This window comes from Musca autumnalis, unplaced genomic scaffold (assembly GCF_047663935.1).
Source record: "Musca autumnalis isolate F117 unplaced genomic scaffold, ASM4766393v1 scaffold_1, whole genome shotgun sequence".
Taxonomy (NCBI): Eukaryota; Metazoa; Arthropoda; class Insecta; order Diptera; family Muscidae; genus Musca; species Musca autumnalis.
In genome coordinates this window covers 294,019,815-294,163,993 of record NW_027411644.1, presented here as the reverse complement: position 1 = coordinate 294,163,993, position 144,179 = coordinate 294,019,815, and the positions used below count along the sequence as shown (strand labels likewise).

The 144,179-nt window shown below is 35.5% G+C and overlaps 2 protein-coding genes and 1 long non-coding RNA gene across 3 annotated transcripts in view; all 3 read left to right on the top strand.

The window, feature by feature from the left end:
• Positions 1 to 5,812, top strand: part of LOC141389711 (collagen alpha chain CG42342-like) — a 568,185-nt gene extending 562,373 nt beyond the window's left edge. Inside the window, exons 15-17 of the mRNA XM_073961631.1 lie at positions 4,675 to 4,728; positions 4,963 to 5,160; positions 5,517 to 5,812. Of these exons, the coding sequence (XP_073817732.1) occupies positions 4,675 to 4,728; positions 4,963 to 5,160; positions 5,517 to 5,678 (414 nt within the window). The 3' untranslated portion in view covers positions 5,679 to 5,812. The remainder of the gene's footprint in view (positions 1 to 4,674; positions 4,729 to 4,962; positions 5,161 to 5,516) is intronic.
• A 32,888-nt stretch (positions 5,813 to 38,700) lies between these two features.
• On the top strand, positions 38,701 to 139,637 carry LOC141389715 (uncharacterized). Its single transcript, XR_012409147.1, has 3 exons — positions 38,701 to 38,837; positions 89,354 to 89,471; positions 139,502 to 139,637. It is a non-coding gene; the product is annotated as an uncharacterized lncRNA (long non-coding RNA).
• LOC141390913 (uncharacterized) lies at positions 115,500 to 118,100 on the top strand. Its single transcript, XM_073963847.1, has 5 exons — positions 115,500 to 116,177; positions 116,586 to 117,155; positions 117,439 to 117,681; positions 117,746 to 117,893; positions 117,973 to 118,100. The coding sequence occupies exons 1-5, from the start codon at positions 115,500 to 115,502 to the stop codon at positions 118,098 to 118,100; spliced, it is 1,767 nt and encodes a 588-aa protein (XP_073819948.1).
• Positions 139,638 to 144,179: the final 4,542 nt, after the last annotated feature.

The following is a 144,179-nucleotide window of genomic DNA, read 5'->3' as shown; positions in this document are numbered from 1 at the left end:
TATGACTGTAAAAAAATTCCACAAGCAGTACCTTCGGTACAAATGTTAAAGCGGACAACCCTTCAATTGTACTTATGCGAAATTGTTTAACTTTTATGAGTTAGGTACCCGAGGGTGTGGTCCAATATAAACCTTCATGGAACTTGATATATGTACATACGACTGAAAGAATCTTTACAATGCGCACACATCGGATACTGAATTCGTAATTCCTTTTAGTTGGCTAACCGTCAAGCTTGTTAGATTTTCTGTGTCATTATCTCAAGAAGTATGGACTTGCCCACTTAAAATCGTACCTTTGTAATAAGGGCCATGAGTATAACATGCCACAAATTTCAAAACGATACGACTCATGTACTTAAACTTTTGCGAACATTTTTGTTAGGGGATGTATCCGAAGAAGAGGGCTGATATGGTCCATATTCGAAACTAATCTATGTATGTATTACGATGTGTACAGCTTGGACCAAATATGTTACTACCTTCGAGAGTTATCTTGCACACCGTTTAATCGAAAAATATTGAACTTTTGGGGGAGGTACCCGAAGAAGTGGTCAAACTTCGAACGGACTGACCACGTCACTGTGAAAAGTATTGCATCCAAAAATACATGAGATTCAAAACTAATAGGAAAATTTCATGCCATCAAAGTGTAAATACCCTAGTTAGCCTGAGGGTATAAAAAGTGGGTCCCATATTTTTCCTATTGCAGGACTATAGCGATATGGTCTTTGTCGCATGGTGAATATTAGACTCTACCGCAACTCCCCTAACAGCAACCACTGGCGCAGCTTTGAATTTGTCATGTTGCTGAACGAAAAAGCGATGATAGATTTTTTGATCAAGATACTGCAGAACCACAATCAAAGTGAATTAGCTTTCTTCGCCGATTATGCTAGAATATTTGACCCGAAGCTGTCTGTATTTCACAGCCAGATAGCTAGTTACAGTATCTCCCTACTAATGGCTCTAAAGTACAGCTCCCGACTTCATAACCTTTGAACTCCGCTTAAATCATGAGAAAGCTATGTAGCAAAGTTTCAAAAAGTTTACCGAAAACAGCTTCAGAGAACTACGCAACCTTCCTAATTTTCGAGTAGTGGAATGGATTTATCTAGTTTAGCATCTCGAAAAAAAACGACTGCTGGGCGCATACCAAATGAAACCAATTTTCTTGGTGTGAACGAGAACTCCCGAATGGAGCAATCGATTGGGTCCAAACATTGCAAATCGCATTATTCCTTCCAGTTATAGATTGGGTTCGAATATGGACTATATCGGTCCACACCTGCGGGTACCTACCACACAAAATTCGGATAAAGTGAAGTTTAAGAGCTTCTCTCGGTTTGTTTTGAATTTTTTCACTAGGTTCTCCTTGCGGCTCCCTTTACGGCGGTACAATGTTTTTCTTGCACAAGTCCATACTTCCTGAGATATTGGCCTAAAAGCTCCACCAACCAAAATGGTAAGTCCGCAAGATAATTCTCGCAGGCAGTTTCTGATTAATGCAGACTTTGCACATCGTATTATTTCATCCAGTCAGGTATCTGTTTGGAATATGGGCTATATCGGTCCACTCCAAAATTCGGAAGAAGGGAAGTTTAAGTGCTCCTCTCGCATCGTTTTGATTCTTTTTTTCAGTAAGTTGTTCCAGCAGCCTCATTTACAATGGTACAATTTTTTCCGGAGTATGTCAATACTGAGATAATGGCCCAAAAGCTGCAAAACCCTTCCGGCAGAGACTGAAATGCCTATTGTGCAAAATAAATTTTTCAACAATTTCATCGAAACATAGTTTAACGTAATTTAATATTTTGAGTCCTTTGTGAAGAAGTTACTAAACATGTTTGGTATATGTCAATGATTGATATAGCCCCGTATTACGATACGTACAGATTTTAAAGTAAATTCGTGATATATTCAATATATTTTATATACGGCATAATTATTGTGTGTATTTGGTTTGGTTTAGTTGTTTTTTTTTTTTTTTTGCTAGTGTGCACTATAGGTATTTTGGCCTGTTTTTGAGGTAAAAATTAATAGCGGTGGATATGTGGGCTTTTTATACATTTTTATTGCTTTTGATGCAAAAGTAAAGCTTGTCAGTTTTGAATGACTGCTTTGTTGTTGCTTGCTAGTGTGGCCGTTCATTTTTGTCTTTCATCATGCAACCACAAAATATTTTGTGGTCGCTGGACGGTTGAACACTTATCGATAATGGCAAAAAATCGTCATTCAAAACTTACAATGTGTACTGTACTTAAGATAAAACAAAGAATTACAACGTAAAATTCGGATATAGGGAACATCGGTTATAAGAAACTACGTTTATATCGAACAAAGTTCTATGTTTCCAAAGAACTTTCCTTAAAATTTGTACACATATTTAACTTCTTAAAACGACCGCGAGTAGAATTTTTTACAATTTGTTAGGACTTTCATGCCCGCTTTAAAGCACAAGCGGATAGCGACGAATTTAATCACGTTTTTAAATATTTTAACATATGATATTTAAAAGTAGACTTTAAAAAGAATTTTACAGACGAACACGTTTATAACGAACGCCGGATATAAGGAACAACTTTTCTTTTTCCTACCCCCTATTCTCATTTTAACTATTTAATTCGTTCAAACCCAATGAACGCTGTTAAAACAAACGAAAAACGGTTACAATGAACTAAAGTACAGATCCGCCAAAAGATTTTTATAAACATTGATATCTTTAAAATATTGATTCGCGACCAAATAAATCACGCGATCATGATCCCTAGTTAGAGCATATTACCGCTATAATTAACAAAAATGTTGACCTCAACACGTCTGTACATTTTTAGAACAGATTATGAATATTTCTTTAAAGGAAATGTCTTTTTAGTTCAAATCGGATACTTTTTTGTGTTTAATATTTCGTTCACCAAAAAAAAAAATTAAAAAAAACAAATATTTTTTCTGCAAGGAGGGCACCTTCAAAAAAGTGATGTAACTCAAAAAAAAAAAACGCACAAAATCGCACCTTGGTAATTATGTAGTTGATTCAGAACCCTTTGCTGAAGATATTCCCGGTAGCAGAATTTCGGACAAAGTTGGACAATTTTGAAAAAGTCTATAATAAAGAACTATAATTTAGTAAAAAATAATTCTTATATTGTATCCTATGTGACGATTTCTTCTGCTGTAGCAAACATTTTGAAGAAAATTATTTCTTAAAACAGAAAGTACACACCTCCACCATTCCACTGATTAACATATCTTTGTATTTGATTATAACCAAACTCTTCTTCGAAATTTTGATTTTAACTTTGAATTATACCGCGAGTTTTGAATATTTTTGAAAACAAATTGCACATCCATAGAATTTGACATGTTCTTTCTTCGAATCAAATTAAAAACTCGCGTTATTAAAAGTGCAAAATCTACTTTTTGCCTAAAAACCTGTCCAAATTATCTATTGTGGTGTGTGAGGGTATATCTCCGTCAGCACAGCTGACTGATACTTTCTTACTTGTTTTCTTCATGTGTTGTTCCCACGAGAGAACTCGTGACGGCTTGCGCAGACTAGGCTAGTGAATAAATACACTCAACCAGAGCCTTATTCTCGAGTGAGACTTGCTAGCGACCAGAAATTTTTAGACACTTGTCGGCCATTCCAATCCTCAGGACAACTTCTTCACTAAATTGATATTAAAAGTGTCCATATATGAGTGTATCGCTCATCCTAAAGGGTACTGTTTATAAGTTACTCAGGGCCAGAAATCGGCTGCGCCGGATGTCATGACTTTGATACTTTCGTAAAATCATTCTATGATTAGAATGTCGTGGTGGATAGGCCCTCCCCAAAAGTAGAGTAGGATCTCCATGATCTAAAAAAAGGTCCAACATTACAAGTGCCGTTAGATGAAAAAGCCTATCAATCAGCATTGTCAATATCGTCTTCGGAGAACGTCACCCATCTATTGTAGTACAAAAAGTCTGCTGTCTCGAAAACCAGATAAGTTTAGCTTACCTGATTCCTATTGCGGAAAGATTGGCGGCAGTGTATATAATATCTGCCCTACTTGCGGTAAATATCTACAGTGGCGGCCATATAATTAAGAACGACATCGTATTAAAAAGTATTTGACTTGCTACGTTCCAAATATTTGAATATTTATATGGAACAAAATTTGTGAATAAAGTACACGGTAAGCACTTTCAAATAAAGCCAAAACATGTTTTAATTCTCCCTCGTTTATACGAAAGAAACCACGATTTATTAAAATAGTCATAAATCGACCTGGCCACATAATTAAGAACGATATAAGTAAAGGTTACTTTAAGGTAATTTTCATACACAATATGTGAATATATCGTTATGTATTTTAGAAATCGGTTACTTTGTTTAATTTTTAGTATCAAATGTCCTTCATTGGTACATATTATTGAGTCTAAGTTTGATAATTAGGGCATACCTAAGGTTTTCCAAAATTTGCCCATAATTTGTAATGCACGGCCATCTGTCCAGCCAATTCTTCTCAGCTAACTCCAGAAGCACAGTCCGTGTAAGCAGTCACATTCCTATACCTGGTAATGGAACCCATAACGGATTCAACAGAAAACAAAAACACGATCATATCATGCACTGCAACAAAAACAGGCTAATTAAAATAATATTAACGTAATTTTTCCCTCCCACAGGGTGCTCAAGGCGAAACAGGCTTAAAGGGTGAACGCGGTGATCCTGGTCTACCGGTAAGTAATTGTCAACAAAGACAAACAATCATTTAATTGTCAATGTGATGCATGCCTAAATGGTTTAAAAAAACTTACTTTCGAATTTCTTTTTTCTCTTTCAACTTTACACCCAATCCTTGTCTCTCTATTTCTTCAATATAACTAACAAACAATGTGCAATGTTTATTGTATGTGTAAAAATCTAATAAAAATTATAAAACAAATCAAAAACTAAATAAAACCATAAAAAAGGGTACCGATGGTATACCCGGTCAAGAAGGACCACGCGGTGAAAAGGGCTCAAGAGGTGATCCTGGTCCACCGGGTAAACGTGGACGCAAAGGTGATCGTGGTGATAAAGGCGAACAAGGTGTACCCGGCTTAGATGCACCCTGTCCATTGGGTTCAGATGGCTTACCACTGCCAGGCTGTGGTTGGAGACCACCAAAGGTTAGCATGATTAACAAATAAGCAAAAACAACATCCAAACAAGCAAACTCAACAACAAATTCACACATAATAAGCTTCCTTGCTTCCCTACCCTACTCCTAATTGGTTTTGGTTTACCCCCAAAAATTGAAAAAAAAAAAAACAATAACAACAAGAAATTCCGGCACCATACACATTTTTGAAATTTCATATCATTAACGCTTTCTATTTTGTGTTTTTTTTGTTGGTTACTAACACTTTTGCAATTTGTTTTGTATTTCTTTCTTTGTATTACTTTGCTATTGTGGCTAACAAACTTTTTGCACCCAATCGACCCACTGCCGCCGCATTATTGGCCTAATCATATGCTCATTTAGGAAACGGTTATCTCAACCCCCGTACACAAAGATTATTTGCCTGATGTCACGGGTCCCGAAAGCAATAATGCCAGTGATTATGAACAGGAAGAAGAAGAGGAGGAACAAAATGAAAACGAAGATGAATACGATGAATATCAAGATAATTTACACAACGATTAAAATCATCATCATTTCGCTGGAAATAAGACAAACGACAAATACCCAAATGAGAAAAAAGAAAAAGAGGAAGATCTAACTAAACAAGAAAACAATGCAACAGCTCGAGAAGTGCTAAAAGCCTTGGCAGACAATGATTAACAATAATTTAACATGAATTACAAATAAAAACGAAAGCAACAGCAACAAGAACAATGGAAGAAAGGAAAATTAAATATGCAACCAGCCCCTCATTCACGCAACAATGGCTTTACTACTACTACCAATCATTATTGCTGCCCTGCATTTATGAATGGTGGCTGGCCATGCCTTGTCGTTGCATTCTTTTCTTTTACACTTAGCCAAGCATTCAAGCCATTAGCACCTGCTTTTTACACATCGCATCACATCACATTATCGTGTGTCATTTCCAATTAACAGTTACTTTTTTAAATGGAGTGGGGGATGAACAAAACAGTTTTGTTGTTTCCAGTATCCAGCAGCAGCTTTTATTTGTATTGTTGTCTAACCCCATGTGTTATTTTTGTTTTATGTAGCTATGTATTTTTTGTACTAATTTCTAATTTAATTCACCAACTTATCTATAACACCAACTACAACAACACCAAGCACCTTAAACTACGAAGTTTGTTGTCTTCTTCACGGTGGAGGCTGTAATACACACTCACTCTCGCTCTCTCTCTAACACACAGTAAAGTATTATTTTTGCAAATTTTTAATGCTTTTTCTAATATATGTTTATGGTAAATATTTTTAAATGATGAAACAAAGCGTAAATAATTTAAAAATTTAAAAATTTCAATGTAAATTAAGATTTCCGTTTTCTTGTTTATGATTGCGAAATGTTGATAGATGAAGAAATTCCAAATTGGTCCATAAACGTGTCTTGGAAATTTATTACAATTTATTATAAACATAAAGACCGGCCGACGGACGTATAAAGCTAGATTGCTGCATATTCTCGATAAACTTAAAAGGCCAATATTTCGAGTTATTACCACTGATCAGAGCCACAAAAGTTCTCTATCATAATAGCTACATTTTGTAACATCTCAGTAAAAATACACCTTACCTACTTATTTAACTACATGGTGCGCCTTAACTAAATTTAAATGAAAGGTTCTTATACCTAGGTAGTTTTTGCGGATTCTGAAACTACAATGTTCATAGATGAGAAAAATCAAAAAACAACAAAAAATCGCCGGAGGGATTTTCAAATAAATTGCGGTCAAAATTCACATTTTTGTGGCTGTTTTAGGTTTTCAAGATTTTGCTTGGAAAACACGAGCCGTATCATAATGGGACTAAAGAAAATGTTATAGCAGTGGAAATTCTCCATTAGAGAATGATGATTTGTTCTTAGGATTTACCATTTTTGGGATATTGAAGTTCAAATTGGGACAATGGACTGACTGTATCGCCTCCTTATAAAACAATGTCATGCACGGAGCGCCTTAACTAACTTTAAGTGAAAACAGCTTACATCTGGGATGTTTTTGTGGATTCTGAAACAGCAATGTTGTTGGATGAGAAAACTCCAAAAACAAGAAAAAAAAATCGATGTAGAGATTTTTAAATAAGTCGCGGTCAAAGTTCACATTTTTAGGGTTATTTTAGGTTTTCGCGATTTTGCTTGGAAACCACAAGTCCTATCGAAATGGAGTTAAAAAAAATGTTGTAGCTGTGAAAATTCTCTAGAGGATTGACGTTAATGAGTTGTTCCCAGGTAGTACCATTTTTGAGATAAAGAAGCTCAGGTTAAAATGATAGGTTTTTTTGCTAGGCTTTCGCGTTTTTGCATGAATACGGCAAGTCTTATCGATATGGACATTTTTTTATAAGGAGACGATACAGTCAGTCCATTGTCCCAATTTGAACTTCAATATCTCAAAAATGGTAAATCATAGGAAAAAGTCATAAAAGTCAATCTTGTAGAGAATTTTCACTGCTACAACATTTTCTTTAGTCCCTTTAGTCCTTGTTAAAATAATGGTTTAGTAAGGGGTATTTCTATCCCAGAAAATTTAGTTCTTAGCATACAAACATACAAATACTTATATGTTAGGCAATAGTTCCGTTATCTAACCGTTACATGATTGAATTTTGCATCACGGTGAAGGTACAGAGTTATCATACCCCCCACATTAAGACGGAGCACGGTGGTCGAAAGCACTGATCTAGCGGCGCGAAATTAATAACTTGCAAACGAATTGAGATACGTCACTGAAATTTTGCAGAAACTCAGTTTGTACCTGTGGGTAATAATGGGCCAAACATGAACAATGTCGGCTAATGTTTTGGTATAGCCCCCATATAACGGTATTTTTAGGATTTAAGCCACAATTTTGTAGCCAATTAGCTATAATTTGGTACATAGGGTTCCTAGTGGTCACAAACTATTTCCAAAAAAAAAAAATATGGACATAGGTGCACGTTTTGATATAGTCCCCATGTAACCGTACCTCCCAATTTAAGGTATTTTGGATATCATGACCACATTTTTAAACCAACTTGGCTGTAATTTTGCATTCCGTGCTCTCATTGCGTACAAAATCTTCTTGCAAAACATTTTCAATACGGATTTATGTTTTTATGGTATCCCCGATTCGTTGAATTTTTACTTGTTATCCCATATTTAATAACATATTTAGCTATAATATGGTATTATAGTGTATCCGGGGGTAGAACTCCTCCTTGCAAACACTTCTCAAGATAGGTCCATATTTTGATTTAGCTCCCATACAAATGCACAGCTAAATTTTTATGAATTTCATGCTAAATCCCTTATTTTAAAAGTGCAGTCATCAAAAGATTTGCAAATATTTGCAGCCCTAATGTCGTTATTCCGTATCCAAAGAGTCCAATTTCATTCCCCCAAAAACAAAAAAATCGAACCCAAGTTCGGCCAAGATTACAACATGCACTCTATGGAACAAGTGCGTACAACCCATAAAAACACTAAAATATTGATTTTTTTGAAAATTTATTGCTATATAACTAAGCACCTCCAGACCCCAAACTAATTTTTATAATTTAAATCACACCCTCTGCTATTAATTAAAAATAAATCTTGTCCAGTTCCATTAAGAATTTATTTAACATTTAAACAAATATGAATTTAATTTTTTGCAAAAATTTTTTAAAACCTGATGCAACGAAAACTCTTGTATTTGATAGTGAATAACTGAGTGAATATTTACAACAACAAAAATGAAAAAACAAAATTTTTGTCTGCAAAGTGTCTGTAATCGATACAATGGAAAATATTTCGCAATTTTATAGTTCGATTTTTTTACTTTCGCGCCGCTAGATCATTGGTTTCGACCAGTGTGCGGAGGTTAGAATATACATAGAAATAATATTCAGAGGACATATAAAATATATATTAAACTGCCGCCCACTTGAATAGAACCCCCTGCAAAATTTTGTTCAACCTCCATTTTTGTCCGAATTATACAAGATATGAAGTTTTTAACTTTTATTATATTTTGCTTCATGTGTTTGGAGTAAACTTAGTCATTCATGTGCATTCAAATCCAACTTATACAAGAATTATACAAGAAAAACAAAATAAAGTCAAAAATTGGAGTAAAAAATTTGGCTCATTTGAATAGAACCTCCATTTAAAACTTGCGAATACAGAAAGATTGTATTAGAATATCGATGGATATTCACTCTATATTGAAAACGAAGTACTTTTATTACTATTCAGTAAAAGTATATCCCTCCTGATTAAGGATACACCCGTATATCCTGCTTTGGCAAGGATTCTTTAAATAATCAGGTGTAATGCCTAACAAAGCTTGCTTTTTTCTGTCAACAAGTTTATTTTTGGAAGTGTACTGTCTCCTAGAGTCGCATATTTTACGTATAAGTCATTCCCATACAGTTTAGAGAATATTTACCACTGTAGAATATGGTGGCCCCTTCAGGATATCCGCATTTCTTCTGAAAAATATAAGTTTTGACGACTCTAAATGTACAAAAGTTTATAAAACCATGATGAAATTTCCACTCCGGACATCCAAAAATTATTACTCACTACTGGATATGTCTGTTTCAGAACTCCTTTGTAAGTTGTCGTGCGCATTTAGGGTGAAAGAAATTGACACCCAAGTCCACCACCAAGTCTCATTATTACATATATATAAAGTGGTTTGTGCGGGACCTTTTTAAATATTTAAATGAAAAGTTATTTTAGTCATTAACAGGCACGATGTCATTCATTAGTGCAACGGGAACTAATTTTTTGAGAAAAAATTTTAAATATATTTTTTCATTTTGTTTTTCAAAATAGTCAGGCTTAATCCCATAGTCGTTGTTTTAATATTTTATTAAAACTACTTTAATTTGCTAGTTATTTTTTTTCAAAAAAAAAAAAAAAAAGTTGTTTGTGCGGACATTTTTTATACCCTACACCACTATGTGGGGAGGGTATTATAAGTTGGTTTTGGCCAAAAAGTTTGTAACGCATCGAAATAATGGTCGTAGACCCATACTTATATATACCAAAATGAATGTCTCGACGAGCTGAGTCGATCTGGCTGTGTGTGTCCGTCCGTCAGTCCGTCCGTCTGTCCATCTAAACCTTGTAATCACGCTACAGGTCGCAATTTTGATCGGATCGTCACGAAATTTTGGACGTTGATGGGGGTCCCGGAGGGGAAAAAGCCTATTGATTTTGGTGATGGTCGGATAATATTTAGGGGTCGGAATGGGAAAAAAACATATGTGGATAAAAGCGAATATCTCAGCTTCTATACGGGGTATACGAAAAGCAAAACGTGACAATAAAAGTAGAAAATATCACCTTTCTAATGATGTAAAGTAGGTTCTCGTAGGTGATCAAACAACGAAGATATCACAATAGTCGCAAATAAAACCCAACTTTTCATTTTTGCGATTTTAATTATAATGACGATTATCACAGCTTTGGTAGAAAGTAGAAGATCCCATCTTTACAACGATGTAAACTAGGTCGGCGTAGGTGACCAAATAACGGAGATTTCGCAATAGTCGGTAATACATCCCATTTTTCCACTTTTTTGGAAATCACGCTACAGGTCGCAATTTTGATCGGATCGTCACGAAATTTTGAGGGTTAATGGGGGTCACACAGATGAAGAAGCCTATTGGTTTTGGTGATGGTCGGATAATATTTAGGGGTGGTAATGGGCAAAAAACTTATTTGGAGAAAAAGACAACGTTGTTTTCCTAAGCGAATATCTCAGCTTCAATATGGGGTATACCAAAAGCAGAACCTGGCCATGAAACTAGAAAGTATCGCCTTTCTAATGATGTCAAGTAGGTTCTCGTAGGTGATCAAACAACGAATATATCGCAATAGCCGCTAATAGAACCCAACTTTTTATTTTTGCGATTTTAATAATAATGATGTTTATCACAGCTTCGGTTGGGGATCTTCCAAAAACAAAGTACGACTATGAAAGTAGAAAATCCCATCTTTACAGTGATGCAAAGAAGGTTGGCGTAGGTGGCCACATAACGGAGATATCACAATAGTCGGCAATACATCCCATTTTTTCATTTTTTTGTAATCACGCTACAGGTCGCAATTTTGATCGGATTTTGGGAGCTAATGGGGATCCTTCTAAGAAAGAAGCCTATTGATTTTGGTGATGGTCGGATAATATTCAGGGGTCGGAATGGGCAAAAAACTTATTTGGAGAAAAAGTTAACGTTTTATTTCAAAGCGAATATCTCCGCTTCTAAAAGGGGTATATCAAAAGCAAAACCTGCTAATGAAAGTAGAAAATATCACCTTTCACGATGTTACGTAGGTTGTCGTAGGTAGTCAAACAACGAAGATATCGCAAAAGCCGCTAATAGAACACAACTTTTCATTTTTGCTTTGGTTCGGGACCTTCCAAAAGCAGAGTCTGACAATGAAAGTAAAAAAATCCCATCATTATAATGATGTAAAGCAGGTTGGCGTAGGTATCCAAATAACGGAGATATCGCAATAGTCGATAATACATCCCATTTTTCCACTTTTTTGGAAATCCTAGGTTGTCATAGGTGGTCAAACAACAGAGATATCGCAATAGTCGGTAATGCATCCCTTTTTCCATGTTTGTGCAATCACACTACGAAATTTTGATCGGATCCTCACCAAATTTTGGGGGTTGATGGGGGTCTAACAGCGAAAGAAGCCTATTGGTGGTTGGCGTACATCCCACTATTCCATTTCTTATTTGGGTTGTACTGTCGATGCACTTAAATGCGTTTCAAAAAAATTGACCTGTGTTAATGAAGACATTCAGAGCAAAGGCACTAAGCTATCCCAATTTTAATATTTTGAATTTTATTAGTCAAACACTTATGAACAGGGGTAGTGGGGTAGGGTATCACATAGTCGGCCCCGACCCGACTATAGCCTTGGCTCACTTGTTATACCCTACACCACTATGTGGGGAGGGTATTATAAGTTGGTTTTGGCCAAAAAGTTTGTAACGCATCGAAATAATGGTCGTAGACCCATACTTATATATACCAAAATGAATGTCTCGACGAGCTGAGTCGATCTAGCTATGTGTGTCCGTCCGTCAGTCCGTCCGTCCGTCCGTCTGTCCGTCTGTCCATCTAAACCTTGTAATCACGCTACAGGTCGCAATTTTGATCGGATCGTCACGAAATTTCGGATGTTGATGGGGGTCCCGGAGGGGAAGAAGCCTATTGATTTTGGTGATGGTCGGATAATATTTAGGGGTCGGAATGGGCAAACAACTTATGTGGGTAAAAAGACAACGTTTTTTCCAAAGCGAATATCTCAGCTTCTGTAAGGGATATACAAAAAGTACAACTTGTCAATGGAAGTCGAAAATATCACCTTTCTAATGATGTAAAGTAGGTTCTCGTAGGTGATCAAACAACGAAGATATGACAATAGTCGCAAATAAAACCCAAATTTTCAGTTTTGCGATTTTAATTATAAAGACGAATATCACAGCTTTGGCTGGGGACTTTCCAAAAGCAATGCCTGCCCATGAAAGTAGAAGATTCCATCTTTACAATGATGCAAACTAGGTCGGCGTATGTGGCCAAGTAACGGAGATATCGCAATAGTCGTTAATACATCCCATTTTTCAATTCTTTTGGAAATCACGCTACAGGTCGCAATTTTGATCGGATCTTCACGAAATTTTGAGGGTTAGTGGGGGTCTCACAGATGAAAAAGCCTATTGATTTTGGTGATGGTCGCATAATATTTAGGGGTCGTAATGGGCAAAAAACTTATTTGGAGAAAAGTCAACATTTTATTTCAAAGCCAATATCTCTGTTTCTTTAAGAGGTATATCTAAAGCAAAACCTGGCAATGATAGTAGAAAATATCACCTTTGCAACGATGTAAAGTAAGTTGTCGAAGATGGTCAAATAACAGAGATATGGCAATAGTCGGTAATGCATCCCATTTTCCGATTTGTTTGTAGTCACGCTACAGTTCGCAATTTTGATCGGATCGTCACGAATTTTTTGGGAGTTGATGCGGGTCCCACAGAGGAAGAAGCCTATTTAGTTTGGTGATGGTCGGATAATATTCAGGAGTCGGAATAAGCGAAAAGCTTATGTGGAGAAAAGTCAACGTTTTTTCTTATGCGAATATCTCCGCTTCTAGGTGGAGTATTCCAAAAGGAATACCCGTCAATGGAAGAAGAAAAGATCTCGTTTATATTGATGCAAAGTATGTTGGCGTAAGTGAGCAAACCGAGATATTGCAAAATTCAGTAATATACCCAATTTTTTCATTTTTTGTAATCACGTTACAAGTTTGAATTTTGACCGGATAGTGACGAAATTTTGGGGGTAGATGGGGGCCCCACAGAGGAAGAAACCTATTGATTTTGGTGATAGTCGGATAATATTTAGGGGTCGGAATGGGGAACAACTCATTTGGAGACAAATTCAAAGTTTTATTCTTTGTGAATATATCGGCTTCAAGTAGGGGTATTCCAACGGCAAAGCCTGTCAATGGAAGAAGAAAATATTACCTCTACATTGGTGTAAAGCAGGTTGGCGAATGTGGTCAAACAAGGGAGATACCACAATAGTCGGTAATGCATCCAATTCTTCCATTTTTTGCAATCAAGCTACAGGTCGTAATTTTGATCGGTCACGAAATTTTGGTTGCTTATGGGGGTCCCAGAGAGAAAGAGGCATATTATTTTCGGTGGTAGTTGGATTATATTCCCTAAAAGAAATGTTTACCAGTGAAAAGCTTATGCACAGGGGTAGTGGTGTAGGGTATCACATGGTCGGCCCCGTCCCGACTATAGCCTTTGCTCACTTGTTTTTTGTTACATTTATTATTCATACATAGTAATACTACTTCGCAAACATGTGAATCTTCTTATTTTATATATGATTGTAGTTTATAAATATTAAATTTAAATTTTAGTTAGATTTTCATATGTGAGATTTTAAGAAAACAAAAAAGAGAATTGAAATTTGATAGACATATTCACAATAATTAGTATACTACTTATTTAATACAAACGATATACATATGTATGCAATAAAATAAATAAAATTAATTATATATATAAACAAACAAGAACTTCCGTTGTTTCAACACAATTTCTCTCTATGACAAAAGACATACCAACATACTAAAATTACTAGCGATAATATTGCAAACAAGTTTTACAGTGCATGTGCAATAACTGTAAAATTATATAGACGATATCCTATGGAAAATATTTAATATGCACCCTGATTCTAGGGTTATCCGTGTAGAAATAAAATATGTTAATAAATTTTTATTTTGTTATTTCCTAAAATTACTCATGATGATCTGTTGGGAAACTATAGGAAATATAGTCAGATGCTTTGCAGTATTTAAACTTAGCCAACATATTTCAGTTGCACGCCCATGCATTGTTCCTCAAAAATGCAGCTAAATGCTTCAGAAATAAAACAAGTAAAAAAGCGTTAAGTTCGGCCGGGCCGAACTTTTCATACCCTCCACCATAAAATATTCATTCCTGTCCCCAACTTTAAGTGAGTACGTTAAAATGTCAGATAATGTACATAAAATGCTTCATTCGGGAGGCCCTTTTTTATGGTGCCTATATCTAACTGTTGACAATTTTAGGTGGGCTAGAAATTGGGAGGTACTGTTATATAGGGATTATAATAAAACATGGGCCTATGTTGACAGTTTTGATGGGAGCCTTTAATGTCAAATAACTCCTAATTCGGTTAAAAAATTTAGCTAGAATCCTCAAAATATCGAAAATCGGTACATAACGTGGGAACTTCAAATGTCATTAAGAGCTAGTTCGGAGGTATCTGGGCTATACGAAAATGTGAACTTAAATGAACAATTTTTGTTGCAGAATTTTTGTTGACTTTTAAATTTCAAATTACAGAAAGTTCGTCCAAAAAATAAAGCTAAGGTACGGAAAATCGAGAGGTTTGTTTTGGGGCTATACAAAAACATGGACCTACGTTCGGTTAAACATTTTAAGTAAAATCCTCAAAGTACCGAAAATCGGGAAGTATCGTTATATTGGGGCTATGTTGAAAATTGTTGATGCAGATGTGTGGTGACCACTACAACCTTCAAATGTCAAATTACAGTTAGTTCTGTTAAAAATTGTAGCTAAAATTGCCAAATTACTGAAAATTGGGAGGTACCGTTACATGGGAGCTATATCCGAACATGGACCTATGTTGACAATTTTTGATGGAGAGGTGTTGTGATCACTAAGAACTTCAAATGTCAAATTACTGCTAGTTCGGTTTAATATTGTAGCTTAAATCATCAAATTACTGAAAATCGGGAGGTACCGTTATATGGGGGCTTTCTTGACAATTTTTGGTGGAGAGGTGTGGTGACCACTAAGAATTTCAAATGTCAAATGTTCAAATTACAGATAATTCGGTTAAAACTTGTTGGTAAAATTCTCAAAATACCTGAAATCGGGCGGTAACGTTATATGAGGGCTATTCCAAAACATGGACCTATGTCTAGTAGTTATATAAGTTTATTGACATTTAAGAACCCTAAATGTCAAATTATAGCTAAATCGGTCTGAAAATGTAGCTACAAACGTCAAAATACCGCAAATCGGGGGGTACCGTTATATGGGGGCTATACCAAAACGTGGACCTAGGTCCACAACTTTTGTTATATAAGTTTAGTTACACTTTAGAACCCTAAATGTCAAATTATAGCTATATCGGTCTGAAAATGTAGCTAAAAACGTCAAAATACCGTAAATCGGGGGGTACCGTTATATGGGGGCTATACCAAAACGTTCAGCTATGTCCACAACTTTTGTTATATAAGTTTATTGATACTTAAGAACCCTTAATGTCAAATTATAGCTAAATCGGTCTGAAAATGTAGCTAAAACCGCCAAAATACCGTAAATCGGGGGGTACCGTTATATGGAGGCTATACCAAACGTGGACCTATGTCCACAACTTTCGTTATATAAGTTTACTGACATTTAAGAACCCTAAATGTCAAATTATAGCTACATCGGTCTGAAAATGTAGCTAAAAACGTCAAAGTACCGTAAATCGGGGGTACCGTTATATGGGGACTATACCAAAACGTGGACCAATGTCCACAAATTTTGTTATATAAGTTTATTGACACTTAAGAACCCTAAATGTCAAATTATAGCTAAATCGGTCTGAAAATGTAGCTACAAACGTCAAAATACCGCAAATCGGGGGGTACCGTTATATGGGGGCTATACCAAAACGTGGACCTAGGTCCACAACTTTTGTTATATAAGTTAAGTAACACTTAAGAACCCTAAATGTCAAATAATAGCTATATCGGTCTGAAAATGTAGCTAAAAACGTCAAAATACCGCAAATCGGGGGGTACCGTTATATGGGGGCTATACCAAAACGTGGACCTATGTCCACAACTTTTGTTATATATATTTATTGATACCTAAGAACCCTAAATGTTAAATTATAGCTAAATCGGTCTAGAAATGTAGCTAAAAACGTCAAAATACCGCAAATCGGGGGGTACCGTTATATGGGGGCTATACCAAAACGTGGACCTATGTCCACTAGTTTTGTTATATATGTTTATTGACACTTAACAACCCTAAATGTCAAATAATAGCCAAATCGGTCTGAAAATGTAGCTAAAACCGTCAAAATACCGTAAATCGGGGGGTACCGTTATATGGGGGCTATACCAAAACGTGGACCTATGTCCACAACTTCTAATATATAAGTTTATTAACACTTAAGAACCCTAAATGTCAAATTATAGCTACATCGGTCTGATAATGTAGCTAAAAACGTCAAAATACCGTATATCGGGGGGTACCGTTATATGGGGGCTATACCAAAACATGGACCTATGTCCACAACTTTTGTTATATAAGTTTATTGATACTTAAGAACCTTAAATGTCAAATTATAGCTAAATCGGTCTAAAAATGTAGCTAAAAACGTCAAAATACCGCAAATCGGGGGGTACCGTTATATGGGGGCTATACCAAAACGTGGACCTATGTCCACCAGTTTTGTTATATATGTTTATTGTCACTTAAGAACCCTAAATGTCAAATTATAGCCAAATCGGTCTGAAAATGTAGCTAAAAACGTCAAAATACCGTAAATCGGGGGGTACCGTTATATGGGGGCTATACCAAAACGTGGACCGATATAGCCCATCATCGAACTTGACCTGCCTGCAAACAAAAGACGCATTTTCCCAAAATTTCAGCGTCCTATCTCCATTTTTGTGGATGCTAGAGTGATTACCACAGACGGACGGACGGACGGACGGACGGACGTGCTCAGATCGACTTAGAATTTTACCCTGATCAGGAATATATATACTTTATAGGGTCGCAAATGAGTATTTCAATGCGTTACAAACGGCAAAACAAACTTAATATACCCTCCATACTATGGTGGAGGGTATAAAAATATACATGTTTGCTTTTTAACTTCCTTAAAAATGCACTATTCTGGAATTTTGAAGTACAAAGCTTCGCATGTGTTAAGTATTACGGCGTTAAGAAATACAATACTTGAGACATTTTCGGAAATTTTCAAATCAACTGACGTTTAGGAAGTCAGCCTTTTTGTTTTCAATCAAACACTCTCTCAAGAAATGTATGCATTTGTGTGCACAAGCTTGTTTTAAACTTAATTTTACTTTGTTTCATCTTCAAAATATTTACCAAAAAATTCAAAACTTAAAATATAAATCAAATCAAAAAAATAACATTTTCGTCAAATTTCACTAATTTTTTTTTACAGGACAATTGGGAAGAATGGCTTAGGGAGGAAGTTATACGGATAATCAAAACTATGCCAAAGATAAGGCGCAGATAGATTGCACAGAACACGTAATCTCCAACACCACCAACAACAATTAAACCCTGCCCCTCTCTTGTCAATGCCACAACACAAAGCTTTAAGTACACAGCTAATAAAACGAAGTGATTGGTAACGAGCAGCTTTCAAACACACACAAATCTATGCAATAATTAATGTCTCTTCTATTCCCAACATTTGAAAAAAAATATTCTTTTTTTTAGTTTTAAGAACAACAATTAATGGCAAATCTTTATAAATCGATAAAGAAAATATCCAAAAGTATTGTTATTTTATAGAGAATATAAAAATAAATTGTTAAAAGAAATATCATATATGTAATTAGTTAAGAAATCAAATGAAAATAAAAAACATATTTTGTAATGCACTTTTTCTAAAAGCTTTACTAAGTTTTAAATTTAAGTTGATATACATAGCTTTTAATAAAAACAACAACTTCAAATGATGTTAACATAAACAAATATTTTTGTGGAAACATCATTTATATAACTTATGCAAAAAAAAACAAAGTAATGAAAATATAATTATTATTTAATATAAAATAATTATTTATAGATTATTTAAATGACATATTCAATTTAAAACAATAACAAACAAATCTCCAATAATTATATTAAAACATGGAATTTTTGCAATATTTTATACAATTTACTCATAGGTTTACCATATCGACGTAATTTCATTGAATTATTGTAAAATTGTATTTCGTTTTTTAATAATTTTAAACTTTTTGTCTACATTTTCTACAATGAAACAAAGCATTTACATTTCATTGTTTCAAACTGTGTGTCATTACATTCGTTTTTATATTTTTCCTGTTTTTTGTTACATTGTGAATCTTCTTATTTTATATAATTATAGTTTATAAATATTATATTTAAATTTTAGTTAGATTTTCATATGTGAGATTTTAAGAAAACGAAAAAGAGAAATTAAATAATCAAATTGAATAGACATATTCACAATAATTATTATACTACTTATTTAATACAAACGAAATACATATGTATGCAATAAAATAAATTATATATAAACAAACAAAAACATCCTCTGTTTTTAATTAACTAGACACATTGGACTGGAAATTAACGAAATTTGTCGGTAAGTTAGCAGCCAAAATAAAGCTGTGGCTGTGGTTGGCACGGGATAAACCTAACTGATCGCCATAAATTTTCATATATAAGGTTTTTGGATCAAATGAAAAAAATTACCTGATAGGTTTTTTGGGGCACCCTAATGTACATGTACACCCTATAAATGTAAACGTTTGTCCCCATCATTTTTATACCCTCCACCATATGGAGGGTATAATTAAATTTATCATTCCGTTTGTAACACATCGAAATATTCATCGGAGACCCTATAAAGTATATATATTCTTGATCAGAATAAAATTCTAAGACGATCTAGCCATGTCCGTCTGTCTGTCCGTCCGTATGTCTGTCTGTTGAAATCAAGATACAGCTCGCAATTTTTAAGATAGAGAGTCAATGTTTGGTACAGAAGTTTTTATTACTTGCAGGATGGTTGGTATTGAAAATGGGATATATCGGTCCACGTTTTGATATAGTCCCCATAGAATGGTACTTCCCGATTTTCGGTATTTTTAAGGTTTTAGCTTTATTATCCTACCAAAAAGGGTTGAAATTTTGTACGTAGTCTTCTTCAGGGGTACACAACTTTCCCCCAGAATTTTGTCGGTATCGGTCCACGCCTTCATATAGCCCCCATAGAACGGTACCTCCCGATTTTCGGTATTTTAAAGGTTTTATCTTCATTATCACACCGAAATGACTGAAATTTGGCACTTAGTCTACGTTGGTGGTATAAAACTTTCCCCCAGAACTTTGTCGGTATCGGTCCATGCCTTCATATAGCCCCCATAGAATGGTACTTCCCGATTTTCAGTATTTTGAATGTTGTGGCCTCAATTATCCACCGAAATGGCTGAACTTTGGTATTTAGACTTCGTTGGGGTTACTCAAATTTCCACTTTAAATTTGTCGGTATAGGTCCACGCCTTCATATAGCCCGCATGGAAAGGTACCTCCCGATTTTCCGTATTTTGAAGGTTGTGGCTTCAATATTGCACCAAAATGGCTGAAATTTGGTATTTAGTCTTCAATGTGATATAAAACTGTTCGCGAGAAATTTGTCTGTACTGGTCCACGCTTTCATATTGCCCCATTTTCGACTAAAATTCGTCGGTATAGCCCCCTTAGAACGGTACGTCCCGATTTTCGTAATACTGAAGATTGTGACGTCAATATCCCACCGAAATGACTGAAATTCGTTATTTAGCCTTCCAAGAGTTATAAAATATTCCAGAAGAGTATTATCAGTATAGGCCCACGTCTTCCTACATCCCCATAGAAGCGTACTTCCTGATTTTCGATATTTTTTAAGTTTTAGCTACATTCTCTTACCGAAATATAAGAAATTTGGTATTTAGTCTTCTTTGAGTCTAAAAATTTTCCGTCAGAAATTTGGGAGCTATATCCAAATCTGAACCGATTTTCACCAAAAGCAATAGCGTTCTTCCTATGGCTAAAAAAATGACATTCCGTTTGTAACACATCGAAATATTCATCGGAGACCCTATAAAGTATATATCTTTGATCCGCATAAAATTCTATGTCGATTTAACCTTGTCCCTCTGTCCGTCCGTCTGTCTGTTGAAATCAAGATACAGCTCGCAATTTTACAGATAGAGAGTCGATATTTGGTACAGAAGTTTTTATTACTTGCAGGATGATTGGTATTGAAAATGGGATATATCGGTCCACGTTTTGATATAGTCCCCATAAAACGGTACCTCCCGATTTTCGGTATTTTTAAGGTTTTAGCTTTATTATCCTACCAAAAAGTTTTGAAATTTTGTATGTAGTCTTCTTCAGGGGTACAAAAATTTCCCCCAGTATTTTGTCGGTATCGGTCCACGCCTTCATATAGCCCCCATAGAACGGTACCTCCCGATTTTCGGTATTTTAAAGGTTTTAGCTTCATTATCACACCGAATCGGCTGAAATTTGGTACTTAGTCTACGTTGGTGGTATAAAACTTTCCCCCAGAACTTTGTCGGTATCGGTATTTTGAACGTTGTGGCCTCAATATTCCACCGAAATGGCTGAAATTTGGTATTTAGACTTCGTTGGGGGTACTCAAATTTCCCCTTTAAATTTGTCGGTATATCTCCACGCCTTCATATAGCCCCCATAGATAGGTACCTCCCGATTTTCCGTATTTTGAAGGTTGTGGCTTCAATATTCCACCAAAATGGCTGAAATTTGGTATTTAGTCTTCAATGTGATATAAAACTGTTCGCCAGAAATTTGTCTGTACAGGTCCACTCTTTCATATTGTCCCATTTTCGGTACCTCCCGATTTTCGTAATACTGAAGATTGTGACGTCAATATTCCACCGAAATGACTGAAATTCGTTATTTTGTCTTCCAAAAGTTATAAAATATTCCACAATAATATTATCAGTATAGGCCCACGTCTTCCTACATCCCCATAGAAGCGTACTTCCTGATTTTCGATATTTTTTAAGTTTTAGCCACATTCTCTTACCGAAATATAAGAAATTTGGTATTTAGTCTTCTTTGCGTCTACAAATTTTCCGTCAGAAATTTGTCGGTGTAGATCGATGTTTTGAAATAGCCCCCATAAAACGGTGCCTCACATTGTTTTACCGAAATTGCTGAAATTTAGTATTAAGTCTTCTTCATACACGAAAGGAAACTAATTATTCCATTTCATTTCAATACAACTTGTGGTGGAGTGTATAACAAGTTCGGCCCGGCCGAACTTAACGCCGTTCTTACATGTTTTGGTTTTTGTGGAACTTTCCGTTATTTTTATTACGGACTATACTTTTGTTGTATTAAATTTGTTTACTTTGTTTTCAATTTACGTTAATGACTTGCAAAATCTTTGCCTGTTTGGGACATTTATAATGTTTGCCTATGACATATGTTTGTTATATCCATATAAAAGAGAAGTTGAGTTGAAAGTTCGTATGGAACGAGATAGTTGAGTTTGCTCGACTAAATCGTTTAGTGTTAAATCGTGACAAAACACGACTTGCTAGATTTATACCACAAACACCTGCACCAGATGCTGACACATTTTCCATACATGTTGATGTTAGAGTTACACTATGCAACACTGAAAATGCAAACAACTTCTAGTATGCATTTTTTGAAAGTACATATTGAGACTACGAAAACCCTAGTAGGGTTAAGTCCTGTCAGATCCAGTTCGGATTTTATGGCCTCATCTAAACCGGGCTAAAACTACAGTTTTTTGCATTTATCGGTCCTTTATCTCAAAAACGATTAGGAATAAGACCTTGCTGTCTTTGGCAATACTGTAGCCCTAAACAGGTAGGACTTATCTATTGAAAAGACCACATAAGAAACACTCCATCTAGGGCCTCAAAATCGATAAGTATAGACAATGTTAGATAATTGCCGAAATTCTGGTCAGTATCAGCTAAACTATTGGAAGTTGCACCAAGTAACCTTTTGCAAAAATCGTTCAAATAAAGTTCTCAACAATTCTTCCTAGCATTCTGAAACTCTAGAATGCTTACTTCATGTTGTTTCAGCGGTATTTTGCATCATATCTTTTACAACACTTATTTCAAACACAGTTCACACCAACAGTTTACGAGTATTAGCGCATTTCGGATTTCACCACATTATTGGCATATTTATTAAATCGTCGTTAAAAATATACAGAAAACAACGTGATGGAGTCATTTTACATCAATGACATGTTTTAAAGAGTTGTGTATTACATTTCCAGCGAAGAAGAAATTAACGGTTTTGGAGATATGGTGCTAAGTGTATTCAAATTATGGAAATTGGAGAAAATTTAATTTTTCGAGTTCATTCTCTACAAATTTCGTTATCTACAAATTTGCTTCAGAGGTCATATGATGATTCACATAGGTTTCAGAGATATAGCCCAGAATTGCTTTAAAAATTCAATATTTAACCATGTTAAAATTGGGACATAATATCCAAGCTGGATCTGACACAACAAACCCCAACTAGGGCTTTATGTCGTTTGAGTCTGCACTTTCAAAAATTGCCTTAAAAATATTGCACAGTGTTATATGTGAGGTAAACTCCATTAAGTATTTAGGTGCTATGCTTTAAAGTAATCTATCTTGGGATTTGAATATCAATAGTTTACAAAAGAAAATAGCTCAGGCAGTTGGTATTTTTTACAAACTGCAGAATAAATTGAATCAGGCAGCAAAACTAACAATATACAACTGATTATTTCAATCACATTTGAACTATTTGGCTATTATGTATGCATATAATAAATGTAATACGTCTCTAAAATCGTTACAACGTATGGAATACAAAGCTTTAAAGATAACACTGCTCAACAAAATTGAAAAAGTTGAATGTTTTAACCGATTTTTTTTTTCGTTTCTAACTGAAATCGGCGATATAGTCTCGGTTTTCCTCCATCAGCTCTTGTTCTTGAGATATAGATCAAAATCGTTTTTACGAGTTTTACCCAGAATTTCGTTATTTTCGGATACAAACAAATATTTTTTTTTGTGGATTTTTCGACAAGGAGATGTTGTACGCTCTATACAAAAAGTTTTGAAAATAATTATGGTGAATATATATCAAAAAAATATAGAAGACAATGACGGGAGCTGCATCCGCAACCTTCAAATATAATAATAGAGTACACCTTAGGTATACACCACAATATGTACCTACATATATTCAAAACATTTTTTTGGGAATTCGAAATATTAAAGAATGCCCCAAATAGACGACAGATTTAATTTTCATAATTTTCCTAATTTGAATTAATTTCTCACCTTGACAGGCAATAGTTTCTGCATTTATGAAAAAGCTCCACCATAATATGTCATTCCTTTTGCAGCACATTCAAATATCCGTCGGAGACCCTATAAAGTGTACATAATCTTGTAAGCAAAAAATTTTAAGTCGGTGTAACCATGTAAGTCCGTCTCTTGAACTCAAGACACACCTCGCAATTTTTAAGATAGAGCTCAATCATTTGATAGAGATGCTTCTATTACCCCCATGATGTTTGGTACTGAAAATGGATTATATGGGTCCACGTTTTTATATAGTCCCATAAAACGGTAACTCCTGATTTTCGATATTTTTTGGCATTTTGTATATGGCATTTTGTATACGGCATTAGGTATATGGACTATTTTAGCCACATTATCCAACCGAAATGGCAACAATTTCGTATTTAGTCTCCTTTCATTCATTTTATTCATAGCCTCCCTAGAACGGAAACTCCCGACTTTGAGAACTTTAAAGTTTCAGCTACAGCATTCAATCGAAATTGCTAAAATCTGGTTTCAATTTTTTTTATGGTGGAGGGAATAAAAAGTTCGGCCCGGCCAAACATATGTTTATGTTTTGTTTTTGGAACAAATGGTGCCGCGCTTGTAATGAGCTTTAAATTGACTGGGACTTACAGGCTCACTTTTATGTGACTTCTTTTCCTGGCAGTAACAGACGGAATAGTATGACGTCTGAATCTTATTTAACTTTGTATACCCTCCACCATAGTATGAAGGTTGTAGTAAGTTTGTTTTTCCGTTTGTAACGTAGGGGATGGAAGATACCAAGGAACGGTCCTGACCGGTTTTAACATGGCAAAGCCCAGGATTTATCTTGGTCCCTCTTTCATCCCAAGTGGACACTGACCTCCCCGTGGTGTCACCTGGGGAACTGCCTTTAACACCCGTTAAAGGTAGTGAGCTAAAATGTGCCGCGCGTTCACCCATAAGAACGTTAAAAACTTGGGTTTGGGCGTCGGGTTAGTAACCCTCCCCTAGAAAAAACAGCCTACTATGAAAAAACGAAAGAAAAGAAAAACAAACCCCTCTAAAGTTGACGAACCCCGCAAACGTTTTAAGGACCATGATCTGCGAATCTGCACCTGGAATGTTCGCACTCTTTATAGAGAAGGTGCAGTCTTCGCATTGGCAGACGTACTTGAAAAGTACAAGACCGATATTACTGCCATACAGGAAATACGATGGATTGGGAAAGGCGTCACAACAACACCTAAAGGTGACGCACTGTATTATAGCTGCCATGACGTAAAGCATGAGTTTGGTTGTGGATTCGTAGTTAGTCGGAGACTAAAACATCTTGTATCCAGCTTCACTCCAGTGAATGAAAGACTTGCTGCAATTCGAATAAAAGCTAAATTCTTCAACATCAGCTTTATTTGCGCTCATGCTCCCACTGAAGAAAAGGACGAACAGACCAAAGATATATTTTACGAGTGCTTAGAAGAAACATATGACCGTTGCCCTGCCCATGACATTAAAATCATTCTAGGCGATTTTAATGCCAAAATTGGAAAGGAGAATATCTTTGGCCCAACAGTCGGGAAATTCAGTCTCCACAGTGAAACATCTGACAATGGTATGAGACTGATAGACTTTGCAGCTGCAAAAAACATGGTAGTTAGCAGTACCAGATTTAATCATCTCGATATTCATAAGGGCACCTGGCTGTCTCCAGATCAGAAAACAAGAAACCAAATTGATCATGTTGTGATAGATGGAAGACATTCATCGAGCGTGTTGGATGTACGATCGTTCCGAGGCGCAAACATTGATTCGGACCACTACCTTGTTGCAGCAAAGGTACGCACCCGCTTAAACGTAGCAAACAAAGTACGAGCAGACACAACACGAAAGTTAGACATCGGTAAGCTGCAATCACAACAGATAGCCACAGCATATTCCACTCAACTAGCCCAATTGCTTAATCAAAGCCCTCCTCATCCCGATAACATATCAGCGCAATGGCAAAGCATTGCCCACTCCATGCAAACAGCCGCAAAATCCATACTTGGATACCAGAGACCTCCACCAAGGAATCCATGGTATGATGAGGAGTGTCGTGCTGCCACCGAAGAGAAAAATGCGGCATATAAGGCTACTTTACAATCCGTAGCAACGCGTAGCGCACGAGAGAGATACAGGGAGAAAAGGAGAGAGGAGAAACGTCTTTTCCGCAGGAAAAAGAGAGAGATGGAAAAGCGGGAGTGTGAAAAAATCGAGATGTACAGGAGCCAGAATGAAGTCCGAAAATTCTACCAAAGAGTCAAGCATCAAACTGATGGCTTTGGTACAGGCACATCCTCCTGTAGAGACCAGCAAGGTAATTTGGTAACTGATACAGATAGTGTACTCAGGATATGGAAAGAACATTTTTCAAAACTGTTGGTATCCAATAGCAGCGAAGACGACGAAGATACCACAGTCCCAATCCCAGAAGATGGTATTGAATGTATACTGCCCAGCCAAGATGAGGTAAAGACAGCAATAAATCGGCTGAAGAATAATAAGGCAGCAGGGGCCGATGGCTTACCAGCCGAGCTGTTCAAAACCGGAGGCGACACGCTGATAAGGTGTATTCATCAGCTAGTTAGCACCATCTGGCAGGAAGAACGAGTACCCGACGATTGGAACCTGAGTATCCTGTGCCCCGTCCACAAGAAGGGAGATAAGACTGTATGCTCTAACTATAGGGGCATAAGTCTACTCCCTATTGCCTACAAGATCGTGTCAGGGATATTGTGCGAACGACTAAAGCCAATGGTCAACGAGATTATTGGACCATACCAATGCGGCTTTAGACCTGGCAAGTCCACCATTGACCAGATATTTACCCTGCGGCAAATCCTGGAGAAGACCCAAGAAATGCAGATCGACACCTACCACCTTTTTGTCGATTATAAAGCAGCCTTCGACAGTCCGCTGCGCTCAAAGGTATTCCAAGCCATGTCTGAATTTGGTATTCCCGCAAAGCTCATCCGGCTTTGTAAAATGACTTTAACTGACACGAGGTCCTCAGTTAAAATAGGAAAGAACCTCTCCGAAGAGTTTGGTACCAAAAGAGGTTTCAGACAAGGAGACAGCCTTTCGTGTGACCTCTTCAACATCCTGCTAGAAAAGGTTATACGAGAGGCAAACGTCAAAAGAAGTGGCACAATCTACACCAATAGTCACATGTTACTTGCTTATGCTGATGATATAGACATCATGGGTCGATCAGTAAAAGAAGTAACTGATACCTTTATAAAGGTCGAAGGAGAATCTGCTAAAGTGGGTCTGGCGGTAAACGGTGAGAAGACCAAGTTGATGGTGTCGACGCGCAATGCGTCCATTGAACTCGGACCGACTGTGGAAGTTGGTTCCTATAATATTGAGGTAGTAAAAGACTTCGTCTACCTCGGCACCTCCGTCAACACAACAAACGACATCAGTTGTGAAATAAAAAGAAGAATTGTATTGGCCAACAGATGCTACTTTGGATTAAGTAAGCAGTTTAAAAACAAAGCCACATCTCGTCAAACAAAAATAACGCTCTACAAAATACTGATACTACCCGTGCTGATGTATGGCTCCGAAGCCTGGGTACTTGCGCAAGCAGACATGGCAGTGCTTGGTGTGTTTGAGAGAAAAATTCTTCGAAAGATCTACGGACCAATCTGCGTTGACGGTGAATATCGACGTCGCATGAACCACGAGCTGTATCTGCTATACAACGACATCAATATTGTTAAACGTATCGAGATGCAGCGATTGCGTTGGCTAGGCCATATCATAAGAATGAGCGATGATGAACCCGCTAAAAAGGCGTATGAATACATGCCACATGGCGGTGCACGCAGAATTGGCAGGCCAAGGAATAGATGGCGCAAACAAGTGGATATTGAGATGAAAAGGCGCGGTATTCCAGAGTGCAAAGCAACAAATAGAGAGGAATGGAGATCTCTTCTTAGTTCGGCCTATAGAACAAATGTTCTGTAATGGGCCAGCTAAGTAAGTAAGTAAGTAAGTAACACATTTAAGTAATAACTTGGTTAAGATAAAATTCTGAGTCGATGTAGCCATTCCCGTCTGTTGCAACCACTCAAGCGTCCGCAATGGTTGAGCTAGAACGCTATAATTTTGCTATATCGACCCACGTTCTGGTATAGCCCACATATAACGGCACCTACCGATTTTCGGTATTTTGAAGGTTTTAGCTACAATTTTTACCAAACTAGCCCGAACTAGCTGTAATTTGACATTTGTGGTTCTCAACAATCACAAAACTTCTTAACCACAAATTGTCAGCATAGGTCCATGTCTTGGTATAGCCTCCATATAACGGAACCCTCGGAACCTTTTCAACAGAACTAGCTGTTATTTGACATATAAGGTTCTCAGTGGTGACGAAACGTATTCACTAAAAATCGTTAACATAGGTCCATGTTTTGGTATAGCCCCGATATAACGGTACCTCCAGATTTTCTGTGTTTTGAGGATTATAACTAAAATGTTGTAATTTGACATTTGAGGTGCTCAGTTGTGACAAAATGTTATCACTAAAAATTGTTCACATATGCCCCCATATATCGGTACCTCCCGATTTTCGGTATTTTGAAAGTCTTAGCTACATTTTTGGATGGAACTACCAGAAATTTGACATTTAAGGTTCCCTGTAGTTACAAAACTTTTCCACCAAAAATTGCCATGATAGATGCACATTTTGATGTAGCCCCTTATAACGGAACAACCCCATTTTTGGGATTTTGTGATTTTAACTAAAATTGTTAACCTAGCTAGATGTAATTTGACATTTGGGATACTCTGAGTTAACGAAACTTCTTCACTAAAAATCGTCAACATTGGTCCATGTTTTGGTATAGTCCCCGTATAACGGTACCTTCCGATTTTCGCTATTTTGAAAGATTAAGGTACATTTTTAAACAGAACTAGCTGTAATTTGGAATTCTCACAAAATTTCTCCACCAAAAAATCGTCAACATAGGTTCATGTTTGGATGTATCTCTCATTAACGGCACCTCCCAAATTCGGTCCTTTGAGGGTCATAGCTACATTGTTTGATGGAACTACCTGTAATTTGACATTTGAGGTTCCCTGCAGTTACAAAGTTTTTTCAACGAAAATTGACCAGACAGGTCCACACTTTCTTATAGCCCCCATACCACCTGATTAAATACATTTTTTAGATTCGATTTGATGATTTAGGCACTTGGGGTATCACTGGTCGAAAACGTTTACACGTAAAATTGTGGTCAGGAATGGAAACTCATTATTCCATTTTAGTTAAGGATATTTTATGGTGGATGATATAAAAACTTCGGCCCAGCCGAACTTAAGGACTTTTTACTTGTTTTTTGTTTTTTTGCATCTGTGAATTGATTTCATCCGTGAATTGGTTGCCACATAACTAAATTTCATCTCATTCGGAAACCTTAATATACACCAAGTATTTCTTAGAAGTCATTAAACTCTACTGGAATTGCATATTTTCTATTCTCTCTCAGAAACGTATCTACTGACCGATGAGTCATTTTCATGCAAATAAATCTGTATGTCCGTACACACAGCAGATTGGCTTTGCATTGTTCCTTCAATTACTAACAATTTCCTTGATGTCTGTTTGTATGTTTCTGTCCCAAGATGACGATTTATTAACAAAGGACGACATATTGCTAATGGCAATTTTGGAAAACTATAAATTGTCATTACTAGTCATTTCTTGCTCATCATAGATTTATCGGCAAGTGAGGGTACCCACATTTGCAACAATTCATCCCTGGTTTGAAGCAATGACAAACATGAATGTGTGGTTGTATTTCCATAACTTTCCTTAAGCTAAAATGACAAACAGATATGCATCCTTGTCCTTAAATGGCAATTATTCAATGTTAAAGTCGATTCCAGATAAAAAATATGAAATTGCGTTTTAATCTCAAAAAGGAGACAAAACAAATTACATAATTTTACCGCTTTGATTTTTACTCAGTCGCAATATGTTTTTTCCCCATTTGAATATTTCCCCCTATTTGTGTGAGTTTTATAATGGTTAATGTTGTTATCGATTGCTGAAGTTGTTACATTTTTTCCTTAGTACCCAAATAAAGTAGGCGTTACTATTTTCCTTAAATTTTCTTGCCAGCCAAACCAAGGCTGTGTCCCTTTTCCGTACTTCAATGAGCACACTTCATAAGAAGTGGTTCTAAACATGTGTGTCTGTTTGCTTGTGGTAAAAAGTCATTTAATATCTGACAATCTGTTGTTGTTTTTTTTTCGATGTTGCTCAGTTTGTCAGTATGTTTATTGGGCTGTTGTCTGTTGATCTCTATAGCTGTGTTGATTTGCTTAAACGTCTATCGGCTGCTGCTGTTGTTGTTGTTCTGGCTGGTATTGTCGTTACTCTTGTTGCCAAACAAATCAAATCAGATTTCTATCAATCATTTGAATTTCCTTTAAGCTGGCTAATCAAGGTTCAGCAGTCTGGGTTGCTTATTCCCATAGTCCCACCCCGTCTCGTGGGGCGGAAACAGGCAATCTGCATAACTGTGTAGTCACTGTCGACAAAGCAGAAAGTGAAACATCATTTGTCATTTCCGTGTTAATTGTTAATTTTTCGAAAATGTGTTTTTCTTCAATTCGATTTTTCGCTTATCTTTCTCAAAAGTTTAAAAGAAAATGCAAAGAAATTGTGGTAGGGGTGGGGGATTGTTTGTCGGTGGTTTAAGGCATTAACAAAATAAATGGGCTTTTAAACACGCGTTTAAATTTTACAAAGAAACTCTAAAATATTCATGTAAATTTGATATTTTAAAATCAAGGATTTTATTTGAGCTATCGTGGATTATTTAAGACCATTTTTTAAAAATTGAATTTCTTAAATAATTTTAAAAAGCAACAATCTGCGGATTCGAAATTACAATGTTCATAGATTAGAAAAACAAAAATAATTGCCGGATGAATTTTTAAATAAATCGAGGTTATTGGTCACATTTTGTAGGGTCTTTAGACTGCAAGATTTTGCTTGAAAACGGGAAGTCCTATCGAAATGGGACTAGAGAAAATGTTGTCGCTGCGAATATTTTTTACAAGCCTCGAAATCTTAAAAATTTTACATGAACTTCTTTTTATATCACAATAAGTAAGAACGGGGTTTAGATCGACCGGGCCGAGCTTGTTATACCCTCTACCACAAGTTGTATTGAAGTAAAATGGAAAAATTAGTTTCCTTTCGTTTATTAGGAAGATTAAATATCACATTTCAGCAATTTCGATGAAACAAAATACCGAAATTCAGGAGGTACCGTACTATATATATGAAAAGTCGATGTATACCGACAAATTTTCTGTCGGAAAGTTTTTATGCTTAAAGAAGACTAAATAGCAAAGTGCCAATATTTCGGTAAGATAATGTGGCTAAAACCTACGAAATGCCGAAAATCGGTGGGAAATTGAAGCCACAACCTTCAAAATACCGTAAATCGGGTGGTACCGTTTAATGGGGGTTATATGAAGGCGTGGACCTATACCGACAAATTTCTCGGGGCTATATCAAAGCATTGACGGATATAGCCCATTTGCAATACCAAACATTGTAGGAGTAATATAAACTTATATACCAAATTACCAAGCTCTATCTTAAAAATTGCTTCGAGAGACGGACGGACTAACGGATATTATGGTGGAGAGTGTAAAAACGAAAAATGTTCAAAGTATCACATTACTTTTTACCTAACGTAGGTAGCACAAAAACTTAGATACCGGTACATCATTGCAATTTGCATCATCTAAAAATGTAGATGTAGTTATTTATAAACAAACAAGAAAGATAAATAATGGAATATAGATATAGTCATTATACTAAAAATTTTACCAATTTTCACACAAAAGTTTTGGTCCATTTAACCGCTGACTACTGTCTGATCATCATGTTAAATTGCAGGCTTCTCTGCTGTAATAAACACAAAGCTTATTTAAAAAATTATTTAATTACAATTTTATTGAACTTAATCTCTTCGAGATATGAATTTTGGTATACAACATGGGGGTCTACGACGTATATTTAGCAGTGTTACATGCATTTTCGCAAAAAACAAACTTATAATCCCCTTTCGACATTGATGTGAAGGGTGTAAAAAACATTGGTTACATAGTGTGTAATTTTTAGAGTCATGTTTTATTACCTATATTCTGAGAAATGAGAAGACACGCCATGGTCAAAATTCTTTTAAAATTTTTCTCAAGTTTTGTTATACAACTATCAAACCGATCAAATTTGAAGGACACAACCAACTTCAAAAATTTACCTCAGATCTCAATAAACATCTTTCTACAATATTCGAACCCTGAAGAAACAGGTCTTAATGGTCAAAATAGCAAAACAATTGCGACTTTTATCCACTTTTCTCGGCTTCTGTTCCATAGATATTAAACCGTTCAAAATTCAAAAAAACAGTCAACCACAATAGCAAAGGCTTCAATAAACAACTTTCTGGAATATGCAAAATGTCTATGAACGGTTCTTAATGGTAAAAACAGCAAAAATCTTCTGAAAATATCCAATTTTTATACGTTTTTATCCGACTCTGGTCCAAAGATACGCAACCGCCCCTAATTTAAGGATACAGTCAACTACAAAAATGTACCTTAGATTTCAACAAAATGTTTCCAGAACAAATGAAGATTCTAGAAACGATTCTTCAAGCTCAAAATTCGATTATTTTAAATCATTTTTCCTGTTCAGGTCCGTAAATAACAAACCTTTCAAATTTCCTTGAGTTTTTATAACAGTTTGTTATTTCGAAACCTGAGCAAGGGGAATGTTAAAAAAATTTAATTGTTCGTAAATTTCAGCCCTAAGAATCATTCCTAGAATCTTCATATGTTCTAAAAAGTTGTTTATTGAAATCTTAGGTACATTTTTGTGGTTGACGGTATCCTTAATTTTTCGGCGGTTGCGTATCTTTGGACCAGAGTCGGAGAAAAACGTATACAAATTAGAAATATTCAAAAGATTTTTGCTATTTTTACCATTAAGAACCGTTCATAGACATTTTGCATATTTTGATATAGCCCCCATAGAACGGTACCACCCGATTTTCTGTATTTTGAAGGTTTTTGTCTCATTATCACACCGAAATGGCTGAAATTTGCTGCTTAGTCTTAGTTGTGTGTATAAAACTGTCCCCCAGAAATTTGTCGGTATAGGTCCACGCGTTCATATAGCCCCCATAGAACCGTACCTCCCGATTTTCGGTATTTTAAAGGTTATGGTCACAATAATCCTCCGAAATGACTGAAATTTGGGATATAGTCTTTGTTTGGGATACAAAACGTTCCATATGAAATTTGTCGAAGGCGTGGACCTCTTCATATAGCCCCATAGAATGGTACCTCCCAATTTTCGGTATTTTAAAAGTTGTTGCCACAATAATCCACCGAAATAACTGAAATTAGGTATTTAGTCTTCGTTTGGGGTATAAAATTTTTCATTAAAATTTGTAGGTGAACGGCCATAGAACGGTACCTCCCGATTTTCGGTATTTTGAAGGTTTTTGCCCGAAATTTGGTAGTTAGTCTTTGTTGGTGTTATACAACTTTCCCCTCTAAATTTTTCGGTATTGATCCACGCCTTCATATATGGCCCCCATAGAACGGCCCTCCCGATGTTGGTATTTTGAATATTGTGGGCTCAATATTCCTCCGAAAACGCTGAAATTTGATATTTTGTCTTCTTTGGGGGTATAAAACTTTCTCCCAGAAATTTGTCGGTAAAGTGCCACGCATTAATATAATAATCTATCGAAATGGCTAAAATTTGGTATTTAGGCTTTGTGGGGGGTATAAAATTTTCCCCCAGAAATTTGTCGGTACAGAACGGTAACTCCCGGTTTTCGGTATTTTGAAGGTTGTGGGGACAAAAATCCATCCAAATGGCTGAAATTTGGTATTTAGGTTCATTGGGTGTTTTCAACATTCCCCTCTAAATTTGTCGGTATAGGTCCACGTCTTCATATAGCCCCCATACAACAGTACCTCCCGATTTTCGTAATTCTGAAGGTTGTTACGTCAAAATCCTACTGAAATGACTGAAATTGTTGTTTAGTATAGATCTACGTAGGGTATAACAAGTTTGGCCCGGCCGAACTTAACGCCGTTCGTACTTGTTTGTTCTACATATTATCATTTGCCTTAAGGAAACTACTGAAACCGGAAATGGAAACGAATACTTTCTAAAAACATTGATGTGCAAATAACAAATTGCTTCAACACAAATGACTGCATGTTTTTACTGAGTAAATTTTACTCACTCACTTCAGTGCAATCACTCCTTACCGCCTACAAAAGTGTCAAACAAAAAAAGACCCCTTGAAAAAATCCAACTAGCAATGAAAAAAGATTTAAAACACAACAACAAGAAGCGTAATGGACAAAACCATAACAAAACTAATAACCACTGACAACAAGAGAGGCTACGAGGGTGACCATAATAACACGCCAACCAGTCAGATAAACAAGTTTGGGTACATATTTTCCATTTGTTTATGTTGCTGGGAAAAGCAACAATTTGTATGGGGAACAGTTTTGCTGGTTTATAAGAGAAAATAACGCAAAGAGATATTAAAATAATTTAAGAGATTTATTTTGTCTCGCAAAAACACACAGTTGCCGATTTAAATTTTAATTTATTAAACAAGTTTATCATTCTTGAGATTCGACCAAAACAGTTTTAAGGTATATATGTATGGTGATTTATATACATCAAGTAAGACAGGGCTATAGTCCGAATGACCGACAATATGATACCCTACCACACTATCCCTCGATATTACCTTTGCAGTCTTATGTTTATAATGAACACAGGCATCGAATGACACTTAGCGAATGAATTGAAGTGAACTTGATGTAAGTCTAACCCGGATGATAAAGTTTACATGCGATAAAAATGTTAAGGAATTCAACACCAAGTTTTAAACTTTACCAAAACCAATTTGTTGGAATGCTCCGAGAGCCTTAAACTTATCTTAAACGCACACATTTTGAAATTTAGTGTACCTATTGTACCAGAAAAAGGAAAGTGGCAAATTTTATTAAAATATTAGATATTTATCGTGCACATCAACCATCACACAGACACAAGGATGTTCTTCTACATCCTCAGTAGCTCTTTTCATAGTAATTCATCTGGTCTATTTATAGAAGTCAAGTAGGTTTCCTCGTATAAGACAAACATGAATTCTATAAAAGACAAGTAGGTCTTAAGTAGATTGATGCAAACCACAGGTCTTTTGTAGGACTCCAATAGGTCTTTTCATAGAAAACAAAAATGACTTTTAAAAAAAGATAAGACCAGTAGATCTAAGAAATTTGTAGAACTTCTATAAAATTAAAAAATACTCCTTGAGTTTTCATACAACTCAGATAACTCTTATAAAAACTCATATATTAAAAAAATTCCATTTGTGTAAAAAAGCTATAATTTATATGGGAAACGGTATGGAAAAACACACATTTTTAGCCATGTAATTTCAAAAAAAAATAAATAAATAAATAAAAAAGTGTTGAACGGACGAAATGGAATGGGTACAAAAGTATATATGGGCTGAAAGAGAACACTCTCGGACATCATTCTGTGCTGTTTCCTAAAAATGCTAGTCCACTAAATTTAGAATTTTACTAAAATGTTGTCTGAGGAAAAATAAAATAGCTCACTTCGTATAAACACTACGGTAATTTATTGAAACTGTTCTTAAAGACAACAATCCTACCCACATAAAGAAGAACAAATCATCTGTTATAGTTCCCAGAAATAGTTATTTCTTAATCCAGAAATTTGCAAAAAAAAAATTAAAAAATGTTCGTCTTTTGGAGCACGCCACGCTCACACCTTCCAATATTTTGACCTAATCTATTAGTTTCCATATGTTTACTATCGAATCTCATATAGAAATTAACAATCGGCGACGACAAAATATTGGTGTTTTGGCCAGGAAAATCGATTCCTCAACCACTGTGCGTAGGTGGTCAAAGAATGGAGACATCGCAGTAGTCGATAATATATCCCGTTTTTATACCCTCCACCATAATATGGAGGGTATAATTAAATTTGTCATTCCGTTTGTAACACATCGAAATGTTCATCGGAGACCCCGTAAAGTATATATATTCTTGATCTGGGTAAAATTCTAAGTCGATATAACCATGTGCTTCTGTCCGTCCGTCTGTTGAAATCAAGATACAGCTCGCAATTTTAAGGATAGAGCTTTGTGATTTGGTATAGAAGTTCATATTACTCCTAGGATGTTTGGTATTGCAAATGGGCTATATCGGTCCACGTTTTGATATAGCCTCCATGGAACGGTACCGATTTTCGGCATTTTCAAGGTTTTGGCTTCATTATCCCATAGAAATGGCGGAGATTTGGTATTAAGTTTTCGTTGGGGGTATAAAACTTCCCCCCCAGATCTTTGTCTGTATAGGTCCCCGCCTTCATATAGCCATAATAGAACGGTACCTCCCGATTTTTGGTATTATCCACCGAAATGGCTGAAATTTGGAATTTAGTCTTCATTTGGGGTATACAAATTTCCACATGCAATTTATCCGGTACAGGTCCACCCCTTAATATAGCCTCCATAGAACGGTACCTCCAGATTTTCGGTATTTTGAACGTTGTGTCCACAATAATCCACCGAAATGACTGAAATTTGGTATTTAATCTTCGTTTGGGATATAAACTTTCCATATGAAATTTGTTGGTACAGGTCCATGCCTTCATATAGCCCCATAGAACGGTACATCCCGATTTTCAGTATTTTGAAGGTTGGGGTCACAATTATCCAACGAAATGGTTAATACTTGTAATTTACCCCCTGTTATTGTAAAAAAAAATTTCTTCTCACACCAATTGTCAAATTTTGTAGATCGATTTACTCGCCTATGCGCAATGTAGAGCGCCATTTTTTATATGAGGAATTCTTTACTAAATATGGAACGCGTCTACGAAAAATAAGGTCTGTATGTCATCTGGCGGCAGAGCTATGGATGCCTAAATTATAACGAATATAGACGAACGAACAAAAATTAGTTACAAAAACTGGGGGTTAATCTTCGTTGGGGGTATAAAACTTTACCTCAGAAATTTGTCGATACAGGTCTACGCCTTAATATAGCCCCATAAAACGGTACCTCTCGATTTCCTTAAAATCCTTAAATTAGTCGGTAAAGGTCAACGCCTTCATATAGCCACCATTGAACGGTATTCCCGATTTTCGGTATTGTGTCGAACGTGACGTCAATATCCTACCGAAATGTCTGAAATTTGTCTTATAAAATATTCCAGAAGTGAATTATCAGTATAGGTCTAGGACTTCCTATTTCCGCCATAGAGGTGTACCTCTTGATTTTCGGTATTTTGAAGGTTTTAGCCACATTATCTTACCGAAATATCGGAAATTTGGTATTTAGTCCTCTTTGAGTCTAAAAACTTTCCTCAGAAAATTGTCCGTATAGATCATCATTTTGATATTGCCCCCATAGAACGGTACCGCCCGAGTTTTGGTATTTTGAAGGTTAGCCACATTGGTTAACAGAAATTGCTGAAATTTGGTTTTCTGCTAAAACAAACGGGAACCTATTGTTCCATTTTACTTCAATATAACTCGTGGTGCAGGGTATAACAAGTTTTTCCCGGTCGAACTTAACGCCGTTCTTACTTGTTGATTTTTCTCATCTATATACATATGAACATTGTAGTTTCGGAATCCGCAAAAACTTCGCACTTGTAAGCACTTTTCATTTAAAGCCTCTTTTACTTGTTATTTTCTTGCTATTTAAAATCAATTGTGTGTTGGCAACCCTGGTAATAACGCTCATTACTCGCTGTAAATGCCACCAATAAAAATAAATAAAAAAGCAAACCCAACGACCACAAGTTGCTGCCACATTAAATATAAGCAAGCAGCTGCTGGAAGAACATCAAATTCACCACACTGTTCATACACGCAACGACACACAAAGCTCATCAACTCTAGCAGAGAAATAGCGAGAAATGGTTTAGGTAATTTAGTTAGTCTTAAAGCATACGTTGAAGGGACGAAATCGGTGAACGGCCTTTATCGGTTGTGCAGAATATATATAACCGTTTTTCCGTTACGTGACAAAATCATTGAACGCGTTCGGCCAAGAAATCTCTGTGTAATACGCACACACCAATACTATGTAGGTAGTTGTTCAATAACCGTTTCATTCCATTTTGGGTACTCCTCCATAAACGTAGAAACAAATAAACGTGTTGCTTGGAATTTATGCGAAGTGAAGAAGAGGCGAATTGCACGAGACAGAGAACCAAAATAAAATTCACCACAGCTGTCGGCATCCTACAGAACTAGTGACAGATTCTAAAGTTTCCGCCGTTTCAGTTGCGAGGTGACTTGCACTAACAACGGGTGTTTTGTACTGAGTGCGAAAAGAACGAAAGTGTTTTCCGCAGTTAAACTTACGAAAAACGTTACGGTCTCGTTAAATAACGGCAAATGTTGAAAGAAGAATATTTTTGGTGATTTTAAAGAAAAGATAATTTAAAAATTTTGCAAATAAAAATTTGTGTTTGAGTGAATGTTTGTACTTGAGCTGAAATAAAAATAACAACATAACACAATCGTATTATAAATGAAACGTGAAGAAGAAAATAAGGAATAATAATAACAACAACAACTAGAAAGGCAAACTCCCAAGTGAATTATTACCATGACATAAATCATTGCAGGCACATCGTAAATGCAAATGCGAAATCATATCCAACAAAAAGTGGCAAATAAAGGAGTTTTACAAAACAAGCTAAGAGAAGAAGTGAAATGTTGTAATAACAACAACAACAATACTAGCAATAACAAGATGGAATTTAACATACAAATTTGAATTACATATTTCACAAGAATTTAAAGGTAATTAATGTTTTGTCTTGGCTCAAAGAATGTCCAAAATTGTTAAATGTATCTAATTTTAAAGCACCAAAACACCCAAAAAATAACAGCGAAGAGAAATTATTTTTGTTTTTGAAAATTAAAAGCAAGAAATTTGCTTTCATCATAACTGCTGTGTTTTATGTTCCATTGTTGTTTATTGTTTTATCCGTTCTTTCCTGATTGAAATGAGAAGAGTGGTGCTGCTGTTGTTAGTCAACAACAACATCAGGAGCAACAATGGGAATTTGTTATTTACTTCCAGTATTGCAAACTTTTCAAGGTCAACAAAAATCGTTAAAGTTTACATTTTTGACAAATTGTACACGTAATCAAGGATGTGTGACCATTCTATGTGCAAACGCCGAAGTGTAAAGAACTAAAGTTAGCCATTTCAAAGAGACATACATATTAAGTTGTGAAAATATAAAAAAACTGTATATTGGAAATATAATAGTTATAAAAAGTCCCTGCTAAAAGTGGCAAATTTAAACAAATAAATCAAAGTTAACAAATAACTCAACTTAATTACTTATCTTATAAACAAATCAAAAATTAAACAAGTCCCTTGCAGAATGGGGCTTCGGCATCATACTAGGCAATCATAAAAATCGTTCTGTGTTAAAAACTGATAAAAAAATCGAATGAATTTACTTGACTAAACATAAATATAAGTTAAATCTAATCAACTTCTCTCATTGTTTGGGGCTTCGGCCTTACAGTAGGCAAACTCCTTGTGTGAAAAAATATAATTAAAATATAATAAATTGTGTTGCTAAAAGAAAAATCTAAAAGCATTTAAGTGAAAATTAGTTTTTTTGGGCATAAAATGTCATAAAAAGCGCTAAATTAAATAGCGCAATTTTTGGGGAATTTTATCCAGTTAACTTCTAACATCATTTCTGTGTGAGAGAGTGAACAATCTGAAGTAAAAGGAGAGCGAAACAGATTCTCAGTAAAGAAAATACTTTTGTGCTCACTCAATTTCTTTTTGCGTGTGAGAATAAAATAGTATTAACTAGGAAAATGCCCGCTACTTCGTATGCGGAAAAGGAATACTATACAAATAAACAATATTTAATATGAAAATGGTGGACACTAAAATTGTTGATGTATTAATATCTATTATAATTGATATTTAATTTTAATACTGTTCGTATACCTTTTGTTCGAATTTCCCAAAAAAGGATCTTATCGCACCCTTACACATCAACAGAGTATTTTAAAGAAGTCGCTGTAATTTCGGAATTTGTGATATCAAAATGGGAATAACCCATATTTCAAAAATGTTACTGTATGCGTAGCTTTCACATGGATGGCCTCTATATAAGAGTTAATTTTGTTGAGACATTTTAATTTAGGCCTTTTTGTTCTCTTGTAAAACAATAGCCGCACAGATCCACGTTTTCAAATGTACTTTCTAAAACGTTCAGAGTATGAAATAAACAATGTCGTTCAACGTATCTTTGACTTTTTGATTTCAGTGCATTATTTACAAACCGCCTTCGCGTTAATTTGAAAGCAATAGTAATATTTCAGGATTTTAGCTCGATGCGTTCCCCAAATCTTAATTGTACCAAATTTAGTACCATTTACTACTTTTCATACAAATAATTATGAATTTTCGAAATGTGTCTCAATCCTCCACGCAACAGTAATCAAATTTCACGATTCCACCTCCATCCAGCACCTAAATCCAAATTGTACTAAATTTAGTACCTGTTGGTACACATAAGTACGAATTTCCAAAACCACCTACATATATCAATCATCCACTCCAACAGTAATCTTAATTCCAAATGTCAGGATTCCACCTCAATCCATTCGCCCAAATCCAAATCGCACCAAATTTAGTACTTTTCCTACACATATGTACAAATTTCCGAAATCTGTCTCAATCCTCCACGCAACAGTAATTATAATTCCAAATTCCAGCTCTATCTATTCATCATATCCAAATTGTACACAGCAACAGTATTCATTATTCCAAATTTCAGGATCCAAATTCTATACATTCATCCAAAATCAACTTGTACTAAGTACGAATTTGCAAAACTACATCAATCCTACACTCAAACAGTAATCTTATTTCTTTTTAGTACGAATTTCCACAAATACCTCCATACCTCAGTTCTCCACTCCAACAGTAATCGTCATTCCAAATTTCAGGATTCCACCCCTATCCATTCATCCAAATCCAAATTGTACAAAACGTAGTACCATTTAGTACTTTTCGTACACATAAATACGAAATTAAAAAACTGTCTCAATCTCAGTCCTTCAGCAATCATAATTCTAAATTTCAGGATCCGAGCTCTAACCGTTCCCCCAAAACCAAATTAGTACCATTTAGTACTATACGCACGCAATAAGTTCGAATTTCCAAAACTACCTCAATCCTATACCCCAACAGTAAGCTTGTTTCCAAATTTCAGAATTCAATCTCTATCCGTTCAATCAAATCCAAATAGTACAAAATTTAGTACATTTTAAGTACGAATTTTCAAAAATACCTTAATATCTCAATCCTACACTTCATCAGTAATACTTATTCCAAATGTGAGGATTCCAACTCCATCCGTTCTCCAAAATCAATATTGTACCAAATTTAGTACCATTTAGTAGTTTTAGTACACATAAGTACGAAATTCCAAAACCACCTCCATATCTCGATCCTCAACTCCAACAGTAATCTTAGTTCCAAATTTCAAGATCCCCTCTATCCATTCACTCACATTCAAATTGTAGCAAATTTAGTCCCGTTTAGTACTTTTCGTTCACATAATTTACGAATTTCCAAACCTATCTCAATTCTACACTCCAACAGTAATCTTAATTCCAAATTTCAGGTTTCGAACTTTATCCTTTCACCCAGATCCAAGTTGTAGTAAATTTAGTACCATTTAGTACTTTTCGTACACATAATTACGAATTTCCAAAACTACCCCCCTATTTCTATTCTATACTCCGTCAGTAATCTTAATTCCAAATTTCAGGTTTCCAGCTCTATATTTTCACCCAAATCCAAATTGTACTAAATTTAGTACCATTTAGTACTTTTCGTACACATGAGTATGAATTTCCTAAACCATTTCCTTTTATAAACACCACTTCCCAACCTTCATTTACATACCAAATTCAAAGTTTCTAACTAAATCCGTTCAAAATATACAACTGGTACTAAATTTTGTAACTTTTAGACATTTTCGTACACTTAGAGGTCGAATTTCCTTTGGTACATCTTTCTAACTCTTCATCAGTTACCCTCATTCCAAATTTCAGAATTCTAGCTCTTCCCATTTGCCTAATACAAAGGGTACCATATTTAGTACCTTTTAGTACTTTTCGTACCCTTTCTTTTCTTATCTCACGCCTACACACCAACAGCAACGCACAGTCAAAATTTCAGCTTTCTAGCTTCAGCGGTTTCGTCTGGGCGATGATATGCCAGTCAGTCACTCACTCACTAAGCTCTTTTTAAAATATATATATAACTAGCGGACCCGGCGAACTTCGTCTCGCTATTAAGGAATAAAATTTCATACAAAAACTCAATTTTCGATTTTTCCAATTTTCCGACTTTTCCAGAGAGATTTTCCAAAATTTTCTTCCGTAAAGACCTTCTCCTCGAAAATACGAATAACTGACAAAAAATTTTACAGAAATCGGCTTAGCCGTTGTCATTTTATGAATTACTATACATTTTTTACACCATTTTTATATATATAGATTAAATTAATTATTAAATAATTAAAGTTTTATACCACCATGGGTGCTAAATACCAAATTTCAGCTATTCAGGGTTATTGTGGCCAAAACCTTCAAAATACCTTAATCGGGTGGTACTGTTCCATGGAGGCTATACGAAGGCGTAGACCTATACCGACAAAAATTAGAGGGGAAAGTTGAATACCCCCAAGGAAGACATAATACTAAATTTCAGCCTTTTAGGTGGGTTATTGTGGCCACAAAACTTCAAACTGTTCTATTAAGGCGTGGACCTGTACCGACAAACTTCTGCGAAAACGTTTTACACCCCCAAGAAAGACTAAGTACCATATATAAGCCAACTCGGAAAGTTTAATATCCCCAACAAAGACTAAGTACCAAATTTCAGCCACTTCGGTGGGATATTGAGGCTAAATCCTATAAAATACCGAAAATCGAAGGTACCGTTTTTTAGGGGCTGTATTAAAACGTGGACCGATATAGTCCATCCATCCTAGGAGTAGTTGAAACTTCATTACAAAATGTCAAAGCTGTATCTTAAAATTTGCGAGCTGTATCCAGATTTCAACAGACGTATGGACGGACGGACATGGTTATATTTAGAAGTTTACCTTGATCAAGAATATATATTTCGATGTGTTACAAACGGAATGACAAATGTAAGTATACCCTTCATATTATGGTGGAGGGTATAAAAATAAGGGAGGGATCAAATGCTCCTCCTCCCCCGGTGAAGATGCCGACTAGGTCGGCTACACCGAGAAGTAGAGAAAGAAGTAGAAGCAGTACCAACAATAGAATTGATGGAAACCGGAATAAGCCAAGAATGAAAGAAGAAACTGATAAGAACATACTCACGCAACAGCTGGATAGACATCTAATAAGCCAACATTTAGCCATGCGATTTGAGGATTTGATCTCTGAAAATACAAATTAAATCAAAAAAGATGATGCAATGAGTTCCGTAGATTGTAAATATGATTCAGACCAAAATAGGCTCTATATTGTATACATAAAGAAAAAGAACAAGGAAGGGAAAAGTCAGCTATTAATACAATTAATTTGTCTAGAATTATCCAAAACTTATGAATACAGGGTGTTTTAGAGACTCTTAAGTCCGGCTTTGGACGTGCCAAAGTCATTTTTAAGACTGAGTTTAAGAAAGAATTTTCCCACATTTTATATCAAAAATAGGTACACATTTTTGGAGTTCCTGACATTCCTGAAAAAGAACTTTCAAAATGAAGGGTGAACCTGTTCCTAGCAACGAGTGAAACTGTTTTTTAAGGGCCACGTCAACACAGATAAAACACGATCCTTTTTTGTCAACAAGAAATGTTCATCAATGACTGCCGAGATGCTGGCCTTCCTTCAGGTCGCGACATATGCTGAAAAAAGATAACATTAAGAAGTCTGAGCGGCATTCGGCAACAGCAAACACAAAATTTTCATTTTGGATAACTTCATATATAAGGTAAATAATAGGGTTATGACTTTTTTGCAATCTCGTATCCCTGTATGATATTTTGATGAGTTTTTACCTAAGATTACATAAAATTTTAATTATAAAGTGATTCGATCAAAAACGCTTCCGCAGAAAAATCTTTTAAAGTTTTTATTTTTTAGATCTCTTGCCAATTTTTTGAAGTCACTGTAAGCAGATATTTATTTGAAAACAAGGTATAGGGGCACAAGACATAACCAAAATGACATAGCAATCTGTCTCACTAATTTTATCATCGTATTATTACATATATATCATTTTATATTATATATATATATCTTTATTTAATATATCATAAAAATTAAAAGTGGTTTGTGCTCGAGCTTTTTCAAGAATAAATATAGAATATATATAGAAATAAATAGAATAAAAGTTATTTTAGTCATTAAAGGTCATTCTTTCGAGTAACAGGAAATAATTTTTTGAGAAAAAATTTTGTTCATTTTATAGTATTTTTTCAAAAAGTCAAAAAGTCATAACCCTAGTAAATAAACAAGCCACAGTTGTGGAAATACACTTCCTGCCTGGTCATTCTAATGTATTTTTCAATGAAATTGTAGACCAAGCTGCTGCTAAAGACGCTTGTTTACTCAGATGGAGAGCAACTGAATATTCATTGGCCCATACATGACGTCAACAATGCATTGACAAGAGCTCTGTGGGAAAAATGGGCCCTAAATTATAAGGAACTGGCTCAAAGAGGTAACTCTTATTTTTATAAAATCCTCCCAACTTTATCTAAAACACCCTGCTATAAAAATTCGACTTTTTCCCCGACTGAGCAAAAAATGATTAATAGGGTCCTTTGTGGTCATTGTTTTTGCAGTAGCATTTTATTTAAAATGAATGTTTTCAATCAATGTGACACTTGTAATTTGGAACATACTGCTTCACTTATAATCTAAATTGTAGAAAACATGACTTTGTAAGGAGATCATTACCCCAACTGTACGACTTCACGGTAGAAGATTACGAAAACACAAAAGGCTTTGATGGCTTGAAGGTAAATATGTAGTTTTGTAATGTAGCAAAAATCTATATTTTTATGTTGTTTTTTTTTTTTAATTTTGAAGGAAAAACATATGTTGAAATAGTTTTCAGAAAATAAAAATCACAAACCATATACACAAAGATAAACAAATTAATAACACTGTTACACAAAATTGAGGTGAAAATATGGGGCAGAGATAATTCCTTTTGGGAATGAAACCCCTTGGTGAATATATTAAGAATCCCGAAGGACAGATACGACGTGAGTCAAACTTCCGAAGTAGGGCGTGATGAAGTTTCTGCTTAAGACCCTATAAGGCATCTGAAATTAGCGTTATATCTTTGTTAACTGTTGTTTTAGCTTATTTATGAGATGAAATCGAATGAGGATTGTTTTCGTATACTATAAGAGTACCACAAGATGACGTTTTTCAGCTTCGAAATGTTCTGCAAATATGTCGCTTAGAAAATTTGTGGTACGACTCTCAATGACAACTAACCGATTTTGTCGTGTTTTCGTGTTTAACGCTGCACTCCAATTCTAAAATAAGATTATCCATTTTACTCACGTCTTAGTAGACACGTTTACCTTTCCTCTACTCACAAAATACTTACCTAATGCAAATAGTCACCGCAATTTTTTGTTCTTCTTCAAATGACACCTGTCAAACTCTACTTTGTGTCCTTGCAGAATGCAATGCAACCCTTCATAACAAAGTCATTAAAATTTTACTGCATTTTTCATGAATTTCACTCTACCTGACTTTACCATGCGTGCAAAGTTCTACGTATTATATACATACATACACATGTGTGTGTGTGTGTATAAATGAGCGAATTATACTACCCTCGAATAAAGCTTAAGTTTTATCTTGATTTTAGCACATTTTAGAAATTGTTCGTTTGCATTTAATTGCTTTTTTTCATGGCAGTGCATACATAGACAGATTTGCAAATGCTGCCACGAATGTATGTGTATGAGTGTTTGTATATATGTGGGTATTACCAACATTTCATTCATTTAGTAAGCGCAGACTTCAATGCCGACAACAACAATAATTCCTCTAACTCCTCAACAGAACACTTTCGAAAACCTACATTGTATGCTTAACGTAGGCGACGACGACGAAGGCGAGGTCGTCGTTGTCAGATGCCTGGCAGTATGAATGAAATGAACAAGAAAAAAAAAACAACAACTAGAAATCCCCAAGACAAAAAACTTAACAGTTTTGGTAGTTTTTGTAGTATGTGAGGGATAATTGTCAGATTGTTTCACTCACTCACTCACTCGCTTGCTCACTCACAGCACAATTCCTTGTGCTCTACCAGACCTTACCATACCGCAACCAACCATTTATATAAATGATCCTATCACCCTTTACAATAGCACAGTTTCCTACCGCAGCTGTTTGCCTAGTTAAAATTGCAATATGTTCCGCCACAGCCCAGCCAAATGTTGCATTTAAAATCTGAACGGGAATTTCAGTTTTAAAGCAATTACAGAGATAAAGTTCCATAAAACAAAAGCAACAAAACAGCACGTAACGAATATTGGTTGTGTAAAAAATAATTTTTGACACAGATTTTCTTTGTCGTCATTTATTACATTCATTTATTTCAATATGAGTTTACTGTGACACACAATGAATGCTGTACGTGGATAATGTTGTCGTCACAAATGCGGGTGAGGATTGTAAAAAAAACGAAATTACATTTTAGAAACATTGTGGAAGAACAACTTTACAATAAGATGGTAATCGCCATAATGTGGATCGTTTTTTGAAAGTCGTTGTAAAACTTGGATATTATTTATAAGATGCAAGCGGAATATAGGGAGCTTTTATACAGGCACTGTGAATAAGAGAGAATCACTTATAATATAAGCTTAGACTATCTTATCAATCGTAGGTCTTGCCTTAATGTGCCTACAGTTAGGGGCTTTTAATTGTTAACCGAATTAAACAAAAACTGCAATCCGCGTTGCCGCCCCCTTTTTGATATACCACCCCACCATAGCAAGGAGGGTATATTATATATATATAACGCATTCAAGTAATAAGTTAGAATCCTATAAAGTATATATAGTCTTGATCAGGATAAAAAGACTGAGTCGATATAGCCATGTCCGTCTATCCGTCTGTTGTAATCACTCCACAATAATTGAGTTAGAACGCTATATTTTATGAACCGATTCGGTTCAAATTTTGGCTTTCGTAATATTTTGTCCAAACTTAGTTTAAGTTCGAAGATGAGCTATATTGGTCCCCTCCTTCCGGTACCTCCCCCACAAAAGTTCGAACATGTTTGGAAAATGTGCTCACGATAACTCTTGAAGGGAGTAACCGATTTGGTCCATACTTTGCACATCGTGAAATTTCTAGCAGACTTAGATGAGGTTTCAATACGGACTCAATCGGTCCACTCCTTCGGGTACCTCCCACAAAAAAATTTTGGAAAGTTTCAGTTTAGGACCTGCTCTCGAATCGCCTTGTTTTTTGTTGTAACAATTGTATTCACTGTCCCCCATACGAAGGTACAAGTTTCATTGGGGGCAAGTCCATACTTCCTGAGAAAATAGCTTGAAAGTTGAAAAAAAACCCCTATGACCCCTGTGTAGTGGTTGGAGCGCAACATAATTCCCGAACGGATATGCCGATTCCGCCCAAAATGTGACCTTCCTAATATTGTGTCCAAACTTAGTTTAAGTTCGAAGATAAGCCATATCGGTCCACTCCTTCAGGTACCTCCCCCACAAAAGTTCAAAAATGTTCGGAAATTGTGCCACGATAACTCTTGAAGAGAGTGGCCGATTTGGTCCATACTTTACGCATCCTAATATATCTACCAGATATAGATCAGGTTCGACTATGGACTATATTTGTCCACTCCATCCGGTACCTCCCACACAAAATTTCGGATAAGTTCACTTTAAGACCTGCCATCGAATCACTTTGATTTTTGTTGAAGCAACTTACATTCGCTGCCTCAAATACGAAGGTAAGAATTTTTTTCAGGGGCAAGTCCATGCTTCTTGACATAACAGCTCGAAAGGGTGTAAAAAACCCCTATGGCACCCGCATGGTCTATGTCGGTCCATTCCTTTAAGTACCTCTTCCGCAAAACTTTTGAACTTTAATCATAATCAACATTTTCGACGGTTAATACGCCCAAAATTTTGAAACCCACTATATACATAAGTTTTTTTGGGAAAAAAGTATTTCAATTTACATAGGCTGAGGGTGTATCTCTGTCGGCAAAGCCGACTGATACTTTTTTACTTGATTAGATTAGATAACAATTACAGTCATAACATTGTAAAGACAAATAATAAACACTTTTACTTTTTATGACTCTGGATGGGCTGAGGCTTGTTTGTGCGGGTTTGTCTAAAAGAGTGGCACTAGAAATTGTTCTAATTCTTCTTTGTCGCATTCATCATCTACAATTTCCCACACAAACCAGCAGTGCACATTCTTTATTCATACAATGGCACACCACCATCATCATCAGCATCATCATTCTTTTCTAGTCTACTTCTATTAACATTAAAACAAGAACCTTGCAAAAACACCTACCTACCTAGATTTTAGACTTTGGGACAAATTTACATAGATTTTTCTTAGTCTTCAACTTCTTCTTCTCTTTTTGTGGATGGTGTGGAGTGGGCGTTTTTATTGTGTTTCGTTTTTACGTGACATCCTGAAATTGTTTTCTGCCGCACGCTGTCAACTACATAACTAGTTAAAGCTTTAAGAAGAAAATCTGTTTATGGAAATTGTTGACGTTTATAAGCATTAATGATTTCCAACAGATACTCAACAACACGTTATGCTATTTAAGTTCCATCTCATCTCATTCAGCATAAGTTATTTAACTCAACTACAACTACTTATGTCGGATTGATGATATTCAGCGTAGTTTAGTGAGTGTGGGTGCGTGCTATGGGCGGAGGGTGTATGGACAAACAGCTGGAGTTGTTGCAAAATAAAAACACTACATAAGCGGATTCTAATTCGTATTTCCCTGCAGAAAAGCGAACCCAATCTTATAATGGAACCAAATTTTAAAAGGATGCATACTTCCCGCTAAGTGAGTTCGAGAAGAGGAACAAACAATAGGCGAAAATATTTGAGGTCTTAATTATTTTTAACACACGCAAAGGTTTACAGAAATGCATATTGTTGGAGTAAACATGTTTTGAATTCAAAATAATATGCTGTAGATATATAAAAATGCATAACTATAAATCAAATATGTGATACCCTACACCACTACCCCTGTGCACTGGTAAACATTTCTTTTAGGGAATATAATCCGACTGCCACCAAACATAATATGTCTCTTTATCTCTGGGACCCCCATAAGCAATCAAAATTTCGTGACCATCCGATCAAAATTGCGACCTGTAGCGTGATTGCATAAAAATGGAAGAATTGGATGCATTACCGACTATTGTAGTATCTCCCTTGTTTGACCACCTTCGCCAACCTACTTTACACCAGTATAAAGGTAATAGTTTCTTCTTTCATTGACAGGCTTTACCGCTGGAATACCCCTAATAAAAACCGATATATTCACAAAGAATAAAACTTTGAATTTGTCTCCAGATGAGTTTTTCCCCATTCCGACCCCTAAATATTATCCGACTATCAGCAAAATGTTCCTCTGTGGGGCCCCCATTAACCCCCAAAATTTCGTGACTATCCGAACAAAATTCCAACCTGTAGCGTGATTAAAAAAAATTAAAAAATTGGATATATTACTGAGTTTTGCGATATCTCGGTTGTTTTCCCAATTACGTCAACGAACTTTGCATCAATATAAAGGAGATCTTTTCTTCTTCCATTGGCGGGCTTTCCTTTTGGAATACTCCTTCCAGAAACGGAGATCTTCGCATAAGAAAAAAACGTTGACGTTTCTCCACATGAGTTCTTTGCTTATTCCGACTCCTGAATACTATCCGACCATCACCAAAATCAATAGGCTTCTTCCTCTGTGGGACCCGCATCAACTCCCAACAAATTTGTGACGATCCGATCAAAATTGCGACCTGTAGCGTGATTACAAAAAATCGAAAAATGGGATACATTACCGACTATTGCGATATCTCTGACCCCCTACGACAGCCTGTTTTACATCGTTGTTAAGGTGATATTTTCTACTTTCCTTGCCAGGTTTTGCTTTTGATATACCTCTTAAAGAAACAGAGATATTGGCTTTGAAATAAAACGTTACCCTTTCTCCAAATAAGTTTTTGCCCACTCCGACCCCTGGATATTATCCGATCATCATCAATAGGCTTCTTCCTCTGTGGGACCCCCATTAACTCCCAAAATTTCGTGAAGATCCGATCAAAATTGCGAGCTGTAGCGCGATTTCGAAAAAAAATTGAAAAATGGGATGCATTGCCGACTATTGGTATATCTCCATTATTTGACCATCTACGTCAACCATCTTTGCATCATTGTAAAGGTGGAATATTCTACTTTCGTAGTCAGGCTCTGCTTTTGGAAGCTCCCCAACCAAAGCTGTGATATTCGTCATTATAATTAAAATCACTAAAATGAAAAGTTGGGTTGTATTAGCGACTATTGCGATATCTTCGTTGTTTGACCACCTACGACAACCTGCTATACATCATTGTAAAGGTAATATTTTCTACTTTCATTATTGCTTTTGATATACCCCTTATTGATGCGGAGATATTCGCTTTGGAATAAAACGTTGACTTTTTCTCCAAATACGTTTTTTGTCCATTCCGACCCCTGAATATTATCCGACTGTCAGCAAAATAGGCTTCTTCCCCTCCGGGACCTTCATTAACACCCAAAATTTGGTGACGATCCGATCAAAATTGCGACCTGTAGCGTGATTACAAGGTTTAGATGGACAGACGGATGGATCGACTCAGCTCGTTGAGACATTCATTTTGGTACATATATGTATGTATGGGTCTACGACCATTTTTTCGATGCGTTACAAACTTTTTGGACAAAACCAACTTAACATAGGGGTGTAGGGTATAAAAATCCACACCATCTATTCTGATGATGGTGGAAATTTTTTTTTTTTTTTTTTTTTTTGAAAAATCTAAGCTCTCTGCTCTGACGATGGTGAAGAAAGTAATTTTGAAAAATGACGGAGAAAATATTATTGAAAAATCCATGCCCTCCGTTCTGACGATGGTGAAGAAAGTAATTTTGAAAAATCCACGTCCTCTGTTCTGATGATGGGGGAAAAATATTTTTGAAAAATCCACGCCCTCTGTTCTGATGATTGTGGAAAAAATATGTTTAAAAAATCTACGCCCTTGGCAGCGATGATGTTTGAAAATATATTAAAAAAATACTTTAATGATTTTCAAAATTTAAGTTAATTCAAAATAAATTGTTATTAAGGACTTTGTGTTGTACAGGGACCCAATTTATGTTGTCTTAAAGTTTCCTTTGAAAAAATAAAAACCCGAGCAGATCCTTAGTGGAAGCAACTTAAGATATGGATATTTATTTATGATTCATACACTTTATCAACCGTCATCAACATCGTCATCTATCCATCCATGCACTCATCTCATAAGTGTGTCCGTCCATCAATGCTTTTATTTCACTCATCAGATAATTTCCATTTTCATGACGTTTTTAGGGAGATTTTTGTTTCTTTACTGTAGGTAATTCCTTTTTCATATTTTTAGTAGCTACTGTTACGACGCGTCGTACACATAACTCATCTTTGGATGTTTGTTTATTTATAGACCCATTACGAAAAAATAAAAAAATAATAACGACGTTAATGAAGTACTTGACTTATGTGCAGCAGTGTGATGGCGGCGGTGTGGGTGAAAGTAGTATCTTGCACTTGGTTGCTGATATCTTTTAAGAGCGTTTTCTTAAGTAGCCTCAAAGAAGTTCTGCTAGTAGCTAGTATTACTACTACAGCTACAACGGATTGTGGCGGTTGTCTAATGTTATGTCTGTGTTTGCTTGTTGTTCGGATACCTGGAGGAGTCTTTTTTCTTTTATTAATAAAATACACAGCCCTGCTTAAGGTCTTCTTCCATTTTTTTGGCTTTCTTTGCAAATGTTCTTTTATTTTTTCTTCACTGCTGCGTTTTTCCCCAGAAGCTCTTTAGAAGTTATCATTACAGTGACTTAATTTCAAAAGTCAATTACAAAATGTAAATTTATAAAAAAATGTTTATTCGCCTGTTTCGCTTTTCTCTTTTTATACCCTACACCACTATGTGGGGAGGGTATTATAAGTTGGTTTTGGCCAAAAAGTTTGTAACGCATCGAAATAATGGTAGACCCATACTTGTATATACCAAAATGAATGTCTCGACGAGCTGAGTCGATCGGGCTATGTGTGTCCGTCCGTCTGTCCGTCTGTGCATCTAAACCTTGTAATCACGCTATTTTTTGATCGGATCGTCACGAAATTTTGGATGTTGATGGGGGTCCCGGAGGGGAGGAAGCCTATTGATTTTGGTGATGGTCGGATAATGTTTAGGGGTCGGAATGGGCAAAAAACTTATGTGGATAAAAAGACAACGTTTTTTTCCAAAGCGAATATCTCAGCTTCTATACGGGGTATACCAAAAGCAAAACCTGACAATAAAAGTAGAAAATATCACCTTTCTAAAGATGTAAAGTAGGTTCTCGTAGGTGATCAAACAACGAAGATATCACAATAGTCGCAAATAAAACCCAAATTTTCATTTTTGCGATTTTAATTATAATGACGATTATCACAGCTTTGGTTTGGGACTTTCCAAATGCAAAGCCTGGCTATGAAAGTAGAAAATCCCATCTTTACAATGATGTGAACTAGGTCGGTGTAGGTTACCAAATAACGGAGATTTCCCAATAGTCGGTAATACATCCCATTTTTCCACTTTTTTGGAAATCACGCTACAGGTCGCAATTTTGATCGGATCGTCACGAAATTTTGAGGGTTAATGGGGATCACACAGATGAAGAAGCCTATTGATTTTGGTGATGGTCGGATAATACTTAGGGGTCGTAATTGGCAAAAAACTTATTTGTAGAAAAAGACAACGCTTTTTTCCTAAGCGAATATCTCAGCTTCAATATGGGGTATACCAAAAGCAGAACCTGGCCATGAAAGTAGAAAATATCGCCTTTCTAATGGTGTAAAGTAGGTTCTCGTAGGTGATCAAACATCGAATATATCGCAATAGCCGCTAATAGAACCCAACTTTTTATTTTTGCGATTTTAATAATAATGACGAATATCACAGCTTCGGTTGGGGATCTTCCAAAAACAAAGTTCGACTATGAAAGTAGAAAATCCCATCTTTACAGTGATGCAAAGTAGGTTGGCGTAGGTGGCCACATAACGGAGATATCACAATACATCCCATTTTTTTTGTAATCACGCTACAGGTCGCAATTTTGATCGGATCGTCACGAAATGTTGGGGGTTAATGGGGATCCTACAGAGAAAGAAGCCTATTTATTTTGGTGATGGTCGGATAATATTCAGGGCTCGGAATGTGAAAAAAACTTATTTGGAGAAAAAGTCAACGTTTTATTTCAAAGCGAATATTTCCGCTTCTAAAAGGGGTATATCAAAAGCAAAACCTGCTAATGAAAGTAGAAAATATCACCTTTGCAACGTAGGTTGTCGTAGGTGGTCAAACAACGAAGATATCGCAATAGCCGCTAATAGAACACATCTTTTCATTTTTGCGATTTTAATAATAATGACGAATATCACAGCTTTGGTTCGGGACCTTCCAAAAGTAAAGTCTGACAATGAAAGTAAAAAATCCCATCATTACAATGATGTAAAGCAGGTTGGCGTAGGTATCCAAATAACGGAGATATCGCAATAGCCGGTTATACATCCCATTTTTCCACTTTTTTGGAAATCACGTCGCAATTTTAATTGGATCGTAACGAAGTTTTGGGTGTTATTGGGGGTCCCACAGAGGAAAAAAACCCTTTGATTCTTGATAATGGGTGATATTATTCAGGGATCGGAATGTGAAAAAAATATTTGGAAAAAAGACCAACGTTTTATTTCAATGTTAATATCTCCCTTCTGTAGGAGGTATATCGAAAGCAACACCTGGCAAGGAAAGTAGAAAATATCACCTTTACAACGATGTGAAGTAGGTTGTCATTGGTGGTCGAACAACAGAGATATCGCAATAGTCGGTAATGCATCCCTTTTTTCCATTTTTGTGCAATCACACTACGAAATTTTGATCGGATCCTCACGAAATTTTGGGGGTTGATGGGAGAAAGAAGCCTATTGATGGTTGGCATACATCCTACTTTTCCATTTTTTTTTGGGTTGTACTGTCGGTGCACTTAAATGCGTTTCAAAAAAATTGACCTGTGTTAATAAAGACATTCAGAGCTTAATAAAGACATTCAGCTATCCCAATTTTAATATTTTGAATTTTATTAGTCAAAAGCTTATGAACAGGGGTAGTGGTGTAGGGTATAACATAGTCGGCCCCGACTATAGCCTTGGCTCACTTGTTTTAATTTTCCATTTTGTTGTTGTTGTCGTTGGTTATCGTAACAAATGTATGCTTATTTGATGGTCACGTTGCATCTGCTGCTCTGATTTCGGGTATTCGACCAGCAGGTATGTAGCGAACGGCTGCAGCTGGGATGATGTGTGACGGAAAATGTTCTAAGCTTCCGAGGATCTGAGGGAGTAGACAGCTTTCTGAAGAGGTTATTGGTAAATTCTCTGAACCCCTCACACTCATTTGCCAGTCCCTTCGCCTATATTGCGAAATTTGGTCTGATTTCGGGTATTCGACCAGCAGGTATTTAGCGAGCGGCTGCAGCTGGGATGATGTGTGACGGAAAAGTTTCTCAGCTACCAAGGATCTGAAGGAGTGGACAACTCTCTGAAGAGGTAATTGGTAAATTCTTTGAACCCGTTTTCCAATGGTTCACAAAAATACGGTCATGAAGTCGGGTGGTTTATTAACGGAGACCACGAGTCCAAAGAAGGTAGTAGGAGCCAAGTGAAATGAACCCGCCACGTCACGTTATTTATCACTATGGTGACATGTGGCGAACTGTGGCAATCTCCTGTTCGTAGTAGATTCTATGTTCACCGCGCAAAATCTGAAGCTATCAATAGGGTCGACCAGCGCTGTACCGCCCTGGTCATTGTCTAGGACGAAATGCCAAAGGTCATGGTATGCATTGAAGTCCTCCGGCACAGACGCCCTACAAAAGCGAACTAATATCAGGCGTAAAACTCAGGGCACATCTATTAATCAGAGGTATGTGCACTAGGGTTATGACATTTTTACAACCTCATATCCCTGTATCATAGCGTGATGAGTTTCTACATAAGATTACATAAAACTCAATTATAAGGTGATTCGGTGAAAAAACCTCACGCACAAAATGATTTTAAAATTTGAATTTATCAGAATTATGGACAATTTTTTGAAGTCACTGTAAGATACATATATCATTGAAAAAACTTTAGAGCCAATGAGATAACCAAACTGACATACCTTTGTTTCTCACTAATTTTATTCAATTCTGGAAATCATAAAAATGTCGCAAAAGTTTTTTCAAAGATATATGGCCTGTTTCACTAAGACGATTCAAATTCAAATTCGTTCGAACTACTACCGTACTTCTGTTTTTTGAAAAACATTTGATTAATTTTTGTTTTCAATGAAACAAAAATTTCCTACAATAACAGGAATTTGGTAGTAATTCGAAAGAATTTGAATTCAAATCGTCGTTGAGAAACAGGCCATTATTTTTTTAACAAAAAACATTGTTCAAAGTTGTTTCTGCATGACCTTTTTCAATATTTGAATCGAATAAACGTTATCTTAGTTATAAGTGGACTTACATTTATTCATTCGTGCAACAGAAAATAATAGCTAAGATTTATTTTTCAATATTTCAATTTAATTTTTTTTAATCGGTTTGTGTGTGAACTTGTTTTATATTTCAATGGAATAAACGTTATTTTCGTGATTACTAGGCAAAAGTTCATTCATCCGTACTACAAGAAAATCCTTTTTGAGAAAAAATATAATCACTTCTACCCATCCCGGTACATTCCGGCAGCACATCCATGGCAAACTGTCGTGTCTTCATCCAGTTTATGGTCACTTTCTGGATCGTAATTAAATTTTAATAGATGGTAGCAGTGGTAAGCTCCTCCACCTTGTACTCAGAAGGTCTGCAGTTCAATCCATGACCAGAACATTAAAAATGTCGGCGGTGGCAAATCCCTTAAGTCTAATGTAATACATGTCCTGAGTATTTGCAGCAACCAAACTGAATAGGCGTGCCCTCATTGATATGAGAGAAGTTTCCCTTGCACCTTCAGGGATGTTGTGGAAACATATATTTAAATATATAATTTAAGGTAATAATAGTTATAATGGAGAATAATTACCTTATCTGAATTGAAAGCTGCTGCTTGAATAATCTACATAGCTTCCTATTATAAATACATATCACAATCCAATCTTCCTCCTTATGGATTTGTAATTGTAAATTCAGGAACACATTTAGCAGCTCATGGGACCCATAAATTGCTGCCCAATCATAAATATCGTATTTTCAATCTTAGTTCTTCCCGCCAATGGTTAAGCTCCATTGAAGTGCAACAAGAACAACAACATGAAAATTAAAAAAAGAAAAGGATGTTTGATAAGCAACGTACAAAGACTCAATGAATGATTTAAATAGGTAAACATTCGATAAGCTGAAGGCAGGAATGGAAAATAAATCCCCATACCACTCGCTTCATACAAAACAAAGTCAAACAAGTTAACATCACACAGATAAGATGAACGTAGTACTTGTTTGCGTTGTCTATTAATTTTCCTTTCAAAAAAAAACCGAGAAACTGAAACTCATAGATTTTTTCCCTTTCAATTCAAAAACCTTTGCTCACCGCCACCACCCTCTTTGCTCTAACCTTCACAGTACATAAAAAAATCATTACCTATAAGAATCGCTTTTGTTCTGTTGTGTGGTTTTTTTCTTGGCATCTCTGTGAGTTGGCTGTAAACGGGCTTATTTTCATATTGTTTTATTTGCATCATATGAAATACAATTTTATGCGTATCGTAATGGTAATTTCAATATTTATTAATAACACTGTGAACCGAAATTTTGGGGGGTGGAAAATTCCTATTTTAGATCAAAGCCCTTGTTGAGTATATACAGAACCCCGAAGGACAGATTCGCCGTGAGTCGAACTTTCGCGATATGGCGTGATGAATATTTTGCTGGAGACCCTAAAAGCCATCTGGAATCAGCGTTATATCTTTGTTCGCTGTTGTTTAAGCTTATATTAAGGATTACATGTCTTCAGTCAAATCAAATGAGGATTTTTTTCGTAGAACATTTCGACCTTCTAACCCGATTCCTTCAATGTCCTTTTCGTCCTTTATTTCAAGAACCGTAATAAAAGTGGTACAAGATGACATTTTTCCGCTTCGAAATATTCTACAAAAATGTGGCTCGGAAGATTTAAGGTACGGTTCCCAAAGACATAAAATCGATAAAATCTTGTTTAAGCGTCGTTTTTCACTTTTACCCGAATCTTGCTCAGACAGCCCTATATCTATTTATTTCAATATATTATTGTTAACCTATTGATGACCGAGAATTCTCGGAGTCATTAAAACTGTTGCATCTCGTTTTGCTAAGCACGTTAATTTAATAATTTGTTGGAATAAAGATCCGGATTTTCGAATTATGGAACCGGTTATTCTGATATTAAAACCGAATTTTTATCCGGTTTTTATGAACCGATTAACCGTATATGTATATCATTAGAAAGCTATTAAAATTGTCAATCAGATATGATTAATATGCATTAGACGTTTTAAGCGGCTTTGGTGCTGGAACAAAAAAACCGTATTTTCGAACCGTTTCTTAACGTTTGTGAGGATACATTTCCGTACGTGAAAAAAATTATGATCATGACCTGGGGGGTGGAAAATTCTTTTTGGAGGTGAAAGCTCTTGGTGGGGACATACAGAATCCTGAAGGGCAGATCCGCCGTGAGTGCAACCTTTGAGTTATGGCGGGTTGAATTCTGGGATGGTGACCCATTATTGCAAGTATAAAAAGTTACGTAACTGAATTTCAAGTGGGTTTAAGGTTCTACTGGGACAGTATGTGCTAAGTCAAATCGATTTAAGACGATTTCTGTAGAACATTTTGTGTCTTACTCTTATCCTGCCTTGTTGTTTACGTCCTTGTTGTTGAAAAAAATATAAAATATACTTTAACAATTCATCCAATTTGCCTAGGGCATATCACGAAAATAATCTTACGCCGGCATAGCACATACTGTCCCAGTAGAACCCTAAACCCACTTGAAATTCAGTTACGTAACTTTTTATACTTGCAATAATGGGTCACCATCCCAGAATTCAACCCGCCATAACTCAAAGGTTGGACTCACGGCGGATCTGCCCTTCAGGATTCTGTATGTCCTCACCAAGAGCTTTCACCTCCAAAAAGAATTTTCCACCCCCCAGGTCATGATCATAATTTTTTTCACGTACGGAAATGTATCCTCACAAACATTAAGAAACGGTTCGAAAATACGGTTTTTTTGTTCCAGCACCAAAGCCGCTTAAAACGTCTAATGCATATTGATCATATCTGATTGACAATTTTAATAGCTTTCTAATGATATACATATACGGTTAATCGGTTCATAAAAACCGGATAAAAATTCGGTTTTAATATCGGAATAACCGGTTCCATAATTCGGATATCCGGATCTTTATTCCAAAAAATTATTAAATTAACGTGCTTAGCAAAACGAGATGCAACAGTTTTAATGACTCCGAGAATTCTCAGTCATCAATAGGTTAACAATAATATATTGAAATAAATAGATATAGGGCTGTCTGAGCAAGATTCGGGTAAATGTGAAAAACGACGCTTAAACAAGATTTTGTCGATTTTATGTCTTTGGGAACCGTACCTAAAATATTCCGAGCCACATTTTTGTAGAATATTTCGAAGCGGAAAAATGTCATCTTGTACCACTTTTATTACGGTTCTTGAAATAAAGGACGAAAAGGACATTGAAGGAATCGAGTTAGAAGGTCGAAATGTTCTACGAAAAAAATCCTCATTTGATTTGACTGAAGACATGTAATCCTTAATATAAGCTTAAACAACAGCGAACAAAGATATAACGCTGATTCCAGATGGCTTTTAGGGTCTCCAGCAAAATATTCATCACGCCATATCGCGAAAGTTCGACTCACGGCGAATCTGTCCTTTGGGGTTCTGTATATACTCAACAAGGGCTTTCATCTCCAATAGGAATTTTCCACCCCCCAGACTTTGAGCTCCATTTTGTTGCACAGTGTAATTTGTTGAATATGCAAATTCTTCTTTGTAAAGAAGATGAAGAAGAAGAAAGAGATTACAGGAATGAATCGTTTGGCTGATTGGCTCGGAAGTCTATAAAAGTATATGAACATATGTGTGCGGAATGTATCAGTCTCTGATACTCACTCATTTGTCTGTAGGATAAATATGAACATTGTTTTTTTTCATTCCTGTACATGATGGAATTGATTATTATTATTTTCTATCTGATTGTTTTTAGCATTGTAAATGAGGTGATTATGATGATGATTTTAATAATGAAGTAAAACATACGGAAATTGGAAATTTCTTGGTTTTTTGGAAAAATAAAATAGGTGGCGTTTGAGGTTACCGTTTCTACTGTTGTTTTTCAGTGAAGAAGCATGGGAAAAAAACTAAGAGAATTTTGAGATTAGGTTTACTGTGGCTTATCAACTGCATTCAAACGGTGTCTTATTGTTACCTAGGCACCTTGGCACTATCTGTCTGACAACACTTTCGAACCTGGACAATTCCTCTTATACCAGGATCGCAAGTAGCACAAGAATTTGTGTAACGCAACGAACAATAGTTAATACGGGGACAACACCACACAGTACTTGACGTCATAACGAAAGACTTCGCCTGCATATCTGGTCCTTCTCCAATACTATAGAGGAGAGTATCACAGACAGGTTGAAATCTAATATAAAAACTGCGACAATCAAATGCGGATGCACAGAAAAGACGCCATGGCTTCGACATCTAGTCAATATGCTCCACGCTGTCAAAAAGAATGCTCACCCGTGCTGTCCTGTTGGAAAATAAAATTCAGCCTTACTGATAAACCCGAAACTTACATTTCTCAGAGCAAGTTATCGACTTATGCGGCTAGGTCACAGTCTCTTAAAAGCAGTAAAGAAGACAAAGAAATTATAAAACTGATAGTTTTAAATCAACCAAAGACCTCGCTTATAAGCTGTGAAAGTGAAAAGGATGAAATCTTCTGTGTAAAAATACACTATTTTCCATGAACATCCCTGAACAAGGGACAAGGGGATACTACATTCATATTAATGAGTTCCGTTCGATTTTCGGTGTTTAGAATGTTTTAGCATCTTTATCCCATTGAAATTGCTGAAATTTTGGTATTTATTCTTCGTTGGGGTTGCAAAACGTTTCTTCGGAAGTTTTTCGGTGCAGGTAAACGCTTTGAAATAGCTCCCGTACAATGATTTTTTAGGGCTTTTGCCACATTACCCAACTGAAATGGGCGAAATTTGGTATTTCTTGTTCTTTGAAAGTGTCCCATAGAAAAATACCGACAGATTTTCGGTTAGTGTAGCAAGGCAGGTTCTGGTCAATACGAGTTGAAGCGGCTGCATGGTCAGGATCTTAATGGGCTAAAACCATTTGTGTTTGCTTTGAAAGCTGGCGTTCTTCTGCTGCGATGGATGGGGGTGGTCCGCAAGTACGACATTCACACTGTATATCTGTACTGCCATCGCGACTGCTTCAGTGTGAATGCTATCCAAACTTGCCTAATAGTCTAGTTGGTCTAGAGGTTCACGTTAATACCATTGGACTTTTCTCTCTCGAGATTATGAAGATCTCTCCTGACGTGCCTGGGTGGGAAGCCTTTCCATTAAATCGAGACAGGGATGCTCAGGGCCATAACAACCAAGCAGGAACTGCATCGACAATATCCTGTTGTGCTGATGCACCGTTAAAACCATCGTCTACTCATGAAGATGGTATACTGGTATCATGAGGAGGTGCCCTGTTGCAGTCCTCAGTGCGGCATTCCGGCAGGTTTGAATATTCTTTCGCTACGTAGCGCTGGTGCCGCATATTATACCACAGATCGGCCTATTGCTTGGTCAACAAGGTTTCGTTGTCAGCACACCAAGTGCTACCGGCCAGCGACTTGAGTACCATGTTCCTACTTTTGTTTTATCGCAAATATCTGTGGCTTGCGCCGACGAACGTTGTAGTTAGTGGTTGGAATCGATTTAAAATTTCTCAGATGGAAGAACTGCACTAGGTTGCTATGTAAACATTTAATCTACTTCATATGTATGTCATCGACGATAAAACCCAACGCCTAACGTGGACTTTCAGAAAGGTATATGTTAAACAGTTCCGGAGATATCACCCTGTTTTGGGGAAACTCCTTGTTTCACTCTACTTTTTATTTCTCAATTCTACAAACGCCTGGCTTCACACGCATATAGTTCATTATCCATCGTTTCAAAGACGGCTGGAGAGTGATCTTCTCTATATCTTCGTACAGCTTGGCATGGTTGACGGTATGGGTGGCCAACGATAGGTTGAGGACACTTGGAAAATACGCAAGTGCGGGCTCATCCAGTTATTTAAGCATTACAAGTGATATTCCGTGTTAGCCTAACGAAAAAATAGAACATAGATATGTTTCTATTTATCTTTAAAATCAATTGATAGACATAAATAACGCAAAAAATTCACATTCCGTCAATTGTAGCATATGTCTGTCTCAACCTCCCCCCATCATGCCACTCTAACATACATACATATGTATGTATCCCCAGACTATGTATGCCGGTCGGTCGTTTCAATATCCACTTTTGCACACAATTTTGCAATTTATCATAAATCTGCTGCCAGCAAACTATCTCACACCACTCCTCACCGCTCACCACCACGTACCCACTTGTTACCGTCCACACATCAAATTTTTTTATCCCCCGAAAAAAATCAAGTGTGACTTTTAATACAACCAAAATTAAAAAGCTTACAAAAATTATGATAATAATACGACTAGAATGAAATAATAAAAAAGTAGGCAGGGAATTTAAACTCTTGAAAATCCATATTTTTCCACTCTCTCTGTCACTCTTGCGGCAATCTCGGGCAGACAAAATTAAAAACAGTTGAGGGGAGCAAAAAATCTCAGCCAGCCAGGCAAAGCCACTGGCTTGTAGAAATCTACATATTGCTTGTGCACACACAAAACTTCACCAACACGCCGCCCGCTAGTTACTCATACAACTTGTTAGCGTACTCTCTAGAAACGAAAAAGTTACAGAAAAAAATTTAACATTCAAACAACCCATAATGGAGGCCACAATAACAGACACAACATCTAACTACCCTAGAAATATTGTAGAAAAGAAAAAAACGCCAAACAATAACAAAACACCCATTGTCAGCCACTTGGGCAACATGGACTCAACGCTCCCCAATACCATGTGGCGAAAAAATATCAGCTTGGAAAAAAGTGAAGCACATACCTTTCCCCACCACGACGAACCACTCCAAAAACAAATTTGTTGCTGCTGCAAGAGTTCTGAAGTGCTTGCTGATGTTTTTAGTTGGAGATTTTTTTAGGTTTTTAGCATACGTCCTGCTGCTGCTGAGCCCTAAACTTTCAGACTCCATTTCACGATTTTTTTCTGTTGGTGTTTTCATTTTCAATTTTGTTTCCAAAGACAACAGCGAAAAATGAAACAAAGTTTACAATGTTGATGGTTGGCTGTGAACAAAATACCGAGGAAAACATTAAAATGTAAAAGTCTGGCTATCGTTTGGCTCGCTGTCGGAAAGCTTCTTTTATGTCGGATTCCAAATAAATTATTTTTCAAATAATTCGTGACAAATATCTCAGAAAACATGTGTTTGTGGCGGACGTCAACTTTGTTGTTCGACAGCAATCAACTCGATAGTCCGACTATCGAAATTTTGTCAGCTCTATTCTAGGTACATATGTATGTAATATGGGGTATTTTCAACCAGAACTTAAAAAAATTCCACAAGTTGGGGTATATTAAACCTCAACTTTAAAAATTCCACGATTAGGGGTATATTAAACCCCAACTTAAAAAAATTCCACTAGTTGGGGTATATTAAACCCCAACTTAAAAAAGTTCCACGAGTTTTTTTTTATTTACGTTATAAAAGATATATACATTCAACTTATGCATAATGCCTCAGCGCCAAATGGCATGTAGAGGCTAGTTGGCAAGAAAAACATGTTTATTTGTATACATTAATATGTTTTATATTGTATTTAATGACATTTTCATCAGAAGCATTTATTCACAAGAAATATTATGAAATTAAATTTTCAATATCTATATATATATAAAATTCTCCTGTCACGGTGTTCGGCTTTGAACTCCTCCGAAACGGCTGGACCGAATTTGATGAAATTTTGTATATGGAATTTGTAGGTCTGAGAATAGGTTTTTAACTACTTTTTATAGTGGTCAGTGGAGTGACCAGAGTACCTCCCACACAAATTTTTTTAATAAAACGTGAAACCGAAGATATTTTTCAACCTATTGTTTAAAAATTGTTTGCAATGCTATGGTAATTATAGCCCTGACCCTAAATGGTCATCGCGGAAGTGAAATATCGCGGTCCACAATATTTTTTTTTTCAAAAATGTATAATTGCTGATAATATCCTTAATGTTAGTACGCGTGTCTTTAAAAGCGCTATAAACACTGGCTTCAATAAGTTAGACATTGCGGTCAACTTCACAATTTTCACAATAATTTGAAATGGCACTTGACCAAAATTCCAAAACAATCGATTGGGAAATCAGACAAAGTTCTTCAAAATATCGAAATAACAGCTTTCAATGCAAATTCTCATAGTATAACGGGAAGAAGTGGTCTCGGATGACTTCCCCACAGCTGTTTTGACCATTGGTAAACATGACATTGGTATTGTGGTCTACATCATTAGTTGTTGTGTTGGTAGTAGAAAAAAGTTGTAGTTGTAAATGTTTATACCGGGACCTCAAAAACGGGACAGCAACGCGGACCGGGTCAGCTAGTGTAATAATAAAAATTGCTTTAAGTTGTTTATAAAATATGAAAGATTTTGACACATTTTTAAATGCTGTGGTAAAAGATTAAACTCATGACTACCGGAATATTCTACTCGTTGCTTGGTAGTCTCGGTACGACATAAGGCGACACGAAGTTGTAAATTGTTCCGAGTATTAAATGTATTTTGATTCCGCGTAAATTCAATTGTATGATGCCCAATTTTATATAAGCATTTAAATACATACATCAAAAGCTGATATTTATAGAGACCATAAACAGGTAAGGCAGATTTAAAAGTTTCTTCAAAAAGACGTTATGTTGAGTGAAGTATAGGCAAATCTGCTACAAGCTTCAGAGCTCTGTTTTGTAGACGCTGCAGAGATATAAGATTTGAGGTTTTTTTGTATGCATATACCACTGCTAAATAATTGAGATGACTCTGTACTAAAGTCTGGTAAATTAGATATTTCGTGTTGTAATCAAATTTATATTTAAATTTGTATAGTATGCCAAGAGCTGGTGAAATTTTTGTTTTCAACTGGTTTATATGTTTATCCCATGAAAGATTCGATTGCAAAACTAAGCCCAGATATTTTATCTCATGTACCTCTTCAATAATGTTACCACAGATGTTAACGCTAAAGTTTGAGTCAAATGCGGTCGAAACCGTATTAATTTTGTCTTTCCTTCATTTATATATAAGCTATTAACTCTCATATATTCCGAAATATGCGCTGCATCCCTTTCAATGTAGCATTTAAGAACAGTTTCAGATTTGTATGGGTAAAATATACATATGTCATCCGCATACATAAATAGTCTACCATACAACTGTAGATTTATAGGGTCATTGACATATATAATAAACAACAATGGTCCTAAAATGCTACCCTGTGGTACACCATATTTGACTTCCAGCATCTCACCTTTACTTTCTTTGATTTGAACAAACTGTTTCCTGTTTTCCAGATATGATTTAAAAATAGAAACGTCATTTATACCACAAAATTTCAATTATATAAACCCAACGTAAACGTATATTAAACCCCAACTTAAAAAAATTCCACTAGTTGTGTTAACCCCAACTTTAAAAAATTTCACTAGTTGGGGTATATTGAACCCCAACTTAAAAAAGTTCCACTAGTTGGGGTATATTAACCCCAACTTTAAAAAATTCCACGAGTTGGTGTATATTAAACCCCAGGTTTAAAAAATTCCACGATTGGAGTATATAAAACCCCAACTTTAAAAAATTCCACTAGTTGGGGTATATTGAACCCCAACTTAAAAAAGTTCCACGAGTTGGTGTATATTAAACAACAATTTAAAAAAATTATACGAGTTTGGGTATATTAAACCCCAACTTTAAAAAATGCCACTAGTTGGAGTATATTAAACCCCAATTTAAAAAAAATTTCCTGTTTTCCAGATATGATTTAAAAATAGAAACGTCATTTATACCACAAAATTTCAATTATATAAACCCCACGTAAACGTATATTAAACCCCAACTTAAAAAAATTCCACTAGTTGTGGTAAATTAACCCCAACTTTAAAAAATTCCACTAGTTGGGGTATTTTCAACCCCAACTTAAAAAATTCCACTAGTTGTGGTATATTAACCCCAACTTTAAAAAATTCCACGAGTTGGTGTATATAAAACCCCAGGTTTAAAAAATTCCACGATTGGAGTATATAAAACCCCAACTTTAAAAAATTCCACTAGTTGGGGTATATTGAACCCCAACTTAAAAAAGTTCCACGAGTTGGTGTATATTAAACAACAATTTAAAAAAATTATACGAGTTTGGGTATATTAAACCCCAACTTTAAAAAATTCCTCTAGTTGGAGTATATTAAACCCCAATTTAAAAAAAATTCCATTAGTTGGGGTGTTTTAAACCCCAACTTTAAAAAATTCCACGAGATGGGGTATATTAAACTCCAACTTAAAAAAATTCCATGAGTTGGGGTATTTTAAACCCCAACTTTAAAAAATTCCACGAGTTGGGGTATATTAAATCCCAACTTTAAAAAATTCCACTAGTTGGGCTATATTAAACCCCAACTTTAAAAAATTCCACGAGTTGGGGTTTATTAAATCCCAACTTTAAAAAATTCCACTAGTTGGGGTATATTAAACGCCAACTTTAAAAAATTCCACGAGTTGGGTTATTATAAACCCCAACTTAAAGAAATTCCAAGAGTTGGGGTATATTAAACCCCAACTTAAAAAATTCCACTAGTTGTGGTATATAAACCCCAACTTAAAGAAATTCCAAGAGTTGGGGTATATTAAAACCCAACTTAAAAAAAATCCACCAGTTGGGGTAAATTAAACCCCAACTTAAAAAATTCCACGAGTTGGGTATATTAAACCCCAACTTAAAAAACATTCCACGAGTTGGGGTATATTAAACCCCACCTTAAAAAATCCACTAGTTGAGGTATATTAAACCCAACTTTAAAAAATTCCACTAGCTGGGGTATATTAAACCCCAACTTAAAAAAATTCCACTAGTTGGGGTATATTAAACCCTAACTTAAAAAAAATTCCACGAGCTATGGTATATTAAACCCCAAGTTAAAAAAAATTCTACTAGTTGGGGTATATTAAACCCCAAGTTAAAAAATGCCACTAGTTGGGGTATATTCAACCCCAACTTAAAAAAATTCCACTAGTTGGGGTATATTAAACCCCAACTTAAAAAACATTCCACGAGGTGGGGTATATTAAACCCCAACTTAAAAAACATTCCACGAGGTGGGGTATATTAAACCCCAACTTTAAAAAATTCCACTAGTTGGGGTATATTAAACCCCACCTTAAAAAAAATTTCACTAGTTGAGGTATATTAAACCCCAACTTAAAAAAATTCCACTAGTTGGGGTATATTAAACCCCAACTTAAAAACATGCCACGAGTTGGGGTATATTAAACCCCAAGTTAAAAAATGCCACTAGTTGGGGTATATTAAACCCCAACTTAAAAAAATTCCACTAGTTGGGGTATATTAAACCCCAACTTAAAAAACATTCCACGAGTTGGGATATATTAAACCCCAACTTTAAAAAATTCCACTAGTTACCCCAACTATAAACCCCAACTTTAAAAAATTCCACTAGTTGGAGTATATTAAATCCCAACTTAAAAAAATTCCACGAGTTGGGGTATATTAAACCCCAACTTTAACAAATAACAAGAACACAAATTGAGTGTTGTTTTTGGAACTATCGATTCATTGTCGAGAGAAATATGGAGAATAATATTACAGCGATATAACAGAGACTACAACGACTACTGCACTCAAAGCTTGGCCTTAACTGTTTTTTTAAACGGGAGGCGGATAAAAAGCGGTAGTAAATATTGGGGTTGGCATCCATATTTCAGCTTCCTCTAGAAAATGTTTTGAAAAGATGAACGGCTTGTCTTACTTCACCACATACAGAGAAGTTTTACATGGCTGAAATACTCAGGGGTATATAGCCGCCATTGGAAAGTATGAAGCGAACCCGGGAATACAGGCGGACGTGCTTATCAATACACCACGGGACCACCACGAGCGTGCGTTCCGATTTTAGATAATTTCAATATTTTAGCTACATTTGTTGACCAAATTCATCTTTGGCATTTGTGGTTCCCGGTGGTTCATAAAAGTCAGAATATTTGATTGTGGAGGGTAAAAAAAAGTTCGGCACTGCCGAACATAATGCGTCTTTACTTGTTATAAATGAAATTGCTGCGCGACCTGTGAAAACTCACTACCTTTAACAGGTCTTACCGATCAGTCTTCTCTGTAGGTCAAATTGGAACTAAGATAAATCTTCGACCCGAGAAAACTAAGTACAAAAATTGATATTTGATATTTGTCGTTGGGCGCCATAACTTGTTGGACTTGTGTTTAATTAATTTACATACATCTATTTAAATGTGAGCACCTTTTTGCGTATATTTTATAGATACACAGTTTTAATCCTTCATCACCAGTTGTCCACAAATGCATTACCGCATATTGGGCGTCATTGTGTATTAAAGGATAAATTCTATATTTTGTGACTTGTGAAGTATGAAAGCAAGTTTACAAATTGAGATGCAACTACGATAATGAACAGCGGTTAGCAATTGGCCAAATAAACTTATCCTTTCTAACCGTGAAGACAATAATTTTATTTGCATATAGCCTAAAGCACTGAAATTTGCAACACTCCATATTAAATTTTCAACATTTTGAGCAAAAACCTCCTTCACGAATATCAAGTTCTGAATACGACCCTCGACAATGGCCGCTGTCAGTGATATTAAACGCGTTGTGGTTTGCATGGCTTACAACAGTATACTATAATTTAAAAAATTAAAAATTTCTCTTCAAATGTTGTCGTTTTCCTCTTATGTTGCGATGTTGATGATATCAGGGCGGTAATATATCTTATGAAAAAAGTTAATTTCTTAATTTTCACCTTCCGCTGTTTGTTGCTGTGTTCAAAAGTGATGCTGCCAAAAAAGTGTTCATGCTGCCAAAGCCGCCGCCATCGCGTCTATTTAATAAAGTCAATGTTGATGTTGCAGTCATTGTGTTGCGCTGTTAATGGTGTCCCAAAGCAGCAAAGTTCGTTCTTTTGACATTTTCATTTTTTTAAATACAGAAAAATCTGGTATTATATTTAATGCCGGCATTCATCACAACAATGGACCGCGGTGAGCTTTCAATCGGGCGTGAAGCATAATATCACACATAAGAGTATTTAAGTATATTTTATGTACGACATACCAACACGAACTATAGAATCGTCGGCTTGTCAGTTATTTGAAAGACATTTCCCAAAAATTCCATTCACAAAAAGCATTGCGGCCACGACATGGGTAATAACAACAATTTAAGTTGTCAGATTTGCACACACATACAAACAATTTTCTCTGAATGGAAGATATTGGCGAAGTATTTACGCTGATTTTGAGGCGACTTTTTTCAGATGGAAAAGAATGCGATAAATTTCACATTTTAAGGCAGAAGTAGAATTAAATTTGTTTACTAGTGTTGGATGTGGACTAATGGACTAAATATGGTTCATATAACACTGTTAATCAATTCATGGTCTATCTGTTTCATGAAATTTCTTTAACAAATACCTATTCTTCTCTACAATCCAAAATTACTTAAAACTTATTTCGCCTTGCAAAAATTATACATTCTTCATGTTGACCTAGCATACGGAATGCTCCCAAACCGCGGCTACACTCATTTTGCCTCTTACCCAACAATAGCCTCTCCAAATTCCGCCAAAATAATTTCCGTATTGTCGTATAAATGTGTTTGAGTTACAACAGCTGGTTTTGTGCGATGCTTTTCCGAGGACCATTAAAACTAAAGTACAACAGGATATGAAGGTGAGGTAGAAGCAGAGGTTAGCACAGAATTCAATGATGAACACAGCAATAATGACTTTTTCCGACGATCATCATGATAATATTACCGGGCAATGAAATGTGATCTGACTGGATGTCTGCTGCTAGGTTGGAATGGAATTGTCTGTATCATGATGCGATTATGATGGGTGACTGTGTGATAAATATGTACGATATGTTGACCTGTGTATACGTACGGCGGCTCTGGTTCATCACATTTATAGGAAATTCAGTGTCAGTGTTTGACTGAACTCGCGAAACTAAAATATCAATTCTGATTTTTCTTCTTGTTGTTTACAACGAAGGGGGAAGGAACAACACGAATAAATATATATTTCCAAAGGCGTAATTGGAAATATATATTTATTCGTGTTGTTCCTTCCCCCTTCGTTTTTATTGCAAGATGTTGCATTACATAAATGGAAGAATGATTGTTTGGCCGTTCAATGATTGAGTTTTGATATTGTTGTGATTATATTCCGCACCATAATAATCATAAAAATAACAATGATCATCATCATGAGGTTGATTATTATTATTTGCATTTTTTCGTTGTTGTTGTCTTTTGTACCGTTGTAAACATTTAGTCATTGCCGCCTGACTGGCTGGTTTGAAGATTTCAGGAATAAAACGATTGAATGGCATATAATTGTCTATCTGGTGTCAGCCGAAACAGTGGTTTTGACTATCAGAAACTATGCAAAGTTATCTTCTTTCAAAAATTGTCCATATAGTTTTTATTTAAAAGCCAGACGATCAAATGATTCAAACATGCGGATTTGCTAGTTTATGAGTAAGAAGTGATTATAATTAAAATAATAAAAATATAAGTGAAACGCATAAAAATCGTATATGTGAACCGCGCGTTGTGCGCAATTTAACTCAAACAATCAAGAAATATTATTTAAAAATCCACGATTATTTCTATAAAAGCTATCGGAGAAATATTATTTAAAAATCCTTGTAAAAAAATGTATAAAAACTCTAGGAGAATTATTATTTAAAAATCCTCGGACAAATATAAATTCAAAGTTGGGGTTTGTATAAAAGATCATGGAGAAATATCCTTTTAAAAAAGTCAACGATTATTTGTATAAAATATCTTGAGAAATATTCTTTTTACAAAAGCTCTCGGAGAAACATCTTTTAAAAAATTCACAATTATTTGTATCAAAGCTCTAGGAGAAATATTCTTTAAAAAAATAATGGTTGTTTGTATAAAAGCTCTAAGAGAAACATTATTTAGAAAATTCACGATTATACAGTCTGTCGCAAAAGTTAGTATACACCGTTGAAACCAAAATGTATTAGGGATAAAAATCACAATAACTTATTGAAAACAAGAAACAATTAGTTTTATTTGATAGACAAGAAGGTTGTCTTCCGTAATAACAATTAAAAGTGCCCAATCTTTGCATACATTAGCAAATGTACGGTTCGAATACCAAAAAGACAAAAAATTATGTCGCAAAAGTTAGTATACAACGGAGAATCACCGTGCAACTGTTTAAAAAATTCTTGATATTTTTGAACAAAATGAAACTAAATCTGTACTTAAGATCATAAAGAGTATATTGATTGGTTTTAATGACATTATTGTACTTATAGTGACAAGTCCAACGTACACTATATCGTAAAATCCACAAAAATTGGTCATCTACAAATACAACAACTGTAGCGACAAAATTCCGAGTGTTATGTCCTGTTTATGAATTTTAAAGCCATTAAATGCTCAGAAAAGCTCTAAAGTTTCAATATGGAGTGATCTTGATCGAGTTTCGACTCGTCCTTTTTGAAAACAACGGGAATTTCTTGATGGAAACCCATATTTTTGAGGTCGTTGTCCTTTTGAAACATGTAATAATCCTTAACCCTTACACATAAGGACTTTCCTTTTCAGTTAATTTTCTCATAAATTGTGTCCTTTTTCGCATTTCCACCAAAAATAAATAGTAGGAGAACCTCAAGTTCTGGTGTAAGCCCTACAGTGATACTCCACCACCACAGGAGGATATGATAGCTAATTTAAAATTTTAATACAGAGCTTTCTCTGCTGTTATAACGCATGGATTGTGCAAAACCGTTCTGAAAAGCTGTGCTCGCTTCACTTAGGACCAAAATACAACTAAATGGATCAGTTAGAAGTAGTTCATTAGACATTAGTAGTACATTAGACAATAGGGACACGAGAAGAATGTCCGATACTGCTAAAAGGCCGGTAGGACAGTATAACTGTAGGGCTTACAACGGATCTTGAGGTTCTCCTACTACTTACTTTTGGTGGGAATATGAAAAGGGGCAACATTTGTGAGAAAATTAACTCAAAAGGAAAATCCTTATGTGTAAAGATTAAGGATCATTACATGTTTCAAAAGGACAATGGCCTCAAAAGTATTTATTTCCTTCAAGAAATTCCCGTTTTTTCAAACAGGACAAGCCGAAACTAGATCAAGATCACCCCATATTGAAACTTTAGAGCCTTTCTGAGCATTTCATGGCTTTAGAATTCATAAACAGGACATAACACTCGGAATTTTGTCGCTACAGTTGTTGTATTTGTAGATGACCAATTTTTGTGGATTTTACGATACAGTGTACGTTGGACTTGTCACTATAAGTACTATAACTGCCATTAAAACCAATCAATATACTCTTTATGATCTTAAGTACAGATTTAGTTTCATTCCTTTCAAAAATATCAAGAATTTTTTACACAGTTCCACGAGGATTCCCCGTTGTATACTAACTTTAGCGACATAATTTTTGGTCTTTTTGGGATTCGAACCGTACATTTGCTATTGTATGCAAATATTGGGCACTTTTAATTGTTATTACGGAAGACAACCTTCTTGTCTATCAAACAAAACTAATTGTTTGTTGCTTTCAATAAGTTATAGTGATATTTATCCCTAATACATTTTGGTTTCAACGGTGTATACTAACTTTTGCGACAGACTGTATATATCAAAGCTCTAGGAGAAACATTCTTTAAAAAATCCACGATCAGGGAGAAATATACTTTAAAAAATCCACGATCAGGGAGAAATATACTTTAAACAATCCCCGATCAGGGAGAAATGTTCTTTAAAAAATCCACGATCAGGGGAAATATTCTTTACAAAATCCACGATCAGGGAGAAATATTCTTTAAAAAATCCACGATCAGGGAGAAATATTCTTTAAAAAATCCACGATCAGGGAGAAATATTCTTTAAAAAATCCACGATCAGGGAGAAATATTCTTTAAAAAATCCACGATCAGGGAGAAATATTCTTTAAAAAATCCACGATCAGGGAGAAATATTCTTTAAAAAATCCACGATCAGGGAGAAATATTCTTTAAAAAATCCACGATCAGGGGGAAATATTCTTTAAAAAATCCACGATCAGGGAGAAATATTCTTTAAAAAATCCACGATCAGGGAGAAATATTCTTTAAAAAATCCACTATCAGGAAGAAATATTCTTTAAAAAATCCACGATCAGGGAGAAATATTCTTTAAAAAACCCACGATCAGGGAGAAATATTCTTTAAACAAGTAAAAAAGTATCAGTCGGCTTTGCCGACAGAGATATACCCTCAGCCTGTGCAAATTGAAACACCTTTTTCACAAAAAACTTATGTATTTAGGGGGTTTCAAAATTTTGGTCGTATGAACCGACAAAAATGTTGATTAGGATTAAAGTTCAAAAATTTTGCGGAAAAGGCACTTAAAGGAATGGACCGACATAGACCATGGGGGTGCCATAGGGGGTTTTTACATCCTTCGGGCTGTTTTCTCAAGAAGTATGGACTTGCCCCTGAAACAACTTTTACCATCGTAATTGAGGCAGCGAATGTAAGTTGCTTCAACAAAAATCAAAGTGATTCAATAGCAGGTCTTAAAGTGAACTTATCCAAAATTTTGTGTGGGAGGTACGGGATGGAGTGGACAAATATAGTCCATATTCGAACCTGATCTATATCTGGTAGATATTATGAGAATGTGTAAAGTATGGACCAAATCGGTCACTCCCATCAAGAGTTATCGTGCGCACAATTTTTCCGAATATTCTTGAACTTTTACTGGGTAGGTACCTGAAGGAGTGAACCGATATGGCTTATCTACGAACTTAAATTAAATTTGGAAACAATATTACGAAGGCCAAATTTTGGCCGGAATCGGCATTTCCGTTCGAGAATTATCTTGCGCTTCCACCCATAAGCATGGTGTCATAGGGTTTGTTTTTCAACTTTCAGGCTATTTTTTCAGGAAGTATGGACTTGCCCCTGAGGAAACTTGTACCTTCGTATAGGAGACAGTGAATACAAGATGTTACAACAAAAAGCAAGGCGATTCGAGAGCAGGTCCTAAACTGAACTTTTCCGAAATTTTGTGTGGGAGGTACTCGAAGGAGTTTGCCGATTGAGTCCATATTGGAAACTCATCTAAGTCTGGAAGAAATGTCGTAATGTGCAAAGTATGAACCAAATCGGTTACTCCCTTCAAGAGTTATCGTACGCACAAATTCTCCGAACATTTTCGAACTTTTGTGGGGGAGGTACCGGAAGGAGTGGACCGATATAATCCATCTTTGAACTTAAACTAAGTTTAGACAAAATATTACAAAAGCCAAATTTTGGACCGAATAGGCAGATCCGTTCGAGAGTTATTTGTGTCCAACCACTACACACGGTGTCATAGGGTTTTCTGTAACTTTCAGACTATTTTCTCAGAAAGTATGGACTTGCCCCTAATGAAACTTACAGCGTCGTATAGAGGACAGCGAATACAACTTGTGTAAACAAAAATCAAAGCGATTCGAGACCAGGTCCTAAACTGAACTTTTCCGAAATTTTGTGTGGGAGGTACCCGAAGGAGTAGACCGATTGAGTCCATATTGGAACCTCATCTAAGTTTGGTAGAAATTACACGATGTGCAAACTATGGACCAAATCGGTTATTCCCTACAAGAGTTATCTTGCGCACAAGTTTTGCGACAGTTTTTGAACATTTGTGGGGGAGGTACCTGAAGGAGTGGACCTATATGGCCCATCTTCGAACTTAAATCGAATCTGGACAAAGTATTTCGATACCCAAAATTTAAACCGAATCGATTGATCCGTTCGAGAGTTATCGTGCGCACCAGCCAGCCAGACAGACGGACAGACAGACAGACAGACGGACGGACATTGCTAGATCTACTCAAAATTGTCTGAAACGGATATCGTACAAACATACTTGGGGTCTAAAACCATTATTTCGATGAGGCACATTTTTGGTCGTATCAAAGTGTAAATACCCTCTTTAGCCTAAAGGCTGAGGGTATAAAAATCCACGATCAGGGAGAAATATTCTTTAAAAAATCCACGATCAGGGAAAAATATTCTTTAAAAAATCCACGATCAGGGAGAAATATTCTTTAAAAAATCCACGATCAGGGAAAAATATTCTTTAAAAAATCCACGATCAGGGAGAAATATTCTTTAAAAAATCCACGATCAGGGAGAAATATTCTTTAAAAAATCCACGATCAGGGAGAAATATTCTTTAAAAAATCCACGATCAGGGAGAAATATTCTTTAAAAAATCCACGTTCAGGGGGAAATATTCTTTAAAAAATCCACGATCAGGGAGAAATATTCTTTAAAAAATCCACGATCAGGGAGAAATATTCTTTAAAAAATCCACGATCAGGGAGAAATATTCTTTAAAAAATCCACGATCAGGGAGAAATATTCTTTAAAAAATCCACGATCAGGGAGAAATATTCTTTAAAAAATCCACGATCAGGGAGAAATATTCTTTAAAAAATCCACGATCAGGGGGAAATATTCTTTAAAAAATCCACGATCAGGGAGAAATATTCTTTAAAAAATCCACGATCAGGGAGAAAAATTCTTTAAAAAATCCACGATCAGGGAGAAAAATTCTTTAAAAAATCCACGATCAGGGAGAAAAATTCTTTAAAAAATCCACGATCAGGGAGAAATATTCTTTAAAAAATCCACGATCAGGGAGAAATATTCTTTAAAAAATCCACGATCAGGGAGAAATATTCTTTAAAAAATCCACGATCAGGGAGAAATATTCTTTAAAAAATCCACGATCAGGGAGAAATATTCTTTAAAAAATCCACGATCAGGGAGAAATATTCTTTAAAAAATCCACGATCAGGGAGAAATATTCTTTAAAAAATCCACGATCAGGGAGAAATATTCTTTAAAAAATCCACGATCAGGGAGAAATATTCTTTAAAAAATCCACGATCAGGGAGAAAAATTCTTTAAAAAATCCACGATCAGGGAGAAATATTCTTTAAAAAATCCACGATCAGGGAGAAATATTCTTTAAAAAATCCACGATAAGGGAGAAATATTCTTTAAAAAATCCACGATCAGGGAGAAATATTCTTTAAAAAATCCACGATCAGGGAGAAATATTCTTTAAAAAATCCACGATCAGGGAGAAATATTCTTTAAAAAATCCACGATCAGGGAGAAATATTCTTTAAAAAATCCACGATCAGGGAGAAAAATTCTTTAAAAAATCCACGATCAGGGAGAAATATTCTTTAAAAAATCCACGATCAGGGAGAAATATTCTTTAAAAAATCCACGATAAGGGAGAAATATTCTTTAAAAAATCCACGATCAGGGAGAAATATTCTTTAAAAAATCCACGATCAGGGAGAAATATTCTTTAAAAAATCCACGATCAGGGAGAAATATTCTTTAAAAAATCCACGATTAGGGAGAAATATTCTTTAAAAAATCCACGATCAGGGAGAAAAATTCTTTAAAAAATCCACGATCATCTGCATAAAAGCTCAGGAAGAATTATTCTTTAAAATATCATCGATTATCTGTATAAAAGCTCTCGGAGGAATATTCTTAAAAATCCGCGATTATCTGTTTAAAAGCTCTCGGAGAAATATTCTTTAAAAAACGCACGACTATTTGTATAAAAGCTCAGGGAGAAATATTCTTTAAAAAAATCCCCGATTATCTGTATAAAACTCTTAGCCAGATATTATTTAAAAATCCACGATTAACTCTATAAAAGCTCTCGGAGAAATATTCTTTAGAAATCCACGATTAACTTTATAAAATCTCCCGGATAAGTATTCTTTAAAAATCCACGATTAACTGTATAAAAGCTCTCGGAGAAATATTCTTTAAAAAATCCACGATTAACTGTATAAACGCTCCCGGAGAAGTATTCTTTAAAAATCCACGATTAACTGTATAAAAGCTCCCGGAGAAGTATTCTTTAAAAATCCACGATTAACTGTACAAAATCCCTCGGAGAAAAATGTTCTTTAACAAATCCACGATTATCTGTATAAAAGCTTTAGGAGAAAAACATACTTTAAAAAATGCACGATTACACTGTGCAACAAGGTTTCTGTGCGGTGGAAAATTCCTTTTGGAGATGAAAGCCCTTAGTGAGTATATTAAGAACCCCAAAAGGAAATTTTCCCCATAGGTCAAGTTTCTGAGATATCGCGCGATGAATTTTTTGAATTTTCGCCTATGATGCTTGTAAAAAAAGCTTTATATCTCTGTTTGCCGATATTGTAGCTTCGTTTTGAGATTACATGTCTGCAGTTAAATCGAATGGCGAATCTTTTTGTAGAACATTTCATTCTTCTAACTCAATTCCTTTCATGTTCTTTTCGTCCTTTCTTTCTTGAACCGTAGTAAAATTACCACAAGATGAAATTTTACAGCATCCAAATATTCCACAAAAATGTTGCTCAGAGAATTTTAGGTACGGTTCTCATTGACAACTAATCGATATTGTCACGTTCTCATTGTCTTTTTTGACATTTACCCGGTTTTTGTTCAGAAAAAACCTATGCTTTGTTTTTCTGTATATTCGTTATTTGTTAGGTATTGGTAGGTAGACATACCCATTGGTTATCGCTTACAAAGACATCTGGGATGTATCTGAAATATTTACCATATATAGCTCCCGATATGCTGAACACGTTAACGACAAATTTTCTTGGAAAATACATCCGGTTATCTAATATTTTGAACCGGATATAACAATATAAAACCCGGATTTTGTACCGGTTTTAAGTAACCGATTAGGCTTATATGTATACCATTAGAAAGCTAATAAAATTGCCAATCAGGGAAAATAAATTTTTTGACAGCATCTTACCTGAGTTCGGTGCTAAAACAAAAAACCCGTATTCTTGAACCGTTTTTAAAGAAAAATATCACTGCGCGTAAATATGAAGATAAAAGCTTGGTGGGTGAAATATTCTTTTTGCCGATGAAAGTCGATGAAGTTAATATTATGAACCCGGAAGAACAGTTATGCCTGAGTTATAGCGAAACGGAATTTATGTTACGGGTTAATTGTCGTGCTCTTAAAGTTTGACCTATGGCATAACTGTTCTTCCGGGTTCATAATATTAACTTCATCGGTTACTTAAAACCGGTTACTTAAAACCGGTACAAAATCCGGGTTTTATATTGCTATATCCGGTTCAAAATATTAGATAACCGGATGTATTTTCCAAGAAAATTTGTCGTTAACGTGTTCAGCATATCGGGAGCTATATATGGTAAATATTTCAGATACATCCCAGATGTCTTTGTAAGCGATAACCAATGGGTATGTCTACCTACCAATACATAACAAATAACGAATATACAGAAAAACAAAGCATAGGTTTTTTCTGAACAAAAACCGGGTAAATGTCAAAAAAGACAATGAAAACGTGACAATATCGATTAGTTGTCAATGAGAACCGTACCTAAAATTCTCTGAGCAACATTTTTGTGGAATATTTGGATGCTGTAAAATCTCATCTTGTGGTACTTTTACTACGGTTCAAGAAAGAAAGGACAAAAAGGACATGAAAGGAATTGAGTTAGAAGAATGAAATGTTCTACAAAAAGATTCGCCATCCGATTTGACTGAAGACATGTAATCTCAAAACGAAGCTGCAATATCGGCAAACAGAGATATAAAGCTATTTTCTCAAGCATCATAGGCGAAAATTAAAAAAATCATCGCGCGATATCTCAGAAACTTGACCTATGGGGAAAATTTCCTTTTGGGTTCTTAATATACTCACTAAGGGCTTTCATCTCCAAAAGGAATTTTCCACCGCACAGACCTTGAGTTCCAATTTGTGGCACAGTGTTATTTGTACAAAAACTCCCCGGGAAAATATTCTTTAAAAATCCACTATTATCTGTTTAAAAGGTCTCGGAGAAATATTCTTTAAAAAATCCATGATTATCTGTATAAAAGCTAATGGAGAAATATTGTTTAAAAATCCACGATTATCTGCATAAAGTTCTCGGAGAAGTGTTAGTTAAATATTTACAAATATCAGTTTTAACCAATATGCCGGGTTTTGAAAAGTATAAGAAATAACATTTCTGTAAACCGAAATCCGCTTTGTTCAAATTCGGTAATTTGGACACCTGACCGATAACTCCTACATTTGGAACCACGATGACAATTTGTTGTTGGGAGGTTTTCTTAGTATTTAGAACTCGTAGCGCTGGATTACGGTCAAACTGAAGAAAGAAGTGGTAGTATGAGCGCCAAACTTAATCTCGAATTTAAGACTGTGATTTTTTTTGTTGCAGCGCTTTCCTGTCACTGGTACTCTCAGAAAAAATAACTTAGAAATGTTATTCTATCCTTGATTCCCACAGTAATATTTACGGTGGTACTCCATATAGGGCTTAAAGAAGTACATAAAAAATCAGCCCTACTTTGACAACACAAATGACATAATGTTAAATAGTATTCAGTTGACATTCAAGTCACAAATTCGTTGCAAGTACATGCGACAATTGAAAACCCCCACCTCTATGCAACACATTGTGATATTGAATTCACTTTGGAATTTCCCAAACACCAAAGAATGTAAAGAAAATAAAGTAAAACAAATCACTGTGTCTCAACATTACAATTATTCATCCACAGAAAACGCAATTGCCTCACATCATCACCATGAATGAACCACCACCACCCTCTTCAATATTCCAACTTAACCCCCATCTTCTTGCCATAGCACAATCATCATAATAATCAAACCAAAATACTGAATGCCTCCAGTTCATAGATGGCATAATGCTGTTTGTTGCTGGTCGCGGGAGTCAGTCATCAGCATTGTCTAATGTTGTGCAAAAGCGGGCGTTTTTTGTTTCGCATTTCAATGCTTAATACCTTCCAGAGCTTTTACAGTTCTCAGCCATAGGAAGAATAGGAAATAACAACAACAGCAACTAAGATAATAGCACAATATACCGGTTGCATTAACACCACCACCATCATCAACCAGAAAAAGCAGCAGCATTTTCAGCATCAGTAACGGCATCATTTAGAAATTTTAAAAGTATGCCCTACCCACCTCCCATAACCGAACCCCCTTATTCTGTCAAGCTTTGGAAAATGTTCACATAAAACTCATAGGCATCATTGCCATTCACACAGTTAAATGCCATGTCGCTGTTGTTCTTTTTCTGTCGTGTTTTGTCCTGGTCAATGGATCATCATCAGTATCGGCATCACTTCTCTACAAAACACTTTACTCGAATTGAAATAAACCCCTTTTTGGCGCAAATAAATGCAACTACACAATCGCGCTAACAACAAAAAGACAGACAATTTCGAAATTTTCAACGTCGAGATTTTGTGTTAAATTTCCCGGCCTTTGGCTTGATGTGGTGGCAGTGAACTCACTCACTTAGCCTCCTCTCATTCCCGTTTTCCCACCATTAGCAAGTGATTTTGTTGAATACGTTGTTGCCCCAATTTAGCTTCCATAATTGTAAAAAAATTTATGTTATAACATAAAATACGTACATATAACTAACCTCCATGGAAATGCAAAAGGCTGAGAGCCAGAGGATAGGTTTGCCGGCCGGCAATTTTTTATGAAAAATGGAAAAAATGTTTTTAGACACAAATAGATCTGTAAGCATTTAGAAATTAATATGAATATTCAATTGCTATGCCTTAAAGCAGTATTACCACCACATAGGTCTCTGGGGATTCTACTAATGTGGATAATGTGAAAAAATGGATTTGGGGGTTTTGTTTCATATATATTATTCCGTTTGTTTTTTGGCTCTGGCAGCGATTGAACAGTTTTCTTCAGAATTTATAGATTTATGTTGCCAGTATTTAGTGGTATAAGAAGTGCTTTCGCATTCGGCAATAAAATAAATGAGATCTTCTTCATCACTGAGCCAAACGTATTTATACTTAAAAAAGAGTTCGGTAATGATGACTGACTGACTCACTGACTGACTAATAATCAACGCCCAGGATAAACGGCTAAAGCTAGAATCTTGAAATTTTGGGTGAGGGTCACTCTTGGTCCAAGATAAAGCTGGGTCTTGGGTTTTTGGAAATTCGAACTAGAACGGTAAGAAAAGTATTCCAAGGAACTAAATATGGTATCATTTGTATTTGGCGAACCGGTAGAACCCAAATTCTGAAATTTGGTATGAGAGTCACTGATAAGTCACTAAATGGTACTAAATTTGGTACATTTTAAATTTGGGTGAACGAGTAGAGCTTGAATCCTAATATTTGGAATTAAGATTACTGTTGGACTGTAGAACTGAGGGAGTTGTGGAAATTCGTACTTATGGGTACGGAAAGTACTAAATTTGGTACAATTTAGATTTTAGTGAACGGATTGAGATGGAATCCTGAATTTTTGGATTAAGATTACTGTTGGACTGTAGGCTTGAGGTGGTTTTGGAAATTCGTACTAATGGGTACGAAAAGTACCAAATTTGGTACAATTTGGATTTGGGTGAACGAATAGCGCTGGAATCCAGAAATTTGAAATTAAGATTTCTGTTATTTTTTTTTTGTATTAATGTGAGTGTAGGGTTAAGATATGTGATTGTCGAAATACGTACCATATGTATACGAACATTATTAAATGGTACTCTATTTATTGTTAGATGTAGGGACATAGCTGGAATCTGCATTTTTTGGAGTTATGGTGAGTATTGGTATGTAACGTTGGTATATGGACCTGTTTGAAGAAATACCATTAATTTACGAAAAGCACTAAAGCGGTCTAAATATTGTATCGGGTGTAGGAACAGAGGTGGAATTCTAAAATTTGTTCTTAGATTCACTGTTGATAGGTTGGGTTAAGATATGAACATGGTTTTGGAAATGGATACTATGAGAAGTACTAAATGGTAGAATTTGGTATAATTTGTTATTGTGTAAAGGCGTTATCAGGAATTTTTGAAATTTGATGAGGAGCTTTCGTAAATTCGTACTTATGTATTTATATGTAAGGTATTTTGATCGGGTATGGGGGAACTGATAGAGCTGGAAATGAGAATCGAGGTTGGTATAAGTGGTTGATATAAGAAGGTAATTCTTTAAAGGTTAAAGTACTAAATATGGTAATATTTTTTTATTCCATGTACATTATCGTTAATTGAGTTTTTTTTTTTTTAATGCGTACTAATTCTGAAATTTGTTAAGATGGTCGCTGATGGCTGAAATGGTATACTATAAGGCTCCGAAAAGTATTAAATGGTACTAAAATTGGTCTTGGGTTTGTTCTTTTACAAGAATGTTTTACCTTCTGAAGATAGAAAGCCCGTAATTAAAATGCCCGAAAAAAGTGGGCTGTTGATGTTTAAACGTGAGATACGGCTGATTCTTTTAAAATCTAAATAGATTACTTAAATAAAAATAAATAATGATTAAATCGTTATTATTACAACAATATTTTCAGTGTGCTCCATTTCCATATTAAATATTGCTTATTTGTTTTAATACCCTACGCCACAATGTGGAAAGGGTGTTATAAGTTTTTTTTCGGAAAATTAATGTAACACCTCGAAATAATCGTCGTAGACCCCCATGTGTTATACCAAAATTCATATCTCGACGAGATAAATCGATTTTGAGATGTGTGTCCGTGCGTCCGTCCATTAAAAATTATACGCAGGCTACAGGCCGCAATTATTGACCAATCTTCACGAAATTTTGTATGGAGGTCGGGTTCAGAACAGAATAGACCCCTATAGTTTTTGGGGTGATCGTGAAATATTTAGGGGGTGCAATGGATCAAAAACAAAATTTTTGTCCAATTTCGTGGCGGCTCTGTAGGTCGTAATTGTAGTATGATCGACGCGAAATTTTAAGTGAAATTTGAGTTTAGGATAGAGTCGGAGCTTCCCAGCAAAATTTGAAGGAAGGGGTTCCACGCGATGGCGTGTTTTCATGGCATCTTTTGCGTTGGTTCAAACGAGGTCGTGAAAGATCCGATCTTTTCATTAGCATTTGAACCAATGCAAAGGACGTCGTGAAAGGTCCGATCTTTTCATCAGCATTTGAACCCATTCCATCGATCTCTATTGGATCAATTTTGTGTTTTTATTTATACGCATTTTTCTAAATATATAAGATTAATTATTTAAAATAGGCTTGGCGTTGTCGGAGACTCGAAATCACAACAAACGTTGCTAAAACTCTCGTCGTAATGATAACGTCATTTCAAATGGTTGGTGAAAATGACATGCCAAAGCATTGGTGAAAATGACATACTTTGGATCCAAAAATCAGATGACATGCCAGATCACTTTCACCCATGATTGAATGGCATCTTTGGTATCGAACATTTTGCTGGGTTGCAATTCAACGTAATAATCAGATAGTATTTAGCGGGTAAAAAATTTAGAATAATGACTGTATCTTTATTCCCGAAAGACATTTTTCGCGCTATTTTTGGAAGACGCTCTCTCGCCCTTTCCATAGATACCAAATATGTTGATGTACGTGTTGTCAGATAACAGCATTACAACCTAGTATATACAGGGATCCCACAGTTTTAATTGGGTTTAAAGTAACCGTAACCATAGTGTTAAGCTGTTGAAATTGGCCATAACTTTTATGGGAAATTTTTCCAAATTACATTTTTGGTCCGTATTATAATTTTTGAGAGATATGTTCCTGCAAATTGATTAATTAATAAATTTTTAAATTAATGCAAATTACAAAGTATACGTGGTGTTGAAGTTTTTGTGCTACCTTTGGTCAACAGTAATGTAATATCTGAAAATAATGGGCGGTTTTTCATTGGTCGATTTGGTCTATTTCTAAGGGTATTTTGATATTTTTTTCTCAATGCAAATATACATTTTTTGAAGATACATGTTACAGTAAAAAAGCGGTCCGTCTGTCCATTGTAAAATAAAGAAACTTACACTTAAACTTCCAGTAATGACGATATATATATATGTATGAAACGACGTCTATAATGTGTTATAATCATATAAAAGGATTTTTTTGGAAACCTAGTGCCCAGGGTTAGTGGTGTAGGGTATCACATGTGCGGCCCCGTGCGACTATAGCCCTCTCTTGCCAATTCAAAAACACCCCTTGAAAATTTTTATGTAATCCATGTACCCAAATCGACTGGATTAAAATTTGAATTTAAATATTTACTTTTGTAAAACCTTTTAATGATATTAGCTTAAAATGTAATTTGTTGTTTGTTCCTAAAGCCATGTGTGGCTGCTCTGGACAAATTTTGGTATTGAAAACTGTTTTTTTGTTGTTGTTGCTGTTTCTATACATCCCGATTCCCTGTAGAAGCTTGGATCTGGTGTGCCAAAAAAGAAACACCCAACAAATGCAAAAAAAAAATAATTTCATCGAATGAATGCCGTTGAATGTCATTCTAGAGTAAAAGCACGCTGAGTGGAAAACACATACAAAATTGAAACGCTTCAACGCGTCTCTTTCATTTTGCACAGCTTTTTTTCACGAGAAATCCCAAAATATTGAGCTCACAATGAAAGCAACACAGTGAGTGTTGCTCCATAATTTTGTAACTTTGTTGTTAAACAACATGACTGTTGTTTTGTGGTAATGGTGTTTTTCATTTCGCTTATTTTTTGTTCTTTTTTCGTTGACTGGGTATGTAAATTTCGGCTTTGTTGCAATTTCTGCCAAATAAAATAAAACCCACCAAAAAGTCTGAACGTCGTTTGGAAGTTGTTATTGTTGTCCGTTGTTGTTAAAATTGAATTTCATTACTATGAGCGGTTTCCATTTGTAACATTGTTTTCTTTTCTTTCTTTCATCGCACAGTGGATCCACCCATTGGCCAAAAATAAAAAATGAATGTCAACATTTTGGTACAACATCTGGCAACTCCGACAGCTATGACATGGACCTTTTTAAAACTATATTAGTTTTTGTTTCATTAGAACGCGATCTTTTTAAGAATAGCTTCAAAAGTCGGAACATTTGACTAATATTTTTTGTTGTGAGTACACCCTACATTTTAAGTGCAAGTAAATATATTCAAAATATCGCGATACTAATACGTATAGCTAAATATTATAGTGGATTTTGAAGGGGGCGGTAATAGCTTAATTTTCATTAACAAATAGTGTTTTAGCGTGTTGTGGAATTCTAGTTAGCTGCATATTTTCTTAGCGTATTTTGTAATGCCAATTCGACCATATACTTAAATTTTATCTAAGGTTTTAGTAATGATGCCCACCAGTGCCCACCTCGTGAATAAATTTCCAAAGTAGGTCATGGGTTTAAGATTATTCAGTATTAAAATCAGCTGCCATCTAGTGCCAGACTATAAACGGTGGGCCGCTGACAAGAGCTGCCCTAGAATAAGGGTTCTATGGATATATTAGCGTATAACTCTGTTATCACTAGACAGCGGAATCCTATGCAAATGCATATATGGTTAGGATGGTCGTAGAAAAAATCTGATTAGACAGAAACTCGTTTTATTACAAAATGAATCGAATTAGGCCCAGAAATTTTTGCATATTTTGCATATCGTGCATATTTTGACATATTTGTACATATCTGCATAAAATGAGCATATGCAAAACATATGCAAAAATATAATCAAGGATTTATGGTCTAAATATCCCACCGAAATGGCTGAAATTTGGTATTAAGTCTTCGTTAGGGGTATGCAACTTTACAACTGAAATCTGTCCGCATAGGTCCACGTCTTTATATAGCCCCCATAGAACGGTACCTACCGATATTCGGTATTTTGAAAGTTGTAGCCTCAATATCCCACCGAAATGACTGAAAACTGGTATTAAGTCTTCGTTGGGGGTATAAAACATTTCACCTGAAATTTGTCGGCACAAGTCCACGTCTTCATATAGCCCCCATAGAATGGTACCTCCCGATTTTCGGTATTTTGAAGGTTGTGGCCTCAATATCCCACCGAAAAGACTAAAATTTGGCAATTTGTGTTCGCTGTGGGTATAAAACTTTCCACCTGAAATTTGTCGGTATAGGTCCACCATTTCATATAGCCCCCATAGAACGGTACCCCCGGATTTCTGGTATTTTGAAGGTTGTGCCCTCAAAATCCCACCGAAATGACTGAAAATTGGTAGTTAGTCTTCGTTGTGGGTATAAAACATCCACCTGAAATTTGTCGGCACAGGTCCACGTCTTCATATAGCCCCCATAGAATGGTATGTCCCGATTTTCGGTATTTTGAAGGTTGAGGCCTCAATATCCCACCGAAATGAATAAAATTTGGCCATTTGTCTTCGCTGTGGGTATAAAACTTTCCACCTGAAATTTTTTTTTTTTCATATAGCCCCCATGGAACGGTACCTCCGGATTTCTGGTATTTTGAAGGTTGTGCCCTCCATATCCCTCCGAAATGGCTAAACTTTGGTACTAAGTCTTCATTGGAGGTATAAAACTTTCCACCTGAAATTTATCGGCAAAGGTCCACGTCTCACCCGATTTTCGGTATTTTGAAGGTTGTGGCCTCAATATTCCACCGAAATGACTGAAATTTGGCATTTTGTCTTCGTTGTGGATATAAAACTTTGCACCTGAAATTTGTCGGTATAGGTCCACGACTTCATATAGCACCATAGAACGGTACCTCCAGATTTCTGGTATTGTGAAGGTTGTGCCCTCAATATCCTTCCGAAATGGCTGAAATTTGGTATTAAATCTTCGTTGGGGGAAATTTGGTATTAAATCTTCGTTGGGGGTAGAAAATTTTCCACCTACCATTTGTCGGTTTAGGTTCAGGCCTTCATGTACCTATTATTGAAATATTTGTTGCATACGAAAATATGCAAAATGAATAAATTTTGCATATTCAAAAATTTATGCATTTTGCATATGTCATATGTTTCGACTGCAATGTAATCAGAAACCAAAAATATGCCCAGTCCCAAAATTTGACATAAATCGGACCAAAAATAAGGGTTGCATAAAATTCCGCTGTCTAGTTATCACGTACATTAACATAATTGGCTTCAGTGGCAAGATGAAGAAATCTTCTTCCAAATTAGTCTTATGTTGGCGGTATGTGCCTTCCAGGAAGAACGCTATAAGATTTATATTTAAAATTTTACCAATTTTCAGACAAAAAGATTGATTTTTTAAATCCGCTAAATAGGTTGGATTTTAAGTTGTTTGGGGGATTGTTTTGTTTCCCAAGCCTATTTTTGCATCATGAGATAATCGGGACCTTTGTTCATGTCATTTTGTATTAACAGCATAGAACAATTCTTACCGTATACCCCCTCCAGGGGGGTAAGGGAGAGAATGTCACGCTCGTGGTTTCTTAAAACACTCTTCGCAGCAGCACAAAGCTGTCTTCGGCGCATTAGCTTGATTTTTACACTCTAAATATTTTTGGCCACTTTCTCCATACAAGTGGATCCACTGTGCATCGGCTCGATTTCTGTTTTATTTTTGCCACCATTATTTTTGTGGTAAAGTATTATGCGATTTCTCTTTTTTGTTGAAATCATTCGAACTCCTTTGGTTCTCCTTATCTTATTTTTGACATTTCGGTCTGTTGCATTAACTGGAAAATTAACTTTGTTTAGGATTTATTCGAGGGTTATTTTAACAAACGTGATGAATAGCAATGGATAAATGTGAAATGCGTGTATGGATGTGTGTACCCTTACACATGCCTAAGGATTAAAATGAAATTTATTAAACATTCTTATATAAAATAAAATTCTGTATTGAGGGATTGCCCAGATTAAATTTCATGAAAATTAATAGTTGTCATTTGTTTCAGGTAGTTTATATGGGTTTTGCACATTCGACCTTTTCTCATCTTGATTATGGTTATTCTTTAAACCCTAAATAAAGGTGTGGCGGAATGGGAATCCTTGCTGTTGGAAAACTGTAAATAAGCAATTCCCAAAATTTGAAATTTGAAGAAGCAAACAATCTTAATCAACACTTAATTAGTTATATTTCCAAAATACATATACACGTCTATTATAAGACATTTTTTCTGAAGAAGTTCCAATGCAAAAATTGAAAAGGTCACATAAAACATTTGAACTCTTGAGCTTCTAGAAGACGATAAAATCAAAATGTTCGGGCTATGTTTTCTCTTCATTATATACATCGACTTCCCTATACAACTCAAAAAATAATAACAAAAGGAAAAAATAGGGGGTTAATACTTCCGTATAATCTGCACATTTTAAGTTCATAAAAGCTTCTACAATATTATTGCTAATACGTCGAGGGAATGTTAAATTCTACTTAGCCAGCAAAAACTTGCCAACTATAAATTGAGTAACTAGGGACCTACTGTTTATCACCGAGTGCGAACGACGTGTCCTAAGACACCATCTTTACTGAAACAATACATGGCTGAAATACTCAGGAAATGTCGCCAACATTACTGTACTCAGTAATTATGGCGACATTTAATGAGTATATTAGCCATGTAAAACTTCCCTACAGGTGCTGTCTTAGGTCACGCCGTTCGGACTCGGCGACAAGCTGCAGGTCCCATATCATTGAGCTAATTTGAATCGTGGTGAACTCCCTGTCCCTTCTGGGATGTTTGTGGAACAATTATTATATTATTATTTAAGCTTGATGTGATAAGGTGGCAGAATCCAAGTTATTTCTTACAATAAGTTAATTTGTTCCAAAAAGGAATTTTGATTTGCTAAAAACTAATTTCCAGGGGTAGTGGTGTAGGGTATCACATGGTCGACCCCGTCCGTCTATAGCCTTAGCTTACTTGTTTTCATATGATTATCGTTTTAGATTACCTGATATATATGTCATATTTAATTAGCTATACGCGGGGCACTAGAAAACCATCTGGACCCAGACTGGGGATCCAATGACTGCCTCTGATTCCAGCACATCAAGATAAAAATGTGTGGTCAACGATTTTCATCGCCAGAAAATGTTGTAAAAAATCATGTTTTTCCTGTATACATCCCAACACACACATGGTCGTATGTCAAACTGTTCGGAGTACGCTTAGGCTAAAAACTGTCAAACTTTCCAAAAAAATATAATATGCCAAATGACGCCTGGCGACACTTCTTGTTGCCTAGGCAATGCACAAATCGGCATTAAGAATGCACAAATCGGCAAAATTCTTTCAGATTCGACGTATCTGAAGTGTATACTGTAAGAACGAAACGATAACACTGTGCGGCGTGTCCTAAGGTACTACTTGTGGGGAAGTCTTACATGGTTTTTTGCTGTGATAATCTCCTGTTTCGAGTTGCAAATCAGAACACCACCTCCAGATGGTAACTTTATATTTATCTGAACTTGTACAAGGTATTCCTAACAATAAATATTGTGAACTGTGATATTAAATGTTATAATACACTAATTCAAATTCTTCTTCACTTTATTAATAATTATTTTCAATGTGTTCTTTTTTACTTACAGTGTTTCGAATCGAAATCGGATTAACATTAATCAAAAATCACTTAAATTTTAAATTCAATACATTAAACTATTAACCCCTGTTTGTAATATACAAAACTTCAACAAATTCTAAGTAAAGGTAAGCCAATCTAAAATTTAATTAATTGTTTGTAAAAATAACGTATATTCTACATACTTTCTTAAAGTAATTTTAATTAAAATTAATAACTAATAAAAACCTTATCAAACTGTACTCAACAGGATTTCTCATAACAAGTGGCTTCCTTTAGGCTCAAAATAGGAAACATGTTTCTTCCATTCTTTCACACTAATAGTATCTAATAACAAATATTCTCATTCAAGTATTCAACTGGTATTGGAAAATTTACCATCATCAGTGTTCCTTTGAAAATCAAAAACTTTAAAAACAAGACTCTAATGATGTATTAAGATTAATAACAAGTGGGGGGGCAATCGAATCGTAAAGGTCACAGTCCTGAATAGCCAGCTACGTGAGAGGATTAGTAACAACATTTCATTTGATATATTGTTGAGAAATTTTGGCAATAACAATAACCTTGAAATGTCAACAGCCAGTTTAAGTGTAGCCGCCTACAATATTGATGTGTGTTCCAGATGCCGATATCCTATCACAAGAATCAAAGTTATGTGTCTGGAATAACACAAAATGTTTTGACAACAACTATTTGAGTGTAATTGTAATGTGTTTATTGATTTTTTTCTTGCTGTAATGTGGTCATTGAGTTTGTTGGTAATTTTCTCAATCCCTCCATCAAGACGTGCCTTTGTTATGACTCTTTAAAAACAAAACATACGATTTCATTTAAATTAATTTGCGAAAACTATATGATCGACTGTTAAGCACAAGAAATCTCATTTCAATTGGTTTTAATGAAGGCAACGGAAAGAACGGACATTACACCACCCTCCAAGCCACCTCAAAAGAAAATAAAATTGAACTTTTGCACTTGAACCTCCTCACAGAGGGGAAATTTGTGTTAAAAGTTGATCAAAAGCCCTAGAAAGCTCATGTATAATCGGATTGATATAAAATTTTGCACAAAGCATATCTTCTGTACAAGGATTAATCCTATAGAAAATAATGAAAATCGGTTCAGATTTGGATGCAGCTTCCATATATATACGCATCTGATATGAGATAAAAATGCACCAAAATCACTGAAATTTGACACATGCAACCTGAACTAGCCTAAAAAAACATTGAGCCAATTTTCAAACAAATCGGTACAGATGTATATATAGTTCCATATACATATATTTCATTCCAAATTTAATTTTTTGAAACTTACTTAAATTAAATTTTTCTCAATTCACATGAGAAAAGCCGTGAATGTTTCTGAATAATGCAAACATATTTGATAGGTGTTGGTTTATTCTGATAAATAAGAGCCCCTGTTATAAGGCGGAACAAAATTTAGTGTGAGTAAACCTTGCAATTCCATATAAAAATATTTCATATTTTAGTTAAGAAAATTCGATTTTTTCGGAATGGCGCAAATATGCGCAATTTTTTATGATTGAATCTGACATTTGAGACTCAAGCGCATAAAACATTAGAAGAAACTATGGTCGGGAAACGACGGGGAAATAGACTTTTTCACTATTGAAATTTTAGTAATCTTAAAAATTATCATAAAAAATGTTCATAAAGAGGATATGTATCACCATTATTAAAGAGCAAAGATGTAAAATCAATCTGAAAATTTTAAATGCTAATCTTGTTCGGAGACTGCACAAAAACAATAAATCTTGAAAAATATAAATTTTCGCGAAAATAATGTCTTTTTAATGTTCACCTAATTTCTTAGTTTTCGAAAATTTACTTTTTGTTTTCAGTATGGCTGAGTTCAATCGACTGCTGCATTTGATTGGTTAATCTTACAAAGTCGAGGATGGTTATAGCAAATGTAGAAAAGAGTCTGGTTGCCGTTTATCAACATTTTTTTTATAAAAAACGATTTTCATATTTTGAGTTTTGAGCAACTTTAGGCCTATGTTTCCCCTCTGTGCTCCTTAATAAAACTTATTTCAGATTGTATTAAATTGGTATTCATTTGCAAAAAAACACAAAAAAGAAAAGTTCAAATGAAGTCTCGTGCAGAACAGAAGAGCTCAATGGAGGTTCCATATACAATAGAAGAGCTCAATAGGGGCCTCCTATAATATAGAAGACTTTAATTGAGGTATACCGTAGAATATAAAAAATTAACTGAGGTCTCATCTATAATATAAAAATAAATTGAGATCTCCTGGAGCACAGAAGAGCAGAACTTAGGTCTCCAATAGAAAAAAAGAAGAGCTCAATTGATATTTCCTATAGAAAAGAGGACCTCGATTGAGGTCTCCTATAACATCTACGGTTGTCTACTATATAAATGAGAACCTCAATTGAGATCTCCTATAGAACAGAGGATCTCAACAGATATCTCCCACAAAATAGAGGACCTAACCAGAGGTATCTATAGAATAGTGGATCTCAGATGAGGTCTCCTATATCCTCAATAAAGTTCTCATATAGAGTAGTAGCCTCGGTTGAGGTCTCCTCTAGGAAAGAGGACCTAAACTGAGGTCTCCTATAGAATATAGGGCCACATCTGAGGTCTCCTCATGAAAAGAGGATCTAACCTGAGGTCTCCTATAGAATAGAGAACCTCAATTGGAATTGGAGAACCAATGGAACAAAGGACCTTAATTGTGGTCACCTATAGAATAGAGAACTTCAATTGAGGTCTGCTATGGAATAGAGGAGCTCAATTGAAGTTTTCTATAGAGAAGAGAACCTTAACCGAGGGCTCCTATATAATAGGGAACCTCAATTGAGGTCTCCTATAGAACAGAAGAACTCAATTGTAGCAGTCTATAGAATAGAGTAGCTCAATTGAAGTTTTCTATAGAATAGAGAACCTCAACGGAGGTCTCCTATATAATAAAGGACCTCAATTGAGGTCTTCTATAGAATAGAGTAGCTCAACTGAAGTTATCTATAGAATAGAGAACCTCAACGAAGGTCTCCTGTAGAATCGAAAACTTCAATGGGTGTCTCCTATAGAATAGAGAACCTCAATTGAGGTCTCCTATATAATAGAAGAGCTCAATTGAAGTCTTCTATTCTATAGAGCAGCTCAATTGAAGCTTTCTATAGAATTGAGAACCTCAATTGAGGTTTCCTATAGAATAGAGAATGCAGAATGACACCTTCTATAGAATAGAGGAGCTCAATAGAATGGAGAACTTCAACGGAGGTCTCCAATAGCATTGAAACCCTCAATGGAGGTCTCCTATGGAAAAAAGGTCTCCTATAGAATAGAGGACCTAAAACGTGGTCTCCTCTAGAATAGTGGATCTCTTTACCCTTTACAAAAGAAAAACTGAATTGTGGTCTAATGAAAAGTAGAGAAGCTCATTTAAGGTCTCCTATAGAATGGAAACCCTCAGTTGAGGTCTCATATAGAATTGAGAATCTCAATTTAGGTCTCCTATAGAATAGAGAAGCTGAATTGAGAGATAGAGAAGCTGAATTGAGGTATCTCACAGAATAGACGAGCTCAACTGAAGTCTCCTATATAACACAGGAGCTTAGCTGAGGTCTTCTGTACAATAGAGGACGCCATTTTGGTCTGCTATTAAATAGTACAGCTCAGTTGAGATCTCCTATAAAATAGTAGAGTTCACTTGAGGTATCTTACAGAAGAATAGAGCTCAGTTGAGGTCTCGCATAGAATAATAGAGCTCAATTCTGTTATCCTATAGAATAGAAGAACTCAATTAAGGTCTGCTATAGAACATAAGAACTGAGTTTATGTGTCCTATAGAATAGAAGAGGCCAATTGTGGTATCTCTTAATTGAGGTCGCCTATAAAATAGTAGAGCTCAATTAAGTTATCCTATAGAACAGTAGTACTCAATTGAGGCCTCTTATAGAATATAGGAACTGAATCGAGGTCTCCTATACAATAGAAGAGCTCAATTGAACTCTCCTATGGAAACGTGCTATTGTGTAACTAATCAATCAATCAAATAAAAACGTAAAAAATTTCTTTAAATTCCAAACCAACATCTCCGAGTAATTATTATTAAAATAATAAAATTTACCCTAAAGTTGTTTATAATGCATGCCAATTAGTTTGCCCTCCCCTAACAACATATCAGCTGAGAGTAATTTTGTGAGACAGATTTTTAATTATTGTAACCATTCCTCGGTTCGCCATTTTTATTTATATTCATTCACTATGCACTCTCCACAAAACCAGAGGAAGTTCAAATTCAAGTACGGTTTGACTTGTGGGTGTGTTGATCGAGTAGCTACAAATGTTGACAATAACTTGAATTCATGACTTCCAATTGAACACTTAATGACATTCTGTTGTGTTTATACCCTACACCACTATGTGGTAAGGGGTATTATGTGTTAGTGCATTTGTATGTAACATACAAAAGGAAGCGAGATAGACCCATAGTTCCTTCTAGGGATATACATAGAATCACTTTCTGAGTCGATTTATGCATGTCCGTCCCTCCGTCCGTTCGCAACATACAGGTCGCATTTGTTGACCGATTTCGCTGAAAATTGGGGAATATCATTTTTTAGCCGTCGGAAGAACGCTATTGCTTTTGGTGAAAATCGGTTCAGATTTGGATATAGCTCCCATTATTTTCGCCCGATTTCACGTATTTGCTGCACCAAACACGCTATATACGTCCGATTTTGATGAAATTTGAAATGTTTGACTGAATTCGGTCTAGAAATAAGTGTGCCAAATTATATCGAAATCGGTTCCGATTTGGATATAGCTCCCGTATATATTTTCGACCGATTTCACGTATTTTGTGTACCAAACACGCTATATATTTCCGATTTCGATGAAATTTGGAACGTGTGACTGAATTCAGTCTAGAAATAAATGTGCCAAATTATATCGAAATCGGTTCAGATTTGGACATAGCACCCATATATATTTTCGGCCGATTTCGTTTTTTTTCTGCTCCAAACACGATATATAAGTCTGATTTCAGTGATATTTGGAATGTGTGACTGAATTCGGTCTGGAAATAAATGTGCCAAATTATATCAAAATCGGTTAAGATCTGGATATAGCTCCGATTTATATTTTACATATTCACAGTGGTGTAGGGTATCATATAGTCGGTCCCGCCCGACTTTGATCCTTTCCTCACTGGTTTTTATTTGATTTTGTTTTTTTATTTAATTTTATTGTTGTTGTGTTTTTAATGAATATTAATTTTACTCTTGCAATCCTCAAAATGCTTGCTGATGCTGATTATTATAAAGCAAATAACAACAACGACGAGAATAGCTTCTCTCAGCATCATATTGGATAACAGTTAGTCCGAATGACAACAGCAATAACATAATAGTGGAGAGGGTATCATTAAAACTTCATTCATTACCCACCTCTTGCCAATTGATTATCGATTAAATCGATGGAGGCAAATATTGTTATTCTCCATATTGGCACTCCACCATTCAACACAGCCATTCATTCGTCCAATCATTCAATCATTCTTTCGCTTTATCTCCGCACCTATAGAATCCATTGAATTTATATTTGCTATTACGACTGGTATCATGAGTCCTCATCAATTGAATCTATCAATTGTGAATTCGATTCAGAAACTTGTGCATAATGTGGTGTATCGAAGAACATTTTGTATTCACATTTAATAGGGTAGAAATAGGAAGTAATTGAAAATAATTAATTACTTAAAATTTGAATTAAGATGACAATTTTGCAAGGACAGTGTCGCTAAAGGGAAAAGCCACGTAATAACTTGTAAATATTCGGAAAGAGTATTGCTAGACTGTAATTTGTTTCTGGAATTTTTTCAGAAATTTCCTTCCAATTAGTGTACTTAAAAAATGTTCCCCATCTGTCCCTAATACACATGAATATCTAGGGTTACATCAAACAATACGGTTCTCATGATTTTCGGCAAACATGTTAGATATTACACATATCTGTATTTTGTGTTATGTGTACAATCATATGAATGTTTATAAATATGTGTACACAAGTATCTTCTTAATGAATTGTAATGTATGAATGTTTAACAATGTTGCAGCCAAGAGTATAGAACAAATCTCCGACATAGAATATTAAAGACAACGACTTCCAGTGTCCAGTTACACTTCAACTTGTGTGGCATTAGTGTGCCATGTTTACAAAATACTAATTTAAAGAGGAGGTATTGTTGAAAATGGTTGGGTGGAGCCTTAAAACTATAAATTTATTTGATGTTATTAACTAGGATTTCTTCGCGTATGTTTTATCGTAAAGTCGAGATCTTCCAGTCTATATTAGACTTCAATTGATCTCTTCTATTCGATTTGAAATCATTTAAGCTCCTCTATTCTATAAGAAACCACAATTGAGCTGTCCTATTATAAAAGATACCTCACATGAGCTCATCTATTCCATAGAATACCTCAATTGATATTCTCTATTCTACAGGAAACCTCAATTGAGCTCCTAAATTCTACAGGTGACCTCAATTGAGCTTCACTATTCTACAAGAGACGTCAATTGAGCTTTTCAATTGTGCTCCTCTATTCTATAGGGGACCCAAACTGAGCCCCTTATTCTATAGGAGGCCTCAATTGAGTTCCACTATTCTACAAGGGACCTTAATTGAGGTTCTCTATTATGTAGGATACCTCAATCGAGCTCCTCTATTCTATAGGGGACTTCAATTGAGCTAATCTATTCTATAGTGTACCTCAACTAAGCTCATCTATTTTGTAGGAGGCCTCAATTAACCTTCTATACTTTATAGAAGACCTCAATTGTGCTTCTCTATTCTATATGAAACCCAAACTGAGCTCCCATATTCTATAGGGACCTCAATTGGGCTCCACTATTTTACAAGGGACCTCAATTGAGCTTCTCTATTTTATAGAAGACCTCAATTGTACTCCTTTATTCTATTGGAAACCTGAATTGAGCTCCTCTATTCTATAGGAGTCCTCAATTGAGCTCCTCTATTCTGTAGGAGATCTCAATTGAGCTCCTCTATTCTTTAGGAGACCTCAATTGAGCTCCTCTATTGTATAGGAGACCTCAATTGAGCTCCTCTATTCTATAGGAGACCCCAATTGAGCTCCTCTATTCTATAGGAGACCTTAATTGAGCTCCTCTATTCTATAGGAGACCTCAATTGACCTCCTCTATTCTATAGGAGACCTCAATTGAGCTCCTCTATTCTATAGGAGACCTCAATTGTGCTCCTCTATTCTATAGGAGACCTCAATTGAGCTCCTCTATTCTATAGGAGACCACAATTGAGCTCCTCTATTCTATAGGAGACCTCAATTAAACTCATCTATTTTATAGGAGACCTCAATTAAGCTCCTCTATTCTATAGGAGACCTCAATTGAGCTCCTCTATTCTATAGGAGACCTCAATTGAGCTTCACTATTCTACAAGAGACGTCAATTGAGCTCCTCTATTCTATAGGAGACCTCAATTAAACTCACCTATTTTATAGGAGACCTCAATTAAGCTCCTCTATTCTATAGGAGACCTCAATTGAGCTACTCTATTCTATAGGAGATCTCAATTGAGCTCCTCTATTCTATAGGAGACCTCAATTGAGCTCCTCTATTCTATAGGAGACCCCAATTAAACTCATCTATTTTATAGGAGACCTCAATTAAGCTCCTCTATTCTTTAGGAGACCTCAATTGAGCTCCTCTATTCTATAGGAGACCTCAATTGAGCTCCTCTATTCTATAGGAGACCTCAATTGAGCTCCTCTATTCTATAGGAGACCTCAATTAAACTCATCTATTTTATAGGAGACCTCAATTAAGCTCCTCTATTCTATAGACCTCAATTGAGCTCCTCTATTCTATAGGAGATCTCAATTGAGCTCCTCTATTCTATAGGAGACCTCAATTAAACTCATCTATTTTATAGGAGACCTCAATTAAGCTCCTCTATTCTATAGGAGACCTCAATTGAGCTCCTCTATTCTATAGGAGACCTCAATTGAGCTCCTCTATTCTATAGGAGACCTCAATTGAGCTCCTCTATTCTATAGGAGACCTCAATTGAGCTCCTCTATTCTATAGGAGACCTCAAATGAGCTCCTCTATTCTATAGGAGACCTCAATTGAGCTCCTCTATTCTATAGGAGACCTCAATTGAGCTCCTCTATTCTATAGGAGACCTCAATTGAGCTCCTCTATTCTATAGGAGACCTCAATTGAGCTCCTCTATTCTATAGGAGCCCTCAATTGAGCTCCTCTATTCTATAGGATACCTCAATTGAGCTCCTCTATTCTATAGGAGACCTCAATTGAGCTCCTCTATTCTATAGGAGACCTCAATTAAACTCAACTATTTTATAGGAGACCTCAATTAAGCTCCTCTATTCTATAGGAGACCTCAATTGAGCTCCTCTATTCTATAGGAGATCTCAATTGAGCTCCTCTATTCTATAGGAGACCTCAATTAAGCTCCTCTATTCTATAGGAGACCTCAATTAAACTCATCTATTTTATAGGAGACCTCAATTGAGCTCCTCTATTCTATAGGAGACCTCAATTAAACTCATCTATTTTATAGGAGACCTCAATTAAGCTCCTCTATTCTTTAGGAGACCTCAATTAAACTCATCTATTTTATAGGAGACCTCAATTAAGCTCCTCTATTCTATAGGAGACCTCAATTGAGCTCCTCTATTCTATAGGAGATCTCAATTGAGCTCCTCTATTCTATAGGAGACCTCAATTGAGCTTCTCTATTCTATAGGAGACCTCAATTAAACTCATCTATTTTATAGGAGACCTCAATTAAGCTCCTCTATTCTATAGGAGACCTCAATTGAGCTCCTCTATTCTATAGGAGACCTCAATTGAGCTCCTCTATTCTATAGGAGACCTCAATTGAGCTCCTCTATTCTATAGGAGACCTCAATTGAGCTCCTCTATTCTATAGGAGACCTCAATTAAACTCATCTATTTTATAGGAGACCTCAATTAAGCTCCTCTATTCTATAGGAGACCTCAATTGAGCTCCTCTATTCTATAGGAGATCTCAATTGAGCTCCTCTATTCTATAGGAGACCTCAATTGAGCTCCTCTATTCTATAGGAGATCTCAATTGAGCTCCTCTATTCTATAGGAGACCTCAATTGAGCTCCTCTATTCTATAGGATACCACAATTAAGCTCCTCTATACTATAGGAGACATCAATTGAGCTCCTCTCTTCTATAGGAGACCTCAATTGAGCTCCTCTATTCTATAGGAAACATCAATTAAGCTCCTGTATTCTATAGGAAACATCAATTGAGCTCATCCATTCCATAGGAGATCTCAGTTGAACCGCAATTGAGTTTTTCTCTTCTGTAGGCCACCTTAATGAAACTCCTCTACTAAATAGAAGAACTCGATTGAACTCATCTATTCTATAGAAGACCTCAATTGTGGTATTTTATTCTATAGGAGAGCCATACTGAGCTAATTTATTCTAAAGTATATTTCAATGAAGGTGATCTATTTTATAGGAGACATCAGTTAAGGTCCTCCATTCTATAGAGAACTCAATTGATCTCTTCTATTTTATAAGGGAAATCACCTGGACTCCTCTACTGAGGACTTCTATTCTATACGGGATCTCTACTGACGAGTGCTATTCAATGGGAGACCTCAGCTGAGGTCTGCTCTTCAATAGAAGCCCTCAACTGGGGTCTACTATTCCATAGGAGAGTTCAAATGAGGTCCGCTGTTCTACAGGAGACCTCAACTAAGATTGGGTCTGCTATTCCATGGAAGACCTGAAATGGGGTATGTCATTCCATAGAATTCCTGAACTGAGGTGTGCTATTTTATGGGAGATCTTAACTGAGGTGTGTTATTCTACAGCAGACCTAATCTGAGGTCTGGTAGTCTATAGGAGACCTCTACTGAGATCTGTTATTCTATAAGAAAATTTACGATGTTGTTTTCTAAAGAAAATCTCAACTGAGCTTTTCTATTCTGTAGATTACCTCAATTAAGATCATTTATTCTGTAGGAGACCTCAATTGAGCTCCATTTCTGTAGAACACCTCAATTGAACTCCTCTATTCTATAGAAGACCTCATTTGAGCTCATCTTTTCTAAAGGAGACCTCAATCAAGCCCCTCTGTTCTATAAGCGACCTCAATTGAGCTCCTCCATTCTATACGGGAACGTACTTTGACTCCTGTACTGAGGACTTCCTACTCTATATAGTACACCTCAACTGAGGTCTTCTATTCCATAAAGGGTCTCAACTGAGGTTTGCTCTTCTATAGAAATCAGAGGGCTTCTATAGAAGAGGTATCTTGTTCTATAGGATATCCAACAGAGAACTGCTATTTTCTAGGATATCTTAACTGAGATCTTCTATCCTATAAGAGGCCTCAACTGAGGTCTTATATTCTACAGGAGACATCAACTGAGATCTGCTATTTTATAGGAGACCTCAACTGAAATATGATATTCCATAGGAGACCGCAACTGAAGCCTGCTTTCTATTGGAACCCTTAACTGAGGTCGGCTATTTTATAGGAAACCTCAACTGTCTGTTTTTCTATAGGTGATCTAATATTTGATCAGCTCTTCTACAGGATCTGATATTCTATAGGAAACCTCAACTGAGGTATGCTATTTATAGGAGACCCGGTATTGTATAAGTATTTTATATTATGGGGCAAACGTTCTGCATTGGGCCACCCAAGTAAGTTAGTAACATTCTTAGCACTGTAAATAAAAAATAACGTCTTAAAATTCCCCTATGTTACAATTCCCAATTAATTTTCCAATAACTCACAAATTAAATCAATTTACATTTTTAATTATGTATTTGTCTTATAACAATATACATACATGCATACATACCTACATACATATGTTCAGCCATACACATGTATTCATTTTTTAATTTGCAACTAATTGTCGAATTTTTCTAATCTGTCAATGTAGATAAACAATACCCAAGTTGACATGCTATTTTTTATTAAATTCTCCACACATACAACATTTTTTGCCAAATTGTGACACATTCATTCATACTCAGTATTCGGTACATTGATGAATTGGAACAAATTAAATAAAAAAAACCCAGATTCAATAATAATTTTTTGTTGGTAATATATTTAACCTTTAACTGACACACATATAAAAATTCAAGCGTTGTTTTTTTTCGAAAGCAAAATTCCCACAATTCGAAACATATGCTTCAACGCATATCAAAATTTAGCTTAATGTGATATGGAAATACATTCGTATTTTGTGATTACATATTCGTATGTACTTTTGTATGCTTCCTTACATTTACATTAAAGAGTAGAGCTTGTGCAGCAGAAACAACATATGGGGAAGTAGTTTTCAAAAGTGGATTGAATATAACGGTTGCAGATCATAGTGGAAATTTAACCAATAAAAAGAGCATTATTTCATCATTACAGAGAAGTAGGCTGACTTAAGTTATACATGTACATAAGTTTATAAATAAACACATCATCGAATTGGCCAAAACTTAGATCACCAATAGAATATAAGACCACAGTTGAGGGCTCCTAGAGAATAGATGATATCAGGTGAGGTCTCCTATAGAATAGATGACTGTAATTAAAGTCTAGAAAGCCTCACTTGAGGTCTCCCATAGAACAGAAAACATGACTTAATGTCTCTTATAGAATCGAAGACTTCTCTTGAGGACAGCTATAAAATGGAAAATCTCACTTGAGACATCTTTAGAATAGAATGACCTCACTCAATGTCCACTTTAGAATAGAGGACTTTACTTGAGGTCTTCCATTCAATAGAAGATCTCATATAAGGTCCCTATAGAACAGAGAAGCTCACTTGAGGTCCCTATAGAATAGAGGACATCACTTGAAGTCTCCTATAGAATAGAATGCCTCACTTGAGGTCTTCCATAGAATATAAGACCTCACTTGAGGTCTGCTAGAGAATGGAAAACCTCACTTCAGGTCTCCCAATGAATCTTATTGGATAGGATACCTCACTTGAGGTATCCTATAGATTAAAAGACATCATTTAATGTCTCCTATAGAAAAGAGGACCTTACTTGATGTCTTCTTTAGAATAGAGGATCCCCAATTAGGTCTCCCATAGAATAGAAGACCTCACATGAGAAAACCTCTCTTGAAGTCTCCAATGTGGCCAATTTAAAGTTGTACCTCTTTCCTGAGGGTACTTTTGCAAACAGTTTTAAATTCAAAATTGTCTCAACACCTTTACCTAATTACTTGCTTTGACCAAATAGTGTGATACCGTCAACACCAGCATGATAGTCTAATAGACAGACAGAGGGAGAAAAAAATCTGCGAAGGCAATAATCAAGGCGACCTACCAGCAGCTGCAACCTCATCATCGCCTTTATCCGTATGCTCCTGCTGCCACCATTTTTGCAAATGGCAATACAACTCGCGAAGCGATAACCGCAGATAAACGGTTTTAGCCATGTTCTCTTCTCTGCTTTCTCTTAAGCTGACTCAGAGGAAATGACAGTTTTACCAAAGACACGAGTGCAGGGAAAGAAGAGGGCAAACAACAAGAATGTAACTTGTAATCCTTTAAAGAACACCACAGCTATGTTGCACCAAAAATTACTCATGGCGAAACAATAATTTTTTGGTGGCAGGGATGCGCGTTTGGTTGGTAGACTGGCACAAATTTGATGTGGATTTGCAGTTTATAAAATTAATTGCCTTTGCTTCAAAAAAAAAAAAAAAAAAGTTAAAAAAATCTGCCCAACTGCAATCTGTACATAATTTAAGTAGGCGGGAAGGGTTTATGTGGTGATCTTGTATATGTGACGTTTCAAGGTAATCCAATTGCTTATGTTTGTAAAGCTTAACAAAGACCGCAAATCATGCGACATTTTTTGTAAAGAAGAAAAGTTTGAAGCGGTTAAAGGATTCGACAGCAAAAAACAAACATACATAACATCTTGCGTATATATGTTGTTATTCACGTCGCTAGATAGTGTGTTTGGTTAACTTACAAATGACTTAAGTGACTCATAAGCCAAGGACAAGCAACCCACTGCCGAAACCGAGCCATGGTAATATAAGCTACCGTTGAGAAAACCGACGAAATAAAAATTTTTAAATTTGTCTACCAGCTATCAGCCGACTTTGGTGCATTATTCACTTATGCATGCACCACTCTCAACGCCATAACCTTCTTGTTCTTGGTCCAACAAACTCACTTGAAAGTGTGCACATACACACAGATGCGCACTCAACTCAACTATTGCTGGCAGTTTGTCAGGTATTAGTGTCGCCTGTTATAATGTCAACTTAGCCAGACACCAGTGCGTTGTATGCCTTGCTATGTTTGTCGGAACTATTCACGTGGTTACTCGTCGTCAGTGTCTTACTCGTCGTCAGTGTCTTACTCGTCCTCCCCATCCTCATCATCATAGTTTATTTTACATACATAGGTATACTGTCCTGTTAGCAAAGTTACCAACCAGGCAGGGTTTCCTTGTTCTCTTTGGAACAACATAAATTCAAATAAAAAACCGCAAAGCAATTACTTCAAGTAAAAGTAAAAGAGGAACAACTTTAATACTGGGTTATAATATAAAGAAAGAAAAAACAGAAAGCATGAAGCAGGACTTCAAGTAGTTGTTGCTGCTCTTGTTCTATTATGTATTTTTAGCTAGTACCCAGCAAAAGGCGACTGACATAACAGCAAGTTAGGCAGACAGACAGATACTTAGTACTATACGTGTGGTTAAAGTTTTAACAAATATTAATGTAGATCTACTTCTACTACTTATTAGGTGCCCAGTGGTTCAAAGTGGGTGTAGGTTAAAAAGTATCAATGAGGTTAAAAGTAAGAGTTATATGCCCTAGTTTGTCAGGAATTTAGTCGGTATGAATTTGGAAATTTAAGTCTTGCTCACTGGAGCAAGAAGATTTCTAAAATTCGGGAGATACCGTTATATGGGCTATACATACTTCTGTTATTCTTAAGATTAACTCTTTCAAAAAGTCAAAAATTCGTGTTGTGGAATGAAACAAAGAAAACCAAATCATATGCTCCATGTAGCTTAAAATAAAATTGAGTCTCAAAGGTAATGAATTATAAAGCTACATTTCTCTCAAGCGAATATTTTCTTACCAGTAGCAAAGGCTCAAAAGCGGAAGATAACAAATTATGGAGCAACAGGATGAACGTGTTATAGAAAAAAGCACGATTTTGCAACAACAAAAAGCGACATATGAGCAAATTACTTAAATGCTTAAACAGCGGCAGCAAAAACATCGCCCAACAGTTTTTTGCATAATCGTACATGCTAACACATAATCCTGCAGCAGCAGTAGCATCATAACATGAACATATGTGATACCGAATCTAGGAACAGAATGATGAAGACTTCAAAAAAAAATTAACCCACTTGGCCAGTAGTCTTTGTTATTGTCAGGTGATTGTGTGGTCGTTTACTTTTATGTTCTTTTTTGTGAGTATCTGTTTATGCTCTTTAAGCCCAAAGAACAAATTACACACATTTTCTGCCGTATTTTTGCTTGGCGGGACATCCCACTGCTTATTATGTTTTTTTTATGAATATTTTGTGGCCCACATAACAATTTTTTGGCAAATGTGGGCATATATATAACTGTGAATATCCATGCTTAACAAACTCTTTATAACAATGCACAGTGGATCCACTTGTATGGAGAAAGTGGCCAAAAATATTTAGAGTGTAAAAATCAAGCCAATGCGCCGGTTACAGCTTTGTGCTGCTGCGAAGAGTGTTTTAAGAAACCACGAGCGTAACATTCTCCCCCCTTTCCCCTATGGAGGGGGTATACGATAGGAATTGTTTTATGCTGTTAATGCAAAATGACATGAACAAAGGTCCCGATTTTCTTATGATGCAAAAATAGGCTTGGGGAAACAAAACAGTCTCCAAAACAACATAAAATCGAACCAATTTAGCGGATTAAAAAAATCAACATTTTTGTCTAAAAATTGCTAAAATTGTTAATATCGATCTTAAGCGTTCTTCCTGAAAGGCACGTACCGCCAACGTAAGACAAATTTGGAAGAAGATTTCTTTATCTTGCCACTGATGCCAATTATGTTAATGTACGTGGTCAGATAACAGAGTTATACGCTAATATATCCATAGAAACCCTATCCTAGGGCAGCTTTAGTCAGCGGCCACCATTTATAGTCTGGCACTAGATGGCAGCTGATTTTTATACTAAATAATCTTAAATCCATGAACTACTTTGGAAAATTATTCCCCAGGTGGGCACTGGTGGGCATCATGACTAAACCCTTAGGTCAAATTTATGTACAAAATACACTAAGAAAATATGCAGCTAACTAGAAATCCACAACACGCTAAAACACTATTTCTTAATGAAAATTAAGCTATTACCTCCTCCTTTAAAATCCACTATAATATTTTGCTAAACATATAAGTTTCGCGATATTTTGAATATATTTACTTGCACTTAAAAATTTTTAAAGCTATTCTTAAGATGAACGCGTTCGAATGAAACAAAAACTAATATATTTTTAAAAAGGTCCATGTCATAGCTGTCAGAGTTGCCCGATGTTGTACCAAAATTTCGACATACATTTTTTTTATTTTTGGCCAATGGGTGGATCCACTGTGCAATGACCAGCCAGTCCATACGTTATTTGACCAACAAAACAAAAACATTTTACACCACCTATTTAATTCTCTTAAGTTCTGTTTTGGTTTAATAATGTCGAGGCATTCATCTACTTGTCTCTTGGCCTATCTAACAAACCAAGCATTTTGTCCATATTATATTGTATTCGACCTGCTCTTGGTTCCTTTACACTTTTCCATAAGCCAACCAAAGCTTTGTACGACATTTTGTCCTACTCATATGTCCATGTCATGTACAAAGCCTTTAGGTATTCCTCTGTCACACAATCGCTTCTTTTGTCCATCCTCCTTCTGCCTTTTGTTTTGCAGGTTAGTTGTTAGTTGCTATCCTGATGGTGTTTACCCATGTTCTTTTTTCGCAATGCCCTATTGGCTTTACTTTAAGGTCTTTTGGCCTCTTAATATGTTTTAGACCAAGTATTTTGTTTTTTTTTCTGTTTCCTCTTTGAAGCTTTGCTTTGTCACCACTATTATTTTTCTCTTTTGGGTGTTCTTGTTCAGCTTATGTGCGAAGAGAAGTGTGGAACACGAGAAACACCGGCATAAACAAATTCATTCATAAAAACACAACAATATTACCATATACCCATAATATGGGTCCCATATACTACTATCGCTATTTTTGTGAACTTATTTTTGCAAAGTTTTATGTGGGTATGTATGTGGTGGGGGTGGAGATATTAGAGTGGCCAAATTTTAGTTTTAATACATATATATTTATTTATAATACAATACATATTTAGAATAAAGGAAATAAGTAACAGCAGTAACATGAAATAAAAAAAAAACAAATAAAAAACTATCAGTCTGCCTTGCGGAAAGAGATATATGTACTCTCAACCTATGCGAGATTCAACTTTTATCTATGGACAGATCAAATACTGGCTACACAACCAAAATGCTTTTCCTCAAAGATTATGTATTTAGGGGGCTATAAAATTTTGTGTCCCTCTTTGGACGTTTGAACTTGTCGACAAAAATATGGATATGGATTAATGCTTAAAAGTGTTGCAGTATCTGAAGGAATGGACCGACATAGCCCATTTTGAAAGGGCATATTATTTTGTCACGATATAATTTACAGTTTTTTGGACTTGCCACGAGAAACTTAATATTGACGTAAACAGGGCCATAAGGAGTACCTTCCATAGGAATATCTAAAGGATCCTCGAACAGGCTTTAAATTGCTCTTTGTGAGGGGGGTACCCTACGTAGTGGAACGATATGTCCCAGTTTCCAACTTAAAATAATACGGTGCGCATTAACTAACTTTAAGTGGTGTAAGCAGTACACCCGGGCAGTTTTTGCGGATTCTGAAACAGCAATGTTCATAGAGAGAAAAATCCAAAAACAAGAAAAATAGCTGGAGGGATTTTCATATAAATAAGTTGCTTTGAATTACCATTACATAACATGGCTTTTCTTTTGTTTGGAAGTAAATTGTGATTATATGGTGCTTACCTGCTTGTACTATTTAGTTTATCGATTTTACATTACAGTCAAAACCTTAAAAATACCGACAATAGGGCGGTCCCGTTCTATGGAACTATATCAAAATGTGAAACAACCTACCATATTGTTTGTCCTTAGGATTGTAATCCAACAATAAGTACTTGTGTACTTTTGGCCACCGTTAATATGAACTCACAACATAGTGTGGCCTGATATTCAAATCGATCAACGTGTTTGTGGTAACTTCTCCAATAAAGCGTGCCTTAGGAGTTTTCTTTCACCAGAGGAGCATCCTTGTAGATAGCCTTGTGGATTCCTGACTGAAGATTTCAATGTCCACAGCAGAAAGCTGGTGGCACACCGTTTCTGCTTTGTGCGACGACATTTCTGGATTCATGGTACCAATATCAATTTTGTTCAAGAACTTGGTCATCTCACGAACCTAACAACAAAATTTAAGTGGTACGTGTAATTCTCCCCACATCCTATCATTTTTCAACCAGTGTTTGGCACTTTGAGTGGCTGTGTGGGAACTTGTATGTAGGTAGTTTGTTTAATGTTGTCTAATATTTGCAAAACGTGAATGTTGTTAGGCGAGGAGTGCTATTTCAATTATTTATAGTTGTCTTATAACATAAATCTGATACAACCAATAATATATTCATTTTTATATTGAAGGTAAACTCTAAATATTATCCAATTTTATTATACCCTCAGCCTTAAATTTGTTTCTAAATTTTTTGTGTGCCAAATCAAAATAATTATCGGACAATTAAGACTCGATTTACCACTGTCCGTCTGTCTGGCTTGTGACCACGATGGCACTAGAAAAGATCAATTGATTTGGTCGATACCAATAAAAATGTTACTTCCAGGCACATATTAAGTTCGAATATGGACTATATTAGTCCGATATTTTGGCTCCCCCTCTCATAAAAGTTTAAAAATTTTAAAGACATTCTTCGGATTGTTTTGAAAATTTTTTGTAGCTTATTACAACAATACAACCTTTTCGTTGGCAAGCCCATGCCTCCTGACATAATGATCCACTGTCAGTGGGATTATTAGTTCCACAGGTTTAGGCGTTTGTGGGGTAGGTATCTTATTATTGTTTTTCGTAAAGTCGTAAGCTGAGATTATATAGCTGTCTGCAAATCCAAATGATTATGATTTACTTGTTTAGAAAATACATTTGCCCTCTCCTTTTCCATCGACTGTTCTCTGTAGAATTTCGTTTTGGTGCTTACCGCAAGATTGTTTCTTATACAACGTTCATCTCTTCTACCTTTGATTCCTCGTAACTAAGGGACTCAAAATATAACTATCCACCTTCCTATCTCTCACTCTATGCAAACGATACCAACAGCTTTACACATGTTTATTCGAATGTTTAGTTTGAGAACAAACATTGCTTTTCATATTAGCAAACAAATTAAACTATTTGTGACATGTATATTAGTTTCCGTTTTTATATCTTTAATAACACATTGCCCTAACGAAGTGGTGCGTCGGTGTTGAGGCAGACATGCAATGATGGTTTCATGCTCTGGCCTCACGACCTTACTTCTAGTGCCAGCACATTTTAGTTATAGTAAAAGCTAGCACTTTATTAAGATATTTATTGTGTTAATAACAAAAAAGCAACTAAACAGCAACAACAACTACACACAAATGGATTGTAACTCCTGAGGTCAAGTATGAGTGTATTGAACGGGAGACGTAGACAGAATATGAGCTTTGTGTGTCCCTGGTGTTAAACATGCAAAACATTATAGTATGTACTTACCACCATGTCACATAACTCGAATAGTAACAGCAACAACAACACCGGACAGCAATAACTTTCATTATTGCTTAGTTGCTGCTTGTGGAACTTATAATGTTGCATGGTGCGCCTGCCACACAACAACAAATGAGAGAGAGTAGTTAAAAGTGGAAGTAGCATAATAAGGAATTTATTAAGCAGGACGTATGATTATAAGTAAATGTGAATGTACCACGAATATACATATGTATGCTGATTTGTGTGGGTATTTGTTTGGCATGTGTTTGGAACAACAATCTCATTTCATTCATGCATAACATGAATTTAAGCAGTCAGACAGGCAATTGCTCTATATAACACAGGAACTTCTTATATTAAACAGGAACACATTCTATCAAGCCTTGTCCAAAAAATTCTCCCAATAAACCTCTTGTCTTCTTGTATTCTGCCTCTAATTAAAATATTTACTGAAGTAATAATGTGTTCTTGTTTTTGTTTGGGAAATTCAAATTTAGTGTTAATGATAGCAGGCTGGTATGATGTACACTCTCTATTGGTTAGTAGGTCAGCAGCTATGTTGCCTGCTGCTGATACTGCTTCAATTCCAATTAAAATGCCAAACATTATGTTATCGTTAGAGGTTGTCATTTTCTTCTGGGCGCTTAGAGAAATTCCATCCAATGGATTTCTTTTCAACAATAAAAAAATATTGTAGATTTTCTGCTATTGAGTTTCGATGACATATTTCCCAAGAAATTAGGACATTAGTGAATAAACATTATGGATTTGTTTAGTGTGTGTGGAAATATTACCCCACAATGTGTTCTAATTAAGGAATGTGTTAGATGTGGGCTTTGGGACTTTTTTGGATAATTGCAAAAGGGGAAATAAGTAATTTGTGTAATATATACATTAGAGAGTCCCAAAAACATTTGTTTTTATTTTGGAACTCCTACTCCCTAAATGTTTTCCATTTCATCCAAAAATCTTATATGTATATGACATTTTATGGCGATCGGTTAACGTTACCCATGACAAACGAGCGATTTTCCTTTCCATAGTAATTTGTATGAGAACAAAGGTGCATTTTCACGAAAATTCTCCAAAGGACGCAATTCGTTTCAGACAATTTTGAATCTATTTATATCTGTCCGACAGCCTGTCTGGTTGGCTTATGCGCATGATATCCCTCGAACAGATAAAACGATTTGGTCCTAACTTTGGCCGATTTGGTCCTAAATTTTTGGACTTCGTAGTTTATATAAAAACTTAGATCAAGTCCTAAGATGGACTATATCGGAAAACTCCTTCGTGTACCTCACCCAAAAGTTCAAATTATGTTCTTTAATTTGCGCGCACAACAACTGTCGAACGAATCAATTGATTTGGTCCAAACTTTGTACGTCTTAATATTTCTTCGCGATCAGGTTCAAATACATCAGTCTACTCCTTCGAGTACCCCAAACTCAAAATTTTCAACTATGAAGAAGGATAACTCTTGTAGGGAGTATCCGATTTGGTTAGAACATTGCACATCATAATATTTCTTCCTTTACTGGCTTTACTAAATATTTTGAATTATTGATGACATAGGGTCAGAATTCACATACTCAAACATCCATTCACGACAAAAGACAAAGTCAATCAATGACCGTCTCCCCTCAGAAAAGGGAAATTGCCACTGAATACGTGGTTTTCTATCATAAAAAATGTTCACATAGAGTGGCCATCAGCTTATGTTTCAAAACTAATACGTTTTGGCAATAAGTCATCTAATCATTACCGATAAAGAAGAACTGGAGTAGACGAAAAAGTGAGAGTGTGCCACACAACTTGATATTGTTTTTCGATTTGCACGATGATTGAAAGTTAAAGTTACATGGTAGAAAACCCCACACAATTTGTTCGCTCGATTCTCCACATAAAAATACCAGTAAGCATCATCATCATTTTTTTTTTTTTGCTTTATGAGAATCCCTTTGTTTTTCGTCTTTTTTACTAAAAAATCCCTCGTAGCAGCATTCCTGAAAGTATGAACCGAAAAGAAACATGTATTCCAAACCACTCCGTCATTATTATCTGCATTTTGTTATCTATCTGTTTCTCAACTTTGGCGTAATTTCGTGCTCACACGATGAATGTTATATGGTTATATACGATTTTGCATGATGCCCTTTATCTTATCCTTGTGGCGACCCCGTTTTTTAGGTTGTCTTTTTTGTTTATTTCTTGTCTTGGTGCGATTTCCCTTATCTTTGCTTGAGTTTAGTGGTATTTACAATTTGCAAAATGTGAAATGCAAATCATGTGTATTTTAGTATATGGTGTTGTTGTAGTTGTTTTTGCCTTTGCCTTTGCACTTGTCTGCCATGTCCTTACCTTGCTTTATCGCATGACTTCGTTATGTTGTACACGCATACATAACTACAGTGCTGCTCAAAACGTTTGTAACACAGATGTCTATATTACATTTAAACAATTTTTAGGGACATTTTGTGTTTTTAAATATATTTGTTTTTGCAATTTCATTCATTACTTTCAAGATTTAAAATGATTATTCAGTTTTTAACGCTTATATTACAGAAATGTGTGAAATATCGTAGGAGCACGCATTTTAGCCTGCTCAAAACATATGCAACTCCGTGTTCGAATATCTATTACTTCATTTTTGATGAATTTTTTGTATAAACATAAGCTTGTTTTTAATCAGAAAAAGGGGGCAATAAGCTTTCATGAGGAATACATTTTATCCCGCCTATGTTTAATTTTGACAGAAAAGTATGCCGAAAACAAGACATTTCTAATTTTTTAAGAAAAAAAACTATGTCCCGAAATTTGTATCAAAGATATGCAAAACTGTTTATATGTTTATTTCTGAAAATTTTGGATCCAACGCAGTCCAAGAATAAACATTAGGACAGTATATTATTTTAAATTGAGCTGTATATCGCGTAAAAATACTAATCGGCAAAAGTTGGGAAGGAAGTGAATGTACAACTATATCTACTGCAGGGGATAATCAAATAATGATGCAAATAATTAAGCAGATATCTCAGATGTTAAATAAAGACTTTACATGGATAAATCTGTACGAAACGCTCCGATACATACCATAGATACCGGTGTACCAATATGGGCAAATTTTAGAAAAACAGTAATCTTCAGGAAATGTTCAATTTTTCATATAAATTATGCAAACAATTTTTAGAATTATTTTTGTTGTGAAATCAGGTACTTTTCGTCGACTTTAATCAATATTTGAGTCATATGACTTGAAAAATGTACTTGATCACCAGGTAGAAAGATAATCGAATTTGTCCCCTTATGCCAGAAAGTTGACCTAAAACGAACAACGTGTTGTATATTGGCCTGGATGTATTTTTAGACAGAGATGGTACTGGAAGCATGAGATCGAGATATCTATTGGATTTAAAAACTAACTGGATTTATAATATGTCGACATCGCACCACGTACGCGCCACAGATGTCGTATACTCGTAAGAGGGCGTTTTAGCATAATACCGCTTAAGTGATCTAAATTCATATAGGAGGTTCCTTGGCCCTAAAATGGCCTCTACACTATTAAATATCGAATACAACCTTGGTATTTAACAATTATCCTTAGAGACAGGATTCCAAAGGATTTATTAATTTATTTAGTTAACTGTATACCTTTAAGATGTGTCCATATTATAAATAAAATGGTTAACTCACAATATATTATCAAAACAAAAATTATTTCCTCAGATTTTGAATCCAATTTTCTCAGTTGCAAATGTTTTGAGCAGGACCTAGCTTTGTTTTGTATATTGTTGTACAATAAATGAAATCATTGTCAATTATTTTTTTAAATATTTAAGAAGGATCAGTAAACAATCAACCTACAATATATTTGCATTTCAAATCCATAAATTAACTCAGAACTATATAAAAATTGAAATAGCTATTCCAGTTGCAAATGTTCAAAAACGTTCAAAATTAAGGGTATCAATTATGAAAAAGGGTACATGAGGATAAGACATTTCGTTCGTTGGTAGTTAAGTTATTTGCGAATACCTATGGAGAGAAAGGAATAACATACTATCTTTAAATGAAATTCCTTAAAAGTGAGCTTTAATCGGTGTTATATTTGGGTGATAGGTATTTTACATATAATATGGATATTTAGGGAATTCTTCATTAGGGGCCACTTAAACTCTAATTGGTTTTCGAAAACATCTATTTAATCGTTTGTCTTGACACAGACTTTTATATAGTTTTTTTTTCTATTAGAAAACATTCGGTCTGACAAAGAAAATGTAGGAACCATCTTAGTAAGCAGGTATAAATTTTAGAAAACCTTAATAGGCTTTGTTGCCCACAAAATATAAGAGAATTTATAGAAGGCTAATGCCATTTTGTTAAGTACCGGTTGTCATAATTAAGGAGTCGAGGTGTTAAGTCCTGGGTACATAAGCTGCTTTGCCTGGTTGCCTTGCTTTCCTGCTTCATTTTTGACATAATAAAAATAAAAGAATAAAGGAGCCGAGCAAATTTCGAACTGGGTTGCCCTTTTTTCTTTTATTATTTTATCAGAAGCAAGCAAGGCAACCAGGCGAGGCAGCTTATGTACGCAGGCCTTTATTTTGTCAGATTCCTACTTTGATTTCAACTAAACATTATTGACAAATACGACTCCACGAGAATCATAGCCAAAGATATATTAATAAAAAATCCAATTTTAATCTTGTATTAAGGTCGTCGAATCAAGTTACTCATTGTCAGAAAATTGCAGATTTTTTAAATACAATTAAATAATGATACTTATAGTTCGGATCTCAATTTTTAACATCAATTGGGGGTCTTATCAGCTCATTGCAATTTGATGATCTGTGTACTGAAATAAATACCAATTACACTGTGCTACAAAAGTTGAAAAAAATTTTTGCAGGGGTTCTGATGCATGTATTTAGTTTTGATTTTATAATCGCAAATGTAGTGAAAAACGGGGTTTCTTTGATTTTCAACTTAAAACGGACATAACTTCTTTTTTCCACAACGGACTTTCACAGCTTATTTATTTTAAAGGTGAAAATCATATCTTTCGAACAGGTCATAATTTTTAAAAATCGGATAACAAATGGTTAAGTTATAGTGATTTAAGTGTGACAAAAACGCATTAAGAACAAGAAAATGCTTTTCCTCGTGCTCTAGGCTGCGTAGAAGACACCAAACGGAGTAATTATTTACAAAAAGAAAATTTAATTAGCTTTACAAAATGAGGAAAGCCGATGAAATCGGTTTAAAAATATATGAGTTATAGCATTTTTTGTGTTTTAACCTTTTGGTTTTTCCTTTACGAGTATAAAAGTTGGTACCTTAGTGCGTATGAGTGTATTTTGAATTTGTGTATTTAATAACTACGCACAATGTACCAATCTTTTATAAAGGAAAAACCAAAAAGTTAAAACACTAAAGATGACATATCTCACGCATTTTGCAGCCGATTTCATTGTTTTTCCCCATTTTGTAAAGCTAACTACATTTCCCTCTTATTAGAAGTAAATAATGACGCAGTTTGGTGTCTTCTTCGCAGTCTAGAGCACGGGAAAAGCATTTTCCTGTTTTTTAATGCGTTTTTATCTCACTTAAACCATTTGTTACCCGATTTTTAAACATCATGGCTTGTTCGATAGACATGATTTTCACCTTTAAATAAAAAATAAGCTGTAAAAGTCCGCTGTGGAAAAAATAAGTTACGTCCGTTTTAAATTTTTGCCTTAAAAATATTTTTTATTGTTTTCTTAAATAGTCTGCAGGATAAAACAAATCCTGAAGCATTTTTTCCACTCCGATTGAGGCACCTCCCAAACCTGAGTTTTGATCACTTTTACAGCATCTTCTGGTGATAGCTGGAATATTTTCGGGCTCATACGCATTGTTTCATAATTCGTCACCTGGATCCATCTCATAAACGTCTTTTGAAGCATCGCGATCGTATTTTTTCGAAATATCTTGCTACGATCGACACGGTTCCAAGGAGAAAAATCCATTTTTGCAGACAAGTGTTTATGCAATATCAAATGTTAGTTGGTGGAATAAATGCCCAAGGATGCCTCTATCTCACGGTATACAATTCATACCAAGTACTGTTTGCAGATCTTCGACGACTATTACCACTCTTCTGTTAACTGTTTCTTATCTAGCTACATATATGCATATATTTCTAAAAAATGCTATTCGTTTTTTTTGGCATAACCTTCGATCTGCCTTCATTTTGATATCTAACACTTAAAATTGGAGATTTAAAAAGGAGAACTATTTCAAACCCTTGCGTTATATCGAGAAGTTTCAAACACAATATTGAACTGGCCGGTATATATAATTTAAGGGGAGTTGTATGTGTGTGGTCTTCATTATTATCATCTCCGGTAGTCTTCCCAAAGTCTTGTATTCGCCTTTTGTGTTTTTGTTACTATTTCTGTTTTTTGTTTTTTTTTTTTGTTCTTTTGAATGATATTGGGTTAAACTGGATGTTGCAATCCTTTGGCTCTGCTTTCTATATATATGTAGGAAGATTATGTTCTTGAGATATATTTATAATGCTATGTCATTGATGTGGCTGGCTGGTCTATTCGAATGGTTAGCTAGCTGGAATCTTTTTATATGTAAAACGATCAAAGAGAAGAAGACGAAGATATAATGCTTTTATCTTGAAAATATATTGAAAAAGGATTGTTGGTAGTTATTTATTTGCTAAATGTATTCTTTCCGCACAACTGAACACATACTCGTATATTCATATCTACCCCTTAGAAAATCGAGTCTTCGAAGACATATTCGTGCACGATTCGTTAACGAAATTTCCGAAATTGTCATGAACGACAACTTGCATGACCATGTCTTGCAGTGTGTCTTGGCAAAGAACCCAAGAAATTTTTCAAAAAAGCGAACTTTTAAATTTATTACCACTTCTATGACGAATAGGTGACAATTTTCAAGACATTGTCTTGCAATGTGTCGTGCAAAACAAAAAAACGGTACCAATTCAAAACTGTATGAAAGCAGCATGCTATGCAATATTAATAGAAAATTAAAACTAATTTTTTTTTGTTATTTTCAATTCGGTTCTTGCCTTCAAATAAGCTATTGGATATACATATTAAACGTGTGTTTATATAAATAAAAGTGAATAAATATACAGATTATAAAAGAACGTAAGTAAAACTAAATAATATTTACAACATTTCATTATGTCATCTAAAAGATCTTTGCGGCGAGAAATTTCTCGAAAAAGTCGGGATTATTTGAAAAGACTTCGAGGAAAACAATTTAATCAAAAAGACTTCTGTCAGGCAGAGGGCAATAATAATGTTGATGTTTTGCCAGTTTACAACGAAAATTCCCAGTTTGACCCATTCCTTGAAGATTTGCCTGTTTGTGACGAAAGTTCCCAATTCCAGCCAACACTGCGTGATAAATTGAGGGATGTTTTTTTGAAGCACAACGTATCTAGAAGTTTGGGAGATGATATATTGGCAATGCTGAGGGAAGAAAACTTAAATGTTCCCAGCACTTCCATCCAACTTTTAAATTACAATAAACAGCCAACATTAATTCGCACAGTGAATCCTGGCCAATATTACCATTTCGGTCTTAAGAAGCAGATTTCAAAGCTTGGTAACATACTGGAGAATACAGATAGCATTGTGTTAGATGTAGGTATTGATGGTCTGCCGTTGTTCAAAAGTAGTTCAGTATCTCTATGGCCCATTTTAGGGAAAATCGTTAATTTGAATGTTCCATCAATTTTCCTTATTGGAGTTTATTGTGGGGTTAAAAAACCAGTATGTGTTAACGCTTATCTCCATGATTTTATAGTAGATTTAAAAGTCCTTTTGAGGGAGGGAATTCAATATGGAGATAAGAATGTAAAGTTTATTTTAAGGGTCTTTATTTGCGATGCCCCTGCGAGTGCATTCATTAAAGGATGTGTAGGGCACAACGCGTTCCATGGATGCAGCCGCTGTTTACAGATAGGGCGAAAAGTAAACAATGTTACAGTTTTTTCCAAAGAGGTAGCTGAAAAACGAACTGATGACATGTTTAAAAACAGAGTAGATCCACAGCATCATAGTGTTAGATTTAGGACAACGACAACCGATCTAGAAGAGGCCGGAACTAATATGGTGACGCAATTTCCCATCGACGTTATGCATGCTATTGACTTGGGAGTTATGAGAAAAATTTTAAATATATTGATTGAAAAAATGAGCTCTGACCGAAAACAATCCTTATCAGATAAACTATTTTCCATTTCAAATTATATTCCCCAATAATTTGTGCGAAAACCCCGTACGATTGATGAAATTAAAAGATGGAAAGCGACCGAATTTAGGCAGTTCCTTCTGTATACCGGCGTTGTTGTTCTGAAAGACATCATTGATGACGACACGTACTATCATTTTCTGCTACTGCACTGTGCATATAGGCTCTTATGCTGTCCTTACAGTTATAAAAATAACGTAGACTCAGCGGAAATTTTGTTGCAAGACTTTGTTAAATTTTTTGAAAATATATATGGAGAGCAAAATGTCACATACAACGTTCATAATTTATTGCATATATGTGAATGTGTTAGAGAACATGGTCTTGTAACAGAATTTTCTGCTTATGACTTCGAAAATTATATGCAATGCATAAAAAAATCTATAAAGAAAAACCACCAAATATTGCAACAAATCCGAAATAAGTTCGAAGAGAGGGCAATAATAATACAAAAATTCAAATTTAATTATAGCAAACGTAAGGGAAAGTTAATTAGTGTTAACAACACTAATTGCTATATAAGCCACATTCCTCCCAACAATCTTGTTATGCTACAAAAGAACGACTCTTTGGATTCCGTGGTAAAAATAACAAGGATTGAGGACAAAACGATATACGGGTTTGAAATCGGAAGTCAACAAAACTTTTTCTCATTACCTGTTCCATCAAACCAGTTAGGTATATCACTTGTCAACCACTTAGATGATCCCGGAACAGAAATTGCGTTCGATTGTGGAAATATTAGGTGTAAAATGATGTACTTGCCATATAAAGGACAATTTGTTCTTTTACCAATGTTACACAACTGTGTGTAAATCATATTTGTTAATTTCATATTAAAACAATTCTTGCATTTTTATACAGATATCATATTATATAAAAACAAACATGAATAACATTGAACAAGAAATGTCAACTATAAAACAAAAATTGAATGAGATCTTTGCACGGCAGGAGGAGATAGTAAAAATATTAGGGGAACACAACGTTTTACTTCGGCGAAACCTTGGAATGTATGAAACCTCTCAGGCCATGTTTCCAATTTGTACGGAAGAAAAGTTAAAGGAGGTCGAAAATCATTTGCAGACAGAAAAAAAATTAGAAGTGGTAAGTATTAATTTTAAACTTAGTATAAGCGTTTCCGAATAAAAATACATATTATATTTTACAGATCGGTGTCATGAGGAAAATTCTACAATATTCAATTAAAAATATTGATAAAGTTCTGGGAAAAGAAATTATAATGGCATATAATGTTGATGGAATAAAAAACAAGAAACCTTTAAAACAATATGGAAATTTTTTATGCGGCGTCTATGGTAAATACATAATATTATGGGCTTAGTAACAGAATTTATGCATTACTAATTCTTCTTATTACTGTTTTTTTCTTTACAGATGCTGTTAAAAGTGAAGGACTCACATACGAAGACTATTTATGTCAACTTAGAAACTCATTAAAACGAATTAAAAACACTATTAACAAAACAAATTCCAGAAAAACATTAACAGAAAACAAAAATTGAAAAATATTTCCAATTTTATAATTATTACTATTTGTTTTAATTTTTATTATAACTATGTTACCATTTTAATTATTATTAATTATATACTCTTTGAAAAATACAATGTTTGAATTTACTTTATTTACTTTAATTATATATGCATTATTATATATTCCAAAAAATTGTTTCTTTTCTTTTTAAATGGGGTTATTGGAGGAACTGCGGTTATTTATCACTGAAGAGAAAATAGATGGCATTGTAAGGCATTATGTCGTCAACGACTCATTGCATGACAGTGTCTTTAAAACTGTCGTCAACGACTTATTGCAAGACAGTGTCTTTAAAACTGTCGTCAACGACCTATTGCACGACAGTGTCTGTAAAGTTGTCATCAACGACTATCTGCAAGACAGTGTCTTTAAAACTGTCGTCAACGACTTATTGCAAGACAGTGTCTGTAAAGTTGTCATCAACGACTATCTGCAAGACAGTGTCATGTACATTGTCACCGACGACAACTTCGCTTACCCTGTCGCCCAAGTTGTCGTGCATGAATAGGCGGACACTTGTGTGAAAATGTCGTCAACAATCCCAAAGGGCTGTCTGCAAAGAGTCGTGAACGAATTGGGTATGTCGTGCACGATTCATCAATGTTGTCTCGAAGACACTTTCTATTGGGTACTTACAGCCAGAATGTAATAGCTTGGGTAACCAATACCTAGACAACCGCATGGTTAAATTTCTTAATATAAACCTTTACATTTGTTCCACTTAGCAATTTTCTTTCAAGAAGCAAAAACCATTTTGTGGGGTGCGAAAATTCAATACGTATGATTATTTATTTATATTTACTTGATTGCCTTCGCCGCACGTTGGGGCAAGATTGAAAAAAACTGGTCTTAATTGAAAAATTGAAACACAAATTTTTGAAAAGTATTTAGAGTTAAAAAAGTAGCGGAATATTTTATATGCGGGTTATTCCAAAACGATATATTCTGGAGATGATGCTTGATAAAAATATTTTCAATCCCTTCAAATGCACAATTTGAGCCAGTTTAGTTGCAATATATGCCTAAAATGTTCGAAATCCCCCAAATTTGACTGTACCTCTATATGGGGGCTATATCAAACTTTTGACATATATTGATAAATTTTCGCACGATGAATTCTTAGGCATTCAGAACCATAAATTGTAATTTACAGATAAATATACTAAAAAATGTGGTCGAGACCCCCGAAAAACATAAAATCGGGAGATACCCTTTATGGGAGCTACACGAAATTTTTAGGCCTAACTTTATAATTTTTTGCCAAATATTAGCTTAACTAATAATTAAGTATATTGGAAGATTTTAGATTAATCAAATAAGAAATGTAGACGAAACCGTAAAAACACTTCTTAGTTTTTATGGTAGCCATTTATGAGAGCTTCGAATATACATCTTCAATCCCATAATTTTCACCAAAACTGTAATATTAACATTTTATCCTTCCCTGAATTAATCTCCGTTTTTTGGAATCTTTCCCCAATGTGCGCCGTCACCACCAGACGTCATTCACAAAGAGAATCAACAAAACTGTGTTGTGTTGACTATCAGGGAAAAGTTCATCGCCATTACTTTGTATTTATATTCTATTTTCACCACATAGTGGAAATAGTAAGGAAATTGAGAGTAAATGTTGTACATCACATTAAGAGTTTTGACCCCTTTAAGGGAGTGCAAATATCTTTGAACTACTAAAGCAAATCAAATGAATGTAAGCAATCAGAGAAAATATGGCTTTAACGCAAAAGCATTTCTTCTTTTTTAACATCTTAATCTATATATCGACACCTCCCAATAATAGTATGCTAAGTCTAAAAAGTGAGTTTTGCAGGAGAAGCTCTCAAAGTGTGGACAGTTTTTTGAACTTCAGTACTATGCTAAGTCAATATTTGTTTATAACTTCTGTTCGGATTGACCGATCATTACCAAAATTTGACAGAATTTAAGTTAAAGGACGTTCGACACCTCCAAATAATAATTTGCTAATTCTGAACAGTGAGTTTTGCAGGACAAGCTCTAAAAGTTTGGAAATTTCTTTGACCTTCAGTACTATGCTAAGTAAATATTTGTTTATAACTTCTGTTCGGATTGTCCGATTATTACCAAAATTTGACAGAATTTAAGTTAAAGGACGTTAAATATAAAAATGTAAAGAACTTGAAAACATGCTAAGTCGACTTAGCATATTATTGTTTGGAGGCGTCGATATATAAAAGAGCTTAGTGATAAGTGAGTGAGTGAGTGAGTGAGTGAGTGACTGACAGATCATCGCCCAGACGAAACGGCTGAAGCTAGAAGCTTGAAATTTGGAGTGTAGGTTGCTGTTGGTATGTAGGCATGAGATAAGGCTAGGTTTTTGGAAATTCGAACTCGAAGGGTACGAAAAGTACTAAAAGGTACTAAATATGGTACCCTTTGTATAAGGCAAACGGGAAGAGCTAGAATTCTGAAATTTGGAATGAGGGTCACTGGTGGAGAGTTAGAAAGATGTACCAAAGGGTTTTTGGAATTTCGACCTATAAGTGTACGAAAAGTACTAAAAGTTATAAAATTTAGTACCAGTTGTATATTTTGAACGGCTATAGCTAGAATCTTAAAATTTGGTATGGAAATAAAGGTTGGGAAGTGGTGTTTATGAAAGGAAATTCGTACTTATGTGTACGAAAAGTACTAAAGTGTACTAAATTTAGTACAATATGGATTTGGGTGAACGGATAAAGATGAAAACTTGAATTTTGGAATTAAGACTACTGTTGAAGAGTAGGATAGAGATATGATGGTTTTTTTTGCAAATTCGTATTTATGTGTACGAAAAGTACTAAATTTGGTACAAATTGGATTTGGGTGAACGGATAGAGCTGGAATCCTGAAATTTGGAATTTAATTACTTTTGGAGTGTAGGATTGAGTTAGTCTTGGAAATTTATACTTATGTGTACGGAAAGTACTAAATGGTACTAAATTTGGTACAATTTATATTTGGGTGAACGAATAGAGCTGGAGTCCTGAAATTTCGAGTTAAGGTTACTGTTGGAGTGTGGAATTGAGGAAGTTTTGGATATTCGTACTTATGGGTACGAAAAGTAATAAATGGTACTAAATTTGGTACAATTTAGATTTGTGTGGACGGATAGAGGTGGAATCCTGTAATTCGCAATTACTGTTGGAGATAGTTATTTAAATTCGTACTTTCATACGAAAAGTATTAATGGTATAATGAATAGAGGTGGAATTCGGAAATTTGGTATTATAGCCGCTGTTGTTGTGTAGGGTTAAGATATGGATGTGGCTGTGGATATGCGCACAATAAGTGAAAGAAAATTACTAAACGGCACAGAATTTGGTCCAAATTGTTATTGTTTAAAGGGGTAGAGCTGAAATTCGGTATTAGTATAGCTGTTGACGTTTAGAGTGGAGATAGAGATGAAGTTTTGGAAATTCGTACTAATGTATACAAAAAATACTAAATCGCTGTTGGGATATAGTTTTGGATAAAATTAGTAATTTTTGAAACTTGTACATACTTTAAGTACTAAATTTGGTGCCAGTTTTGTGTTGTTGTATGAGGGATTGTGTTGGTGTTTAGATACAGATTTTTTGAAATGCATACAAATTCTAAAATTAGTCTGAGGGCTGGATGATTTATTGAGAAATACGAAATGTACTAAATGCTATTAAATTTGACGTTGGGTGTAGCAATGAAGATGGAATTATATCATTAGTGTGTGAAAAGAACAAAATTGCATTAACTTTGGTATTGGGCTAAAGAATAGAAGTGAAAACGAATGTTTACTTAAATCCGCCTTTAAATGTGTGAAAGATTTCTACATGTAATACCATTGCCATTGGGTGAACAAGTGGAGCTAAAACTGTAACATTTGAACTAGGTTAACACGAATTCGGTTCCTAAATAATGTACTGAAATCAAAAAGTCAAACGTACCTTTTTAACAAAATTGTTTTTATCTTTGTTGTCTATTCTAAACGTTATAGTAAGTTCATTTGAAAAGGTAGTTATATGCGGCTAATGTTTTACAAGAAGATTTTTACATCCTGAGAAAAAAAGGATGAAAATAAAATGTCTCAAAAATTAACTGTTATATAGGGTGACATCTTCTGAATAATGGTTTTGTACATTTCGATATCACAAATTCCAAAATTCGGTTGGAAAATGTGGATAAAATTTTCAAAATACCTACATCGATCTAATAAAACATGGACTGGAATTTAAAATGTAGGCCGCTGTTGAAGGGTATATGTCTTTTTTTTTTTTGAAAATCGAACAAAACGTGTACGAGCAGTACTTGAAAGAAATTAAATATCAATTCAAATAGGTATTAGTACATCAGTTTTCAGTGTTCTCCATATTAAATATTGTTTATTTGTATATTACTCCTTTTCCGCTTACGAAGTAGCGGGCATTTTGCTAGTAATATATAAATTTACATTCTTGGCTTTGATAAATTTCGTGTGATTATCGTTTTGACTAGAGTGATCAATAATATACACTTTAAAGTTTCTAACAAAGAGGAGTGGGGAACTAAGAATCAAGAAGATGAGTAAAACCGAAGACTTTTACAAGGTCTTCTCTAGAACACCTTTTATAGGGAGATAACCATTAGCAGATCATTTACACATAGAAGACCTTTAAAATTCTATGAATTAACGATTTGCTACAGGCAGGTCTTCTATAGACATAGGATATTTAACAATACTTATATAGGTAGAAGGCCTGGTGTTCTAGAGATTAACGACCTTTATATCTATTCTATAGACAAATGCCTTTTAACAGCTTTTCGATACACAGAAGAGTTTTTACAGGTCTTCTAAAAACACAAGACCGTTTCCACGTCTTCCAGACATGGAAGGCCTTCTTCATGTCTTCCAAAGACAGTCGACTTTTTACATGTCTACCTTAGATAAAAACCGCACAGAAGCTTTTTACAGGTCGCCCAGAGACAGAGGACAATTTACATTTATTCCAGGTCTTTTAAAGACAAAAGACTTTTCCAGGTTTCTAGAAGTTTTCTAGAGATAGAAGACCTATTATAGGTCTTCTCGTGGCAGACTTGTTATACGTCTTCCATAGATTGAAGGCATTTTACAAGTCTTCTAAAGAAAGAAAATCGTTTATAGGTCTTCTATGGACAGAAGATTTTACGGGCCTCTAAAGACAGAAGACCTTTTACAGGTCTCCTCCTTTTAAAAGTCTTCTAGGGATAGAGGTCCTTTTACAGGTCTTGTAAGGAGAGAAGACTTTTTACAAGTCTCCTAGAGACAGAACACATTTTACACGTCTCCTAGATTTCCTGGAGACGGAACGCCTTTTACAGGTCTTTAGGGGCTGAAGACCTTTTACAGGTCTTCTAGGAGTAGAAGACCTTTTACAGGTCTTCTAGGTGCAGAAGACCTTTTACAGGTCTCCTAGAGACAGAAGACCTTTTACTGTGATTTTTGAGATGGAAGACATTAGAGGTCTCCTATAGATAGAATACCTTTTATAGGTCTCCCAGAGACAGAACACCATCTGGAAATCTTCTAGGGAGAGAAGACCTTTAACAGATCTTCTAGAGATAGAAGATCTTCTACAGGTCTTCTAGAGACAGAAGACCTTTTCGAGGTCGTCTATAGACAGAAGACCTTTTCTAGGTCTTCTATTAACAGAAGACCTTTTACAGGTCTTCTATAGAGAGAAGACGTTGTACAGGTCTTCTACACAGAGAAGGCCTTTTAGAGAGAAGGCCTTTTACTGGTCTTCTATACATAGAATACCTTCTACAGGACCTCTATAGAGAGAATATTTTCTACAGGACAGCTATAGAGAGAAGACCTTTCACAGGTAGTCTATACAAAGGAGAACTTTTACTGGTCTTCTATAGAAAGAAGACATTTTACAGGTCTTCTGTAGAGAGAAGACCTCTTACATGTCTTCTATACAGCGAAGACCTTTAAAAGGTCTTCTATAGACCGAGGACCTTTTACATGCCTTCTATAGAGAGAGGACCGTTTACACTTCTTCTATACAGATAAGATCTTTTCTATACAGAGAATAATTTTACAGGACTTCTGTAGAGATAAGACTTTTACATGTATTCTATAGAAAGAAGACATTTTACAGGTTTTCTATACAGACCTTTTACACAGAGAAGACCTTTTACAGGTCTTTTAGAGAGAATACCTTTTACAGGTCTTCTATAAAGAGAAGACTTTTTAAAGAAGTTCTATAGACAGAAGACCCTTTAAAGACAGAAGGTATTCTAAAGAGGGAAGATCTTTTACAGATCTTCTGGAGACAAAAGCCTTGTACAGATCATCTACAGTCCTTTTACAAAAAGAAGACCTTTTGCAGGTGTTCTGTTGATAGAATACGAGTACGTCTTACAGGTCTGAAGACTAGGAAATGTTTTCTATTACCGAATTTAATTTTCATTTATTGTTTCTTTCTTTTTTTCTTTTGTTGTATGACTTCAGGTGTATATGTGAATATGTATGCGTGTGTGTGAAGGCTCGATCGAATGAAAGACGAGAAATAATGATTGTTAGAAATTCCGATGGGTGTAAACTGACATTTAATTGTAATTCCATTCTATACTGGATTCCTAAACGCCTGTTAGTTTCTCTTTCAAGGTGAAATCCACACACTCTTTGTTCTATAAATATTTGTACGGCTACATATTTCCACTCACAACCCTACCTTCTTACCTACCTAAGCTCTTGATAGCTTTGAGCTGCTCCTGTTATTGGTCTTTACAACAATTTGTAAGTTTCTTGTCAGTTTGTTATTATTATTGTTGTAGTTGTTATTGTGGGGCATCGACAAGGACTTCTAGCTTGTGTCTGGGTCTGTGCGTTTGTTGCTTTGACATTCCGAGGAAAAGGAAAGCCCAATTAAAGTGCTTGCTTAAATTTACTAAAAATTGTTATAAATGTTAACTTTTTGTTATTGTGTGGGTTTGGTCACTGGTTGTTTAAAAGCCAAAAAAAGGTTATCTATATTATATAGATATGCTGAGAAGATACAAAACAATTCACTTGGTCTTTTGTTTTTGTTTCCCTTGGTTTATTTTCAAGTTTCTTGCTAAGAAATTGAAATTCTTTACAAGTTGTCTTTTGGGGCCAAAGAGAATAAAATTTAGAATTCGTTGGGTGTGTGTGTGAGTTCAGCGATGTGGAAAAAATTACAACTTGCAGAAAATATATTAAGTAATTTTCCCATGATACCTATAAGATATAACACAAAGCCCCTGTGTTCCTCCTCTAACACATACACACTTAAATAAAATCATGTTTTTCATTGGGTACAATCAAAGTGAAAAGATTGATAACGAAATGGCGAGTTATAGCAATTTTGTTGTGTTTGTGGGGGATTTTTCTTTGTTTTGGTATATTTTATTTACTTTCACTTGCTATTTTTTTCTGTTTTCGCCATGGTTTTTATTTGATACGAAATCATTGGGGAGAACAGGTTAAAATGTAATTGAAATAAAAGAGTGAAAACAATAAATAAAGGCTTCGGTATACACTTTAGAATTTGTTGTAGGAAATTATAGTTTTAAGTGATTTGTTGTTTTGAGGATTTTTAATATTTAATTGTATTGTTAAAAGAAGAGTCGAATTAATTCTGTAGAGCAAATATAAATTGGTCTTATTTGTACTAGATTTATCTAAGAAATCGATATCTAGCTCCATAAGGCATAAACAATAACAAAATAAATATTCCTAGTTAGGAATTTAATGTGGGTCCTTCTAGAATGTTTATACCCTACACCACTATGTGGAAAGGGTATTATAAGTTTGTTTTGGTAAAAATTCATTAAACACCGCGAAATACTCGTCGGAGATCACCAATGTGGTATACCAATCTTCCTATCTCGGCGAGATAAAGCGATTTTGAAATGTCTGTCCGTCCGTCCGTGTATCCGTCTGTCCATTATAAATTGGAATCAAACTCCAGGCCGCAATTATAGACCAATCGTCACGAAATTTGGTATGGAGGTCGGTTTCACATCAGAATAGGTCGCTATTTTAATTGGTGATGATCGTGAAATATTTAGCTCGTGAAATGGACCAAAAACACAATTTTTATCCGATTTTGTAGCTGCTCTGTAGGTCGCAAAAATAGTCCGATTGCCTTGACATTTTAAATAAGGCAAGAGAATATGACAAAGAAGAATCTTGCAATTTGAGATGGCGATCAAATGATATTTAGATGATTAAATGGACCACAACTTTTGTGTGAAAATTGTGAAAATTTTTAATTAACAGCTTTTATCTTTATTTCTGGAAGAGCCATTCCGGGCAAGAAAGCTTTACGTGGAAGAGGAACGCTTGACCTTTCTATTGATGTCAATTGTGTTGGTGTACATTATAAGATTACAGAGTTACAGCCTAATATACCCTGTAATTTCTTTGTAGTATAATCATAAACACGCTAGAGGTCGCAATTATAGCTCAATATTCACGAAATTTTGCACGAGGTAAGACTTTAAGTCGAAGTAGATGCTTACAATTTTGAATGATTATCTGATAATATTTAGCGGTTAAAAATGACCATTGCTTTTGTATTCAAAATACAAAAAAAAAATATTTCCTGGAGGACATATACCGGCTGCGTAGACTACATATGGAAATAGCTCTATTGATCTTCCCCATGTTCCCAATTTTTGCATTATTGCAAATTACATGGTGCCCTAACGTTTTAATTGTCTAATTGGATTTCTATACATACATTGCCATCTTTTTTCCCCAGCCAAGCAAAATCAAATTTTCAACGGTGGCAAAATATCCTTCAGTAAGGTTTGCGACGTTTTCTGAGTATTTCAGCCATGTAAAACTTCTCTACAAGTGGTGTCTTTGGACACGCCGTTCGGATTCGGAGATAAGCTGTGGGTCCAATATCATTGAGCGGGTACACTCACTCATTGATATGAGATAAGTCTCCCTTGTCCCTTCTGGGATGTTTGTGAAACAATTATTATATAATTATTTAAACTTGGTGTGATACGGTACCAGAATTCACAAAGTTATTTCTTACAATAAGTTTATTTGTTCCATGTGTGGGTCCAATATCATTGAGCGGGTACACTCACTCATTGATATGTGATAAGTCTCCCTTGTCCCTTCTGGGATGTTTGTGAAACAATTATTATATAACACTGTGAACCGAAATTTTGGGGGGTGGAAAATTCCTATTGGAGATGAAAGCCCTTGGTGAGTATATACAGAACCCCGAAGGACAGATTCGCCGTGAGTCGAACTTTCGCGATATGGCGTGATGAAGTTTTTGCTGTAGACCCTAAAAGCCATCTGGAATCAGCGTTATATCTTTGTTTGCTGTTGTTAAGGCTTATATTTAAGATGACATGTCTTCAGTCAAATCGAATGAGGATTATTTTCGTAGAGCACTTCGACCTTCTAACTCGCTTCCTTCAATGTCCTTTTCGTCCTTTATTTTAAGAGCCGCTATAAAAGTACCACAAGATAACGTTTTTCAGCTTCGAAATGTTCTGCAAAAATGTCGGCCAGATAATTTTAGGTACGGCTCTCATTGACAACAAATCGATTTTGTCGCGTTTTCGTAGTCGTTTTGTGCATTTACCCTGTTTTTGTTCAGAAAAGGCTATATTTTGTTTTTTGTATATTCGGTACAGAACATACAAAAACACAAAACACAGTTTTTTTCGGAGCAAACAGGGGTAAATGCACAAAATGACCACGAAAACTCGACGAAATCGATTTGTTGTCAATGAGAGCCGTACCTAAAATTTCCTGGCCGACATTTTTGCAGAACATTTCGAAGCTGAAAAACGTCATCTTGTGGTACTTTTATAGCGGCTCTTAAAATAAAGGACGAAAAGGACATTGAAGGAAACGAGTTAGAAGGTCGAAGTGCTCTACGAAAATAATCCTCATTCGATTTGACTGAAGACATGTCATCTTAAATATAAGCCTTAACAACAGCAAACAAAGATATAACGCTGATTCCAGATGGCTTTTAGGGTCTACAGCAAAAACTTCATCACGCCATATCGCGAAAGTTCGACTCACGGCGAATCTGTCCATCGGGGTTCTGTATATACTCACCAAGGGCTTTCACCTCCAATAGGAATTTTCCACCCCCCAGACTTTGAGCTCCAGTTTGTTGCACAGTGTAATTATTTAAACTTGGTGTGATACGGTACCAGAATCCACAAAGTTATTTCTTACAATAAGTTTATTTGTTCCATAAAGAAATTTTGATATGTGGAAAGCTAATTCCCAGGGGTAAAGGTGTAGGGTATCACATGGTCGGCCCCGTCCGACTATAGCCTTTTCTTACTTGTTTGTGGACTCTCTCATGGACCTTTAGTAAATTTTATACTACGCGATTTAGCTTGACGCCATTCCGTAAACACTCTTCTATAAGGCATGTCACAGATTCCGATCGGAATCGTTTTAATTCCGTAATTTAATTTAGATCGTTTTTGTTTTAGGATCTCCGAACAGACCATAAACTGCACTTGGACACAAATGTTGAACTTTTGTGGGGGAAGTATCCTAAGGAGGGGACCGATATGGACCATTTTAGAAGTTAAACTAAGTTTGGACAAAATATGACGAAGGCCAAATTTTGGACCAAATCGGTTTATCAGTTCGAAAGTTATTTTGCTCTCAGGGCACTACATATGGAGCCATAGGAATTTTTTACAACTTTCGGGCTGTTTTCCCAAGAAGTATGAACTTGCCACTGAAAAAACTTTTACCGTTGTAATTGAGACAGCGATTGCAAAGTTAGTCAAGAGCTGGTTTTAAAGTGAACTTATCCGAAATTTTGCGTGGGAGGTACCCGAAGGAATGGACAAATATAGTCAATATTCAAACCTGATCTATACCTGGTAGATATATTAGGATGCGTAAAGTATGGTTTAAATCGATCACTCCCTTCAAGAGTTATCGTGCCTACAACTTTTCCGAACATTTTTGAACTTATGGTTTATGGACAAAATATTATGAAGGCCAAATTTTAGATCGAATCGGCAGATCCGTTCGAGAGTTATCTTGCGCTCCAACCACTACACACGGTGTCATAGGGTTTTTTGAACCTTTCATGTTATTTTCTCAAGAAGTATGGTTTTGCCCCTGATGAAAGTTGTACCGCAGTATGGGGAGCCGTGAATACAAGTTGCTACAACAAAAATTAAAAGGATTCGAGAGCAGGTCCTAAACTGAACTTTTCCGAAATTTTGTGTGGGAGGTACCCGAAGTAGCGGACCGATTGAGTCCATATTGAAACCTCATCTAAGTTTATTAGAAATTTCAAGATGTGCAAAGTGTAGACCAAATCGGTGACTCTCTTCAAGAGTTATCGTACGCACAAATTTTCCGAACATTTTCGAACTTTTGTGGGGGAGGTACCGGAAGGAGTGGACGGATATAACCATCTTCGAACTCAAACTAATTTTGGACAAAATATTTCGAAAACCAAATTTTGGATCAAGTCGGTTCATCCGTTCGAGTGCGCTGGTGCGCACAGCCAGACTGACAGACAGAAAGACGGACTTAGCTAAATCGACTCCAAATTGTCTGAAACACATTTCGTTCAAACATACTTGGGGTCTAAAACCATTATTTCGATGAGGCACATTTTGCCGGTATGAAAGTTTATGTATGTATATACCCTCGTTAGCATAAATGCTACAAGGATTGTCATAGTACGCCAGTGTTGGTACAAGCATGATTACTAGGCGATTATATAATTATCTCTATTCCTAGCTTGAAGGTTTTCAATTTGATAATAAAACAGAAATATTGAATTTTATTGTTGAATACAAAGGGTTTACTTCACTCTCCAACCACCACTAAGTAATTGAATTGCCATGAGCTATCTTAGTTTCCAAAGTAATTTATTTGTATGGGACCAAAGGTGGATATATGGTCCAATCTATGAAACAATTTTCCAATAAGCAAATTTGTTTTAGGTATTTTGGCCCCTGTATAGTTATATCAAAATACAATCCGATTTTCATTTTTTAGCCACAACATTGAACTGGTAAACATTTTTTGACGATTGTAAATAAAGGTTCATGTTTAGGCATGGAACTTCATATAACGATACCAATACTGAGTTATTTTGAATGTTTTGCTACATTTTCCTACTCTAACTTGGTCAATGGCTAGAAATCATCCACTTAGAATACGATCAATATAGACCCATATTTTGGAATGGCTGTAATAATTTTTGCATTCTCAATGGAAACATATCGAGGTCTCACTTAATTTTAAATAGATTAAACATAACATATAACTCCTATTAGAAATACGCATTGACGTGGAGGCGTTTAGTACTTTCACAAAAATGTTCGATCAGAAGTCAAAATAATAATTGTTTTTGTTTTAATAATTCGTTCTGGAATTTCAGAAAATAGTTGACTCATGGAAAATATATTGTACAGCGTTTATCAAGTTTTTGTGCAACTTTTAAAATAATTTATGCGTTGTGTTCCAGAACTTGAAAATAGTACTATTTGCTTTTTTCCTTTTTGTGATAGAAATGCGTTCCCGTGCTAAACTCGTACATCACTTTAAACAAAAATGGAACAGAATAAAATTTTCTGCTATAAAAATTTGACCGAGTAAAAACTAGCAGCTTGTTTGCTGGATGTTAATTTCGCTGAAATCACGAAATCAGCAGTGCGATTTTAACCCAGCAAAATGTTCGATGACAAATCATGAGTTGAATCATGGGTGCAAGTGACATGTCATAGGTGAAAATTTAGGTGAATCACCAATGACATTTACAAGTGAGTGACACACACTTTCACCAATTCATTGTCATAGCATTTTGCACCAGTTCATTGTCATAGCATCTTGCACCAATTCATCATCACAGCATCTTGCACCAGTTCATCATCATAGCATCCTGCACCAGTTCATTGTCATGGCATTTTGAACCAGTTCATTGTCATAGCATCTTGCACCAGTTCATTGTCATGGTTTTATGCACCAGTTCATTGTCATGGCTTCTTGCACCAATGCTTTGGATCCGAATTTTCACCAATCAGAAATAAAATTTGCAATACAATTATGTAATTTGTTGAATTAATAAGAATACAATGCACAGATTATTTGTATCGCCAGATGTTTTTTTCTTTATTTTGTATGTAATTTTCAAAATTATATATTATATTAATCTGGAATATCATATTTATCTCTTCCGATGGCTGCAAGATATTTCTTTCAACTTGGGGTTCCGTTTTTCCAATATTCCATAAATTATGTTTCAATCTCTGAACCAAGCTCATCATTTGGCAAATCTAGTATAAAATTGAATTCTGTTATGTTATTTCAAAAGAAAAACTTATCCTGTAATAATTACCATGTTATGATCTCTTTTATACTTATTTTACCGATCTTCTACTTTGCTCCTCTAATTTTGGGTCCCATGTTTTGTGATATCGTATTGAAATTGGTCTTTCCATTGGAGTTTTGTTCTTCCCTCGGGTGGCGTAACGTCAAATGGCTCGTATTAATATGCCGGTGGCATCTTTATCCATCCTGTTGACACGGCCCAGCCAACCCAATAATTGCAGCTCCATATGTTTTACTATATCGGTGTTGGTCGGCTGGTGGAGCTCGTGGTTTATAGACCGGGTCTGTTGCATACTTTTTAATATCCACAAAACGAAACAGGTTTCCAAACACAATATATATTTTTCTTTTGTTTTATATCAATTTACATTGTATTTTTAATTAAAATATATAAATTTTGCCACTATCGATCGCGTTCATCTGACTTTTATTTTCATTTTAACAATTACCTCTCCAAGTACACAATTATTCGGGTACATGAGTATTTGATAATTTATTGTGCGGGTACTTATCAATTTATTTAAACTCATGACAATATTATGACAAAGATCGGATCTTTCACCACTTCAATTTCACTTATGAAAATTCGATGAAAAAGATCGGATCTTTCACGACTTCAATTGCACTCCTGAAAAAGATCGGATCTTTCACGACTTCAATTACACTCATGAAAATTCTATGAAAAAGATCGGATCTTTCACGACTCCTTTCGCACTCATGCAAAAGAACCAGTGAAATCATGATTTCACATGGAATCACTTCCATTTAATTTTGCTGGGTAAGTTAACGAAAAAAAACGTTAAAATTAAACGCAAACTTATGAATGAAAAGTTCAAATAAAAGTCGACAGCACTCTTGCTATCGGTAGAACTTTACGACTACTTTTCATTCGAAGCTAACTTACCGAAAAATATCGTTAATTACCGAAAAATGTGTTAGAAAATCGCATTACAGATGATTTCATGTTTGTATGCGAAATCATGGTAAATTTTGCATGATTTCACGGCCAATTAGGATAACTCAACATTTCTTGGCATTATATTGCTGACGTTTTGTTGGAAAGTAATTTCGATCTTAAAGGATATATAAATTGATTTGCATTTTCTATTGTTACGTAAATGTCTGCGATTTATCTAAAACAGATAAGTGATCCATGTTATTCGTTATGAGGACGAGAAAATGATACATTGCTTCAAGTTTTGCTATTGCCGCTACAGGACCACATCGTGAAATTGTTCGAAGATGTAACAATTTTCTCAATGTTTACTCTTTTTTTCCATTCCCGAAAGCAAATAAAAATTTCATTAAAAATTTCTGATTTGATTTTCTGTAAAAATCTTAGAACTGATTTATGCACCCGATTGTGAACAGCTATTGTAACACAGAGTGAAGAAGGTCTAGACACCACTACAGTAAAATAACACATTTATTTTATGCGCCCCTACTACTATCTCGAAAAAAACAGTATTCTCTCCCTTGAGTGGTTTTTCTAAGCTTTTGTAAAGATAAAGTCACATTAGGCAAATATTTTACCAAGCGACCGGCAGTGTGCGCTTACTAAGAGCAAGTGAGCGTAAATAATGCATTGAAATTTATGATCACTTGCTCTCAGTAAGCGCACACTGCCGGTCGCTGTAGCAAATATTTGCCTAATGTGATCTTAACATAATCTTATTGCAATTCTATGTCACTCTGAGTTTTGTCTTTTGGCTGTAGTTCGATTTAATGTGTTAAATAAATAAACAATACCACTTGAATTTCAAGATGCCATGGGAGAAATGCTGTTATTTTCCCCTCCTCTCATGGGTGAAATTTCCGCCTCTCTTCAATCATCTGTCTTCCACTCCTCTTTGGTCTCATTACACCCCTCCAACTGAAACAGAAAAACTCAACAACAAATTAAAAACTACAACAATATAATAGTCTGAGAAAATAATGAAGAAAGCTTGTGTTCATGTGAAACGTTTGTGAGAGAATGTGTGTGCAGCATAGTGAATGAATGGGTATGAGTGATTCTGAAGGATAATCTCTGACTGTCTATCATCCATCCTGCCAGCCACCCAAGTAGTCATCCATTCATTTACTTTTTTACTACAAAACATGTAGTTTTTGTTTTTATTATTTTATTTAACAATCGACTAGGGTAACTACATGTACAACAACTCAAATGAGACGTCGAGACTTGTTCAACTTTGCGAGACTTGACTAGACAAGATGGAATTGCTCAGTCTTTACCGAAACTCTTGTAACCATTTAAATGAGCTACTGCTACTACTACTGCTACAGCTGTTGGAAGCTGCTGCTGTTGCCGTCAGAGCTGTTGCAACAGTCATTCACTATTAGGTCTATTGTCAGCCAGCATCACTAGACCGGCACTATGAAAAGAACTGTTGCTGCAAAACAAGAGGCAACAATGTTACTTCGGTGTGTGTGTGAAATTTCTTTCTTTCAACTGTAACGTAAAAAGAAGGAAAATATAAAACCAAAGAAGATTCCGTAGTGTAAAGAATGATTTTGATTAAATTAATTTTTATCAAAATGTCTTTTGTTCAGTTTGTGTTTTTTCGTTTTTGCAAAGACAGTGAAAAGTCGTCCTTACAGAAATTGAAAAAGAGTTTAGATAACATTGACATCATATTTGAACTGAAAGTAAGGACTTTACACCGAAAAAGTCGTAGACGCTATAAAGACGCCCTTTACGTCGTCTATAAATTCGCCCATCACGTATTCTATAAAGACGCCCTTCATGTCGCCGTAGAAAATGCACTTCAGGTCGTCTGTAAAGATGTCCTTCAGGTCATGTTTAAACACTCCCTTCAAATCGCCCGTAAAGACCCCATTCAGGTTGTCAATAAAGACGAATTTTAGGCCTATAAAAACGTCTATAAAGACGACTTCCAGGACTCCTATCAAGACGCCCTCCAGGTCCTCTATAAAGACATACTTAGGGTCGCCTATAAAGACGTCCTTAAGGTCATCTATAAAGACGTCCTTAAGGTCGTTTAGGAAGACATGTTTACGGTAGTCTATGAAGGCTTCCTTCAGATCGCATATGCAAATTCCCTTCGAGTTGCCTATAACGACACCCTTCAGGCTGTTTATAAAGACGCCCTTAAGTTCGTCTACAAAGACGTCCTTAAGGTCGTCTATAAAGACGCCATTAAGTTCGTCTATAAAGACATCCTTAAGGTCGTCTATAAAGACGTCCTTAAGGTCGCCCTTCATGACTATAAAGACGTCCTTAAGGTCGCCCTTCATGACTATAAAGATGTCCTAAAGGTTGCCCTTCATGACTATAAAGACATCCTTAAGGTCGTCTATAAAGACGTCCTTAAGGTCACCCTTCATGACTATAAAGACGTCCTTAAGGTCGTCTATAAAGACGTCCTTAAGGTCGCCCTTCATGACTATAAAGACGTCCTACATGACGTATGTAAAGACGCCCTCCATGACGCCTATAAAGACGCCCTTTGCAACATCTAACAAGACACCCTTCATTACGCCTATAAGGACGCCGTTTATAACATTTAAAAAGACACCCTTCAGGTCGTCTATAAAGACGCCCTACATGACGTCTACAAAGACACCCTTCATGACGTCTATAAGGACGCCCTCCATTACATCTATAAAGATGTCTATATGTCCTTAATGACGTCTGTAAATACTCCATTCATGACGTCTATAAAAAAGCCCCTCATGACGTCTATAAAGAAGCCCCTCATGACGTCTATATAGACGACCTTTGTGACGCCTATAAAGACGCCCTTCAGGTCATTCATAACGTCTATAAAGACGCCATGTGTTCATGATTCCCTTCATAAAGATGCCTCGTCTATAAAGACGCCCCTCAGGTCGTTTTTTAAGACGCCTTCAAGTCGTTATTTTTAAGATGCCCTTCAGGTCGTCTATATAAAGACGCCCTTCAGTTCGCCTAAATAAAGGCGCCCTTCAGGTCGTCTATATAAAGACGCGCTTCAGGGTCGTCTATATAAATACGCCCTTCAGGTCGTCTATATAAAGATGCCCTTCAGGGTCGTCTATATAAAGATGCCCTTCAGGGTCGTCTATATAAAGATGCCCTTCAGGGTCGTCTATATAAAGACGCCCTTCAGGTCGCCTATATAAAGACGCCCTTCAGGTGATTTTTATAAACACGCCCTTCAGATCGTCTGTATAAAGATGCCCTTAATGTCGTATATAAATAAGCCCTTCAGGTCGTCTATAAAGACTTACCTCAGGTCGCCTATATAAAGACGCCCTTCAGGTGGTCTTTATAAACACGCCCTTTAGATCGTTTGTATAAAGATGCCCTTAATGTCGTATATAAATAAGCCCTTCAGGTCGTCTATAAAGACTTACCTCAGGTCGTCTATACAGACTCCCCATCAGGTCATTTCAAAAGACTTCGTTTAGGTCGTTTACAGAAACGCCCTTCAGGTCTTTAATAAAGATATTCTTGAGGTCGTCTGTAAGTCGCATTTTAGGTTATCTATAAAAACTTCTCTCTGGCCTTCTCTCTATTAAGCCTTCCTTCAGATTATGTATGAAGACTTTCTTCAGGTCATCAATAAAAACTTCATTCTGGTCGTCTATTAAGACGCCCTTTGGATCGTCTATAAAGTCTCTTTAATGGTCGTCTTTAATTTTCTGGTCGTATATCAGGTAGTTTCAATTTAGGTTTCACTGTATTTTCTTTTTAACTTTTTTACCCAATAATTTCTTTTAAATCTATCCTAACTTAAGAAGGAACAAGTGAAGCCGTTTTTCTTAATTTACAAGTTGGTGCAACATTTTGTTGAGCTGTGTTTTTGTTCTATTGTTTATTTCCTTGTACACTTCTTATTCTTGATTTCCAGTTCCGGTTTCCGAGCTTTTTTCTTTCTTCTGCAATGTTTGTTTAGTCCTAAAATTTCAAAAAATTATATGCAGTAAATTCATGAAAAATGAATTAAGTGTGTTAAGTTTTTACGTGTTAAGCTAAAAGGCATTGTGTGTATTTAATTTAACGCTTATAATGAAAGCATACTAAAGAAACAAGAACAACTATGTACACAGACGACTAGCCAAAAAGAAAGAACTCAGACAGACACATACTCGTAAATTAAAAAGCAATGGAAATGTAATGATTTTTAAAGAAAAACTATTTTGTTAATGTTGGTTTTGGGTTTCTGGGGTGTGTAGTGTTGGGTGTGTGTGTGTCTGAAGTTTCTCATGCTAAAAGAAAACTTTCCTAAATGAAATTCAGTGTCTTAAAGGGGATTTTTAGCACATAAAATATGATGCAAAAAATAGTTTACAGAAACAATAGAGGAAACGTTGAAAAAGTTTCAAGGCAAGGTTTTGTGAAGGAGGTTACTAATTAATGAGAGAGAGAGAGAGAGTGGGGGTGACGATTTTAAAGCTTATGTTTTTTTGTCCTTCAATGGACTGTGTTTGTCTATTGAATTTTAGTAAAATATTTAAATATTTAAAACTTTTGTTTTTGACTTTAGAGTCAAATGGCTGAGGTCTGTTTCCAGGTAGTATAGTTGCTGGAACAGTTTTTTCATAATTCCTTTATATAACGGTCAATCAGTATATTTTTATTATTTAAATTAAAAAAACAACAACACTGGGAATAAAAAACAAAATTATTTAAGGACTTTTCCCTCTATAAATATTTTACAAGCGGTCATATAATGCGACATGAAATTTGAATTCCAAATTAAATTGCATTTTATATTTACAGATACATCTACATATAAGAAAAGTAGGTTCTCGTAGGCACTAACTTAAAATTTGGATTTTATAGTCATTTTAAGGAGATTTTAATATAAGTTTTTAAACCGCTTTTGAACATACAAAAAGGATACTGTTTCAAGCCTCAGTCGCAGGCTGACATGCATATAATAATTTTAACATTTAAAATACAATTGTTCAATAACTGTGCTTTTCTCGAATATTATAATCTGCTTTATAAAGCATTGGTATCACAGTCTATACAGTCGGACACTTAGCCAAACTAGTTAGCCCTGACTATTTAGTTTACTGTCAAATACATTATTGTGACATAAAATACAAAGGAAATCAAATCACAATAATGAACAATCTATTATGTTTGTTGTCAAAAGTTGTTAACAGAACTCTGAATGACCGACTGTATAGACTGTGGTTTGTACCTTAGTGCGTATGATTGTGATTGTATTTTTTCTACTTAATAATTACGCACTAAGGTACCAATGTCTTGTAAAGGAAATTATCAAAAAACTAAAAAGTTAAGACACAAAAGAATATATAACTCTTCTATTTTTCAACCGAAACTAAAATTAAATTTATTAATCTATTTTGAAGTATTAGTGTCATAGAATATTTGGTAAAATGTTCAATTCGATCTGAAATATATTCTCTGAGGTATGGGCATTTGAAAAGAAAAAATCATTGTGATTTGTACGTAGCATAGAAACTTTAAACGCATGTTTCTCGAAATGACATTTTTGAATTTGGTGCTCACTTTAGCTTCAAAACGGCTTTAACTATTTTTTTTTAAATTTTGGTTATTTGAAAAAATATGAATACTCAATTACACTGTGCAACAAGGTTTCTGTGCGGTGGAAAATTCCTTTTGGAGATGAAAGCCCTTAGTGAGTATATTGAGAACCCAAAAGGAAATTTTCCCCATAGGTCAAGTTTCTGAGATATCACGCGATGAATTTTTTGAATTTTCGCCTATGATGCTTGAGGAAATAGCTTTAGATCTCTGTTTGCCGTTATTGTAGCTTCGTTTTGAGATTACAAGTCTTCAGTCAAATCGAATGGCGAATCTTTTTGTAGAACATTTCATTCTTCTAACTCAATTCCTTTCATGTCCTTTTCGTCCTTTCTTTATTGAACCGTAGTAAAAGTACCACAAGAAGCGATTTTACAGCATCCAAATATTCCACAAAAATGTTGCTCAGAGAATTTTAGGTACGGTTCTCATTGACAACTAATCGATATTGTCACGTTTTCATTGTCTTTTTTGACATTTACCCGGTTTTTGTTCAGAAAAACCTATGTTTTGTTTTTCTGTATATTCGTTATTTGTTATGTATTGGTAGGTAGACATACCCATTGGTTATCGCTTATATTGACATCTGGGATGTATCTGAAATATTTACCATATATAGCTCCCGATATGGTGAACACGTTAATGACAAATTTTCTTGGAAAATAGATCCTGTTATCTAAAATTTTGAACCGGATATAGCGATATAAAACCCGGATTTTGTACCGATTTAAAGTAACCGATTAAACTTATATGTATACCATTAGAAAGCTAATAAAATTGCCAATCAGGGAAAATACATCTTTTGACAGCATCTTACCTGAGTTCGGTGCTAAATCAAAAAACCCGCATTCTTGAACCGTTTTTAAGGAAATATATAACTGCGCGTAAATATGAAGATAAAAGCTTGGTGGGTGAAATATTCTTTTTGCCGATGAAAGTCGATGAAGTTAATATTATGAACCCGGAAGGACAGTTTTGCCATAGGTCAAACTTCTGAGCAACATTTTTGTGGAATATTTGGATGCTGTAAAATCGCTTCTTGTGGTACTTTTACTACGGTTCAATAAAGAAAGGACGAAAAGGACATGAAAGGAATTGAGTTAGAAGAATGAAATGTTCTACAAAAAGATTCGCCATTCGATTTGACTGAAGACTTGTAATTTAAAAACGAAGCTACAATAACGGCAAACAGAGATCTAAAGCTATTTCCTCAAGCATCATAGGCGAAAATTCAAAAAATTCATCGCGTGATATCTCAGAAACTTGACCTATGGGGAAAATTTCCTTTTGGGTTCTTAATATACTCACTAAGGGCTTTCATCTCCATAAGGAATTTTCCACCGCACAGACCTTGAGTTCCAATTTGTGGCACAGTGTTATCAATATTAAAATTTGGGAATGTGAAAAAAATAAGGATGTTCGTGCTTTGTTATTTAACCAAATTAATCCCAAACATTCACTCTTCAAACATTTTTATTAAACAATTGTTTTCTTTCTCTTGCAGATTTAAACGGAATGTTTGAACTGGTCTTAAAATAAAGAGGAAAGCAGAAGAAACCAGACATCTGAAGGAGACAAAAAATCAACAACATCAGCAACCAATCCTGAAAGTTACAAAATTGCAAGCATAAAAAACGAAGAATATATATTGTTGTTGTACTTGTTTGTTTAAGAAGTTACAAAAAAACGGTAACACTTTGGCGAAACAGAAATGAACACAAACTGTGCAAAAAAGAATAAACAATGACACAGCCGATTATAAGTGTCAGACAGCGAACCAGCGGTCAGCAGTATTGGTAACAGGAATAGCAGAGCAAAAAAATAAAACAAAGGATTTGAAAAGAAACCAGATTAAGGCAAAAAATCAACTACAGCTTCTACAGGATGTTGTGTAAAGCAATCTGATAGTTCTTAATAGCACACACTGGTAGAAATCGCTGATCTAGCGGCGGGAAGTCAAAAATCAAAGCAAAAAATTTTGGAATATTTCCATTTTATCGATTGCAGATACTCTGATGACTAAAATTTTGTTTTTATATCTTCATATTTGTTTAATTTTTAAATAAATTCTTGTTAAAACTAAACAAAGTTTGTTTTTAATTGATATAGGAGGGTGTAAATTAAATTAAAAACTTTTTGGGGCTTGGAGGCAGTGTAACCATTTTAGCATCAGCTAAATTTACCATTATTTTTTTGTATATTCGTCGGAGACCCCCAATGTGGTATACCAATCTTCATATCTCGACGAGATAAAGCGATTTTGAGATGTGTGTCCGTTCGTCCGTCCGTCTGTCCATTATAAATTGTAAACACGCTCCAGGCCGCAATTATGGACCGATCGTCACGAAATTTTGTATGGAGGTCGGGTTCAGATCAGAATAGATCCCTATTCTTATTGGTGATGATCGTGAAATATTTAGCGGGTGAAATGGACCAAAAACATATTATTTATCCAATTTTCTAGCGGCTCTGTGGTCTCAATAATAGTCCGATCGCCTCGAAATTTTAAATCAGGGAAGAGTATATGACAAAGAAGAAGCATGCAATTTTAGATGGCGATCAGATAATATTTAGAGGGTTAAATGGACCATAACTTTTGTGTGAAAATTGTGAAAATTTTTAATACACAGCTTATATCTTAATTCCTGGAAGTGACATTCCGGACAAGTGAGACATACTTGTAAGTGGAACGCTTGACCTTTCAATTGTTGATAATTATGTTGGTGTGCATGATCAGATAACAGAGTTACAGCCTAATATATCCCGTTATTTGTTTGTAGTGTAATAATAAACTCGCTATAAGTCGCAATTATACATCAATAGCCACGAAATTTTGCACCGGGTAAGAGTACAGGTCGAAAAAGATATCTACAGTTTTGAATGATGATCTGATAATCTTTAGCGGGTGAAATGGACCATTACTTTTGTATGAAAAATATAAAAATTTTATTTTTGGTCGATATTTTAATTCCTTGAGGACATAAATATTTCGCAAAGTAGCCTACATATGGAAAAAACTACTGACCTTTCCTCTGTTGTAAATTGCAATAAAGTGTTTGCTAGATAACGGGCCTACTGCCTAATATATAATGGGTTCTGTGTAGAGAACCACATTTTTATCCCATGCTACTTATTGTCTCTCCAAAAGTTTATTAAACACCACGAAATATTCGTCCTAGACCCCTTATTTGGTATGCCGAAATTCATATCTCGACGAGATAAAGCGATTTCGCGATGTGTGTCCGTCCATTAAAAATTGTAAACAAGCTTAAGGCCGCAATTATGGACCGATTGTAACGAATTTTTTGAGGAGATTGGGTTCGGGCCAGAATAGAAATGATTAGTTTTTGGTGGTGATCGTGAAATGTTCAGGGGATGAAATGGACCAAAAACAAAATTTTAACCAATTTTGTAGCGGCTCTGCAGGTCAAAATAATAACCCGCAAAATTGTAAACAAAGTTTGAGTTTATAATGACGAAGAAGCGTACAAACCAACGTGAAGATCAGATAATACTTAGCGGGTTAAATGGACTGAAACTTTTGTGTGAAATTGGTAAAAATTTCAATAACGTAGCGGTTAAACAACATAAGTAGGTTTGGTATACCACATTGGGGGTCTCCGACGAATATTTCGCGGTGTTACATGAATTTTTACCAAAACAAACTTATAATACCCTTTTCCACATTGTGGTATAGGGTATAAATACCCAAAAATTTGGCATGTGTCCGTGATTTATGGTGAAGAAGTTGTTTAACCACTTTGAACCCAAATGACCCACAAAATAACTTAAATCAGCCGGTACCTTTTTATGGGGCCACAATTTTTAATGGAGAAATTTGTTCACAACCCTAGATTATAAATTATGTACAGTTAATTCGGTCTGAAAATGTAGATAAAAACATAACAGATACTCGAAATCGGTTAGTTCCGTTATATGGGGCTATTCCAAAACATGAACGAACCTATGTCCGTAATTTTTGTTAGATACGTTTTGGTTTTGGCCACAAGGAACCCTACATACCAAACTATAACTAATTCGGTCAAAATACCAGAAATCGGGTTATGGGGAGTATTCCAAAACGTGGACTCTATGTCCACTTCTTTATTTGCAAATGCGTTATCCGGATATAAGCGATCAAACAATATTATTATAAATGTGTTATGCTATTTTATTTTATATTATACAGGCATAAACAGCTCTCTATTTTTTGCCGCCGAAATCATGCTTCTTTCATCATGGCAGCCTGTCCAATCTTGTATGTTTTTCAGCCAGTTCAATTCTCTCTTGCCTCTACCTCTTTTTCCTTCTACATTGCCCTTTATGATGGTTTGCAGGAATTTATACTTTTCATTTCTCATCAGATGTCCCAAATATGCAATTTTCCGAGCTTTGGCATGTCGCAGCAATTATCTATCTAAACCCATTCTGCGTAAAACGTCCTGGTTTGTTACATGATCAGTCCATGGTATCTTTAAAATCCTTCGGTAGACCCATATCTCGAAGGATTCAAGTTTTTTCTCATCTGCAATTTTGATGGTCCATGTCTCAACTGCGTAAAGTAGTACGGACCAGATATAGCATTTCATGAATCTGACTTTTGTTGAGAGGCTTATATCGTGATTTGTAAAGATTGTTTTGTATTTAAAAAATGCATCTCTGGCCATCTCTATACGACGTTTGATTTCCTTGGAAGAGTTCCATTTTTCATTTAACAAAACTCCAAGGTATGTGAAATTAGTGACTCGCTCAATATTGTTATTATTAATTATACCCTACACCACTATGTGGGGAGGGAATTATAAGTTGGTTTTGGCCAAAAAGTTTGTAACGCATCGAAATAATGGTCGTAGACCCATACTTATATATACCAAAATGAATGTCTCGACGAGCTGAGTCGATCTGGCTATGTGTGTCCGTCCATCAGTCAGTCCGTGCGTCCGTCCGTCTGTCCGTCTGTCCATCTAAACCTTGTAATCACGCTACAGGTCGCAATTTCGATCGGATCGTCACCAAATTTTGGATGTTGATGAGGGTCCCGGAGGGGAAGAAGCCTATTGATTTTGGTGATGGTCGGATAATATTCAGGGGTCGGAATGGGCAAAAAACTTATTTGCGGAAAAAGTCAACGTTTTATTTCAAAGCGAATATCTCCGCATCTATAAGGGGTATATTAAAGGCAAAGCCTGCTAATGAAAGCAGAAAATATCACCTTTACAGCGATGTATGGTAGGTTGTCGTAGGTGGTCAAACAACAAAGATATCGCAATAGTCGCTTATAGAACCCAACTTTTCATTTATTCGATTTTAATTCTAATGACGAATAACACAGCTTTTGTTGGATACTTTCCAAAAACAAAACCAGACTATGAAAGTAGAAAATCCTGTCTTTACAATAATGCAAAGTAGGTTAGCGTAGGTGGCCAAATAACGGAGATATCACAATAGTCGGTAATACATCCCATTTTTCCACTTTTAAAGAAATCACGCTAGAGGTCGTAAGTGTGATCGGATCTTCACCAAATTTTGGGTGTTGATGGGGGGCCCGCAGGGGAAGAAGCCTATTTATTTTGGTGATGGTCGGATAATAGTTAGGGGTCGGAATGGTCAAAAAACTTTTTTTGAGAAAAAGACAATGTTTTTTTCCAAACCGAATATCTCAGCTTCTATAGGGGGTATGCCAAAAGCAAAACCTGCTAATGAAAGTAGAAAATATCGCCTTTGCAACGATGTAAAGTAGGTTGTTGTAGGTGGTCAAACAACGAAGATATCGCAATAGCCGCTAATAGAACACAACTTTTCATTTTTGCGATTTTAATAATAATGACGAATATGACAGCTTTGGTTGGGGACCTTCCAAAAACAAAGGCGTAGGTGGCCAAATAACGGAGATATCGCAATAGTCGTTAATACATCCCATTTTTCCATTTCTTTGTCATCACGCTACAGGTCGCAATTTTGATCGGATAGTCACGAAATTTTGGGGGTTAATGAGAGTCCTACAGAGGAAGAAGCCAATTGATTTTGGTGATGGTCGGATAATATTCAGGGGTCGGAATGGGCAAACAACTTATTTGGAGAAAAAGTCAAAGTTTTATTTCAAAGCGAATATCTCCGCTTCTATAAGGGGTATATCAAAAGCAAAACCTGCTGATGAAAGTAGAAAATATCGCCTTTGCAAC

Coding starts and splice junctions, on each gene's coding strand:
- LOC141390913 (XM_073963847.1), top strand. CDS start 115,500: ATGTCATCTAAAAGATCTTTGCGGCGAGAAATTTCTCGAAAAAGTCGG. Junction 116,178..116,585: donor TTCAATATGGAGATAAGAAT/GTAAAGTTTATT, acceptor ATTCCCCAATAA/TTTGTGCGAAAACCCCGTAC. Junction 117,682..117,745: donor CAGAAAAAAAATTAGAAGTG/GTAAGTATTAAT, acceptor TATATTTTACAG/ATCGGTGTCATGAGGAAAAT.